The sequence below is a fragment of the Pieris brassicae genome, chromosome 4, assembly GCF_905147105.1.
Source record: "Pieris brassicae chromosome 4, ilPieBrab1.1, whole genome shotgun sequence".
In the NCBI taxonomy this organism is placed as follows: domain Eukaryota; kingdom Metazoa; phylum Arthropoda; class Insecta; order Lepidoptera; family Pieridae; genus Pieris; species Pieris brassicae.
In genome coordinates this window covers 8227297-8371475 of record NC_059668.1, presented here as the reverse complement: position 1 = coordinate 8371475, position 144179 = coordinate 8227297, and the positions used below count along the sequence as shown (strand labels likewise).

General features: G+C 35.1%; 5 protein-coding genes across 7 annotated transcripts in view; 3 read left to right on the top strand and 2 right to left on the bottom strand.

Moving 5' to 3' along the window:
* LOC123708490 overlaps positions 1–7429 on the top strand; it is a 13758-nt gene extending 6329 nt beyond the window's left edge. The window contains exons 6-12 of one of the 3 annotated variants that reach the window (XM_045659235.1): positions 1579–1707; positions 3759–4061; positions 4230–4366; positions 4846–4991; positions 5212–5378; positions 5597–5748; positions 7236–7429. In XM_045659235.1, the coding sequence (XP_045515191.1) occupies positions 1579–1707; positions 3759–4061; positions 4230–4366; positions 4846–4991; positions 5212–5378; positions 5597–5748; positions 7236–7383 (1182 nt within the window). In that variant the 3' untranslated portion in view covers positions 7384–7429. Of the gene's footprint in view, positions 1–1500; positions 1708–3758; positions 4062–4229; positions 4367–4845; positions 4992–5211; positions 5379–5596; positions 5749–7235 lie in introns of all 3 variants that reach the window. The other 2 variants (XM_045659234.1, XM_045659236.1) reach the window with 2 other exon arrangements.
* Positions 7430–78294: 70865 nt separating this feature from the next.
* On the top strand, positions 78295–79599 carry LOC123708341 (polyglutamylase complex subunit TTLL1-like). The gene has a single exon (XM_045659018.1). It carries the CDS (start codon positions 78295–78297, stop codon positions 79597–79599), a length of 1305 nt encoding a protein of 434 aa, XP_045514974.1.
* A 1284-nt stretch (positions 79600–80883) lies between these two features.
* Positions 80884–82379, top strand: LOC123709038 (polyglutamylase complex subunit TTLL1-like). The gene has a single exon (XM_045660124.1). It carries the CDS (start codon positions 80990–80992, stop codon positions 82289–82291), a length of 1302 nt encoding a protein of 433 aa, XP_045516080.1. The 5' UTR covers positions 80884–80989; the 3' UTR covers positions 82292–82379.
* On the bottom strand, positions 82320–83721 carry LOC123709039 (polyglutamylase complex subunit TTLL1-like). The gene has a single exon (XM_045660125.1). It carries the CDS (start codon positions 83640–83642, stop codon positions 82383–82385), a length of 1260 nt encoding a protein of 419 aa, XP_045516081.1. The 5' UTR covers positions 83643–83721; the 3' UTR covers positions 82320–82382.
* A 3360-nt stretch (positions 83722–87081) lies between these two features.
* Positions 87082–128883, bottom strand: LOC123708044 (transcription initiation factor TFIID subunit 1). Its single transcript, XM_045658503.1, has 34 exons — positions 128523–128883; positions 128359–128429; positions 127552–127814; positions 126986–127100; positions 126131–126309; positions 125342–125519; positions 124294–124455; positions 123097–123245; positions 121849–122081; positions 120857–121016; positions 120073–120307; positions 118983–119341; positions 117287–117407; positions 116830–116987; positions 115022–115217; positions 112817–113080; positions 111855–111988; positions 111023–111191; positions 110825–110936; positions 110207–110406; positions 107762–107846; positions 107171–107301; positions 106144–106332; positions 105199–105438; positions 104360–104504; positions 103078–103208; positions 97771–97933; positions 96725–96867; positions 95803–95968; positions 94740–94796; positions 94533–94619; positions 88332–88468; positions 87693–87821; positions 87082–87421 (listed from the first exon to the last, which is right to left on the bottom strand). Exons 1-34 carry the CDS (start codon positions 128737–128739, stop codon positions 87347–87349), a joined length of 5553 nt encoding a protein of 1850 aa, XP_045514459.1. The 5' UTR covers positions 128740–128883; the 3' UTR covers positions 87082–87346.
* Positions 128884–144179: the final 15296 nt, after the last annotated feature.

The window sequence follows — 144179 nt, the reverse complement described above, 5'->3', positions numbered from 1 at the left end:
TGAACACACTTGTTTATTATAATTCTATAATAATTAATATATGGGGTAAATTACAATAAGAATTAGATTAACATATTAGGTAAATATATTGTATTACTATATCTCACATTCGTACCTTTGTGGTAAATGCAAAATGGTTTTCCTGCTCCTACCTGTAAACCATAATTGTGTGTACTGTATAACTATTGTACTATTGAATAGTACCAAACAATAATTGTTTACGATTGAGAACGAGAGAGACTTATTAGATAGATCATTATATACAAGGGTTACATTAATATACGTATACAGTTACGTGATATAATTTAATTTAGATACAGGACTAAGTATCGGACATTTTTTTAAATTTATGCTAAATAGATAAAATTTGACCAATATTGGTTAATATTTTGTTCATTTTTTAGAGAAATTTTATTGAATGTGTAAAAACATTATATTATATTCTTCGACTCATATCACGTTAAAAAGATTGATCGCTAGACTAAAACGACATATGGCCGAATTTCTGGTACTATTTCCATACGACTTGATACTGTCATTTGGCAATAAAACTTCGTTATGTAAATAATTATACTGTTTTAGGATATTTGAGAACGGCAGTGTATTATATTAACGAACCGAGGTTTAAGAAGGAAAAAGTACAAAAAATAACTCATTAATGTGAAAGTTTCATAAAAACAGAACTACGGACTTACACATTTTTTCGCTTAAAATCCCTCGCGGAAACTCTTAACCTAAATTAAAAAGTAACTTTTGATTTAGGACTGCATAAATGATCAAAACATTAATTTAAACAAAAAGTACTTTAATAAAATATTATAAGAATGAACGATTGTTCTCTAAAATTACCTATTATTGTAAGGGTTAAGCACCTTTTGTCAACCTATATACTCATATAAGCCGTGATAAAAATTTAAGAATTATTATGTATGTCAAAGAAACATTATACTACAAATCTATCTTCTATATTTATATAAATATATATAAAAAATTGTGCGGAAAGTTAGAAAAGGATACTTTTGTTACAATAGCAAATTTGTTATCAGTGCATAGCGCCTTTACAATTTAAACTTTTTTCATGTGTATGCCTTTTGACATAACATTGACAGATTGCGTGCTACAAATATCGTTAAAGAGGATATAAAAAAATGAATGTCGTTGAAAATAAATGCTTCGTACGGAGTTATTATATTGATATAATACATACAAAATAATTCCAGTCGCTAATTGTTTGTAGCAATAATCTTGAAAATCCTTGTTATTTACATGGCCAGTTATATGTCGCCTATTACCATGTCGGAATACCAACAAAACTAGTAATGTTATTTATCATAAAGCATTAGAATAATAAACTTTTTGTTTCTGAAAATTTTTTCGTTATCATACCAATTCGAAATTAATATTCATAGTTAAGACAGGACAACGTCTGTCGGGTCCGACTGTATATAATATATTGAACGTTCTATACATTTTGTTACATTAAAATATATTCAAAACTAGATCCAAGAAATGTCTCGTGTGGAGAAGCAAAAGTCAGAACGTATATCCCGCCTAATGGCTTCTAAATACCTCGAACAGATGGCACACGACAAATACTTCCTCACCCAGTTGTGTAAAGATGAACGAATATACTCCGCGAACAAGCTGGGCTCGAAGACATTACAAGAATTAGCGTATAAAGCCCTCGCCGACGTCGATATGAGACAGGTATGAGGCTTAATGGTGCGTATCAAGCATTTTGTGAGATTATTTACCTTCCATTTGTAAAACGATTTACGAATTTTTACTTAATAGTAAAATAATTATGTTTAATATAAAAATGTGTTTATTAATTATATGTACATATCCGATGTGTAAGATTTGGGAACCCTTTTAAGTTAAAAAAATAGCTGTCAGGGTTCCCAGCTACAAAAAATATATAAGTGTATATAATTAAATTAGATCTTTTTTTTGTTATTGATTTCTTAATTGTTTTCAAAATGCCTGACTGCATGAGTGAGTGTGTGGGTGCGTGTTAGTGAACGAGTAAGTGTATGGGTGCAAGTGAGTGAGTGAGTGAGTGAGTGAATGTGTGACTACATATTACGTCTCAGAAGCATCTTCAACACTGCGTAAGGTGTGTTCATAAGACAGTCCTTTAATCGTATTTTTAGATTGTAGATATTAAGCAGTCTATTTAATTTATTATACATAGAGTCTGCTTGCATATTGTGTCTGGCGAAGTCAGTCCTTACGGTATCATACGAAAACATCCCTATTTCATTTTACGAACAGCCTACTGTCATACGTGAGCGCTCTGTGTGCTTTTAAAATTACATTTAGGGACTTACAGCTTCCTAACGGAAAGTAATTGGTTGGGATGATAAAGCTCTTCCGATGGGAATCTGTATGGCCGGAATAGCATTTTACTTTATAGGAGCCCTATGTCCTCGCTCTGATTCGAAACATTTTGTTTTACTGGCCGCTCCCCATATGTTTATACAATATGTTAGTACGGACTGAGCGTGTGAAATGTACATTCTTGTTAGAATTAGAAATGATGTTACGAGTCGCAAAATTTTTAAAATGTATTTTATTTTTCTTATTCTCCCAGTCATGGACTCTATAGTCGCTCGTCTATATGAATTCCTAAATATTATTTAGAGCTAACTTTTGTATTTGAAGGACACGAGTTGTTACTGACTCTTTGCATATCACAGTTATGTATTTTAATTTTAAAATATTTAGGTATTTGAGTTCGATTAGAGATTCTGAAACATACATAGTTGGTTATATTTTTATTACATTTAGAATATTGTTTTGTAGAGTTTTAAGGGTTATGCAGTGTTTAAAAAAGGTTTTCTATCAGTAGTAAAAACGTTACACTAAAAAGCGTGGAAACTTATGTATACAAATTAGTACTGACTTGATCAAAATGACATTCTTTTAAAGACGCATTCACTATAACAGTTGTCACAGCTTAATACTCGTAGTGCTTAATCTTGTGTCTTCTAAAACATGAAACTCTCGCTGAAAGAGTTATATTTTATATCCATTTACAGAATATATCATACCATATCTCTTTATTTCGCGCTTGGAAGAAAACGATCAGATATCGCACAAACGTGCATGAATCGTGGAAATATATAAGCATTATTTGTTCAGTATTGACCTAGTGGTCTAAATTCGTGAGATCGTGCGTCCAAATTCCGTATGTGCGCGTTTAATACTCATACGGAGAAAAATTCTTATACATAAAATAAATGCACCCAATAAGTGATAAATGACGAATATAACAAGAAATGCGATAGGTATTATATTGCATAAATACCTATACAGTGCTAAAGCGCTAATGTTATATTATTGTTTACTTATGCAGAATACTCTGATAATAAATGTTTGACATTAAAATTTATTCCATGAAATCCCAGATACAAACGAAAATTTATGTCATTTAAATTGCTTTGCAACGGTTCGTAATTGACTCTAGAGTATTCTTTAAATTCACAGAATAACTTTTAATTTATTTGGAATGGTCGAAATAATCTCTCCATTTACGTTTAAGCGGTTATCTATGTTTTGTTGTTTATGTAAACAAAATTATCAAATTACCCTATATCTGAGACTCCTTTGATCTAAGAACAAACAGATTATATTTAAATACAGTTAGTCAACAGTGTAATTAGATCGATTCCGCTTTTATGAATAAAGAATATTTGCCACTCTCATTTGGCATTTGTAATGAACTCTAAAATGGGAATATCTAACTTTATTTAAAGGAAGTTCTGCGTGAACGTAGACCATTATATGCAGCACGAGGGTCTGATGCGGAAGCCCGGAATAGGCTCTCAAACGCTCGGAAAGAGAGATTGGCCAACACCCAGCGGCAGCATATAGCAGATGCTGAAAGACTTATTCGCGCTGCACAATCGGTCTTTGAACAAAGAAATACGGCAAAGTGTTTGGAGATTGCCGAGTTCGCTATGGAGCAAATATCGAGGAAGCCAAATAGTCTTTTGCCGGGAAAAGAAAAATTTATTCACCAGTTGCAAGAGGTTGTTGGTCAGGCGTTTTTGGATCAGGTAAAAGTTTGAAAGCCCTACAGAGATTTTATTATATAGAATATATATATTAAAAAAGAAACAAATACACGTTAAAAACAAAGTGAAGAATTAAGAGATTTTACAAAATAGTATTTCCGCCATTTTGTAATATCAAAACCATTTTTGAAAGCAATATTTTATTCGCAGAAGCGTGTTGGAGAGGAAATGAGTGAGGCCAATCGTGAAAAGAGAGCTTTTATTCTTTTGGGCATTGCGATTTCTCGTGAACCCAGTCGTGATTCCATCTTACGAGTTCGTCCCCCGGCGCCTCCACGCGACGCCAAGTAATAAGACAAATATTTTTTTGTTGAAAATATTATTTGTTGTTAAATGTGATGGTTTATGATAAAAAAGATTTAATATACTTAAACTATGCACCACCACTACCACTATCTATCTCGCCTATGTAGCTTTACCAGAACATTGCTCTACGCAAGTGATAACAAATACTTGAACCTAAGTCGTAGCTAAGTGTATAGCAAATAGTACGCAATAACTCAAAAGCAATGCATAATATTAATGTGTGTCGACAGTTTCAACTGAAGGAATTTGGTGGCCGTCCCCCAATGGGAATAAATAAACAGGTTTTTAGTGAAACAATGTTTGTTAAAGATATTTTTCTACCCTAAACATAGCCGAGATACGAACACAACGCAATAGACAAATTTATTCACTAATAATAACTACTATTTCAGTTTTATTAAATTTAGTTCTTATTGGTACAGCTAACGCTTTTGCGATAAAAAAAAATATACATTTTTAGGCGTCGTTTACGTGGATTAGAAAGAGCACTGTCAGTGAGCAACCGTGCTTCAGAACGATGTTATGTGCTACACGAGTTATGCCGGCTTCACGCTGACACTAAACAAGCACACAGAGCCAAGTTTTTTGCTCTTAAATGTCAGGCAGGTAGTGAAAATTTATTGCCCTATGTTTAATATTTATTTACTCTGCTCCTTAATATTTCTAACATTTGTAGGCTTATATTATTTTGTTTAAATGTACCTCTTTAATTTGAAGTAGTAATCTAATAATTACACGGCAATTGCTTTCAGTTTTGTATTATTTCATATCAGCTACAGAATTAAAAACACAAGAGAATGGAATATAGTTAATTAAGTTATGACAGAGGCAAGGTCGTCCAAACAGCGAGTCTGGTTGCTGAACATAACGTTTTTGCTGGCGCGGTGCCACCTGCTGCAAAATAATCGGCCGGAAACTCGAGCCGCTCTAATCGAGGGCGCGGGGATAGCGCGCGCCTGCGGATATCGCGACGTCGCAGCCTTCTTCGAGACGGTAACTAACTTTTAAGGCCACTTTAATTTTTATATACACGAATAAGGATATTTTGAGTAGACTAATTTGTTGAATTAATTCTAATATGATATGATACTGTAATTTAAGATATGTTTAAACTTTGTTTGAAAAATAGTCATTATTACTATTATAGCTGCCAGAAACATTATCATTGAATAATGGTAACATTTTTTAATATCTAATATTTCATAAAACAGTGTGTGAATGTGTCAATGGAGGGTGAAGTAGCATCAGGTGACGGTGCATTGGAGAAGCGAGAGCGAGCGATGGTCAGCTTGATGCCAGACAATGACATGCGACTAGCTGCTCAGCATCTTTTTAGGAAGATGTCTGTCATACCGGCCTCGAGGTCATTGCCAAGTAGCAATAATAATACTTAACCTGAAGAAGTAGTACCGCTATTTATAAGTTTCGTGCATAACCCATAACATTAAGAAAAGAAAGTGGCGTGGGAATCGCACTTTAATCAAAGTGCTCGTTTTTCTCCTGTTCCATAAAACATACATACACATATGTTCACAAAATTGATGATGATGACTCAATTATCACGTCTAAGCATTGGTCCAGTATAAGCATTTAATTTTTTCAAGTATTGTTGTATATTCGTCAAGTTTTTCTTTTATTCTTATGTCATGTCTTCAGTGTTAAGTCTTACTAAGAGGTTATGGTTTTTTTTGTCATACTAGTGATTGCAAGTGCTACTATTAAAAAAAAACTTTATATTATTCGCTCATGAGTTTGTAATCTACGGATTTAAGCACTATGAGTTTTAATGATTTTCATAAACATTTATGGACTACTTATGAATGCTCTGAATTCGCAACTACTAAGAAGAAAAAATTTGAGCCTCAAAAGATTCACTTATGTCAGAGATGTCAAGTAGATACCTAATGTGTCCCTTAAGAAGGGACGAGGTCGACATTTATATTTTCTTCGTCGCTGAAAGTTTTATAAAATCACCTTGAGACATGCTGTGATAATATTTTCTTCTAATAATACTTGATATATTTTTATGAACAGATAAAAGGTTTCAACTTTTGTTTTAATATAACGTGAGCCTTGTTTTAACTGTATTTTTTAAATATTAATCTTTACTCGTCACCGTTGTTCAGTGGTGTCATATGACGTCATCGGTCAGATGTGTGATTGCTGACGAAGCAATATCAACAGATAAAGATGTGTCAGTTTCACGTCCCATTAAAAACATTTATTACAGGGTATCAAAACACTGGTTCCTGGCAGGTATTCATTGAACGTAGATTACTTATAAATTAGTTTGACCGTGGTCTCATTGATCAAAGCATTCTTGGGTCTGGGACTTATCAAGCTACCCATAAACTTGAACATCTTTACTAACCACAAACAGGGTTTCAAATATGGAAATATGTTCTTGTTAATGCTATAAAGTTCTATTGAACGGCTCAGTTGGTGGAAAACCAGCTACATTACGTATAATTTTTTATTTGATATAAAATATAGAGATGTGTACCAAGGGTCGACAAAAGGACTCGCGTTCAATATCGCGGTCACGTGCATCATTAGAATTTATTATTATTTTTTCTTTTTAAAAATCATCTATATTTTATTAAATATTGTTGGAAATTGTTTACAATTTGACATTTTATTTAAATTTTACAAGTTCCCATACTTGCTGTACAGCTTGCGTTGAAGTTTTTTTTTTTTTTTGAAATAGGATAATATTTCATACAATGTTTTATTTTACCGCTTTAAAGATGTAGGAAATTTTTCCTTTTTAATATGCCATCTAGACAAATAACAATAAGTTCTATACCATGTTGTCTATGGGAAGCCTTAACTAAATAAACGATATTTCAGACGGTTCTCAATAATGCCGGGCACTCGCACTGAGGAAGCCACTCCGTCTGTCAACCGGCGCCCATCGATCGCGCCGCCCGCCCAGCCGCCAACGAGGTTCACTCGTAAAACTCAGCATCCTCTCGGCTTTCAAGACTTTGATATCTAATCTTTATTATACAAATTTATTTTTTACATAAATATCTACGTTTTCATTAGAATTTTAATTCCATCTCAGATAAACGGAGTTCTATTGGAATTAATAGAAAATTTTAAGTAAACTCCTCACCCTGCTATATAAATTAAGACTAATCGCGTATATAACTGATCACCTATTCAGGTCAAATTAGTAGGTGATTATCTGCCTCATCGGTTTTAGTAATATGATTAGTTTCAGAGGCCTCTGGATCAAATCCAGGATGGTGCCAAAATTTATAGAATTACTAGCTGACCCGGAAAATATCGTTTTAAAAATTTAGAGTTGTACGTATTGTTTAATGCCACATAATATTTTTTTTATCCTTAACAGCCCTTATCACTAAGGGGTTTGAAGTAGCCAATTCTCCGTCTTACATTTAGTAACACATACTTTTTTATATGCATAAAAAAATCATAAGAATCCGTCGAGCCGTTTCGGAGGAGTATGAGAACGAATATTCAGGTTTAAAATGATCACGTAAGGTGGTTTCGGGCATGATATGGGTTACTACGGTCGTGTTGGATACATTGGTCCCATGTGTCTGCACACATAATTCTACACTATACCTCCAGTGCCGGTCTCAACTAAGATAAGTCACAGTACACGTAGTATGTATAATAATAGCTAAGACAACGTACGCAATGTCGAATTTTCAGGTAATAATTATAAGAGTTTAGTTAGTGTAACAAAACATGGAGTGATTTATTTATCTATACAATAATACGCTTTTAAAACGCTTTAAGCAAGCATAGCATTATCGAGCATAAACATTCGTCATGAATATTGCGGTCGAACAAAAAATATGATGTATAGGGGTGGATTTGACGTTCGGCAAACGTTAATTACTTGCGGAAAGGGTTCATTAATTATATTTTGGTTACGAGGGAACAACAGTATCGAGAGGCTAATATAAATGGTTATAATTTAAGCTAAGTAAAGCTAGATTATACTCCTTCGTCAGAGTTGTATATCTTTGATTAGCATATACATATATTATTTTAGAATTTGTAATATTTGACTTTTTAAACAGGTTTGGGTTGTCTCGGTGGAACTAATACCGAGCCGGTTCAAACCAAAAACTGCAATTTAAAGTTATAAAATATATCAGTAGAGATTAGTTTTATTAGCTCATGGTACTCTCATGTGCAGACCCTGTCCCTGATCCTTCAACATTTACCGGTACGGAATCGTAAATGTATTCCTTCTGCATTTGTCATTTAAAAGACGTTTTGTAAACATTGATGGTCTTTGATCGTCTCATAGTTGCCGTATTTAGTTACCTTTAGACGTCTAATAACCAAAGATCGGACTCATTAAAAATTAGTATTAGTGGTGACAGTAACATAAAGTTCATTTTTGATTAAAGTTATTGTGTTCTTATCCTTCGTAAAATGTGTTTAAAGAAATGGGAGAAAAGTGAATAAAATTGTTACTTGTATACAACTAGTATTAAGCCTTATTATGTAATAAATAATTCTGTAAATATTGAATATAAACTTTTTAATAGGCTAAATGAGAACAACCCCGGGCCGCAATATAAATCAAGAAACAGCTCTAGAACAAACGAGTAAAGTTCGTATTTCGATTTGCGTAAATTTATTTGATTTGCCGGATTACGAGAAAATTGAACGAAACAAGGAAAAATTGTGTATAAAATGCTTCGAAGGTAAGATTTTACTTTTGCGTCTTCGTATTTTATTAATGAACTTACAATATTTATATTTCAAGTATTGAAAGAACATTAGAAAGAAAATCGATTTCGTAGCATAATCGCTAATTTAATTTGTACCATTCACGTAAATTTCAATATAATAGTTTCCGACTGTATTATGTTTATTTATTTATATATTTTTTATAGAATAGTGGGCAAAGCAGCAGCCTAACCTCATGTTAAGTGATACCGCCGCCCCTGGATACTCTCAATGCCAGATACGCTCCTTTCTTGAAGGACTTTTACTTGTATTGGTTCGGAAATACTGCCCACTGGCAGCTCGTTCCACATAGTACGCGGCAAAAACTGCCTTAAAACGCTCAGTTGTGGAACGACTGACGTCGAGGTGATACGGGTGGAATCAAATCAGTTTATTTTAAATAAACGTGTGAGAGCACTGGCCATCGCGTCTACATATTTTTTTTACTATAGCGAGGAAATTATAGGCCATTAAATATAAACTAATATCTTATAAAATATTGCTTTGCGGACAAGCCGTTGCAGATCTTAATGCCGTAAAACATTTAGAACTACAGTGCATGCTGACTGCACTGGTCATCGAAAGTAGGAAATGTCCGATTAAAATGAACATGAAAAAATACCTATCATGACAGAATCGCAGACCATTGAGAATGCCATAAATTAGATCAATACGACAAAGTATTTAATTTTCCGAACAAACTTCGATCAAAGTGGATAGACGAGTCGAGAAAGCGCGGAGAAAATACCGGTAATTAAAAGATGTTACATACAAATTAAGAGATGAGATAAGATGTTAAAACAAAAATCTCTGCGCTTTGGTGTGATGCCAACTCTACTGTATGCCAAACTTGGACGTACACCAGAGACAGTTAACAAAATATTCTTGATATCGAGCTCCCGGAAAGAAGATAAAACACATTTTAGAAAAAAACTAATGTAGCCTGTTGGCTAAAATGGAGTTGGACACGTCACCAGAGTTAAAGACAATCGATGTAGTGAACAAGTCCTGCATTGGCATATGCGCGACCTGACGAGAGTACAGGCGCCGACGTTGGTCCGTCAACTTGGTGCTGTTGGTGTGACCTGGCAAACCCAAAAAAGGATAGGGGTCCATACCATGGGGTTCCTAAACTAGAAATTGAATGTATAATATAATTATTTAATGGTAAACATAAAAGGCTTTATTATTCCAGCGAAGCAAATAGTGACTTCACTTTTTGCTTAATGATGACGGATCTACGGATCCATCTAGACAAGGTATCGATAGACAGGCTATGCAAGTAACTTCACGATAAAATGCGTGTAAACCTAGAACGTAGCTGCCGACGTCTGCAAACCTGCCTTGCTTGTCTTATGTTTTATTTTAGTTTTGGTTCAATAAAGATTGGCTTGGCTTTCAACATTTCTATGGCCAAACACTCTCTACTTGTGTGTGAAGAGATTTCAGTCTACATCATCATACCAACACGAGTACAATAATACAAGCTATTAAAGAACTAGACGATGAATGAAGTGGACGCGGATACACATACATTTAGTTGTCCCACAGTTGTCACAACACCACATTTCAAGCTAGGTATACCGTATTTAATTTAAACGGTCATTGTTTATAGCAGATTCAAAGCTCTTCCCGCGCGTTGTCGCTTTGAGGGATTTATCACGTCTGACACCTAGTTCTCTCGCTAGTGTTTATTCTTTAAACAATTTAACACGGGCACAAATTCGTTGATGTTATGTCATAATATAGTTCGATATAAGCCTTAAATATGTTAGGAATTTCAGTTTTTAAACGGAATTATCGTTGAATAAAAAAGAGTCGCTGATAGTTCCATACTATAAATGCAAAAATTTATTCTTTTTTGGGGCACCAACCTGGATTTCAATAAATAATATTGGACTGGGTTCTGAGTTTATTTTTTTTACTATGCTTCACAACTCTGTGAATAATAATACTTGCATTTAATTTAAGAAACGCTGTTTTATGAATGACTTGTCATAAATATTATTTTGCTGGAATTCGAACCCAATGTTCAGATATCGTTCGATCGTTTTGATGACTTAAATACAAATAATTCACTATTATTATAGTTTGTTTTAATTTTAGCCTTACACATAATTAAACATAATAATTTCATTAATGCGTGCATGATATATAATAGAATACAATTATATTTATTTATGGCAAACATAACCTAAATGTATCAAGGACTGTCAAAGTTACAAACGTTTTGGTTTAGCTGGAATCGAAAAATTAACGTCGACCTCATGTAATCCGATTGGTTTTATGTTCCAATTCCACGTCATCCAATTACATTCAATTTAATTATCTATACACGTATTAAAGCTTCGATGGATTTTACGTCAGATTCTTACATAACCATAACAAACATATACCATACCGAGTAATTTACTTTTACTAAGTAATAACTTTAATAATACGCAACAAGCCTATTTTTATGACCTCAGATAGAATCCGTTTCTAAACATTTGTATTTCATAGACAAGTATGTCAGTCTTCTGATTTCAGATATGCCGGTTTCACGATGTTTTTCTTCACCGTACGAGCGAATGTTACATGCAAGGATCTGTCTTACAATCTCAGGGATGAGAATCGGACAATGAAGCATCCGTTTTTTTCATGATTATATTTCTTAGATTTAACTTAATTATCTACACTTGTAGTAAAGTTTCGAATTTTCGTCATAAAGTAGGATTTATATATATAAAGTGATGTTCACTTGTATTAAGTACATTAATTAAAACTATACAAATATAATTTAACTACTATGGTTACCTTTTACAAACCTAAACATTTGAGATAATGTACCTAGTGATATAAGTGAAAGAGTAGGTAAGGTATGTGGGACACACGTACATAGTGTTATAACATTATAGAACACTAACACTGTTAATGCATATAAGCTATTCATAAGTATTGTAGAAAATTAAGTCAACATAGTATTACTTACTTTAATAATTGTATATAGATAATACTAGATTTAATTAATGTAAAGTCACAGTATTTTTGTGAATTTTATCGTAGGAAAAAATCTTAAAAAGGCGCGGTGTTGCTGTGCCTGTTTCTGATATTTTTTTCTTTACAGGAAACTAGCTGTGTCCAGTTACTGTCTACGAATAGATCTTTCAAGAATTTATTTCCTATATAATATTATATTGTTATTTAATGATAAGCTTCCGTTTCTTAGAGAAACAATATTATATTTTTAAAAATGGTTTTCGCATTTACTGTAGGAAATGTCTGTTTCAGTAAAATGGAACCAAAAAGAAACATTGGAAACATCTCTACGATATTGAACAGGTTTTACAGAAATATAAAAATAAACTTTATAAGTTTTAGCGTAATTTAAAATTATATATGATTTATTTAAATCAAGTTGTCTCTCTGATTTTCCAGACCAATTCATGAAATATACAAATAAATTGGCAAAGGGAATTATTATGACATGTAGGCTTCGGTGAGCCGACATGTTGTTTGTGGAAATGCTATTTCCAATGTTCTGCACCCGACAAAGTACATTTGTAAAACATTTTTTTTTATGGTTAACACTGTTAACATCCGCAATGCAGATTTGTTACAAAAACCCCTCTTTGATACGATTATACATTGCTATATGTTGCTATGTACTTGATGTATGAGAAACATTTATGATAAGATTCAGAGTTAAGATTTTCGTATGTCAGAAACGTATTGGATAAGACTGCTCCCTTCAAGTGTTCTTAAACAAGATTCACTATATAGGTTTTGTAAAAGATATACCCTTAACAGGACCTCCTTCAAGGTTCAATTAAAGTATTTTGATACTATAAATATTGCGTATACGTTTTAGATCGTGATAGGAGTAATTTACCAATGGACATAAGTGGTCTGTACTATAAATGGATACTCATAGGGCTCAAAGCAGCCTATAACCTTTTTGTATTTAAGTATAGAGTAACTTTTTCTTTCTATTAATTTTGCCTTTTAAACAAAATGTATTTATGCATATTTTTTCCTATTACAATACATGTCATGATAAGTGTATATGCGGTTGGAACTAATAATTGTGGGCGTACATTTCATTTCATTAGCATTATGATAATTCGTCCCGGATGGAATAGTCAATCAATAGGCAATAGATTACCTGAGGTATCACTATGCAAAATTGGTTCATTTATATTGTATGCACGCGGGTGCAGGGGCCTAACTCATTGATGATTGCTCCAATCGATCGCTCCAACAGCTGGCTTTTAGATTGATTATGAGATTTAGAGCGTAATTAAGGCTTTGAAAAGCGATTGCTTTCAAGAATATTAGTACTTTGCGGTTGGAATAGATTCGCAATCAAAACTTATAACAAATGTGTTGTTGATTTAAACATACGCTGAAACGAGTGAAGGGCAAGTTTTAGAATTTTAGTTTGAATTGTCTGTTAAATTAGATTATTTTTAAATGTTAAAAGATTTTTTATATAATTAGACTGCTGTACTCTGCCACTTCAATGTTTCTTGATTATTTAAGTTGTAAAAGTATTTATTTATTATCATATTAAATTAACGAATAATTTGTCAATTGATTTTATTCAGTAAATTCGTTTCTTTTAATTATTCAATGAATTTATAGTAAGTCAACATTATACGTGACAGCCTTGCTGAGTAATGAATAATTAATGTATTAAAAAATACTCAGATTTTATAGGAGGCAGGAAGTAATGCCAGATGTTTTTTTTGAACAACAGGAATTTCTATTATTTCACTGCATAAAACAATGATAATAATAATTGTATGTCTAATAAGCATTATACCAAAAATTGTGTCACACTCGTGAAAGTTCCTATGCCTTTAAATCTAAAGCGCAACAAGTAACAAGAAATATAACTCTTTAAGTTTGAAATATATTAAGTAGATAAACATAATTGATTGTTTCTACTCAAGTACAGAAATGATAAGGGTTTATAACTATAGACTCCGTAATCCTTATACCAAATGCTAATGCAAATATTTTTTTTAAACGAACTAGGGTTCAAATCTCATACATTTTAGGATAGAGTAAAATTACAGCGAGATATTCCCAAATAATTTATTACTTTTCGTCGCCCTGCGGCTTCGACACCTCATTACATTTTCTTATTCAAATACAACGTGCAAATATCAGAGCTTCCCACATCCATATTAAATATATTTTAATATACAGCGAGAAAATTAAACTTGAATTAAAAAAGGTTCAAATAACCCAAATGGAGACTGAAATTGCTCTGAAATATTATATTCGAACGAGTAATATTTAAATTTGTTTACGTATCGACAAACACTTTAATGAGAAAAATAATAAATCATTTTAAAATAAATGAATAAATTAGTGCCGCTACAACCTTTTTAGCTCTGGGCCTCAGATTTCTGTATCTGTTTCATGATCATTTGTCAATCTAATAGGCAAGTAGGATTGCCTCCTGTGCTGAAGACTTTTTGGGTCTATGGCAAGCCGGTTTCTTCACGATGTTTCTTCACCGTTTGAGAGGTGTTAAATACACACATAGAAAGAAAGTCTATTGGTGCATAGCCGGGGATCGAACCTTCGATGAGAGTCACATTGAAGGCATTAGACCAAGACTGCTCTCTACTTCACTAGATACAACTTTATTAATATTTAACTAGCCTAATCGGTACTCATGAGTATAAAGAAAATGTTTTTGCCATTTTGAACGGAAACCGTATCACAGATCAATTCATATGTGTTTAAATTGCTCAAAATTGCTCTATTTGTCGATGTCTGGCATAATGTAATGTTTTTTTTAGTTACAGGAGGCAAATGGGCAGGAGGCTCATCTGATGTTAAGTGCTAAGCTTAAACACTCAAATGTTAACCCTTATGAACAGAAGAGGATAATTCTTGTGTCAGCAAAATACACAGCCAACTTACTACCGACCATTACGTTTCAATTGGATTTGATTCAAAACAACACTTTTCGTACTGTTAAAATCGGGAACAGTGCTCTATTGTGCCGTGGTTCAAAGAACTAAAATAAATTCAAACATTTGTGGTAAATACCACACTTAACGAACAATTCCTGAAATATAATTAGCATCAATTAAAATACCACGAATGCGTAATGTTTTTTATTTGCGTACCAATAGAATCTGGTATCATAATAAAATATTTTAAATGTGGTATTACAACAAATGAGTGAAAATCATTCTAAATAATTAATGAATTCAAATGATCATAAATTCTGCACACAAAGGTTTAGTTACGCATATAATATGACTGACGATATTAAAGCTGGATTACACAAATGAAAATGGTTAACGTGTTAATCCCAGCTGAGGCCGGACAAAGACAGGACACGATTTAAACTGGCCTAATCCGCCACTGACCTGTTTTGTAACTGTTTTTGTACATATGTTAATACGATAAAGACAATGAAGCTGACAAAGTTCTGTTCTAAATAATTTATTTTGAAGATATTGTGGTACAGACTTACCTTAATCTGTCTATTATATACATAGCAAATAATCTCGCTTTAAAAAATTGTTTCTAAAAATATAGTACAACATTTTTAACCCCTTTTAAAAATAAATTTCTCTACCGTTTTAATTAAAGTACTTTATATCTATATTACTCGAAAATACTTTATACAGTGCATTTTTAATATAAAAGAAAGATGGGTAACAAAAGTATAACAGTTGACTAAGTAGAATCTACTACAATACAGGCATATAATAGAAAAACATTTTTACTACAAATTTAATCTTCTTTACTCCCAACGTATCGAGGAAAAGCTGCGGAAAATAAACACTTTTATTATCATTTGCCAGGCTTCACCCGCCCTCGCCAATCACTATATAAAATTTATTGCTGTCAAACTTAATTTAGTTTCGTTCAATATTACCGTTAGTTCCGGTCAAGTAAAAGCCTGCATAAGCTTACTTTAATCTTTAGTGCTGTAACAAATTAGTAAGTTTCACGGATGTTTGCTTTCATTTTATTATAAGGTTTGTTTATTATTAGGACAACGTTTTGTAAAATACCTTTTTGTGGATTCTGTCATCGATTTTAATCTGTTTTTTTTACTAATAAATACATACTAAAAATACTAACTGTATTCACAACAGTCTTAATGAAAAAATAAATAAAAATTTTGTGTGATCCGCCCTAGTGAGGAAGACGGCCCAAAGTCATATTAACAATATATACAAATTACTGAATAAAAACAAACACAAAAGATAAAAAAGACAATAATCTTATTCTTCTAATCAAGAAATAAACTTATTATAATAAAGAAATCACAGTAGGCTTAATACAGCGAATATCTAAATTTGATGTAAACATTTTAAAAAGTTGAAAGTATACAAAGATACTGACGAGTGTCATAATCGTCAATATCTATATAAGTATAAATAAAAGTGAATCGCAAAATATGTTCGAAACTCGAAGACGGCTGGACAAATTCATGGACAAATTTGATTTATTATTTGAACTCTGAAGAAGGTTTTTATGGAAAAATAAAGTTAGAAGAATATATTAAAAAGAAATTATTTAGTAGTTAGGGTAGTATAACTTTCCAGAATAGTAATTAGTAAGCTACTAAAAGGTAGGCTGGATACTTTGGCGTTGCGGCTCAGCATTAATTTGATATAATATGTATTAATGTTTCATTGAACCAACTTGGTGTTAAGCTGTTCTTAATCTTAAGCTTTTCACAATGAAAATAAATACTTGCGATCAGCTATATAGTGGTTGCCTGAAAGAGATCGCTCGAAAGCGATAAGGCCGCCAGTTGTCCTTTTCATTCAATTATATTTCATTATCATTATGTTAATGCAACGAAGTGTTAGTAAAATAAATAAATAAAAGCCCTTTTAAAAAACATTGAGAATATAATATGATTTCAATATTTTTAATTAAAAAAATAACATTCAATGCTTTAAATTTTATTATATAAATAACGAAATCCGGGTTTGAGTGATGCTTGCAAATGTGTGCTAAATGAGAGCGATTTTATTTTCACATTTCGATTTACTGGGCTTGATTCGATTTGTGTGAAAAAGGAAAAACAAGATGAAATGGTGGCGTAAATTGTGTCCGAATTTCGACATGAGCAAAATGTGATTGCGTACAATCTATATTAAATATTAGATAAATTTACATAAGGCGTGCTAAATCATGTATAATTTAATGTATATAAACATAAATTTTGAATACACAATTGTGAAGCGAAAGAAATAATCATAAAATTGTGTATTATTTATATTAATTACACATATCTTGAAAGAAAACATTTTTTTAACCGGATTAAAGCTATTTGTATTATTATAAACTTATAATTATTTAAATTTATGTAAAATAATTATAAGTTTATAATAATACGAATAGCTTTAATCCGGTTAAAAAATTATTTTCTTTGAATGTGTAAAAGCTATGTTAACCAAAGACAATATATACAGTCCAGAGCTGCATCGTTATCTCAAAAAATATCATTTCGGTATGAGTTAAAATAATATATGATTTAAAATGTATCATCATCCTCAAATAATATACAATTCCAACAGTTAAAGTCGGGTATAAAGAACGGAAAGTTCCGAAAAGAAACCACCTTCAATTATTATGGGTCAAATTCTGGTTAAACGGTGTGTTGGTAGGAGAAAGTCCTGGCTTCGCAACGTTAGGGATTGGATGGGTGTTGCGATCTGCAACAGTTACTGTATCTGGCAAAGGACAAGACGGTTAATCTCTAGTAGTGGAGAAGCACCAAAAAAACAAGATGTTTATATATTATACAAAGTTTTATTTATTTACAAGAACGGATTACGAAGGACCAATTATACAATTAAAAAAACAGTAGCGTTGCAACCCTAGTACAAATTACTAATATTAATAACCAACTAAAATGATACATATTTTTGCACTTAACAAAATATGTTTCTAAAAGGGTACGTTTCACTAACGCCCCGTTCTAAATATATAATATGCGAACCGTTATTGCTAACCCGCTGTATACTTTTTATAGATATACATTTGAATATAGAAAATATTAGTTACGCACGCATATGTGATCTATTTTTTCTTCCTTAATTTGATACAAAAATACTTAGATTCTAAGGGTTGTAAATAATAGCAACGTATCGTTGCGATACAATATAAATACATAATATACTTCTATTAGTTGTAGCGTTGTTTGTCATTAGATGTTGATTCGTGTTATATGTTTATCGTATATATCAACTATATATTTGCGTGTTGTTCCCACGAGAATGTAGGTGCATGCTCCGATAGCACGCCTACTACTGATAGAGGAAAACTGTTTGTTTTTCATTTATTACCTAAGATGTCATGTGGAACATGGTGTAATGTTTCCGCTCCTTACAAACATTTTGTAAAACAAAAAACTTGGCGATTAAAAAGAGTGGATTGTAAATTCTTCCCGTCCGTTCCACGGCCTTGATTTGAGAACTGACAGTAAATGCTAAAAAATAACCATTTAGCATTTAATATGTATTTATTTATTGACGTTCATATGCTTACATTGTGTTACATAAATAAATGAATCAATATAAGTTGTTGCAATTGGTTAGACCGTAGAATGTAACGTAAATGTGAATCTCGACGAAGATTTTTAATTCTAGTGGAGGAGAAACTTATAAACCAGATTTTTTTATTTAATTTACATTTTAAACAATCTTAGGGACTGAAGTTTTAAATAGGCTAATTTTACATAACATATATAACTGTTAATATTGTAGCTATCAAATTAATTTCTTAAATATTATGATGTTTCACGTACACGTACACGAACACGCCTTTAATCTATCACTTAGCACCAACCACTGAATGTCGCTGTTATGGCGTCATATCCGTCCCAAATGAATGCATCCGTGACTGCACCGGGCCGACGGATTCATTCGGAAAGTCAATATAGATTCAAAGTGGGAACGTATTTCGTGATGTGATTGCATCGCAAACACTGAATATGGCGAACGCTGAATGTTGAATGGATTTCGTTGGTTTCCATTAAGCAATTTACGGTATGATTACGACTCACGGTAATTCGTTTGTTTAAATACCACTTCGCAATTCAGTCTTTGTTTAATTTTAAGTTGGGTGAATATACCTTAAAACTCTATTAAAAGCCTTTTAAAGTTGTCGAGAACGACTCGGATATGCTAATCTTACTTGAGACATAATATGTTTCTACCGTCTACGTTGGGGTGCAATTTCAATGTATTAACTAGATAAAATCAGCAATGTTTTGAGTTTTTGTTCGATATTTGAACCCATGGCTTTACAGTGTCAGGCTGACTACTTCTGGCAATTAAAATCACTTAATAAATTACAGCCGAACTCAGCCGAAATTTGTAGCAATTGAGAACATTTCATTTGATAAAACATTATCGTAATGTAGTAACTTGCAGTCTGCAACGAAACTTAAAGCTCAGTTAAGTTAATGATGGAAAGCATGTAACAATAAGCCTATTGACCCTTTGAATGACTAGTAATTATTTTATAAAATATATGTTCGTCTATGCAACAAATCCGTAATTATATTCGATATTGCTTAAAACAAGGCACTAGCTAATTAATAAATATAATTCCCGATTAAATTTGGATTCAATACAAATAACAAAACACAACTGTGTTTTAATCTGAACGACACAACAAAATAGTTATTTGATTATTTAATTTTCAAAAGCAATTGTTGTTATATATACATACATATAATGAAAATTGTACGTTATACAAATGTATATCTCGACATATCTCTAGAAAGCTAAGGCATAACACTATTATGTAAGGTGTACAATAGCGACCTGTGGGAAATAGCGAGGCGTTATAAAAGGGATGTATTCTTTGCTCAGTTCCCTTAACCCCATAGCTTTTGTGCTCAAAGGGCTGAACGGGAAATTGTTTTCGAATCTATGAATATACGCAGAACCGAAATAAAAGTTACATTCCGGGTTTATAAAAGGTTACATTCAACCAATAAATGCTTGTTCGATGATTTTTTCCCTTAGATCCGGATTTCCAATTGACAGGGAAAAATATTAAAGTTATGTCATAAATGAAAATGTGTTTGTTTATAGATACATTAGTATCTTTAACAGTCATATATTGTATTATTTGAAATTCCATAAGCGACGGGCGTAAGGCTCCTAAATTGATTGTCTTAAGTAAAGTTAACCTACTAATTAATTATTGATTTATCGGATATCAAACCCAGTTTGCATACTATGTTGGTTTAAGTAAGTCATGTAGAATTTTAAAATGTTACTGTGGAGAACATAATATCACAATAGTCCTGCAATATAAGTCAAGTTATAAAAATACATCAGATCTGTATGAAACAAAATATTACATTCTAACCGGAAAAAAACTTCCAAAAATACCGAATGAAATCTGAACTTTATGAACATATTCGGCATATTTCATGCGCCCTGAATCCTTCGCCTGTGGTCAATTAACTGCCCGCAGCGTCGTTACTTAGGTTTATTTATGAGGATAGGATTTTCCAGAGAGGATAATAAAACCATTTCTATAACTAGAAGTTACTAATGAACGTGAGAACGCGAGCAAATCAGTTTTATAATAGTGTGTCACGTAACAATGTTTTTGTCACGATATAAACGTAAAATGTACAGAAATCGATTTTGCTAAACCGACAGAGATAAGAAGAAGCCGTTTTTAAAACCTTCTTTGCTGGATTTTATCTTTATCGAAACGTTATTACTATAAATTGCTTGAGAACTACATAATTTACCAAAATAAATCTTTATTGTTTTTCTAAAAAGATAATTGTATCAAGGTAATTCTACAGCTTACATAAATTGATAGATTAAAAACAATAACTAACCTTAAAATATAATAACTAAAATATATTATTAAAAGGAGTCCCTTTAGGCAAGGTTCCGAAGCCACTGGCGATTCCTCTTTGAATAGCTAGACTAATTCTTTGTCCGAGGTTGCAGCCAGCTCTTTGGTCACCTGTAACTAACCTTTTTGTTCTTCCTGAAAAAGCCATTTAACGCTAGGACCCCACGGACCAGGGGTCTCGACACCGAATGGGACAAAATCATATTCGGAGCCTAGATAAAATACAGGGGATATTTGCATGCTTTAGCTTTTCAAGATGCTTCACAAGCCACACCAGCTCTGTTGTTGGTTCCATGTAAATGAGATGGGGCTTGCGTGTCTGAACAGGTTTAGTATAAAGCTTCAAAATGTTATCTACCAATTTTAAGCAAATATGTTATTTTTTATTTGCCTTATATATTCATTTGTTATTCCATACCAACACACAGCCCATCTACCATGGAATCAAACTCATACCGTCCGGTAAAGTCATCGTCTCTTGCAATACCAGTTGGATCAAGTAGACAAATTGTACTTTACGTATTGTATTAAATAGGTAAGGACAATTCAGTACAACTCCTCTGCATCTATTTTAGTGACATTTATGGGTAATAGTTTATTTTTATAAGTACTGTTTACGGGTCACGGGTATATGTGTATGTAACTATCACTCTGTAATATGTTATATATTATCTTAAAATTCTATTAAATATATGCTTATTAGTGCTCTATATGTTATTATGAAACGCTGAAGGAAGTACCTGCGTCTAGCTATATCTAGCCTTGATGATTTCGGTAATAGCGCTTATAACTGAGAAAACCTTTGTAAGTTAAATGTACCTGGATTGTACATATTGTTTCACAAATTCAAATCAAATCTTCTGGGATATAACTCATGTATGAACTAAGCCGCGAAAGCATTTTACATTTAGAGAATAACGCAGGTTTAATGCCAGTGTAAAATCATATACATTCAATACACGGAGTTAAAACCGAGTAAATTTATTTTAATACAAACTAAATACATGTTAAAACTACATTAAGCTCTGGCCTAGTATGTAATTAATATAACCATGAATTGCAGTTGTGTTCGGATTCTGCAGTTACTGCAGTTTCAAAATAGTTGTTGGTGATTCAGTAAGTTTGTTACTTAATTTAAACCGATTCCCAGCGCACGGCATTGTATCTGCCAATGAAACGTAAACCTAACAATGGATAAAGTTCCACTATGCAGATATTTCGTCTATGTTTTTTTTGGTTCGATAATGGAAGCCACAATGATAGGCTCAGTAAGGGCGTGGGTAATCCATATTCACTCTTCCCTCAGTCATGTTTGCAATTGCAACTATAATACAGTGATCGAGTGCACTTATTCTGCTCCATCAATATTTAAAAGAAAATTTTGTTTTAAATATATAAATGTATCACATTCATGTCATGCTTATTACTGTCAAAAATCAGCTCATACCAGATTACCAATTAGGTTTTAGAGAAAAACATTCTACCATAGAGCAGGTTCATAGAATCACAAATAATATTGAAAAAGCACTAGAAGAACAAAAAGTCTGCTCCACTGTCTTTCTGGATGTAGCTCAGGCATTTGATAAAGTGTGGCATCGAGGACTTGTTCATAAATTAAGGAAATTACTGCCTCGTCAATTTTCAAATATCCTTGAGTCATATTTAACACAAAGAATGTTTAGGGTACGACAAGATGATGATTATTCAGAACTAAAAGAAATAAAAGCTGGGGTGCCGCAAGGGAGTGTATTAGGTCCGGTCCTGTACCTCTTATACACATGCGATATTCCTGATCTAAAAAATAACGTTATCGCGACCTTTGCCGATGATACTGCTATCATGTCTACGGCGGCTACTGAAAAGGAAGCGGTAGTAAAATTACAAAAAGCCATAAATATTGTTGGCTTGTGGACCAAAAAATGGCGGATAAAACTAAATCAGTCTAAATCAGTTCACATAAACTTTTCCAACAAAACATCAAATTACCTGCCAGTATATATTGATAACGTAAAAGTGCCGTTCCAAAATTCAGCTAAGTACCTAGGTATGACGCTAGACACCAAACTCCGATGGAAGGTCCATGTTAAAAAGAAACGCGAAGAGTTGAATCTCCGTTACTCTAAATTGTACTGGTTGCTCGGAAGGCATTCCACGTTATCAGTACAAAATAAATTATTGATCTACAAACAAGTCCTGACACCTGTATGGACTTATGGTTGCCAGCTGTACCAGTAATAGTAATATCCAAGTAATCCAACGATTCCAAAACAAAGTGCTCAGGGGAATAGTCAATGCTCCCTGGTACATTCGCAATTACGACCTCCATCGGGACCTTAATGTAGAGGACGTAACCACATTAATAAAAAAGGCTGCTGGAGCACACGAACATAGGCTCCACCATCACGTGAATGTCGAGGCTATTCAACTCCTTGATACCACTGACCTAGTGAGAAGATCGAAAAGGATAAAACCATTTGAACTAGTGAATTAGTGTTAGTGTACTTTAATATTAAGTGCTAAACAGTGAATGAAAAAATGAAAACACAAGAACAGAGTGTCTTCCCTTTAATAGAGACTATAAGTAGCGTTATTGGACACTTACTTATGATAACAATCCTTTTTAGTAAATTTAACCTTATTTAGATTCTAGACTTAAATTACTTATTATTCTTAAATTAGGCTAGATCGTAATGTTCCATGATGTCGTAGTAAAGACACATGTATATAAAAAAAATGTCATGCTCTATAGTGACCGAAGTACCGACTACGTACTTGACCTTGTCAGTGAAGGTGTGTCATAGGTCGTTGCTATTTTGATAATGATGAGGGGCATTTATCCTCGAGACAGTGAGAACTGATCTATAATTGCGGTTTTCAAGTAAAAAACAAAGAAATGAGTTTACCATTTATCACTTAACCACGATGTTTAAGATGACACATTTTTGCGTTTGTGTCTAGAGAAATGGAAGACTAGCGTTATTGAAACGTAATTGTATGAACAAAAAATCGAATGGAGCAGAAATACTCGGTTAATATTAATTACCGTGTAAGTAGTAACAAGTATGAATACCTATTCATCTGTCTTAAATTGTTATCAGATGTATTGTGATGAGAAGAGATACAGATAAGAAGTTTTTATGAAAATGACTTGAATTTATTGTTACGCGAGCTTTTTAAATACCCTAAGCTTGTTTTTAAATACCAGGTTTTGTGACTTTTCCTACATCAGTATAAGACCTTCCTTCTAAGCCTTTAAGGTTACGTTACCTGACATTTGTCCCTTCTAAGCCGTTTGGGGTATATGTGTGTTTTCTTAGTAGTTTAGTATAAAGCTTCAAAATGTTATCTACCAATTTTAAGCAAATATGTTATTTTTTATTTGCCTTATAACCTTTGCCTTATATATTCATTTGTTATTCTATGCTATTTGTAGAACGGGAAAGGCGGACAGGAGGTTACAATAAAATTATATCCGCCGCCGATGACATTAGCAATACCGAGATTCGCGCTTGAAGTTTTATAGTTGCTTAGAGTTATACTCTTGGGACTCCTAAATACGAGTAGTATTGGTTTAAAAATACCTGTTTTCTGCAATGTGCACGACATTGGACGACTTCTTAAGTTTACCTTTTCATAGCGCATGTATCGAGATTTCCGAAGATAAATAATTTAAAAAAATATGTATAAATTAAAATTACTGTATATCAATAGTATAGTCATTCCGCCGATTGCAAGCTAATATGAACGTTTCAGTCATGAGTTCTGTCTTAATTTATTAGCAAGTATAAACCTATATAATTAAAATTTTATGTCTGAGTTTCTTTTCACAAACGTAGAATATTTAGGATGAAACTATAGCGTTTTATGTATATTACGGTACAACATAGGGTTAACTATCTAATCAGACCCAGTCATCTGGAGCAAGCCCACAACAGTCGTTTCCGTGTTTTCTTTGGTCGTTCCATTAGGCGGGAAAATGGAATTTCACACGGGAACATATTTCTTACCATTCGAGAACTGTTTATGATTCTTATTTATGGTCTGTACTAATATTAACTTAATTTTTCCGCTCTCGTACATATAATTATAATTGTGGTATTGTATTGCGTTGTTGTCGTCTAGTTGACGATTCTTTCAGTTTTCCATTTTAATAATAATATAACCTAATAAAGTAAAGTAATACATTAAGAAAAACACTTTTTAAACGGATTAAAGCTATGTATTATTATTAAAAACGTATAATTATTTACATTATTCTAAAATTGCAAGATGCAGGTATATACGAACTGGATTGCGACTGTGGCCTGTCTTACATAGGGCAAACTAAACGCAATATGTCCAGCCGACTCAAAGAGCACATTGCAGACATAAGACATAGACGACACACAAAATCAGCAGTCTGTGAACACACACTAGATAGGCCTAATCATTACATACGCTTTGACCAACCGAAAGTACTTGCGAAAGAAAAAAAGATTCTTCCCAAGATTGGTACGCGAAAGCATTGAAATAAAAAAAACACCCCAATTGCAATAGAGAAGACGCCCTAAAATTATCTAACACCTGGGATCTAATAATATCCAAATTAAAACCCCAAGACAAACAATCCGCGAAAACAGAGGACACCGTGAGTCATATTTGCAAAAACCCGTCTTTTTTTAGTCGATATCCACTTCAGGGCAATAAATACAGATAACACAACTTTCTTTGCAGTTGTTATACTTTTGACTTTTAACACCTTTTGTCTTCAGCCCCCGTGACCACGCAAGCTGAAAAGCACGCGAAACGTCGGAAAAAAACTAAAATTTAGAATTATGTAAATAATTATAAGTTATTAATAATAGTACATAGCTTTAATCCGTTCAAAAAGTGTTATTCTTAATGTGTAAAAGCTATTTTAACAAAAGACAATACTAAAGTTATACATATAGTAAATCTACAGCTAACATAAATTAATATAACAAAAAGCAATAATTAACCTTAAATGGCTAAATTATTTATTAGTTCGCTTGATATTAATTGCAATTGCATTTAATTATATAAATAATATATAATAATAATTATAATTGTAACTGTAAGTAAAGTCAAAGAATATTACTAAAGGACACATTTAACCGGGAAACTTTAAACAAAGCTCTTTACGAGATGTAGGAGTTATTACGGGTAAGGCTTCGACGGACGTTTTCTCAATTATGTGTGTGATCCTTGAATATTCTAACGATGCAGATATCCGATTAAATTAATTAAAAGGTTTATAGTACATTTATATAATCCTAATATTTTTTAAGAGCAGTGTTGGCCTAGGTCCGGCTATGCACTAATAGATTTTCTTTCTATTTTAAGATTCGCTCGAACGCTGAAGGAGGAATCTGGGTTGCCTTAGACCCAAAGAGTCGACGGCGTGCGTCAGGCACAGAAATCTGAGGCCCAGACCTAATAAGATTGTAGCACTATTGATAGTACTGTTTTAGTAATTTAATAAACTGATACATTATAACAATTGTCATGGTAAGTTATTGAGAAAAAATATTGTTGCATTACTAAGATCGGTGGTTTTTAAGATTATGTGTAAATGTAACGACTTTGTTAAATTTCAATCAACAGCATTAATCATGTGAAAATCACCATTACAAAAGCAGTGGGATATTAATCAATAGGCACCAACAAGACCTAGATTATATATCGTACACCCGGATTTTAAAGAACTTTCGATTCTATCAAAACTTTCCACAAAATAGACTTTGGTTCTTGTTTGTAGCTGAACTACTCAAACTTCGCTGTTTCAGTGTTTGTTCTCACAAGATCGCTTTAGTACTTCATTTACAGTCCTCGTCGTTAAGTAACAGTACGTAAAAGATTGCAAAGAAAATACACCTTTTTAATAAGAGATTAGTTAATCCAAAATTGAGATTGAAAAAATATAGAATAAATAAATCAAAAACAAAAGAAATAGAAAATCAGAATGCGGTATGCATACACGAATTCAAAGACGACCAGTCACCACAAGTAGCATCCGTTCAGGAGTGTGACGCATGGCCAGCCATTGGCCCCCTCGCCATAATTTAGAAAGAGACAACCCGTCGCATGGACGCCGCCACAAGCAATGACATTTAAGCGAGCACGACAATCCTTGAAATGTGAACTTAGATATATATGAAAATAATAAAAATACTAATTATACTGAAATAATTCGATATCACATGGATCACGATTTGTTCCCACTTTACACTAAAACAGTCGTGGATGACGATCGCCCCCGAGTCTGGAAATGCAGCCGAGAGATTCAGTCGCATTACCACACAACACAGCCAAATTACCTAATTTAAATGTATTGAACCAAAACAAATCGAAAAATTTTGACCACTAAGTTAAATGTATTGAATAATTTTTGTTTGTTTTTGTGATGTTTTAAACATTTTTGTAGTTAAATGTATTTGTTAGCTGTAGGATTACGAAATAAATAAATAAAGGACTGTTGGAAATGTGTGTTATAGGGTTTACGGCGTACTTTTTCCTTATAAGTATAAGGTATATACGAAAGAAAACTTATTTTTCTATTTTGGTATATGGTTTCCATTAGTATATTGTCATCATCTGACGTGGATGTAGAATACCAAACTTCGCTCTTATCACCTCGACGTCCGCCGTTCCACAACTCAACGTTTGTTAAGGCAGTTTTTTCCACGCACCACCACTGTGCGGAAGCAGCTGCCTACTGAAGTATTTCCGAACTAATTCGACTTAGAGTCCTTCAATAAAAGAGTATCTATTGGTAAAAAGACGGTCCCTTTGGGAATTCATTTAACATCAGGTGAGACGTTTGCAAAAAAAAAATGTTTTTATGGAAAACTATTAACAACGGTTATTTGCGTACTTGCTTTTTATTATACATTGACAATATAATCGTAACTTCGTTCGACCCTAAAATTAAACGGGACGTTCAAGCAGTAATCCGGTAAATAAAATTCTCCGTTCCGAGAATAAAATTTTTAACGCAATATGCTATGTTATTTACTTAATATTTTTCCCTTTGTTCTAGAGTCACGTGCAATTGTACGTTGCTTTATATTGGATATATGTTGGATATTATTTAAAGTGTAAGCTCACGTACGATACGTACGTACTTGTACGTACATATCTGCAAAAAAGTACGTATCTTTTCTATGTCACGTTAAACGAGTCACGAATTGGGAATTGGGTCGGAGCGGCGCGTCGTAACATCGAGCGACCTAACGATGACAAATGTTTTATCTATTTAGTTACGGAAAAGGAAATTGCCAATTACAACTGTATATTCGTTTGTTATCCGAATAATTTCAAGTCAGAAATTGTGATACGTTATTTACAAAAACTATATATAATTATGAAGTATTATATAGGAAATATCTAATTTGTTATCCTAAAGCAACTCGCTTAAAACTATATCTGTACAAGGACAAAGTATCATACAACATCCACAGAATAACCTATAACAAATAAATAAAAAAGAAAACAAAGGACAGTATGGAATAGTCAAAAGTAAGTCTATAGTCTATGACAGTCAAATTTGTAACTAAACTGTGCTCTTTGGTATCCTCTGTAATTGTAGGCTTAAATAGAATTCCTTTTTGTACCTTGTCATTATGTATAGGATCACTCTGTCACAAATCCAGTGTTATTCAAATTTACTGACCATATAATATCTGGATTGCTGAAAAAACATTAGAAAGGTCATTGTTTTTAAAGTTATTATTATACGTTCAGAAAATAAAGGCTGTCTATTTAAGACCTTTTACATTTATGTAATGGCTTCTTTATTTGTTTGTTTAAAATATGCAATATATGAATAGCTAAGAAATTAGCTCCATCTTACGCATAGTTTTAGTTAAACCAAAGACAAAGTAGTTGCCTAAACATACAAACACGAAAAAAATACGTGCTTTACTTAATGCGTTATTTTTAAATTTACTTAGTACAGATAAACATAAGTATGACAAAAATATATTTATATACTATTATGATCAATTTTACGCAGTAAAGTACAACATTATACTAGTTTCAAAAATTATAATTTATATTACGAAAATAATAAAAGTTTAGACAGTTCATAGAAAAATACAAGAAGTCTTTCAGCATAAAGGCGTAATATCATTATTATAACATGAAAGGCTCTGGCGTCGTAGCGAAAACGCAAATAGCTTTTCACTAAAAGCATAAGGCAATAAAAAGGCTTCATAAACGTAAAATAAGCTAATTTAGCTTTAGACTAATTAGGTTATTTGAAACGGAATTAGGCTTGGAGTGATATGTACAATGATAAAGATTCTTTAATTAGCAATGCCAGAGCTTTCCAACCTATTTTGTACCATACCCACCTTAATATTCTCCCCCTTACTAGAAACCTAAATGATTCGTTTTAGGATGAAATTAACATTAAAATTTTAGACTTTAAATCTACGTACTGTGTTGCGTTAACAAAACCTGAATTTCCAAAAAGCCCTGTGGGGCGTGGGCGTATGGTTATGAAACACTGGTCTAGGCTATGATAGCTTGCGATGACATGATATTCTAATAATACAATTTATTTGAGTTCGTGTTTGATCCGAGATCCTGGGTTCGATTTCAGGAACAATGTTTGACACTCGTATAAAAGTAGACTAATATGGCCTATATATACATACATGTAACAACTGAACGTGTTTGCCTACATGGTTTACAATTTTCATTTCAATTGTATGTGTTTTAACATATAAAATTCTTCATATGTTTTCTTCTTGCAAAAATAATAATGTACATAATCATGACTTCAATTTCCATCGTATAAGCGATGTGCATTTGAAGACTTTAATGTCGCAGAATGAAATACAGCGCATCGAAAGAATAATATCCGCGCGAACATTTCCTGTTCAGTGAGCAAGTCACAATACTGAGAAGGGAACAAATATTCGCCTTAAAAAGTTTTCACTAGGTCATGGAGCATCTATGCCTTTGGGAACTAATGTATTGAACTAATGACACTCTTTTCATAAAGAAACAGGTCAGCTATCCACGTCCAAATAAAGCTAATGGATGCATCAGTCTATGAATTTTAAAGTCTCGTGAACGTTTTACGGTATTTTGTCGTAGAAATCTTGTTCACATTATGTAAGTAATTTAACTGTCATTGAAATATTAAGTGTCGAAAATTAATACAAATTATAAATCTATTTTTTACATTTATTTCTTCGGTATTTACATTATTCGACGCGATTTCAAGTGGTATTGTAAAGCATTATGATAAGTAAAATATGCAATATAAGTTCGTGTTTCAACATTATCTAAAGATCTTGTAAAAATAGCAACTATTGTCGTTCTGCTCTCGCTCCATGGCTTTCTGCTTCATGCTACGTTCGCCCATCTCACTCTCTCTCAATCGCTCTTTTTCCTTTCTTCGACAAAACGCTGCACGTGACGTAAATTGCATTGCATTGTATTTTCATTTTCAAGAGGCAAAGCAACAAGCTAAAAACAAAAACATAACCATTTTAGACTTAACAAATAAGACATATAGTATGTGTTATATAATTATTGCTCAATTAATTATTTTCAGAAACAGTCGTTATTTTATTAACTTTTCGAACAGAAGAGCTTTACAAAAAGCATCGCAACTTTCAACTTGTTTAACGATATTCGCTTGCAATATGAAAAGCTGTACACGGAAAATGAAATTCATTTAATATTCTGTTCTATTTTATTGTGAACAGAACCAGAAAATAGATTTAAATTGGCATTCCATACGAAATAATTGCTGTACGTTTACATTAGTAATTCTACTACAAACTTAGTTTGGTCTTAGGAACATAGAGCAAAATACGTAAACCTACTAAAGTATCTGATCTTGATCCCAAATATAATCACTAGTATTAAAGCGTTAAATGCAGCTGAAGTCTAGGACCCAACGATTACAATACCTCTGCGTTGGTATTAACAATGCGATGGCGGTATTTTGTATAGAGCCATCTATTGTTGCTTAGTAAAAACAATGTACAATATCAATAAGAAATTATATCAAATATCAATCTACTTACTTGTGCCTATTAACATATAAAAATGGATGAATTTTTAGTCATACGGTAAATTCTCTCCATTTTAAATATTTTTACAAACAAAGCTGATACCTTGGAAAATCTAAAAACACTGAACATACGAGAAATTCCCTTAGAGAATTCGTTTTTATTTTAAATTATTATGACAATACTGAATTCTGATTAAATGCATTCTGAATAAACAACAAACCATGTAACAATATTTAAAAATATATAAACGTAGTTTCGTTATTGAGCCATTTTTGTCCGCAAAATAACGGAAAAGTGTAATTTGAAAAATGGATTTAATTAATTGTGAAGCAGGTCTCTTGATTTCGTTAGCATAAGACTTTAATTACGCCTCTTCCTCAGCTCAAGAGCTTTCCTGTTAATTAATTAAATTCGCTTTCGTCATAATAAGTGTAAGGTTTTTTACATTTCTTGTTATAAATTCTATGTATTAATCATAATTAATTAAGGAATTTACAGCGAGATAATGTTTGGTACTGAGGCGCTTAGGGTATTGAAAACAATTTAAGAAGTACTTAGACATTCCTTTGGCTATAAATAGTTCAATTTAACAATGGTGTTTTTTAGGTGTTTTTTACACGAAAGTATAAATTTAATTTTTCGGCCTAGTTGATCGATTTCCATATTCTACCATATACTTTCCTCTTAATCGATTATAATAATATGATATATACTAAAAAGAAAATTTACCTAAATCACGTACATTCATTATAATCAAAAATTTTATTCGACCAAATGGTAATTTTTCGGAACGATAAATTTTAAATATTTCACGATATTTCCTGTGTCCATAATTGATTCTCACATGTCTTCGTTGAGCATGATGGAAACGAATCTGTCAGCGTTATTGCACTGAAATTTTGCTGTTAATTTTGCATCCATTTTGCACTGAAAATTAATTGGTTATGGGTAATATATCAAGAGAGGGTGCTGTTTGTCACGTGGACATTCAATTAACATCGCAATTCTCTACTGTATAACATGTCTAACAGGGTTGTGTATGATTTTTATAACAAACTACAAAAAAAAGTGTTAAAATACTCCCTTTTAACGTCCTTTGTACGTCCATATCTTCTACGTATAAATATGCATTTAAAATCAAATATCATTTATTATTATGAAATCTAAAAAATTAAATATTATTATCAAATATATTTTATTCGTAACTTTTGTACCCTCATAAACGCCAGAATGTCTCTAATTGATATCTATTGCCAGTTCTCAAATCAAAGAGTGGAACAGAAGAACTGACAAGAAACTCTCCATCATATTTATAATTGTCATGTATTTTGTTTTACAAGATGCTTCTAAGGACTTGCACACAAAGGAGCATTTTACATTATAGCGAGAACCATACACGCCGTGAATAACGGTTAAAATTATCAATAACGCAATACAAGGAATAAATTGATTAATAACCAATCATTAAATGCTTCTATAGAAAATAATGCCAAGACAATACAAAGGGTTGTAGTACCGCAGGATTATAATAAATAACTAAACTATGTAAACTAGGTTTGTGGGCGTTTCGAATTCCACTTCTGATCTTTAAGCTATAAGCTAGATCTAGGATAGAAAATTGAAATACCCCATTGATCACTTGTTACAATTCAAATACCTTTGTACATTTACTACACTTCACTGATTTCCATATAACTAAAGCATGTTTTGTACCTTTTTCCCTACTCCGACAATAACCCCATCAGGGCTGACATTTGACGTAAGTTTCGTAAAAACACAGAAGTTAACTTAACAACTATAAGAATATGTTTATATTTCATTAATTAAAATTGAACAGGATGTATATAAATAAATATTGGTAATTCAAGCATACGTATATTATATGATAAAAATATCTGGGAAATAATTTTAGCTAATTTTAACATAAAACGGTTCCTATACTCGCTAATATGGCATCAAGTAATTTTCGTGACTTATGACATAGCCGTTTGTCATGTGTCAAATGTCAATATCACGTGTTTTGTTAGTAATTGTCATTATGACATTGTGCAACTTTAAAAGAATAATTTTTAGCTTAAACTTATGAATTATTTACTCTACCACCATCAGTATATTATGAAAGCATATAACAACTATGTATAAGAAAAACACAGTCATTTAGGACACCTTTTATATTTAGTGTTCATTCTAAGATTAAAAACTCCTTCATAACTTACTCATAATAAAAATAATAATAATAGACAAGAGAGGGGTATAATAGAGTACAGAGCATAGTTCAGAAAGCGATTCGTCCACGTCAGATGCCAGGTGGACCCATTAATATGGCCTTCGGGAACATCCTCTGTGGAGGCTATACATTCTCTGCGGGAACTCATCAACTTAATGCTTCCGAATCGAAAGATTACAGCGTATATTTATGGTTCAATATATTATTTTAATGTTATTGAAAGTAGTGACCGAGTTTCAAATCAAAGCTGAAACGAAAAAAGGTAAGATTTAAAAAAATACTAATTTAAAAAGGCCTTCCAAATTACAATTTTTAGTTTTTTTTATGTAATAGGAGGCTCACCTGATGTTAAGTGATACCACCGCCGAGCGTTCATGACACTCACATTGCCAGAAGGCTCACATGTGCAAGTTCCACCGTCGCGCCAGTGCTGCAGAAACTAATGATGTGTATGGCGGCGGTGTCGCAAAGGAAAGCGTTTTTGTTTTCAACGTTTTTTTGCCGCTTTGTATCATTATTGAGATTATCACGACTGTCACCAAAGTAGCGATCTATGAATTGTGCAAAAGCGCACATTGAGAAAAAACATCCAGGGATAAGAGTAGAACACTCTTTACGATTTTTAATACTTTTATCATTTGTGTCTTACAAATCAGTATTTTATCAAACCATACAGTCTCGACTCGACAATAACATAATAAAATAAAACGAATACAATTTCAGACATCTTATTTTATTTTCACCGCCTTTTAACGGCTAACATAAGATCCTATCTACACGACACAAAAGGTTATTTGACGTCCGCTATTCGAATAGAATTGGGATTATTTGCTTCAATTTAACAACAGGTAACCCAGAAAATTACAGTTGAAGGTACGATGTATTTTAGTAGTTATGAAATTCTAAAGGTACCTTAAATCGAAATGTACTAAATAAATACAATTAATTAGTATAATCTTGTTTATCTCTAGCCCATTTGTAATAAGAAGTATTTAGAGGGTAGTTTCTCCCAATGTTAACCTACAGTGAGTTTTGGTGACTGGTCGTACTTGAATTCGTGTAGGCGGTGATGTTAGTTATTTCGACTATGTATTTGAGTGTTGTTCACACGAGAATTTAAGTGCGTGCTCCTATTTCACCATGCCTCCTGCTAATAAAGGATCATTGACAATCTGAGACAAATGTTTGTTTTTAATTTATTTTGTTACTATTTATTACTTAAGATGTCATGTGAAACATGGTGTTATGGTTGCAGCTCCTTACAAACGTTATACAAAACAAAACTTGGCGATTAAAAAGAGTAGCGGAGATTTTATTGCCGGTTATTCTCTTCCGCTCTACGCCCTTGATTTGAGAACTGGCAGTAAATGTAAAATTAGAAGCATTTAATATGTATTTCTTTTTTTGACGTTCATAAGTGTTCATAAGTTAATTGTGTTACATATATAAATAAATGATTTTTGACTTTGACTTTGAATGGACAGGTCAAAATTACTCATAACCGACGAGCATACACGGGGAATTTCATGAATGTGGATGAAGCGAGAGCACTATGTCAGGTGTTTTAAATTGAATTGTTTATTCGACACTAGAATTTGTATCGTAAGGATGGTTTGTATGGATAGTTCATAAATGAATAAATACAATAGTGGACGAAATTTTATTAATATGTTATGAAGCCGGCGCTCACATTCCAGACACTTCAAAAGCTTGGTATCAGCTGTATGTTCGAATATTGTACTATCGACAGATACAACAACACTTCGTCTGTGGAAAACCAGAAAAGATTGGGGCGGCCGCGTTCTGCTGGAACTCCAAAGGCCGTTAATACTGTTAAAGCCAGAATTCATCGAGAAGCCATTAGGAAGCAAAACATCTTATTGCGAGACCTGAAGCTCGGTTCTTATCGTCGATTTTCGTGATCATCATCCTGCATCAGTGATGGTTTGATGGGGCGAGTCTTATCAAGGAGTCACTTTTTAAAAATATACCGTGGACTTTCCAGCAGGATTCTGCACCTGGTCGCCAGGCACGAACTACCCAAGCCTGGATTGAAACCCACGTTCCGGACTTTATAAGAGCTGAAAACTGGCCCTCACCTAGCCAAATTTCAATTTCAAATTTTGGTTATTTTTTGAGGACATGGCCGGCTCTAAACGACACGGCGACATTGAGTATCTTAAAATGTCTTTGGAGGAAGCAGTGCCGAAATTTCCCTTGAAAATTGATCGTGGCCAAACAGATTAAAGATTAAAGGCATATATAAAGGTTACCATTTCGATTAGAATTTATTTTTTTATTATTTGCTTAGACTTCAATAAATATGTAGGTATATATTTTAATAATAATGCATTATTGCATTAAAAAAAATATTAGTCCCAGTCGATTGGAATCGATATGTATCACTATCGTCTTCCGATTTGGATTTTATAAGTTGAGTGCACGCCCGGCGCAAGCGCCGATCATGAGCAACTGATCTCAACGTTTGCTTTGATCCAACGCACTACAACAATTTGACTTTGGCACAATGACAATTTACAACCTGAAAGATGCTTATGATGTTGCGTGATGCTGCCATTCTAATAAAACAAATGGCATCGTGTTCTCTTATTATCTATGACATAGATTAATTTTGATTATTAATCGCTAAACGTAAATAGGAAGAAAATAAAATAAACAAAATAACGCTTTATGATATAAAAGGCTGCTTTCAAAGGTGCTATTCAATTAGGTCGGGTAAAGGTTAAAAGCTATTACAAAACTGAGATTTTACGTGACAGCCGTTACGGACGAGAATTTCAAGGGTACGTAACTTTGTTAGCACAAAAAGGACTTCGTGTAGCTTTTATATTATTAAATATCCAATAATGCTTTTCATGTGTATCACTTAAGATTTAGGACAAATTTGCAGCTGATCTGTTCAGATCCTGATTAATTCAGGTCCTGATATGTTGATCTTTGCCATACGAAGATTATTGCAGTACTATTGAAAATAAGGGCTGTTGGTGACGAAAGTGAGTCCTGCTGCTAAATATATTTCTGTACGAGTATGTGCCAGTCGCTTATGGCTATTTAATAGCTTACTCATACCGGTTCCATTACAACTATTTCTTTATAATAGAAGTTCGTGGTAGGCTTAATTTCTGTCACAGAAAAGCACAGTTAGAATTAGAATTAAACACCGAAGCGATAAAGTGAAGTGTGAAGTGTGCATAATTAAGTAATTAGTGACTGTTTTTCTGTGTTATAAGTGAATTTCTGCGATTAATTTGTGCTCATAAATTCCTCATTGATTTATCAAGAAATAAATCCTTGAAGATATCTACGGTATTTTCTATCCGATCCCCTAGCTCGTAACAATATGTATCATTGTTACACATAAAACGGCAAGTTCAACGTTCAATATTTGTGTGTAATCTTATATGTTTATGTCTAGTATATCATCTATAAAGGCTTTACTTTGGACGTAACAAAATAGTGTTCGTGTTTTATATTGCTTGTCTAATAAATCAGGCTGAACATGGATCGGGAGTCGGTACTGACCCGTTGTTAAGGTTTTTTGCTGTTTTAACAGCGCTATGTACCTTAATAAATGCTTTAACTTGGACTTTTCAAAATATAATTTACTACTAAGGTTTCAATTTTATCATATTATTATTTGAACATTAAACAGTTGCTGTTCCCAATTAAGAACGCTTCAATGTAACTTTCTGTATTGTAATGCCTTAGGGCATACAAAATAAATAAAATTTAATTAGCTTTCTCGTAAAGTTTTAGTTCTTGATCTTTTGGGTTAGTCATTTGACTTCCGGGGTAACAAAGAACAGTTTCTTTGAGAAGCAAAAGCTCAGAAAAAATTGTCAGTGAAATATTTGCATGAATTCAAAGATTATTTACAGACTGTTCAAGTAAGCGGATAAATGTATATGTAAACAATATTTTAAATTCCTTTTTGACCTGCGTAACTCGCCTTTCATGCCATAGCCCTTGTGTTTTAATAATTTCATATTGAATTTCCTCAATAAATACCAAATATGTATATACTAAATATTTTTCAATAAACGCGAGGCAGAATTAATCAACGTTCAAATCAAATTATTTATACATAACCGCTTCAATCAACTCATACTATTTTAAATGGTTTACATGCAATATTTGTTTCACTGAAATTTTAGTATAGGTAACGGCTCTGCCTTCCTTAATAAAACATATATTTTCCTCCCCGCTAAAATCACGATCTTAAGGATCTAAAGAAAAGTGCGTACGTGAGTGTATTAAGTATTCAAAGTTTTATTTTATATGTTGTCCATTACCTACGGTCAGTAATAAAGGTAAATAATAGAAAATTAATTTAAATTTGCAGTCCCATTAAATAAAGGAATGAAAATGACTTGGAAACTCGTTAGTACGTTTCAAACTTCCGCCGCTATCTAACCGCAGTTTGATAGTTATAAATACTGTATATCAAAGCTGTTATAAATGCTATTCAAATCAGCTTGGAGTGATTATAAAAAATAATAAAATGTGTTGTATAATGAAATGAAAAGCTTAATTAAAAACACTTTGAAAATAAACTGTATTAATTAAAAATTGAGTTCGTAATACTTTATTTGCCTCCAGGTTTATCTAATTACATTGAAGAGAAAGAAATGGCAAATTGACAATTTAAATGACAAATTAAAAATTATTTATACTTTTTAAATTATTATTTGATAAGGCCGTTTATAAGGGCTTAAACAGTTTCTGAAGTAAAAAAAATATTCTTTGCATAAACAAAATTTAGCATAAACAAACTTGAATCATAAATATTGCCTGAAGCAAAGTTAGCTATGAGAACTTTACATTTCGTAAAATAGATTTATGTCTACACTTTAGACCATTCGTAATTAGTAAGGAAATAAACATTTACGCTTGTTACGGTTATAATAAAATGTATGATAACCTGATTACCTGACATGTACGTCGAGATATATTTTTCCATTGTTACATGTGTGGACTATTCCAGTGCCTATCTCGCTCTTACAACTTGATTACTAACGATGAAAATATTGATGTGTTTTCCAACTTATCGTAACTTTGTTTATCATCCTCTTAAAGAGGGTTAAGTTTTCATGTAGTTTTTGTTATTATCATTTTTTTTGTGGTTGTTTGTTTAATTTTTTTCCCTTGATGTTTATGTTGTAATGTAATTGATGTGTATGTTCATGTATGTTTCATTTGTGACGTCATATTTTCTTGCATTTTTAGGCATCCATTGTTTTAGAACGTATAAATAAATGTTCTTCTTGTATGGCTAATTGTGAGCATTTTTAGCGAGCTACCTATCATTTTCTTTGCAAAAAAAAACATATTATTAAGAATAACGATAAAGTTTTATTAACAAATTACATGCTAAGCCACAAATAATGATAATAACTTTATAAAACCCAGTACTTCATACTACCGTAAGTGACATCCGGACCGTACTATTTACAAGGGACGGTACGTAGATAACACATATCTAGTATATTCATATTACATTCTAATAATTTTGTCATATAACTAGTGGAGATAAAAAGTCTTGTATAGTTGAGTAATGTAACACAATAATGTAAAAACAAACCGTCACTCTCTTCGAATTGCCATCCTATCTGTCGGGAGCTATAGAGTTCAGGAAGTAATATAACATAATATATGAGAAATAAAAAAATAAAGAAGCCTTTTAATTGTTACTTATAAAACAAGAAGTTAGATTAAGTTAGTTTACTTACCTACAATTATTAGTATTGTTAGTAATTAAGTTTGTATCCTAAATTTACTTGTGTTAGTTTTTCCTTAACCTTACTATTAAACTATTATTCTTCATTCTGTAAGAGCTCCTCTGCAGGTGAAAACCTTCTCTAAAGATCAATCCAATCCTATCTAGATTGGGTTACTTGAATCCAGTTGGAACCAGCTGTTTTTATGATGTCGTCTTCCCAGCTGGCCACAGGTCTACCTCTCTTTCTTTTTCCCTATGGACCCACCCATGTGGTCACCGTTTTCATCCACCTCTTGCCACGTAGACGCGCCACATGTCCGGCCCACCTCCATTTAGGTGACTGACCGTGTTCTAATCCATCACTTACCTTGGTTAAAAGAAAAATTAGAAACATAAACATAATACATATGAATAATATATATCCGTATATATTTAATTTTTATGTTTAAGTTATATGATAGGAGTGGTGGAATATTAATTAGTTGTATAAAAAAATCAAATTAAGAATAGACAAAAGACGAAATGCATCTGTTATCAAAATACATGCACAAATTACAGACTACGCCAAAATGAAGATCACATTCCGCGGACAAAAGGTTTGGCAAACCTATTGGATCAATATTGTGCCAGTGTAATAACGAAGTCTAATATTGTCGTAATTGGCATCATAGTATGGATACTCAATTCAAGGGGAGAGCCAAAACAAAAGACTGCTTACCGTTACATATCCATTGCATACCCATATCTATAGACAAGCCGAGGGTAGAATTGTTAGTTACGTAGTCCTTTGTCTATAAATCGGTTATGAGAGTAAGTTGTTTTTTTAACAGGATCACACATAATTCCATTTACCAAAAAGTTAAATCAACTAATTTTAAACAGATAAGCCAATTAGTGATACCTACCGAAATATCGTAAAACTAAACTCACAAACTGACACCAATCAAAGTTCGTTATGAGATTGGATTTAACTTTTAGCTGAAAAGGTAAATTTTAGAATTCCCATTAAATAATTCAGCCGCCTCAATTAGTGGGGATTTGTTTCATTCCATTAGAATATACAATATTGTTTGGCTTTGTGGCTATATTGTGATTATTGGGAAGGGGATATAGGTTAAGGGATATAGGGAATAAAAGGTTTAGGAATAAGTCATATAATACTGTATTTTGCTTTGACCTTCACCAAATATTAATAGTATTTATTGACAACACAGAAATACACAGCATTTACAATATCGTTAACCTACATAGTAATAATAATAATACATTAAAATTTCAAAAGTTTGGTCCCTGTGGCAGTTTACTTTTAACGGTGGCAGCAATTCGTCGCTGTATTGCTCTAGATATTCGTTGAGAGAGGAAAGCACCAGCTCTGAGGTCACTATCTACCGAGTTCCAACTTAAATCTTTTATTAGCGCCTGGGCACCTGAAGCACACGACCCAAAAGCCTCTTTTAGATCTAGGCTCGACTAAAAGTAATATCCAAATCTTTGTTATCTATTCGAAATACATATTATATAATTTAGAAATGTCGATGAGGGTGTTGCACAAATTAACTAGGTCGATCGTCACATTTGAATTACTTATTTTTTGTCCCTTGGATTATACTAGACGCAGTTGATTTTGTATTTTTTTAAGGAAGTGTTTGTGCCTGTTGCGAACTCTGCTTGAGTAGTAGATACTATATTATTCGTCCAATAATTATATTATTCCCGTAATTTTGTCCCGATCCTAATGAATATATACGGTAGTCAATTGCGTTACTTACATTCGAATACTATAATCCAATAACGAGAGCTTAATTTAATCGAGTTATGTGTCGAGTTCAATTACAATTAGAAAGTTCCGTTAAAAATTTCCAAGCATGAAACCTATCTTAACGTATTCGTTTGAGATCTAAACTCGACTGAAATTAATCTCCAAATGCACGGAAAAGTCTAATTAAATCCAGTTTTCAACATCGAGATTTAAAAAGAGAGAAATATAAAAGTTCTCAATTCAGCTGCAGTGAGTTTTCACTCAGCTTTTCTCATCCCCATTCATTCATTTACTCGAGGTTAATTCGACCGCATGATGATTAAAATGGAAAACTGAAAGCCATCTAATATAGAAAAACTTTTAATTGTAACTTTGCTCTATTCCAATCTTTAGTTTGCTAGTTGATACTATTTAATCACAGTTAATTTAATATTATTTATAGCATATAATCTTTTAACTAAAAGCATATATTTAATTTCATAGGAGATACTTCACCACATTCTTTTAAAAATTCAACCCTAGTAGTAAACCAAAGAGCTGTCGGTACAATATTTTATACTAGCTGACATGTGCCTACTTCGTTGGGCTACTTTTGTGACTTAAATGTAAAAGGCTGGTAGCCATTATTAAGATCTACATATTTTCTCTAGTACTCAATAATATATCTCCCTCATCGTTAAGGCAGGCAGGCATTTGTCCGTTTTACTTTTCAAATGTGGCTAAAAGTTGTTAGTAGTCTATGATAATGTACTAGGCGAGGCTGTACATTTTGCTCACTCAGGCTTTCATAGTTTTATAAGTATGGCGATTTCCAAAATCGTCGGAGTTACGCCCCGAGAGTATAGACGGTACTTTTACCGTTAAATTTCATTCATTTGTTACATAGCAATTAACGTTTAGTTATTTCGCTCATATTCTATTGTTATATGTTAGTGGTTTATATAAAGTAAAACAAAAATCTTCTATTATTCAAAGCACGCCGATGACCCAGGAACCGTACATTTTGGTCCTTCGAGCCGGATATAATGAGACTTTCTTTTGATATCAGAATTATATTTACCTATCTAACCTAACCTAACCTCACCTTTACTCACCCCCTCACCTCAACTTTACCTCTTTATAATATTAGTATATATAATCTGTTTGCCTCCAATGTACATAAAAATACTTAAACGGATAAATATTATTATCACATTTCCAGGCGATTGAAGGCATAACTTATGCATATCGCAGCCAGCAGTAACCGTATCTCCATTAAGCGGCGAACGCCAACACATGTTCCGAGAAAAAAGTCATTTGGAGATTTTCCATTTCCTCCATCAAGTGCATCTGGCGACGCGAACTCAACTTTAACATATTATCTTCAGAGGTTGAATTTAACACTTTTACGTGGTTTACTTGCGAATATTTGCGATATTGGAAAACAATTATTCATCTTACACGTTCAGTCGGTAAGCAAAAATTTATTCTAATGTACAAATTAAAGTAATTATAGAAAATAATACGACTTGAAATATCTGAACTGAAAGGGAAAAATATACCTACAAAAGCGCATGGAAACTTATGTCAAAAACTATAATAGTTACCCACAGTTGGAACAAATCAGATACAACTAAAGGCAGGTTTAATACAACAAACCACTTCGATTTTGTTCTTAATGTTATGTTGTTATTCTAACGATATAGATAACAATTTCATTTTTATTTATTTCGTTTTTAAATGGTTGAGAATAAATTAAAGCTGAAATAGCAGCTGCAAGTGTCACTGTTACGATAAATCTCTCAACTTGACACGCCTCACGGGGTCCGGTCACGCTTTTTGTGAGATGCAACTTGCACCAATACTGAGAAATACACTTTTTGTGAATTGCTTTTAAGGACCCGTTCAAGTATTACGAAAGCAGTTTTACTGCAATTTATCCCCCTCCCTTCCTCTTGTCAGAAAAAGTAAGCAAAACTCAAAAATAAAAGTATATATACGTATACTTCGAGCAGTGTTGGCCTAGTGGCCTAAGTGTGCGACTCTTATCCCTGAGGTCGTAGGTTCGATCCTCGGCAGTGCACCAATGGATTTTCTTTCTATGTGCGCATTTAACATTAGGTCAAACGGTGAAGGAAAACATCGTGAGGAACGGTTTCCTCACGATGTTTTCTTCGCCGTTCGAGCTAATGCTTGCCTTAGACAAAAAAAGTCGACGGCGTGTGTCAGGCACAGAAGGCTGATCACCTACTTGCCTATTAGTTTTTACAAGTGATCATGAAACCGATACAGAAATCTGAGGCCAATACATAATACATACAAAAAAGTAAATAATTACTGTTGACGTAATCGCCAAATAAGAAGATCTAAGACCCCCCCCCCCAATCCTATCGTGCTTACGTAATACTTCAACGGCAATGGCAATAAGCAAGAAAATATGCTGTTAGTGAAAGAGATAAGGTTGTAAAAACCGCGATTATCTAAAACGATGGAGTTACCCGAGAGTTGAGCCAGCTCGTTAGTATTTTAATTAGTGATAGCATTCTTTTAGCATATTAATCCATAAGCAGTCTATGCATTAATTTATAATTTAAAATGTTTTGGGAATGGGAATATTTGAGAGATAAATTCAAGGAAATTAATATACTTACCTTTCCCTCACAATATATTTATGAAAATATTATGTATATATACAAAAATTTTGATATGTTTACTAGAATAGAACATACGCATAATGTTAATACTCGGAACAAACGCAGGCTGCAATTTCCGCGTACAAGGCTATCTAAAATTAGTAATTATCTTTTGGGAAAAGGGATCCCTTTCTTTAAATCCCAGAGGCACTTTTATCTCAGCCTTTTAATAAATTTAAGAAATGTATTAAAGAAAAGCTGTGTTAAAGCTTACTATAAAGTTAACGATTATCTGGTTGATAAAAGGGTCTGGGACTAGTGCTAGACAGGCTACTTCTAATATATTTTCGATATTTGTTTTACAATATGTGTTGTTTGCCATTTTGTAAGTCGATTTGCTATTTTAAAACAGTACCAAAAGTCTTTTACGCCGGCTTTTTCTCTCGGCATACACCCTCTGTCATCTTTGTCGATGAGTTAGGATGACTGCAATACAAATTTCATGACGTGGAATAAGTGATTGTATTATAATTAGAACTTAAATTAAATCATCATATAGATACCGTTAATGTTAGTTTAATTTAAACATCAAATGTAATCAGAATTAGGCAATAATGTTGTTCATATATGTGGTTATCGGAGCATATATATTTCATACAATCTTTACAATTATGAACTGACACAGAAAAAAGTGCCGCTACAATCGTTTCTCTAGGATTTAGATTTCTGTATTTGTTTCGTGATATTTTAGTTGCCAAGTTGGTAAAAGCTTCATAAACACGCCATCGACATTTTTTGTGTGTAAGGCATGCTAGTGTTGCATGCGCATAGACAGAAATGTCCGTTGGTGCCCACCCAGGTTCAAACCTACGATATCGTAATATGAGAGTCGTAGAGCCCTTAGGCTGACACTATATTAAAAAAAAATTAATAATAAAACAAAAATATTCGTTTACAGAATTTTTGTCGTCACAGTTAGGGAAATGGGTTTGTATGTAATCATGTTGCGGTGTAATATGTGGCTACAGTATGTAGTGATGCAATATCCATCCGCCGTTGGCAAACACAATCTCAGTTTCAATTTGTGTCACATTCTCATTATGAATTAAATTTACATTAAAATTTCATATTTCAGTACACATTTAATGCAAGATTACTGCAGCGTTCGTCGTAAAAAACGTAAGTCTTTTATGTAGTGGAATTAATGAAATCAGTTTGTTACACAGATTTGAGCGCCATAAATAAACTATAAGGAATACAAAGAAATTAAATAATTGACAGTGGTTTCACAGCGTTATGAAAAAGGAAAATTAAGTGTTCCGAATAAATTCTACACGAAAACAAGTCATATGAAATAAATCTTTTAAGAGGATTGTCCTCATTCCATGACCATAAAGAACTAAACTAAGGAAATTCCTATAAAACATGAATGAAATCGTATTAGTTTTATTTAGACTTTGTATTTTCCTGATATAATGTTGTCATTTAAATTGTCAATATCTTGTTGCGTGTTTTATGGCTTAAAAAAATTAAAACAGCGCATCTGTTTCGTCTCTCCCTCTCTGTTGCATTGTGTTAATGACATGAGGTAAAGAGACAAATGAGTACTTAAGTTAAAACAATACGGGTTATCGCCGATTGATCCTATGAAGTACGATTGACTGATTTTGTTTAACAATTGCGCCTTGGCGCTGTTAAATGTGTTAGTCAGATGAAAGCAAAAATTCTGTTAAAAATTAAGCTCTATAATCAATTTATATATAACCTGTGGCATGTTCATTTCTACCGATACCAATAAAGCTGTAAAAGAAATGCATTTCTCATATCGCATGTGCACTCAATGCCAAATAATTTCTAGTACATACATACACATATTAAGTCACTCATATTCTATGATATCGTCTGTATACAGAGGCTTGAATTAATTAAATATAAACCATCAGGTGAACGCTCCTCTACCGATAGATAGCAAACAATATTCATTGCGACACATTGATTGATTGCTATTTTATCGTACACTGACTGTTTCATAACTCAACTAGATAATTTTAGATTTAGAATATTAACCGTTGTTTAAGTTAAAACAGTTTTCAAACAACTCCTGAGTTTACTATGTTTAAATAATAATATTTATCAAAAATTTGGATAACGTACGAATAAGACCCAGGCTGGTTATTACCATAAAATATGTTAATTTTACGGAAGGTCACGCGTTATGAACTAACCCACTGAAGGCCTTCAGAACCTTCAGCGTTTAATGTAGTGAAAAGCTTTTTTAAGTTATCGCAAAATCAAGCGATCTCTTGGAAAAACTGCAGAGTAACGCGTATTTTATAGGTCGCGCTCGTCGCGATAAGAGGAATTTGAATTTCATAAGTTTGACGCGTTCAGCAAATTTGTCTCTTATCACAATTAAGTTACATCTTAGCGTGATTGAACCATTACAGTTTGGCAAGAAAACAAACTTGACATACGAAACTAGAGAAAGAGAAATATTTATATAACACTAAGTTACAACAAATACATAATAATTAAAAAATTAAATGATTGTGGCAACGGGTTTAACGCTTTCGAGTGTACTCTCCTTGTCATTATCTGCTACTGTAAGAAAAGATAAAATTAAATTATAAGAGGATAAGAAGTATAAAACTACAAACGACGCAATAACGTAGACATAAAGAATTGAATTGAAAAACTCTGTATTATTATAATTTAGGTTTAAATTTATTTTTCTTTACTTTCCGTATTATTTACGTATGTAAAGCGGTATGGCTACTGCCGTAGTCTTCAAAAATACAGCGCACGCTCATAACAACTCTTATCTACACTCTCAAATACATGCGCACACACACCCATTTACACACTCGAATTCACACATACTTAGTATCTTATAAGATTTGTGTTTAATACCGAACCTACTTTTTCTCAAAAAACTATTCTAATCATGTACTATGTACAACTGACAATTTGTAGTCAACCACAACACAGGGACTCTCCAGTGATTTATGAATTTTGTCACAACCATGTTTCTGAATAAGGTTTTTATTATTATTTGGACTGAGACTCCACGATAATGACTAACACTCCTTACAATACGTAACAATGGAACAAAACAACACAAACAAAAAATTTAAATGATTAAGTAAAAAAAAATATTAGTGAACCAAAAGAATACGGTATGAACAGAAACTAATAATAATAGATTATTTAACTTATTTCAAATGCTAACGGCATTTGCGGTAAGTACACTGCATGTATTTTTGCTCTGTTATACCTGTTCGACTTAGGTTTTATCAAGAAAAGGCCCGCAACGCACTCACGAGCCCTCTCGCATTGAGTGTCCATGGGCATCAATCACTTAACATCAGGTCATCCTCCTGGCCATTTTTTAAATATAAAATATATTTATCATTTGTTTCTATGTTATCTATTTAGTTAAACAAATACCATGGATATACACACTAAACCTAAATTTGTCGTCATTAACTGAATTATTAAAATTTTCATTAGTTAAATTTTATCAATATCTAACAAAGTTTATTGTATCATAAAACCTCCCATATTTCGAATCTCAATCCCAATTTTCTGTTTACGACGTACTTTATTACATAGGCCATATTGTTATTTTGGCAAAAGTAACTGTACTGATCACATAGCCCCCTTAATTATGCTGAGTAACCGTGGAGTCGTTAACGAAACAAATTCATTACTTCATCTCGTTAAACAACTCGAAATGTTTTCGAGTAAAGTACCGCAATATCTAAGTATTTGATGTACTTTATTACTAGGGATGCATATGCCTTTTTGCAGATACGATACCGATACCGATACTCTTATAGAAATATCGTCGATAAGTATACACTAAAAAAAACAAACAAAGATTATTATTTTTATAATTTATAAATCGATGTATTTTCTCATCGTGTTTGTTATGTTTGCCTTTGTGCTTTTCACATTATTTTTTTATGTACCAATGTATCAGTGTGCCGATCGTTTGCAAGATTTTGTAAATAAAAAGTATTTCTCTAAAACATGCCTTTAATATAACTTTTAAAATGTCTTTACCTGATCTGTCTGATCAACATAAACATGTGCTCTACCCTTCTGCACTTAACCCTAAGCCACTAATTATAATTTTTCTCAAATGGAAATCGGACCTCTCAATTAACCTACACAAATTAGTCACAGGGGATAATCAATATGCTATAGAAATATTTCTTGCAGCAACTTGACATAAGCGAATAAATATTAATGACACATTGTGCAAACGCAGAATAACATAGTCGGAACGGGACTTATTTGGCCAAAACATCGTTATGATAAAGTACGATTACTGCATATAAATTGTCGTGCTCCGCCGAGCGCAACGTCAGGGATTCCGAGATAAATGTGTGTTATAATTATGTTTCCGCGCTCAAGACAATATTCGTGACGCCGCACCAAATATACCGACTTGTTTGTCTGAATAATATTTGGACATTGCTAAATAATAACTACGAATTTGTTATACAAGCCTCCGGCTTTGAACCTAGTTTGATACTAATCTAGTTGGTTTCGTCCTCTAGCAAGGTGAAAGGCAGAGCTGTATAAACTACTCAGCAAATGCTGGATTTAACGTGAGTCACCTTCAAATGCAGTTACGGTTACGCTTTGAACGTGGCAGGAAATGCTAACAAGGCTGGCATATCTTCGCTCAGCGAAAACTGATTCTTAATCCCTTCGGTCTAGCTTTGATATCGAATGCTATTTTATAACCGCTTTTCATTTTATAAAGACCCGATAACGTCGATAATCCTTTACGCTTTTTTATATTTTTATTTATTTATTTTAAATAATGGAGTAATGGTCTACGAGTCTTGTTATATCAACACAAGCCGGAACGGATTTGTAGTCTGAAGCAAACATGATAGTAACAAAATTAATTTGCATTTATCTAAGTTTCTTTATACGAGGATTATGGATATTCATTCCTTTTTCTTTTAATCATATGGAATGAAGAAGTATACATCATTAATTATTTAACCTTGATTGTCGACATTACAAAATAATTTAGATTGAATATAAATTGTCCTAATGAAGTGAAACTTCTTGCGACGCATGAGGGTTATTTTTTTTACGAATGAAACGTCACGAAGATGTCAACGTTTTTGTCGAAGAAAAGAGAGAGAGCGATTGATAGAGAGAGTGAGAAAGGAACATCGAGAAAAAATACATGCTATTGGTTTATGTATTAGTTTCTTAGTTACATATTAGAACTTTAGATGGCAATTCTGTCGCATAACGTTTTGTGCAGTAAACGCAGACTTTTTGTCTATTTATTTTAGCACGTATACAGTGTGTAAACAGTGTGAATATAGATATATAAATACATGGAGTTATTATATACTCGTACATGATCATCTATTGGGGCTTCTACCTTAGTAATAATAATTAATTTACAAATAAGTTTCACTTCTGACATGTGTACTTTGTACCCACGCCCTTATCACATTTACGGGCTGATTGCCGATAAAATGTTAATTTAGAATATTGCAAATAAACAGATATATCTAAAACATGAACAGAAGAACGGAATTGTCCTAGTGGCTTATGCGTTCGACACCAACGGCAATCCCTAAGGTTATGCATTCGAATCAAGAGTGCGCCAGTGGCATTATGTGCGCAATAGCACTTCGTGGAAGACAAAAATTGTGAGGAAACCGATGTCTCATATCTCGAAATGCTGACACGTTTCAGACATAGAAGGCTGATCACCTACTTGTCTTTAAAATATAAATTATCAAAGAACCGACCATAACCCTTATAGGATTATTAAGTACATGAAAATATATGTATGAAAGTTTTCAATGGATGTAACCTGTGATATTTTTTACTTCTATAAACGACATGTTAACATTATATACCTACACAAACGAATTTCACTGTACCATGGAGTGTTCATAAAAATATTTCTACTTGAAAATACAGATATTTACAAACAAGCGTCGTTAAAACTTACCGAGTTTTTTTCATAAACAAAGGACAGAACAAGTTTGTTTATTATCATCTCAAGAAAAACAAGAAAACAAATCAATGTCGCTACAACCTTTTTAAGTCTGGGCCTCAGATTTCTGTATCTGTTTCTTTATCATTTGTTATTCTAATAGGCTTGTAGGTAGCCTGTACCTGACGACTTTCATCGACTTTTTGGGTCTAAGGCAAGCCGGTTTCCTCACGATGTTTTCCTTCCCGGTTCGAGCGAATGTAAAATGCGCACATAGAAAGAAAGTCCATTGGTGTACAGCCGGTGATAGAACCTAAGATTTCAGGGATAAGAGTCGCATCCTGAAGCCACTACGCCAACACTGCTCAAATATAAAATACTATAAAAATATAATCGTGGCGGCAAAACAGCAAGGCACAGCCATATTCATTTATTTTTATTATTTATTTGATATATTCCATGTGAGTAACATAAAACTAGAAGAAAATATAGATATAGAAATAGTATATTTTTACACTTCAGGTTTTAAATAAGATTTTTCGTCTTTTGTATAACTTCTATTGTAGTGAATATAAAATCAGGGTATAACAGTTTTGGTTTGATTATCAAATAATCAAAGATTGTCATAAAAAAGAGAATTAAGATTTATATGAATTTTGTGATGACAAATGATAAAGCGATAAAAACAAACAAAACACAAACAAGGTAGGCCATTCTCGTCACTTAGAGGTATAAAAATAACATACGACGTCTTGTTAAACCTACCCTACTAGTCGAAAACTAAATTTGTATGAATATTACAGTTCGTGTCGACAAATTAGTTACAAACACTTAGAAAATTACATATTAGTCAAACGAAGGTGAAATTTATAGCGTACCGCTTTTGTCCCTATGGCATAGTTTCGCTACGCAACTTCGTTGTGATAGGGCGTAGCTTAGAGATTGTGATAATTGCAAATTTTCTTAAGAAATATTTCTTTTATTTACATCGGTTATTATGCTATTTTTTTTCATATTTCGTAATTACATGTGTTAAATTTAAAAAAAATATATTTTACATTAAATGGGTGTTGTTTTATTAATAGAACTTAATAGTAAATAGTAATCATAGAAAATTTTGAAGGCTATTTTTGTGCTTTAGCATCTAGAACCAATATGTAATTTAATGTTTTTTTTTTATAAAATAGGGGGCAAACGGGCAGGAGGCTCACCTGATGTTAAGTGATACCGCCGCCCATGGACACTCTCAATGCCAGAGGGCTCGCGAGTGCGTTGCCGGCCTTTTAAGAATTTGTACGCTCTTTTCTTGAAGGACCCTAAGTCGAATTGGTTCGGAAATACTACAGTGGGCAGCTGGTTCCACATAGCGGTGGTGCGCGGCAAAAATTGCCTTGAGAAACGCTCAGTCGTGGAACGTCGGACGTCGAGGTGATACGGGTGGAATTTTGTATTTTGCCTCGACGTCCGATGCTGAAACTCAGCTGCAGGTATTAATCCGAACAACTCCTCTGAACACTCTCCATGGTAAATGCGGTAGAAGATGCAGAGTGACCCCACATCTCTACGCAACGCCAAAGGATCGAGCCGCTCGGAGAGGGATTGGTCATCGACGATTCGAACCGCTCTTCGTTGGATACGGTCAAGTGGAAGGAGCTGGTACTGGGGAGCCCCCGCCCAGAGGTGAGAACAGTATTCCATGTGGGGCCGTATTTGCGCTTTATAGAGTTGCAAGCGGTGGCCCGGAGTGAAGTACCGTCTCGCCTTGCTGAGCACACCAAGCTTTTTGGAGGCTAATTTAGCCTTTCCCTCCAAATGACCGCGAAACTGAACGTCGTTCGATATGTCAACGCCAAGTATTCCGATGCTGGCTGTGGCTTCAAGAAGAGTGTTTTCGAAAAGAGGAGTAGCGACAAAGGGTATTTTTTTCGCGGAAAACGCGCAAACTTGTGTCTTCTTGGGGTTAAATTGGACTAGGTTTAGTCTACCCCAGTCCGAGACTCCACGTAAAAGAGTTTCGACTTCAGACACAAGTTTGTTCCGGTACTCATCGACAACTGCCCGAGAAATACCTGCCCGGCCAGTGTAAAGAGTATCCCCAGTGCTGTCGTCCGCATAGCAATGAATGTTGCTAAGTTGCAACATGTCATTGATATGCAGAAGAAACAGGGTCGGGGACAGAACACAGCCTTGTGGGACCCCAGCATTCACGGGTTTAAGGTCGGAACATGCTCCGTCGACGACGACCTTGATGCTCCGATCGGCTAGAAAGCTGGAGATCCAGTCGCATAATTTCTCAGGAAGCCCGTAGGCTGGTAGCTTCGAGAGCAGTGCTTTGTGCCACACCCGATCGAAGGCTTTCGCTATGTCCAAACTAACCGCTAGTGCCTCCCCCTTGGACTCAATTGCCTCTGCCCATCTATGAGTAAGGTATACTAGAAGGTCACCAGCTGAACGACCACGACGAAAGCCGTACTGATAATCGCTAATCAGCTGGTGGCCCTCTAGATAACTCAAGAGCTGGCCATTAATAATGGATTCCATTATTTTGGAGAACAAGGAGGTTATTGCGATTGGGCGATAGTTGGATGGATCAGTGCGATCGCCTTTTTTAGGGATCGGATGTATCGAAGCGGTCTTCCAGCACTTCGGGACAGTGCCGAGCGAGTACAGGTACCGGAAAAGGCGCGTCAGGACCGAAGCCAACTCAGGAGCACATGTACGCAGCACAATTGGAGGGATACCATCCGGCCCGCTCGACTTATGAATGTCCAAGGAAGATAGTGCTCTGCGAACAGCACGTTGCTGGAATGTGATTTCCGGCATTGAGTTATCACACCGCGAAATCGCCGGTGGTGATCTCCCCCGGTCATCCAAAGTCGAGTTGGACGCAAAGAGACAGCCCAAGAGGTCGGCCTTCTCCTTCGCAGTGTGGGCGAGCGAGTCATCCTCTCTGTGCAGCGGTGGTATCGATGGCTGACAAAAATTCCCTTGTACAGCTTTGGCGAGAGACCAGAAGGCTCGGGTCCCAGAAGGGAGTTGGGCCAATCTCTCGCCAAATCTGGCGATGTGCTCTGACTTTGCCTTAGCGATTTCCCGTTTGAAGGACCTGGAGGCTGAGTTATATGCTTTTTTATGTTCGCTGGTATTGGCATCACGAGATATCGCCGCTTCCGCCCATGCATTAAAGCATTCTCGCTTTCGACGCGATGCCGCCTTGCAAGAACGCTTAAACCAGGGCTGTGACCTGCCACCGATCGGCACCGCAGAGAATGGAATAAAAAGTTCCATGCCCTGCAGAACCACTTCGGCGACAGAGGCAGCGACGGAATCTGGAGCTTCCGACGAAAATCACATAGGCCCCCAAGGGTAGGACGCAAAGAAAGACCGCATCCCATCCCAATCTGCTGACCGATAGTGCCAAATACGACGACAACCCGAAAAACGGGGCCGAGGAGGGCGCGTAGTAGGCACAGTACTCCGGACCACACAATGATCCGATGAACCCAATGGCGGGTCAACAGAGACTTGATAGGTCTCCGGATGTGAGGTCAGCAGAAGGTCCAACAAAGAGGGTTTATGACCATCCACATCTGGTATTCGCGTAATCGCAGGGACCATTTGTGACAGGTCGTAAGCTAAAGCAAAGTCGTGAAAGGATCTTCCCGCGTGATCGGTGGTTTCCGAACCGAGCCAATCGGCATGGTGAGCGTTAAAATCGCCAAGTATCACGATTTCAGCGGTAGGAACCCCTTCGAGCAGGGAATCTGTAGCCATTTGGATGTGCTCAATGAGTCGCTCAGTTTCGGTATTTCCGCTATGGGACCTATACAGGCATGCGTAGAATCGCGGATGGTCATCGCAGTCTACGCGCAGCCAGAGGCTAGATAGGTCCCTTCCTTCAAGCGACCCGAGGCGACGAGAACAGATATCCTCTCTGACGTACACGCAAACTCCCGCCCGCGGCACAAATGAATGTTCCAATTTGTACCCCGGGTAGGAGAGGTAGGAAGTATCAGCCGGGAAGGATATCTGAGTCTCAGTAAGGAAGAATAAGGCCGGCTTCGCAGTTTCGAGGTGAAAGTGAACCGCGTTAAGATTAGAGTTGAGCCCCCTAACATTGGTAAAGTCCACTGAGAGCGTGGAAGGGGATGCCTTCGGTAAATTCTTCCGTTTGCCCCGAGATCGAAACTTATAGTTTTTTGAGCAGTTTTTGCCCACCCCAGAATACGAAGGGCAGCCTGTGCATCCACCACCGAATACTGATTGTTCCGATGATGGACGCTCAGAGGGGGATTCTCCACAGCGGAAACGTGTGGTACCCCCCTGGGGTAATCTCTGTTTAAACTGCATCTTCATATTCTGGGGGAGGGGGGAATTGATGGGCTCCGGGAGTCTCACTCACCGCACGAAACGCGAGTACAATAAGATGAACCTATTGCATCACTTCACGCCGGTTTTCTGTGAGACAGTGGTACTGCCCCGGTCGTGCCTGCCCGATTGGCTGAAGCCCGAAAGCAACAGCATGGCACTCCCACTATAAATATATATATCTATATATATCTATATATATATATAAATATATATTGTCTATAATAATTCGAATTAGATGATAATATCAAGACTGATAGAACGTGAACAAAAAGAAATACATCCTATCTTCAATTTGTTGAAATGGTACAAAGCATATTTCATTTGCCTTGTATTTTTGGAAGTACAAAATCATATTTCAATTTAGGCGCTAATGACCGACGTGACACAACTCCGGACTTAAGTGCTTTTCGTGTACAGTTTCTGATGAATAAGCATTAAAGTGCTTTGTAAAGCAAAGCTGTTCCTACAAAGAAGCGGTCTTTGCCGTAAAACTAATTACCTACTGGCTTCTTTGAGCTAAATTGAAGTTCACGCCGCGCTAGCAAGAAGCTAATATCTTTTGCAAGACTTCATTGTTTATTTTATTACTAATTGTTGAAAAAGAAATGAGACTGCCTCAGACCCAGATTTTTTGAAGTGAAACTTCTTTATCGGCGTTGGAAAAAAGTTTACCGTAACATTGTTCGATTAGCGTCACATTTTTCCGTTATGCGTCATCTTTATCTGGTCCCTACCACGGTTTATTCGAAGAGATTCGAAGCCATTAATAATAAAAAATATATAATAACGATGCTAGTCATAGTAATTACAATTAATGAAATAATCTTAGTGTTAGGGTAAAATGAAATAATTATATTATTTCTATTCATGTCTATGATAATAAAAGTCTTTTGGTAAACTTTATCTAATTTAACTTTATTTAACCAAATTCTGTAAAGTTGCATATAGTAGATAATTTTTCGAAAAATAAGGTCATAAACAAGTTTCATTTCTTACGTGTGTACACTAGTACACGCACACATTTTTTTCTATTACAGTCAAGCCAAATCTGTTAAATAAGCCTAATTATGTTATCCTCACCCTTGAAAACAAAGAAGGAAAAGAAGAACTGGCAATAAACTCTCCACCACTCTTTTTATTCGCCAAGTTTTTTGTTTTACGCAATGTTTCTTAGGAGATACAACCATTACACCAAGTTATTAAGGTACTAATGAATAAAAATAAATTAACAACAAAGATTTGTCTTCTATCAGCAGGAGGCATGGTGAAATAGGAGCACGCACTTACATTTTCGTGTGTGGATAACGGTTCGAATTATTAACGTGTCAATTAATTGTAAGGGTTACAGTAAATTTGTTTTATACACTTTTAAATTATAATTTATAAATCAACTTAGGAACTGTAGATTCATAAGGAAACAGCTTCGGGTCTTGTTAAATTATCTTTAGTAAATGAATCTTTTGTTTGCCTTGAAAGTGGTACATTCTTTCTTTTATATTCATCCTCCCAGGAGGAATTTATATGTATACCGTATTAAACCAGCTTACAAATGTTAAATAAAAATGATATATAAAACTTTCATAATGATAAATATAATAAAAATTGATAGATAGAAAACTGAAACAAATTTAAAAAGTTTGGAGACCAAACTTGGCAGTGGAATCGCGATACTTATTCGATGTCCGGTATTTCTATTTGAGCGTTTATTTCTGCACTCTCTTCTCTAAAGGGAATACATTACTAACACATCATATTAAGAGCCGTTTAATTATAATTAAAAGCCATTAACGTATTTATTATGTCATATTCTGTGTTGGTAACTCAAAACATATCACTCACAATATAGAAGCACCATGTTTTTAATCACGTACCACCAGGCGTATATAAATTAGTTTCAAAAAACAGAAAAAATAAATAACTGATAAATGCTGTATTGATTAACATATGTTTTATCTATTATTTTATCAGAAGTTACTTATAAACGGGAGCCATACTTAGCTAAATATCAACTCTGAATCTTACTTTCATAATTGACTGTAAATCCCGAGTTGTCCGAGATGGAGGTTTGTTATTTCCCGATAAAATAATATCTCTATCATTTATTCAGTGCTCATAAGATACTCTTTCCGCAACTTACACAAAATATGGGTTCAAACTTTTGAGAGCTATTTCCACTTTAAAATTTCTTGTCAGCGCTTTTCAGTCCATATATAAATTTCAAGAAGTTTTATCTGGAAGTCCTTGTCTATACTTTCGTAGCAGGCACAGATCATAGAATATATACAATATTTTTTTCTAAATGTGAGTCCACTGCTGAGGTAAACGCACACGGTTCGAATCTGGATAAAATAACAATTGTTCGGCAACAAAGAAGTTGCTTTATTTTTTATAATTAATGTAACCAAATTGTTACGGTATAATAATATTGAAATTACTTGGCTATATCTACAGATTAAACAAAGATGGTATATTTTTATGCAATTAATACATACTCACATGCTAAACGAAAATCGTCCTCAAGAAAGGAGCGGCAAAGCGGAAAAGGCCGGCAACGCACTCGCGAGACCTGTGACATTGAGAGAGTTCATCGTCGGCGGTATCAGGCGGTGGAGAGACTGGGTCTACGGGTAAGAAATAGAAATCTGAGGCTTCCGTCAAAACTTATGGATGCACCGCGCGCACATTCCAACTTGATTAGCGAACGCGAGCAATACGAATAATTAACAAAATTTCTACTGAGGTAGACCTATTTGTTTGTACACTGGCTAAGTTCACAAGAGTTGCTTGCTATATTGTCATTTATAAGATTTTTTTTAATGTTTTATATTTAGGATAATCGGTGTAGGTATTACTTTTACGTTCTATCGAATTAGTTGCAACTGTTAAGGTAGAATAATAATGTGGAATATATAAATAAATAAAAATCTCTTAACATCAGGTGAGCCTCCCGTTTGCCACTTCCTCTATAAAAAAAACGTCAGGAAATCGGCCTATTATAGTCCTACAAATCGACGATATTTGTCAGAATAAGCTGACCTACAGGCCGAGAAAAGAAAAATGATTAAGGAAATTTTTATTTATGAAGCCGATTCTTATTATCATTACTAGTATCTTATATCTAAAGGTAAATCTGTAACATCGAAATTAATTAGCATTTTCTATGAAACAGCTAATCTCTAGAAGTTTGATAAGAGGTTCATGCCCAGGTTTTGGTTTAATAACAAGTACTTCATTGCCAAAGTTCAGACCTCGAAGGTATGTAAATTTACAAAGCTATTCAGCGCGTCTTGCAACTTGCACGACTGCTGGGTCGACTGGCTACAACGGGAACAACTTTGTACCGCAGCCTTGTATGTATTTATTACGTATAAAACGTTATTAAACATTCACAGTCAAATCATTTATTTCAATTCGGCCTATTAAACTTTAGAAACATAAAATTACAAGTTATTTTTTTTTAATTACTCTAGTTGCCCCTTGCAAAAGGTCGAAAGAAACAATTCTCTTAAAATAGTTTTTAAAATATTTGTATACATGGATTTGATAATTGTGTTAGCTTTTAATGTTTATATAATGAAAATCTAAACATTTTTTATGAAACATATTCTTCAGAATTTTGCTTCAAGTCCACATGTCCAATAGTTGCCCATGTGACACGTTTGGTTGTTTACGAATTGTTACGAATTGACTCGAACATCTCCCCGAAGTGACACGGTCGGGTCGGAGTAGGGAATAGGATACAAAAGAGGTTGTGACACATTCGTACGGGCAATTCCTTTGCTTAAGTTTGAAGTTATACAAAACGGTATAGTCAGTGAAGTGAATTATAGTAAATCATGTCATTATTGGAATGTTTAATTATCTACTCAAACTCAATCAACTAGCCCTTACAAATATATGTAAAGACCATGTACCTAGAACAAAAAAAAACTGCTGTAGTAAAACAAAATAGACACTTGGTGTTATAAAAAAAATTCAGCCGATAACTATATAATAATGTAGATAAATGGTACAATTATAGATTTTACGGTAATCTTTATTAAAAAAACTTGTGCGTGTACTATTGTACACACGTAAGAAGTGAAACTTCTTTATGACCTTATTTTTCGAAAATTGATGAAAAAATTGAAAACTTTACAGAAATTGGTTTAATAAAGTTAAATAGATGAAGTTTTAAAAAAAGGCTTTTATTATCATAGACATGAATACAAATAATATAATTATTTTATTTTACCTTAACAATAAAATTATTACAGAATTTCATTCATTGTATTAGAATTATTACTATCATGTTATCGTTATTATATATTTTTGTAAAATTATTTACTTCGAATTTCTTCGAATCAACCGTGGTAGGGACAAGGCAAAGATGTCTTGTAACGGAAAAATGTGACGGAAAATTTTTTTTACAACGCCAATAAAGAAGTTTCACTTTAAAAAAATAACAAACAGTCAAACAGTGTGTAAGCTACGTCAAAGTTGATTTCTTTAAAAGAAAAGCAAATATCTATGTAACTAGATTAGAAACTCTAATCTCTACTCCACTAGTCAATTCTGTCTAATTTTTCCTATGGAGCAGAGCATTTTTATCTTGAATATAATCCTATAATTTTTAATATGCTTGTCTACAAAGGGTAACTTAATAAAATAAAATAAAATTAAGAATGTAAAATTTGTTTACAATGTTAGCATCGAAAAATTTGTATCAGGTAATTAATAGTTAATTACATCATAGCGCGGATTAATTGGTTATCGCTCGGCACACTCCGTGTAATACTCCTGATAACGGCAATAATTCAATTAATGTTAAACAAGCTCTGCACTAAATACAAATTGAGCTAATCTCTCGTTATTACATCTTGTATTGGGTATTTGATGGGTATATATAACTCCCATTTATGTATCTTTATTATATTAAATGTCAACATAAAATCCGGTTTTGTAGTAAAATGTCAACAGCCCGATTGGCAAACGTCAACGTCAACGTTGCCATGGTAACCGTCGTTGTTTATAAAAAAAAACATAATTACTATGGTAAAGCCGGGTTTTATATAGGCGCATTTAAATTATATCATATGCACCAAACATTAAAATAAACGTTAAACCCCCTAGTATACTACGGTACTTCTTACAGACGGTCATCAATAGCCTAACTCCTAATAAAAGCATATTTAAACTCATAAAACTTTGCGTAAAATACTTATAGAGAGAGAACTAGGATAAATTGTACGCTGAACAATGTTGTGAGTTGACAGAGCCCGGACGGAACAATACAGTAATTTATTATGAGCTTTCTTGTTCAACAGAGATTCATTATTCATTGAAGTTTCTAGATTTCTTACTGAAGTAATAATTTAAACAGTATTTAGTGCTAGTCCATTATATTTTCAAAAACAGCATCTAACAAAATAACCAAAATGGCGTGATATGTATAAATAAAAGATCGGTACTTTTCCTACCAAACTTCATGGATTAAGTAGGTAAACATTCTTAGTCTATTTAAAGTTTATTCAGGATAGAACGGTAAGACAATTCACGAGAGAAAAGATGGATGTCAGCAAATATGGATGATAGACAACGATCTGATAAAGTACCCAGGGATGGTGGGTCAAGTAGATGAATTTAAAAAAAATACTTAAGTGAGTAATTTTTTTAACACCTTACTAAAAGGTATTCTTAAAATATACTAAAGCCATAAAATATTATTTAAATTTTGTAAAAGAAACAAGGGAAGTACATCTTAAAAAAATTAAATATCCTGAAGAACTGATACGTCAGATGTCAGGTCAGGTGACCCCACCCACACAAAATTTCGTTTTAAACGCCGACATTTTGCGTAGGCGCTTTGCTGGCTCAAATTTATTTAATATATTAATTTTTTTCTGTTAAACTAAATTGAATATTGCCTAAATTAATTATATTTTTGCCTATATTATAACAAAGCAAAAAGTAATATTTAAAAAAGAATCTGCATGTATTCGTATGGTTTTCCCAGAGAGAGTGATTAGAAGACTCGTGATTCTCTGGTAAAATACCTATATTATTGAGTAGTGTGTTTACGATATAAGGGTACTGTATCTTTGTCATCGATAAATAACTAAAAACAGACATACTTTAGTCAGCGCGAACAATTTAAGCTGAAAAAAGTACTTGCTGTACTTATTCAGGGGTTCTACAATAAGCTTCGATACATTTTATGAAGTATGCAAACTCATTCTACAAATGTGATGAAGGCTAACTATAAATCTCTTTTCCGAATATAAAAGATCTACCACTTCTAAAGCAAAACGAAAGTTTTCCAATCATTTGCACAAGTTCTTGGGAACAAATGAAAATATTTGGATTTGGGACGTATTTTCTTTGGTTCGATTTACTTTGATTCGGTTTGTGTAAAAAGGGAAATTGGGTGAAAATAAGGAGCCTCAAATTGCGAGGCTCAAATGTTAGAGCCTGTGTGATTGTCTTGACTTCTTGATGCGACCCAAATAAATGTAGTAATGCCAGGCATCTGATTTTATCTTTTCATAACTGATGATTTTTTTGAATGATTGCTAAGTAATTATTCATATATGACTTGATATTAAGTAACGATGATGTTTTCGTGCTCATATGTAATTTTGAAAGGGAACTTTCAATATAGGGGCTTGAACGTTTTTAAATATTTTTCAATGAATAATTGGGCTAAAATAAATAAAAATAGATGATATTGTATATATATTTTTTTAATTAAATGATAGATTTTAAAGGCATAGTTTTGTTATATAAACCATGTCAAAGGGACAACGATTATCTCAATGTCCGTCAACCCTCAACTGCTTTCTAAAAATTTTTTTGCGGAACACCACCACTAAATGGAACCATCGAAGTATTTCCGAACCAATTCGAGTTAGGATCCTTCCAATTCATTATTTTAGCTTCAACTATTGTGATTTGAACCGTTTTGCTTTAGTGTTTTGTCTAATACCTTTAAAAAAAGAACGTACCAATTCTGTTCGGTCTCTCTACTAGAGCGAGCTTTCTAACAGTGCGAGTGTCCATGGGCGGCGGCGTTACTTAACAATAGGTGAGTCTACTGACTGTTTGTGTTGTTAATATAAAAATTTAATTGTTTTCTATCTGTACCTAGAAGAGATTTTGTTTGTAAGCTCTTAATAACGTCAAATTAGTAAATTATTAAAATATAATCCCATTAAAAGCTTATAGCAATATTGCATAACTGCCGTTAATATAGGTTAAATTATCATAAATATTCGATACAAAACGGTGAGTTCGTTAGCGTACGTAGTACGAGTCGCAGTTAATAATTCAATTAACGGAGTGCAGTTTTGTTCGTGACAAGCGAATCTGTGGATATACTTCAACGATTGATTTTAGTTTCACATCTATGAAATCTGTTGGATTACAACAACAATCATGCTTTAATAAATTCTCTATAACTTTGTAAATGAATTAAATAACAACACATAAACAATCTGTTTTTGTTATTTATGAACTATTTTTTTTTAACATTAACATAAACAATACTGAATCCTTAGTATCGAATATATAAGGCGAATGCCTTGAGTAATAAAGCACCAGCTGTGTCCTAAGTCAATTTATTCCTCTATAGAAAAGTCTAGAAAATAGTGCTTCTTCTACACTGACATTATTCCTGTATCGCTAACAGATACAATCGGAACTCAGCCACGTGCCAGCGTTGTGCAATTTATCCAATATTTCGTTGGAAGCGGAACAACTGTATTATGTAACAGACGAGCTTTAAAAAGCTTAACAGTAATGCCGATATTTCAATAAAAAGGACATCTAATTTGATATAATTTTTTTTATGTTACGGAACGAATCTTAATCCCTACACTACGTCCTACATAATACGTTTATAAAATTTATTTTGAAATATCTATATTATTTATTTACACTTTGTTGTACAGAATATAAAAAGTGAACATAATTAAATTAAAAGGGCAACTGACGGCCTTTCTCTTCCAGGCAGCCACTGTGAGAAGATAATTTTTTTTTAAATTGGATAAGGTAAGTAAGAAGTGCAAAAATACATATGACACATAGTTGTTGAGTCAAAACTAAACAGGAACAAAAAAAATAAACAAATTAAACTAAGAAATAGGATACATGAAAAATCCAAGTAAAAAGATTATATAAGAATTTATCTTAAATATATAGGTATACATATAATAAGTATAAAGTATTACAAGTATCCTGTGTTTGTCAGGTTTAGGTGTGGAATTTGTTTCCTACAGAACATCAGAAGAATTTATAAATGTGTATGTGCGGCTATTGTGTAACACATACATGTATATAATTATTACACAGAACTTACTTGATGGAAAAATATTTCGTATATTCAGTCGAGAGCATCAGTTATAATCTAAAATTCGGATCCTATTTATTAATGGCTCTCTTAATAATTGGATCTCAAAGCCCCTTTCACGAAGTTGACCTTTTGTAAAGGAATTGAAAAACAGGATTAATTGAAAGTTTATCAGATAATACGGGAATCAATCAACGTAAACCCTTAGTTTATCCTCTGAATAGAGAATCTCTTGAATTTCTTGAATGTGAGTTAGGCGGCCGTCGCGACTCCGAACTTTTGTATATTGATTTAACAAATCCTTCCTCAATATATGCTGTACGATTTATTGGAAAGCTTTCAAGATACAATGTCTTGATTTCTAACAATTCTGCGAAATTTTATATTACTTTCTGGTCTGATTCGAAATATATAAGCTTTATTCAAGTATTTACAATTTTCTTAACGTACGTAATAATAATAGAAAAATTAAAAATATAATTAAAACAAATTTCTGGTGTCGCCGGTACTAACTATCAGGCGCCATCTTAAATCTTTAATTAGTGTCTATGCACTTGAACCCCTTGGTCCAAGAGTCTCTACTCCAATGATAACAAAGTCGAAGTTGGAGGAAAGACCGATATTTGAGCCGTTTATTTTTTTATACTTGATTGTTATGTTTAGTTACATGAATAAAAAGCTTTATTACTGATATATAAATAACCCTGTAGTACCTTTGTCTAGTACCTAACAGTTCTTAGGTTACGTATAAATTTGGTATTCTAGTACAAACATGAAATTTATAATGTTTGCCCAACATAAATAATAAATATGAGCGCAGAGAGTATGTTGCGGTCGCGACGCCTCGCTGCAATAAATAGGGAGAATCTTACAATAAACACTGCCTTGTGTAGAGCTTATTTCGTATGGTTAAATTATTGTACTAAGATCTGCTTTTCTAAAGATTCAGTCTGCCGGATAAATGCTTAGGATGCTCATATGTAGACTGCAAACATACAGATATGAATTTTTCCCGGTCATAAAGATCATTAACTCATGATCTTTATGACCGGGGAGACAATTTTTTTACAAATGTCAAGTACGTTTAAGAAGTCTGGCCCAGTGGCTTTGCGAATTTTGGCGTTGAAAATTTTAACTAGAATTGTACTGAAAGCGATCGATAGTCGTAAACACAAAATTCATCAAAATGTGTCAGAAACAGAAGGCTAATCAGCTTGCCTGCAAAATAAAACTTATTAAAGAATCAAATACAGTTTTAGCCCAACAAAATAACGATCATTATTTTAGTTAAAATATCACAATCCTATTTAGTTTAAACGTTTTAAGTTGATGTATATACAGCGTCAGCAAAAGTTCGATCTTTAAATAAATATTTTTATTACTAATATGTAATGTTACCACAGTAATATATTGTCACCGAATTGAGAACAGGGTCTTAGTCGCGGCGTATCTGTAAGCCGACAAATAAATGGATGTAGCGACGCCTCGCGATGAATTTTAATGAAGATCAGTAGAATGACTCTTTTCACACGGATGAATATTTAAACAGTCACAAAGGGTGGCGTTTTGGATCAACTCTTTTGTTCCGGCGAGCGAAGGACACTAACAATAGGCCCAGTTTAGTTTGTTGTTCTTGTTCACAAGTTGGCCCATTTATTTGGATGCTGGAAATTATAATGATCCCTTAATATATTCTTTATTTAGTCTTGTCAAAAATTTATTTTGGTATCATCATAAACAGCCTTTATAATAATCCTACTGACTTTTTAAATGAAGACTGGCGGTTGACATGGCACAGCTTTTTGTATCTAAGACATGCGTTATTAGTTTTGTTTTCCTCACCTGTTCCTCTGCGCAGAACCCAACTGGAGCTCAAACGAAAGATGCATAGGATTGCGATTAATCTCGATATTTAACAGTTACGTGAACAAAATCGTAGATTAACCACTGGTTTCGAATATAGAGACATCGAAGCTTAATATCAAAAGAATTGCAATTTATGTATTTCCCATTGCTTTGTGACGTTTGCAAACGCTTACAAAGCTTTTTCCCTGAACACTCCGTTCAATTACAATGTGAAAGCTCTAACCACTACAATAATTAAGCTTGCAATGAATCCACAGATCGTTTTATCTTTTCGAATTTCAATTCCGCTTTGTTCTATACTGTGATATAAACAGTCGTCCGATTAAAGTGCCACAAAATATATTAGGTCCTTACATAAATTGGCGTTTTGTATAGGAGGAACAAAAAGTCGTATTTTTAAATATTATATATTTAATTAATCAAAGTATGAACCATTGTTTTCTATGCACTTTTGCCATCTCATGGGTAGTTCATTGATACCTTTACTAAAAAAACAGTCGGACGGGAATCAAAAAAATCTGTGAAGGCGATTTGGACTGCCCCATCAGAGTTAAATTTTTTCCCTTGTAAGAAGTTGTCCAAATTTCGAAATAAAATGGTAATCTGTTGGAGCAAGGTCCGGGGAGTACGGAGGATGTCTTAGACATTCCAATTGAAGCTCTTCTAATTTGGTAGCCATCTGTTGTGCAGTGTGTGGTCTAGCGTTGTCGTGAAGTAGCAGTGGCGTGGAGCGATTGACCAACCTAGGCTGGGTTGTTTAGCCGCTAGCTTTTCCATCATGGTTTGCAATTGCTGACAATAGACATCAGCCGTAATAGTCTGGCCAGATTTGAGAAAACTGCAATGAACAATACCGGCACTAGTCCACCAAACGCTTACAAGTAACTTTTTTGGGGTTAAATTTCGCTTGGAGCAGGATTTAGCTGCCTGGCCAGGATCCAACCATTGCGCTGAGCGCTTCCGATTATTGTAAAGAATCTATTTTTCAACACAGGTGATGATTGAATGATTCGGTTTAAAATACCTTCATTATTGTGCCGGTTCAGTAATGTAACGCAACAGTCGACGCGCGTTTGCCAGTTTGCTTCAGTCAATTCGTGAGGTACCCGCCTTTCAAACTTTTTAATATTCCCAATTTGCTTCAAGTGAATTTAAACAGTTTTATCACTAACACCGCAGCCTGCAGCTAACTCGGACATGGTTTGCGATGGATTCGCTTCCACAATAGCCTTCAATACTTCATTATCAACTTGGGTCTCAGGCCGTCCACGGGGCTTGTTCTGCAGCTCGAAATTTCCAGAACGAAAACGTTGGAATAAAAAACGAACTGTGTTTTCTTTTGTAACATGACCGCCATACACATCATTCACCCTTCGAGTCGTTTCCGCAGCACTAGTGCCACGGCGGAACTCGTACTCGTAAATAATGCGATACTTTAAGTTTTCCATTTTGTAAAATAAGTAACGCAAACAGAAAAAAACAGAAGTAAAAAACAAATGAATGACGGTCATCGAATCACAAATACATGAGTAAATAGCTGTACAAATTTGAATTTGAAATTCCTAACCAAAGAGCCTCCTTTGAGGTCAAAGTGGCCAGTACGACAAAACGCCAATTTCATATGTAAGGACCTAATATTTAGAAATTGGTAACAGTCATAAATTTCATTCATATTAAATTTTACTAAAATTATTTGATCTCTGTATGTTAACGAAATTATTTATTTTAATACTGTAAACCAACGGCCCACTTACAATGTGTCAAGAAAAAAATGGCGCGTGGCGGGGAATTGAACTAATTTTGATAAATGCCAATTCTCTAAGTTTGGATTTATTGGAAGAGTCGGTGTTATTTTTAAGGAAGTACTGTAAAAAATAATGAGGAATGTAGGAGGCAGGAGGAGTTATTCTTGACAGCCTTTAATGATTAGTGCTCTGGCATAGAATCTAGCTATTGATGACTTATTAATAAGCCGGTATCCGCAGTATTACCACAGATTAATAATTTATTCAACTTTTCATCCAGTCTATATTTATAGATGAGTTTGTATTCACCTTAATTAATGATGCTTTTAAATGAAGTATAATGTGTAGTTATTACTACAATTAAATATTGGAGCTATTGCAAATGAAAGTGGGAATTAGTATTAATATGTAATCAAAATATTTACAGTATATATTATTTTCTGAAAATTATTTTAGCTAAAAATTTTATTGCTTCTAAGCTTTTTTTATAGAACAGGGGGCAAAAAGGCAGGAGGCTCACCTGATGTTAAGTGATACCGCCGCCCATGGACACTCTCAATGCCAGAGGGCTCGGGAGTGCGGCCTTTTAAGAATTGGCACGCTCTTTTGTTGAAGGACCCTAAGTCGAATTGGTTCAAAAAATCTTCAGTGGGAAGCTTATAAAACCATAAAATTTAGCAAATAAAATACAATAAATCAGTGGCGTTACAACAATTTCTTTCAGTTCAGGTCTGGGCCTCAAATTTCTATATATATATTTCATAGTAATTCGTCAATCTTATAGGCAATTAGGTGATGAGCCTCCTGTGACACACAACGTCAACTTTTTGGGTCTAAGGCACGCCTCATGATGTTTTCCTTCATTGTTCGAGCGAATGTAGAATGCTATTTTTGCGACAAAATAAAGTCCATTGGTAGCCGGTGATGGTGCCTACGACCTCAGGAATGAGTGTGGCATGTTAAAGCTACTAGGTCAAGAATGCTCATTAAAATTTAGCAAGTAAAAAAATATATTTATGAATAAATCGATTACTTTTAATTCAACGATGATAATGTATATTTTACATTACACTTTTACGGTCACTTAATACTTAATAGTTTAAGTCTAACCATAGTCTACACTTATGCTATGATAAAGATTCTATGTGAATACAATTCAAGAATTTTTATTCGTACAACAAAACAATATTAAACGACAGATGTCGGATATTGCATGTGCACCGCACATTAGCGCGTCGCCACATATTGCGACAACTGCTCGAACGATCGCTACATATTAATGCCCACAGCCTACGAATATTATACTGCAGAAGTAGAAATAAAAAGAGACATCTTGATATGTCCAGAGAAAATACATCTAAAAACGTTTTAATTTATATTCAGTGTCAAGACTGAGCTCTAGCTGTAGATTTATGACATACTATACGTTTTTTATTTTTTATTTTATGGTCTGGTAAAGAGACCTTTCAGCCACGATTCTAAAACTTAACCATAAGTTCCAAAGACTCTAAATATATACAATCAAAACTATTTACGACGACATCGTTTAGAGCAACATACTGGTTATATTGACCGAATTCAAGGTCTCGTCGGGTATTAGGTACTCAATAGCAACGGATTTCTATTTACTCCTCATTATTCCCAATACATATTTAAAAATATTCTTTAATTTATGACATATATTTCGCAGTTATTAGCTTGACATGGGTGATTGAAATTTGTTAAGTATTTCTTTAATAGCATTGCTATTCGTCTATAACAGATTATATTAGCTGCTAAGTTTTTAAGTTTCCATTCAATACTTCGTGGTACAAAATATTATAGTTTTTTTTTAAATAATAGTACCTTAAACTTCTCCCAATAACATAAACATAAAAGCCGTGTTCGTTATACTACATACATACTATACATTAATTTACTTTGCATTTAAAATAATCAATTATCCAAACTGAAAAGAACCGCAGACGTATATAACCTTAAGGTATGGGTTCGCATCCCGACGAAACAATTTTTTTGAGCCAGCTAAAAAGAGGTTAGGTGATGCATAAATATGTCTTCTACATAAAATAATGTAAATTAAAAATCCACGATCGTTTATATCAACACTATAAATCGCCATAATATTTTAATTTCATCATAGTATTTGAGAAACTGTGCATACTAGACTTCCAAGTCAGCTAGACTAAGTCAGGTGCCGAGTGAATAAGTTATAACGACCGACTAAGCACTTATGAGTAATCGCTTACTGACCTGTTTTTGTTATCTTTAGAGGAAAGCTTTCAACATGATAATAACAAAAGCTCTTATCTGCTTTATCTGCAGACGCAGCTTATCATATATTCCAGCTTAAGCTGTTTTTTTAAGCTATATGTTTTATATCGTGCTCTTTTACGTAAGACTATAATACTAACAGTTTAGTAAATATATATTAGACTTCAAAGAGATTTTCACAAAAAAAGTGAGAATATTCTCTAATCAAAGGACATCGTTGTGATATCTTTTACTTTAATATAAATGTAGTGATGTAATTCGTCTTAATGTCTTTATATAATTAAATAAAACTTGTTAACCATATATTAGTTACGGTTAAACAATGTGATAGTATTTCGAAGAAATACCCGAAACGTACTATAAATATTATTACGTTCGCGTTTATCCATTGATACAATTTAAATAATTTCTTAAAAATATTAAGGAGGTTGAAACTTATAAGAAACCTCTTTTAAAGCTACAGTAAACAGCTATTATATTGATTCTTGTGTATCCCTAAATAGATAAAACATTCGTCGCTGAATGTCATTCGATTATGTAAAGTTTAGGTTTCGAACATCCAGTCACGATCCGTCGCGACATTCGCTACTTGAATTTTCCTGAGCTTACATTGAACACGACGTTACGGATACGCTTTTCGTAAGTCTCACAAGTATGAAACTTTTAAAAATGTTTTTAATCAGAGTTCCTTATACCCGAACTTTATATAGTTGTATATTTTGAACACTTTTATGTGTCATTATTTGTTTCGAAAAGTTTGCCTGTATAAGGTAAATCTTCGATGCATTTTAATTGAAATTAATTTTAACTTAACCAGCGCTTGTCGGCTATCATGCCACCCACGAAGAAAATAGAGGCAGTAGAAGATCTAGCGTAAAAAGGTGTCCCATAAATCTCTCTTGTAGATTTCTTAATTTACTTCTATTTTGATCAACACTTGGCCACACGATTGAAAAGGTTATGAGATCATCTCTTAACCGCCTGACTTATTCCTGTCCATTTCTCACGTCTTGCTCTAAAATAGCGATCACTATTTTAGCCGTCTTATTATCTATCTGTAACACATCTTTCACATAGAGTGACACCTAATATGCAATTTTCCAGTCATCGTTGACATGTATATTATAAACTGACTTTATGTTTAGAACCTACGGAAATACCAGATTTAATGTCTTATCTGTAATAACTAAGCCCTCATACTATTCAACTTTATTTTACTTCAATGACATCTAAATAAACCTGTAAAAATTAAAGAACTACTAAAGACCCTCAAAATGAGCCAACCTAAATTGAATTACTTTAGAACTTTTAATGAAATTAATATAGATACGTATTAAACAAAGCGGCTGCTTGTAAAATTCCATTTGAAAAATGTTTAAAATTAAAAGTTTATAATGTTCTCTTTAGGTACTCACTGTACTTGCCTCACCGTTACGGTGGTAACTAATGTTGTGGCTGCACTTACACTAGTCTCGAGTTGCAACGTTAATAGCCCGACTCGCTTTAGGGGATAGATTCTCAGGCAGTGAGATCTATTCCTCCTTCCAGGATATATGGTACGAAGCGCTCGAACTATTTTTACTTTACTTTTTGAGATAGTGAAGTTTTAGCAACTATAAGTGTTGTGCAAATAAAACTGATCAACTTAAGTGCTAGTGAACACTGTGAATATTTTTGCTAGGGTTAAAAGATAGATCTTTAAAGACCTAGTGTCTGGACTTAATAAGTAACAACACATTAGTATTTTGAGTAAGACTATAACTGATTATTATCTTAAATATGAAAAATTATAAAGAATTACAGGACGTAACAACGTTATCTTACGTGAAAACAAACACGTGACAACTCTGTTAACGCCATATTGTCTATGTTTTTAAGATTAAATTTATCTGTCTTGTTAAAACCTACAACGTTAGAGAAAATTATTATATTTAATAGGTAATCGACATTTTGTTTTTTGAGTTGTTAATACAAAGAGAAAATGTCTGTTATGATTTTGGAAGTTAAATCATTAATGGAAAATTATAACAACAAACATTTCAATTAAAAATAAAATATCACTAAGCTGAGAATAGCCACTTAAATAAGCAAAAGAGCTTGCAGCTTTAAAGTGCTGACTTTTATGTGAATCATAACCAACAGACGCTCGGGTGAAATATAACATCGTTTTTGTTATTACAAAAGCGGAGTTATTTAAATAAATTTGTTTATTTTATTTTCTTATTGTTTTGATTCTTGATATATTTAAGTTTTACTTTAAGTGCCTTAAGTCAATAAAAGTTCGTTTAGCTTCATTATGTTAACGTCAAACGACCGTAGGTAGCTTTGTAATTAAAAGTGTGTTTATTTATAGATATATTAACAGTGATTTTCTTAAATATGAGTATTAAAAGTAAAAGATAGTAGGGTATAATATGCCTTATGTTTATGCACTATCAATGCTAAATATTTACAACATAATTCAATATATAACAAATAATTAGTGTAATTAGAATTGGCTCTATGAAAGTACAGAACGTAGTAACTAACATACGTAGAACATTTATCGTCACCTATGCGAATTCGAATCACATATACAAATGTAAATTTGTTTGGGAGATGTTATTAAGAACCCACAACGTAAACTTTTAATTTATTGTCTACGAGTACTGACTTTAATGTATTCACTCCTACCATTATTTTACCACACTGAGAACAATACTGAAGACGAAGTTATATTTATACTATATATACAATTCTCAGCGCGAAATATATTTCGTACAATACCTCACAAATATTCGTATAACAAGCCATCAAATAAAGCGTGATACATATGTCGTTAAGCGGAAACAGTCTGTAACAAAAGCCACATTGTGCTGAAAAGGCGATAAAAACACAACCAATAAAGATGGTTGCGTTAGTTTCCGCTTTGTGTGATAATTCTTTTTTAGTTTGTAGTTTACGACAAGTTGTTCGTCGCTCACTTGTTTTGTAATATTTATCCCGTTCCTAGATTGTTGTCTTTGTCAGCGATAATGGGAAAATAGTTTGTGAAAACGTGAAAACTTTCATGCTGCGTTTGTGAAATTGAATGACACAATTTTCTTTGTGACCGTTCTTTGTGAAAGATTGGACAGACCTTTTTTATTCAAATTTGAACACAGTTTTGACGTAAAACGTTTCAATTAATATATCGTTAGTTAATATTGTAGTATATAGTAAAAACACCTGAAGAGGCGTTTATATCTATGTTTATAAATAACATCAAAATGTGTAATATTGATTTAAATTGGTAAGAGCAAAACAGTAAAAAGCAATAATTATTCCTACGATAAAGTTTCAGCAACGTATAATATATTAAGCGTATCTCTGTCAAACGTGCCTGTACTGTGTAGCTTCCAGTAGCGATCCAGACTTTCTCTGATTATCGGTAGCGCTTATGTCACAACCTAGGGATCGCGCTGAACGACAGCTCATTGGTAATTATTATTTCCATACATTTAATACTATAAAGAAAATAATAGTTTAGAAAAAAATTACGGTTGAACAAGTAATTTATACAAAAACTTCAAGTATATTTCCTTCCTTAATTTGTTGTCCTAAGGGCTTTAGCGTGCGACTATAATCCCTGAGGTCGTAGGTTCGATCCCCGGCTGTGCACCAATGGACTTTCTTTCTATGTGCGTATTTAACATTTGCTCGAACGGTGAAGGAAAACTTCGTGAGGAAACCGGCTTGCCTTAAACCCAAAAAGTCGACGGCTGGTCATCTGCTTGCCTATTAGATTACCAAATGATCATGAAACAGTTACAGAAATCTGAGGCCCAGACCTAAAAAAAGATTGTAGCGCCATTGATATTTATATATTTGAAGCTAACATACGAAATATAAGAAATTAATTTGTGAAAATAAATCTTTTGAAAAAGCTACTTTCGTATCTGCGGCTTGTAAATCTTGGTTATTGAAATTGTTTGTCTCTTGTATGTCAATATTTCATTCACAGAAATGTGAGAGGTTTCTGACTCAGTGAGGGGAAGAAAATTAGGAAATTGAATTTTTATGACCGCGTACGGTATGCCAAGGATTGAAGCATGAAATGGAAGTTCAGTCATTTATTTCTTAGCTTCCTTTTAAAGCACAGCGAATGTCTTATAAACTCGACAGATGTTTGTGATATACTCATAAAGATTAGATCTAGATTAGAAAAAATTATGCAGTCCATTACTTTAATTTATCTAACACACACTTTACATATTTACACACAAATTTTAGATATAGCTGTATCACTTCAAAGTTAGACGATAAGTTAAATCTGCGCTTTTTTTATGGAATTTCGCTGTTGGTCTGAAGCGCTTTGAAAGCTCAGCTCAGGCTGTTCTCGTGAGTGGTAGCTCTGCCGGAAATAGGCTTTACCAACGATTAGCACAATGGCGTCTCCTGCGTGACTCGGACCTCGGCTAGCGTCGTCGTGGGGGGTCTAGAGTTCAACCAAAATATTGCCTTTTCTTTAGCTTTTAATTTGTTATTAATGAGTTCATCCGAATCCGTTGTTGTCAGTAAGGCTTTTTTGTTGATCGATATGGCCTTTAGCCTTGTCGAAGTGGCATTTAGACGCCAATTTCATCCATTGGGTTAAAGTAGGGACGCTCCGGATCCTGGAGGTTGACGTTCGTCACGCAAGCGGGTGCCATCCGGGCGAGGGTCTTGAGCGCAAAGATAACGTTAGCGTAGGTCATGCATGGACGTGCCTTCGCGCATGTGCCATAGCTAGTTTTATACTATATTTCCGACTCTGACTCAACCCCCTTTGGCAGCAGAATGAGTCAAATTAACAACTACAGCAAATGCGCGCGAGAAAACTAGATACATACAAGTATTTAAGAATATTTTAACATTTATTTTATTTGATGAAATGTCAATTATGTGCGATATATATTTATTCCTGACATCCGGCGTCGTTTGGGTCTAAGGTATGCCGGTTTCCTCACAATGTTTTACATAACTGTAAGTTTTTAAATGCGATGGATATAATGTCCATTGGTGTTCGTACCTACGACTTCAGCGATGGTAGTCGCACGTTCAAGCCATCAATTTCCAGATCATAGGCCTCCCCTTACCTTAGTTAAATTATAATAGGTATTGTGTAATACGGATGTTCGGTATGATTAGATCATTATTTACTTTCAATACACTTCGTATAAGGCCTTTAAGTTCCTAAATTAAATTTTTAAAGTACATATGAGTGCAAAGTTTTATAGCCAGTTCTTAACTCGTTTATCTCGAAAATTTTAAACAACAAGAGTTTAATCCTCCGGCTCTCACGATATACGGCACACTTTAGACTAAGTTTGTTCAGTGTCTCGTGCACCTTTGACGTCTATCTAATCGAAAAGTTTGTACTCTACGTCGCTTTAAAGGATTAACAATGAGTCAATAAATGTTAGAAAACATTTAAAAGCGAGAATCTTGGGTATTGTTTTTAATACTCAGTAGTACATCACAACATTTTTTTTAATGTCGTGATTTATTTACACCAGGATTAGGATGGATATTATTTAAGGATTATATAATATGGTGGTATGTATGATTATTAAAGGAACTGTGTATTAAAATATTTTTTTGGTGTACTGAAATAGTTTATTGGTGTATTGAAGTTAGGACGTTTCTTTTATTATTTTTGTTAAAATATAAGTTGTCTATAATAGGGCTATATAATACTATATACTATATAGGATAGTTTATACTGAACTCTATGGTAAACTTTGCGCCTTTCTATGACAGTTAGCAACATCTCTCTTTGCTCTGCGACACAATAAAAGACAGTTCGTTGTACTCCAAAACTTTTATTACCCAAAATCAAATCCACTATTGTAAAATGTTTACATATTATTTATTATTACATCTAATCAGATTCACACAATAATAATTGACGCCATTTTGATCCCTCTTCCTTCTTCCAACCTCTCAGCTGTCACCTAAATATGAATATATCCTGGTTAACCAAAATATATATTTTTACATAGAAAAAGCCAGTCGGTTCCAGGCACTGGGAAGAAAATAATCTACTCTATTTAAACATTCAGCTTTGCTCCGATATCTCTGGTTAGTACATATTATGCAACCGCTACACACGATAGTGAACACGACTGGCAAAGGTGGTTGGAGCGCTGTATAACGATTGGAAGAACATTTTAATTATATCTTTCATTGTTCCTATTATAAAATATAAATCAATGGCGCTACAACCTTTTTAGGTCTGGGCCTCAGATTTCTGTATATGTTTCATTATAATTTGTTAATCTAATAGGCAAGTAGGTGATCAGCCTTCTGTGCCTGACGTACGCCGTCAACTTTTTGGGTCTACGGCAAGCCGGTTTCCTCAGGATGTTTTCCTTCACTGTTCGAGTGAGTTTTAAATGAGCACATAGAAAAAAAATCCATTGGTGCACAGCCGGGGATCAAACTTATGACCTCAGGGATGAAAGTCGCACGTTGAAGCCACTAGGCCAACACTGTTTAACTGGATATAAATATATATAAATAATGGGATCCCCACAAATATGTATATCCAAGATTGAACTCATTGCTTGGGATTATACACCAGGTGTATTATATATTCGAAATACCGTTAATAACTTGTTTAGACCATATTTATTGAGGAAACTAATTCTAATAATTGTAGTATTTATCATTAAAGCAAAAGATTTTGAAGACAGGCGTGAACAAAAGATATGGAGTTGTACCGAGAGATAGAGAGATGTAAGAAACGAGATAACATATTACAGAACAAGTCTTCTATAGTGTTTGAAATAAAGAAGTCAATTGTATATGTTGTCGTCAAGTCAATCGTATGAATGTTTAGATTTTTTTTTAAATATATTAAGTTATAAGAAATGAGTAGTATCTTGCAGTATCTTGTCGTAGAAGTCAATCGCTCGATTTAAGGATTAATCAAGAACTTTGAAGATATCTCGATTATAGGTCAAGTGACTTACACTCGAGAGCCTCATCGTCTCGCTCGGTTAACCCTCAGGACGAGTGCCACTTAAATGATTTCCACAATTTTTATAATTTTCAACATTTTCTCAGTCATCTGATTAATTAAAAATAATTTTTATTTGTAAATGAGCGTTTTTTATACTGTACTAAGTGATGGTTGCGTGAAACTAGTAATTCCTTTACTTAACTTATATATTTGAATTTTTTTTAAACAAATTATTTATAAAACTAAAGCCGTTGCCAGGCGTTTGTTGCATGGTCAGGAAAATTATCAGGAAAATTTCCTGAGGCCTAGATGATGTAATAATACACCTATTGTATTGTATTGTAAAGATGTATACATATACTTACTCCTTAAATTTGTAAAACTTTCTTCTCTCAGATTTGCTTAAGCATGTTAGCGATAAAGTAGATTAAATAATTTTTATTTCTATTAATTTGTTATTATTTTCGAGATGTGTGTAATAAACGTTCATAAATAATACATGCTTGAAAATATATATTATATTTAGAAACTACTACGATGCGAAACTTTAGGTCATAAATGTTTCAAGAACCTTCAACTCGTACTAACGCTGAGAAATAACATGCAATATGAAATGCCATGATGTTATTTATACACTCGAACTTAAACAAATATTCAAATGAATGGTTTGCAAATCGCGTTTTTTGTTCCAGAAGCCATAACAATATTTGTGCGTAAATTGTATTTAAATTTTCAGCCCAGCTCAGCCCTAAAGTATGTCCGATTCTTGGCAGTTTGTAAACTAATCTATCAACCATTGCTGTTATACATCAGCATGTCTTGAACACACAAATTGACGATTTATCAAGCTCAGATCATCCATCTGAGCTTCTTCTGAGACGGCTTGCCTTTTAAAAGCAATAAATGAATCGGTATAGGAAAGGTAAGATTTTTAGGGAGATTTAATAGATCACAGTACTATATTATTGAAATGTACATCATAAGCAAAATTAAAAATTATATAATTGATTATAACTATCTCAGTTCCGTTTATTGTAACACAATTGTAGAAAATGTTTGCTCTGTAATGTCTGTTAATTTACATTAAAAACAGTAACCCTTGTTCGTGGCCACAAGTTTTATATAACTTTTTTCTTAAAAGTCATCCCGATTTTTTTTACAGAACAGGGTGCAAACGGGCAGGAGGCTCACCTGATGTTAAGTGTCACCGCCGCCCATGGACACTCTCAATGCCAGAGGGCTCGCGAATTGTTTCGGAAATACTTCAGTGGGCAGCTGGTTCCACATAGCGGTGGTGCGGCAAAAATTGCCTTGAAAAACGCTCAATGGTAGAACGGCGGACGTCGAGGTTATACGGGTGGAATTTTGTATTCTGCCTCGACGTCCGATGATGAAACTCAACTGCAGGTATTAATCCGAACAACTCCTCAGAACACACTCCATGGTAACTGCGGAAGAAGATGCAGAGTGACCTCACATCTCTACGCAACGCCAAAGGATCAAGCTGCTCGGAGAGGGTGTGGTCATCGATGATTCGAACCGCTCTTCGTTGAATACGGTCAAATGAAAGAAGCTGATACTGGGGAGCCCAGAGGTGAGGGCCAACACTAATTACATACTTTGCATAAACTATAAGAATAATTGCCATAACCTTCAAATTTGAATAGACCATAACGTTACAAATGCCTTACGTATTTCGATCAAACGTCGCTTTATAAGCTTATAGTTGTATTATGCACATATCCTTATTAACGTTATTAATTTATAACGTCGCATCTTGCTTAAGAGTCTTGTATAAGAGTTAAACTTTGTATAAATACCTCTATAAGCAAGAATGTTCGTATGAAACTAAAGTTATTTTAAACAAGGTATTTCTTGCTTTATAAAGAGCATGCAACTTTATAGTCTTCGTGGGTTAGTACATGGCGTAATAGGACTTTAGGTTAGAAGGTTAGTCTAGGTTTAGGCGTTAAATATAAGCTCATCTAAGAAAATAGTTAAAATAAAATGATAAAGATTAAACACAAAGAGAATAAGCAATGATAACACCACAATCAAACTTACATCCGTATTCATAAATAACTTGAATAATCGTTGAATATTTTAGCTTATAATATATGGTTCGTTCATTATAGTGCCTCAAGGGACATTAAATATTAACCCAAAGTACAGTATTACAAACTTTTACGACGGCTTATATTTGATATCCGCCCAAGAATCAAATAAATAACGTAATTTTCAGACATGGAATTGCAATTACGCCATACATTTATCTCAAAATCCATGTCGTTGCGCTCGACGGAGCGCGTAAATTTATATGCATCCACAGAACTTAATCATAATAATGGTCTGAGTATATTTGCAAAAATGTATGTAATCTGAGAAAGGAAAATGTTAGGAAATTCTTTTCACGATCATTCGCCGTTCCCGCTTTACATTTTACTTTTTATATAGTGTCCGTATTGAATTATTTAGTTGAACGTTGCTTCGGTTTATTTATGGTATCGCTATGCTAACGAAATAGCTTGAGATAATTGAAACTTGAACTATAGAAAATGTATAAAGTTACTATTTATATTAAACACATCAACAAATAGCAAAGTTTAAAACGCTTTTGATAATGTTAATGTATTTTATAATTTAGAAAATGTACTGGGAGAGCTCCATTAGAATTAATGACCAGTCTTTTCAAAGTAACATTGCGAAAAAAATATTTTTAATGCCCACGTATTTCACTAACTGTAGAGTAATATTAACGGTCGCTAGAAACCTGTTCAGAATATTTATTAAAGGGAAGCGTGTTTATATTTTCTAACATTTACATTTAACTTTTGGTGCCTGCATGATACAAATTGCGCTCTTCGACGTTCATAATTTACAAAAGACCTTTTTAATTTGCTATTACACACACAGCAGTGTTGGCCTAGTAGCTTTACCGTGTGACTCTCATCCCTGAAGTCGTAGGTTCAATCCCCGGCTGTGCACCAATTGACTTTCTTCCTAAGTGCGCATTTAACATTCGCTCGAACGGTGAAGGAAAACATCTTGAGGAAACCGGCTTGCCTGAAACCCAAAAAATCAACGTGCGTCAGGCACAGAAGGCTGATCACCTACTTTGCCTATTAGATTAACAAATGATCATGAAACAGATACAGAAATCTGAGGCCCAGACCTAAAAAGGTTGTAGCAGCCATTGATTTTTTTTCACACGCGCATTATTAACAAAACTATATATACTACTGGTATATCATATTACTGTAAAAATATCGATTCATCAATTTGCTTCACTAAGCATTTTAGGCTTCTCGATCTTTGTTTAATCAATATTCCTATCGCAACGCTTTGACTGAAAGTTCAGATTCCGATTGGATACGTGCGGAACAGGTCAGTTGCAAGTTGTATAGAACAAATTAAAACTAACTTGAAAATGAATGCAGACACAAAAAAACTAATATCAAACCAATACGGTAGAGTAAACGCCCCACCTATCGAACGTTGTCGAGTTAACTTCTGCACAGACATGGAAAAATCGGTTCTAATGAGTAACTTTGAGAGACGAGGCTGGAATCAAGTGGGACAAGATGACGAATGGAACTTTTATTGGGCGTCGACACAGACCTGCCGGAATCTGTTTAGTGTCGAGAGCGGGTACCGAATGAACGATAACCAAATCATCAATCACTTTCCCAACCACTACGAATTGTCGAGAAAGGATTTGCTAGTGAAAAATATTAAACGATATCGCAAAGAGTTAGAAAGGGAATCCAGTCCGATTGCTGAGAAAGCTGAAGTCGTCCTCCCTGGGGGTCAAGTGGGGACAAGATACGTTCACCTTGACTTTATACCCGTCACCTTCGTTCTACCGGCGGACTACAATATGTTTGTCGAAGAGTATCGAAAGTCCCCACAGAGTACATGGATTATGAAGCCTTGTGGCAAATCTCAGGGTACGGGAATTTTTCTTATAAATAAACTGTCGAAGTTAAAGAAATGGTCTCGTGAGGCCAAAGCTCCGTTTCACCCTCAACTAAGCAAGGAAAGCTACGTGATATCTCGATACATTGACAACCCTTTGCTTATCGGAGGGAAAAAGTTTGATTTGCGTCTGTATGTGTTGGTGACGTCATTTCGGCATCTTAAAGCCTATCTGTTCCAATTGGGGTTTTGTAGATTTTGTACAGTAAAATACGATACTAGTGTGACTGAATTAGACAATATGTACGTGCATCTGACGAACGTGAGCGTACAGAAGCATGGGGGAGATTACAACAATATACACGGAGGGAAAATGAGCGTTGAAAACCTACGATTATTTTTAGAAGGAACCAGAGGACGGGCTGTGACTGAGAAGCTTTTCTCAGCCATCCAATGGCTCATTGTGCACTCGCTCAAGGCGGTTTCGTCGGTCATGGCGAACGACCGGCATTGTTTCGAGTGCTACGGATACGATATAATAATTGATGACCAGTTAAAACCCTGGCTGGTCGAGGTTAATGCCTCGCCGTCACTTACCTCCACTACAGTGAACGATAGAATTATGAAGTATAAATTAATAGATAACATGATTTCAGTTGTTTTACCGCCTGATGGCATCCCCGACGTTCGCTGGAATAAAACACCGAGCCCTGAAGCTTTTGGAAACTTTGATTTGCTTATAGATGAAGAGTTACTGGAAAAAGAGGAAATGGCAAGCACTGGCCGCTCATTCAAAGGTCATAAGAGTAGAAATTAATTAAACAGTTTTATAACAAAATAACGATTTAAGAGAAAACAATTTACACGAAGCGATTCCTACTAAATAAAAGATCGCCTGTCGATGTCTAGACTATAATGAAACTGTTGTGAGTTCAACCGTAAATAGCTAAACAGAGTGGATTTAAGTGGTCCTAGTTTATGCGGTGAACACTTTGCTAATTTGCATTTTAATGTTTGCCGTCCAGGAAAAATATTGCTACTTTGCTCCTAGCATAACTTCCCACGAGTGTTCTATATGTTAAGCAGCAACACAACAGTGCTTAATAGTGCAAAAGTTTCGCAAAAACTCGGCGTTCGCCACCTCCGTCGTTGATTAACCCCATTACGTTGTTTTACGGGATTTACGAAAAATGTTTCAACTAGTTATGATTGAATCTAAATTGCCTTTTGATTATAACGAAACTAAGCTGAAAATGTTTCCATTTATGTAACAATATTTTAGAGTAATCTTAGCCTGCAAGCGATTGAAATCTCTAAAGCCATTATTCCCAGCTCAACAACAATGGATTTCTTTTGCTGATTGGATGACTCTATATACACAATAATTAAATATTTACAGATTGTATATTAAAAAAACCTGTGTATTATTAACAAAGTATGTATGTGTGATTAGCGCGAATGCCTTGGGTTAGCTGGCTATGGTTTAGACACGTCCTCAACACCAATTTTTGGGAATTTCTTCGCTATAGCTATCGGACACTGCCTTTGTATTGAGAAACATGATTAACGCCTAACCCTTTTCTAGTAGTTTAAATATGTAGTATTTTATAGTTTACGTTATTAGTGTAGCATAGCGAGTAGCGAGGTCGAGCCAGCAACCCTCGTGAATATTTTAACGTCGCGTTTTTTGCTTCCAAATTGCGAATTCTCAACTTCGACGGAAAATTTTTGCGCGAAATTATGCAACTTGAAAGTTTGATTAAATTTTCCTCTACAAAATGCACAAATCTTAAAAGAAAATATTGCTGCCCTGAACTGTGTTAAGCTTATCCATACATACTAAATAAACTAAATATTGGGAATATGCAGTTTATAAATTTATTGAAATATTTTATGCTTCAAAAATTAACTATTTAAGATAATTTATAATAATCCGATTTAAAAACATTTCAAATGAAATTTGTACATGTTATGAATTATATGTATTTATATATAAATCTATCTGAATCTGTGGGAATATTAGAATATGAACTAGTCTGTATCATTACCAATAACAATAAGCAACTATGAAAGTTTATTATCTTTATTTTTAACCGATATGTCAATTTTTTATTTTATTTGAAAAATGATTTATAAACTTAATATATTTTCGTAATATTTATTTTAATACCCAGTTTATTTTTATAAAGTATTTTATTTCGAGTAATATGGCTTTGGAAAACAAAAAAGCTTCATCGTCAGTACATACCAAAAATCCATCAGTACCCGAGAGAGAGAAGAGAGTTACTTATTGCACGGACCTGGAGAAATCCGTTATTATGACCAACTTTGAACGACGTGGGTGGCTCCAAGTGGGCCCAGAAGACGAATGGAACTTCTACTGGTCATTCACAACAAACTGCAGAAATATATTCAGCATCGAAAGCGGCTACCGAATGAGCGATAATCAAATGATCAATCATTTCCCGAATCATTACGAATTATCGCGAAAAGATTTATTGGTCAAAAATATAAAGCGCTATCGGAAGGAATTGGAACGTGAAGGAAATCCCTTAGCCGAGAAAACTGAGGTCACTCTCCCTAATGGACTAACAGTGACACGCTACGTCCACTTGGATTTCATACCTGTCACCTACGTCTTGCCCGCGGATTACAACATGTTTGTCGAGGAATATAGAAAATCACCTCAAAGTACATGGATTATGAAACCGTGTGGAAAATCTCAAGGCGCCGGGATTTTCTTGATAAACAAACTGTCGAAACTTAAGAAATGGTCCCGTGAAGCGAAAGCCCCCCTTCACCCACAGATCGGCAGCAAAGAGTGCTACGTTATATCTCGTTATATTGATAACCCTCTTTTGATTGGCGGCAAGAAATTTGACTTGAGATTATACGTCTTAGTAACATCGTTTCGCCCCTTAAAAGCTTATCTGTTTCAGCACGGCTTTTGTAGATTTTGCACTGTAAAGTATGATACTAGCGTCACAGAATTAGACAATATGTATGTGCACTTAACTAATGTTAGCGTACAAAAACACGGTGGCGACTACAATAGCCTGCACGGAGGGAAAATGAGTATTCAAAATTTTCGTTTGTACTTAGAAGGAACGCGTGGCCGATCCGTTACTGAAAAATTGTTCGCGGAAATGCAATGGCTTATCGTTCATTCATTGAAGGCAGTTGCACCTGTAATGGCAAATGATCGTCACTGTTTCGAATGCTATGGTTACGACATTATTATCGACAATGCATTGAAGCCCTGGTTGATTGAAGTCAACGCGTCCCCTTCGTTACAGTCGACTACACACAATGACAGAATTTTAAAGTATAAATTAATCGATAATATTGTGTCTGTAGTGGTGCCATCTGGTGGGATACCGGACGCTCGCTGGAACAAAATCCCTTCAGAAGATGCTTTGGGTGACTTCGACTTATTAATCGATGAAGAATTGATAGAGAGAGAGGATGTCAACTCACGCTATTACAGATATCATAGATTTAAACAATAACATACTATTTATTATATTTATTGAGAGTTTTTATAACATAACCTTATAAGGCAACAAACATCATTTATTACTAAATAAACAAAAAAATAATTTATAGTTTCTTTTCGTCACTACTTTCCTTGTACATGAGGTCTTCGTCTATAAGTGTTTCGAAATCTCCCAAAGCTTCAGAACTGGGTATTTTGTTCCAGCGTGCGTCTGGAAACCCATCAGGTGGCAGGACAATAGAAAGAAGGTTCTCGACCAAATTGTATTTTAATATTCTATCATTAATAGTAGTCGCAGTCATAGACGGGGAGGCGTTTACTTCGATAAGCCATGGCTTTAAGTTATCGTCAATTATTATATCATATCCATAGCATTCAAAACAGTGACGATCATTTGCCATTACAGGAGCAACTGCCTTCAATGAATGAACTATCAACCACTGCATGTCTTCAAATAAACGTTGAGTAACTTCCCGACCTCGGGTACCTTCCAAATATAGTTTTAAATTTTGGATACCCATTTTCCCTCCGTGGTGTTCGTTATATTCCTCGCCATATTTCTGCACACTAACGTTTGTCAAATGAATGAAAATATTGTCGAGCTCAGTTAGGCTCGTGTCGTACTTCAGTGAACAGAATCTGCAAAAGCCGTTTCGATACATATAAGCTTTGAGGGGGCGGAAAGATGTTACTAGAACGTAAATCCTCAAATCGAATTTCTTACCCCCGATCAAGAGCGGATTATCTATGTAACGGGAAAGAACATACGTATCTCTGCTGGTGAGTTGGTGTTGTAAATATTTTTTTGATTCCTTCAACCCTTTTTTCAACTTTGAGAGCTTGTTTATCAAACATATTCCGGCCCCCTGAGACTTGGCACACGGCTTTAGAATATACATTGTTTGTGGCGATTTGCGATACTCTTCAAGAAAAAGGTTATAATCCGTGGGTAAAATGTAAGTCGTGGGAATAAAATCTAAATATAAATAGCGACTGACGACCTGTCCATCTGGGATTTTGTTTTGAGTTTTTTCTGCGAGGGGATTGTTTTCTCTTTCAAGTTCTTTTCTGTAGCGTCTTATATTTTTCACTAGTAAATCTTTGCGCACCAATTCGTAATGATTTGGAAAATGATTAATAATCTGGTTATCCTGTAATCTGTAGCCAGTTTCTAAGTTGAAAATACTGCGGCAGTTAGCTGTGTTTGACCAGTAAATATTCCAGTCTGCTTCGGGAGTTACTTCCCTCCACCCTCGTCGCAGGAAGCTGTTGATCACTATAGATTTATCAAAATCTGCACAGAAGCGTACCTGCCTGCGGTCACGATTGCTTCTTCCATACATTCCAACAGAATTCTGTTTCATTATGATAGATTTTAATACACCTTAATACCAAAACGCGTTCCTCACAGCCTTCGTGATTAAAATAAAATATATTTTAACCTTTTAAAGATTTATCCTCGTCACATCTACGTTGAATGTCAATAAATACTAGCGTCAGTAACAATGCCATAGACGTAATGACGTATAAACACATTATTTTCAAATTACATGTGGTCATAACTTGTTGATTGGCAACGCTTCCTCATCCTGGTATAAATTTGTATTTACATAATACAACACAAATAACCCCAGCGATTTTTGGAAAAATATGTTTTTTATGTAGTATACGTGATATCCATTCGATAAAAAAAACTGTTTATTACGTATTTACAGAGCAGTGTTGGCTTGAACGTGCATCTCTTAATAGTTAATCCGCCTTTGCACCAACACATTTTTTTCTAAACGCATTTAACATTTGGTCGCCGTTTTAGAATATCAGCCCATGACACGGAATCCTAGTGTGGCTAGTACACGTTTTCTTTTAACTATACATACTTTATATATTGTGTAAAAAGGTTTTTCTTCTCTTTTATTTTTCTGGTATGGCGAAGACCGACACGTCTTAGCATGTCAACAGGTGCCTTACTTACCTCTTTAATAAAATACTATGAAATAGATCCATACCAGACATCTAAAGCCAAGAGAAGATTGTAATAAATCTGCATATAGTTATTTATTAGTGCTGTAAAGTTGTGTATTTTTTTTAAATCAAACATTCGACGATATGAGAAGATGTTAGAATTGTAATTTTATATCTACGATATCAACGAACTGCCTTTGTGGTTATACTAAACATTATGTTACAGCGGAGATATTGTTCACACAAATGAATTTATAAAGTACGCAATCTTTTGGACAAAACAAGGCTCTATATTAGCGACTACATTTATCAGACTCCTTTTTGTGGACAATCGTAAAACTTTTGTGTAAGATAATTTTTAGGTTGGCTTAACAGCTCCGAGGAATTGTATAAATAATTTGTAATCATTATTTTCTAAATATACTTTTAAGATTTTCGACCGGGCAAGGCAGTTATGATACCTAATATTCTCATTTGATATGCGTCATTTCATTTATTCCCTTACCTACATATGTTTAATTATGCCATAAGTATCAAAATGATTACTGGCAAAATATGATAACGTAATAAAAAAATCATATAGCAATGCAGTGATCTGAAATCCCACGGCTGTTCCCTATAGTGACTTAAAACAAATATAAGTTCAGTAAGCTGACGTAGATTGACGTAAAAGTGTAATGTGACCAAACTGTAGCCAAAGATTTTTATGCTTTTTGTTCTAATAATTTGAAGAATGATTTACTTTAATTTATGGTATCCCCTTCAGTATTTAACTTAAGGGTGGGACCGTAAAATATGAAACGCGCCTAAGCAATGCTTCATGGTAAAATGTCAAAGGTCTCAAATTAAGTGGCGAGTTTTAGCACCCGAAGCCACGGATGAGCTAGTAAGTCCCATCTATAATTCGTATTATCAATGTTTTGGGCAGAAATATCCAAGCCTATGCCCTCTATTGAAACTATCAAGAACTACTTACTGAGCGTGTGAGCGCCGGTGATTACCTGAAATTCTTCTTCCCGGTGATGTAGAAAGAAAATATATAAGTTTTATTCTAAGGTAAATCTCTATTATCGTTTCTGTTAAAACAAGGCAACATTAATTTTTTTATAAACAGGTTTTTTCTATAATATTGTCTTTTGTAAACATAGCTTTTACACGTTGAAAGAAAACACTTTTTTACCGCCGGAAAAATTTAAAATTATGTTAAATAATTATAAGTTTATAATAATACCCATATTGAATGATGTGTTTGTTATCACTCATGGCGTCTCAAGTTTCTATAATGATAGCAAGATTACTATAGATGCCAGCTGTTATTAAGTAAAAAAAATGAGGTTTGAAAAAACCCTTTCAGTCTACTAGACTGATCTCTAGACGAAGTATTTCAAATTAGTTTGTAATATCCAGTACCTTTCTTTCAGATATTTGTAATTTGTAAAGGCTGTCGCCCATCCAAGTACTGACCTTGCCCGACGCTGCTTAACTTTTGTAAGTATATTGTGGTTTCATAACATACTTTGATGGCTTGAAAATTAGTATAAAGTTGTAGTTTTTTTTGCTATAACTCAGTAATCTAGGCGCTAGATCGGGCTCAGATTCGGAACTAAGGTAAGCTAAGCTAATAGGTAGCTAAGCCGTTTCCAAAAGTTCCTATGGTGATTATGTACGATATTTTTTTAATGTATATTTACTTCTACAAACTTAAAATAAAAATTTTAAAAAGATTTTAATGTTTTTACGACAAGGAAGTATAACTTATAACATGTACATTACTATGTAAAAAAACATACTTGTTTTTTTATGCCGTGCACCACCTTAGCTTTTCTAAAATAGTTATGCCCACCCATGTAATATACTTTTTTTTTTTTAAAAATAATTGTTCACTGCTTTGGTTTCTTAACCAAATTTGTAACGAAGCACAGTACGAAAATTTTTAACCATATTAAAAAACTGAAATAATTTTTCTTAAGCTATCAATCAAATTGTCCCGTAAGGGGCGTGGACCCCACACTGGAAAACACTGGACACTATTAGAAAATATCAAAATATTGAAAGAAAACAATTTTTTAACCGGATTAAAGCTATTAATTAGTAATATAAACTTATAATAATTATTTTACATAATTTTAAATTTTCCGACGTTTCGTGTGCTACCACGCACGCTGTAAAGCTATGTTAACCAAAGACCAATACAAACATTAAAATATTTTTTTTTTCACTCGCGTTTATAGTGATTTTGTTTAAGTAATGTGTACTACACTATACAACGATATTTTATAGTTATTGCTAACATTAATTATTATAACAAATTATAGTAACTAAAAAATATTTTTTTAAAGGAGTGCCTTTAGGGAAGGCTCCAAAGATACTGTAGCGTTCCCCCTTTGTATAGCTAGACTAATTCATTCTCAGAGGTGACACTTTAACTTATGAGATTTATACAACAGTGAGTGCATTTCTATAAAAAGTAAACGCCAATCTCAGAGATAAACCGCTATAACCACATCGACTTGGAAATAGTAAAAAGTTGCGCAATGGTGTGAAATAAAACAAACATTTCATAATCATTTCTCTTATTATAAATTCTATTACATACAAATTTTATTTATATAATCTTAATAATGTACAAAGGGGCCGTTCGAGTATTACGTAAGAACTTTGGGGTTGGGGGGGGGGGGGGGGGGAGCTCGGTTGTGGATTTTCTTATTTGGTGATTAGGTTAACAGTAATTATTAACTTTTTTACACATATTACCCACACATTGTCTATGCTTGAAAAAAAAATCATTTTCGAGATTTCCAATAAAAAAATAATACGTTTATGTACTATTATTTTGAGAGCTTTGCTTAGTTTTACTGACAATAGGAGGGGGGGGGGGATAAATTGCAGTAAAACGGCTTACGTAATACTTGAACGGTCCTAAGAACAAATTTCTAAAATGTATTAGGACTATTTGATCACGTTAACAACGGTGGTACGTATACGTTCCAAAAGTATACGTACGCGAAGTATCCGTTTGGCCGAACATTTTGTGTACAGCAAGAGAGTTTTTTAATTTAACATGAATCCGTAGTCCACTTACATATTTATTTAGAAAGGACACTATCTAGAACCATAGTCCATCTTCTGGTTCCTCTTCACTGTCAGTCACTTGAAGGTCATCTTGAATTGCAGGCTCCGGCTGAAACAAGATTTAACAATTGAAAAATCTTTCTACAGAATTTTCTTATATTATAGATCTTCTTAATACCCAAAAAATTGTAGACAAATGATCATGAAACAGATATAAATCTGACCTAACAAGGTTTTAGCGCCACTGTGTTTTTTTTTTTAAAATCTATATAGATTTCCTCCTCAGTTATAAAACCAATGAATCTGACATTGCTCATTTAGAAAATTGAATTTACGAATAAACCTAACAATTTGATAGTCATTATAAAATAAATACGAACCTGCCAGTTTTCAGGCGGTTCTTCTTTGAACCGCGGAGGTTCTGGAGGCATACCCGCACTGTCTGGCATTCCCATTCCCATACTGTCCATTGGAGGGTCCATACTCATATCCAGATCTATGGGCTCCTCCTAAATATTTACGTTGTATTAGGTAAATTTGATTCCACTTTGAGTTTTGAGTAAAAGAAGCAAGGTACCAATGATCAGTGTTTCCCGCTCGAACCATAGTTCTCATAAGTAAATAGTGGAAATGAGGGTAGCATTACAATTTGAAACCTACCTTAAGGCCCGAATGCTAGACGTCAATAAAAATTAAATCAAGCGCTGTCAAACCATTTTTCTCTATGAAGATGGAAATATTTGACATCGATCCAGTTTAGAATATGGACATTTGACTCAGAGTCGATACTTACAGAAAAAGTTTATTTTTTAATGTATTAAATATAAATACATATACTAATAAAATAAACGTTCGTAAGCCATACATAATCTAAGCGTAAAATAGGGTCCTTTAAGAAAAGGACGTACTGATTCTTAAAAGATCGGCAACGCACTCGAGCCTGGCATTGAGTGTCCATGGGCGGTATCATTTAACATCAGATGAGCCTCGTTTAGTCCCTGTTAAATAAAAACAAGAACCTTGATAGGGTAGGTGTAATGCAGGTTGTGATTCTCAACGTCAACCAATTCGTCTGAACGCGGAGCGTCATCCGGTACTTCTCGCTTTATCGAAACTCCGCCCATGCCGCTCATACCGCTGCTGCCCGCTTCTTCATCTGAAAATTATGATAATTTTTTACAAATTCATGCTCTACATAATTGCAATTATTACGAATGGCAACATTATTTCTCATATAAAAACTATTTAATAATAATAATAAATAATAAAATCATTTATTTCAGATCATTATAAATCCATATATTGTTAGTAGAGACACTTATAACTATATTAGCAAAATTATTAAAACATTAAAACATTTAATTAAAAAATCTCCGATGATTCAAGACACCAGGTACATAGGCATGTATATGAACCCAGTGTCTCAAAACAGCACATTCAGGTTTATTAGTTATAACCATCAGGATATCGTTAGTAGTCGCACGAACCCCACGCATCAGTGAGGCGTTTGCGGATGATTGATGAAAAGTCATCCACATGTGCATCTGCAAACATACCCGACGCGCTACAGTACCGCGAGAGCCCCAAGAACATCCTGAAAGCGTTATTATATTGCACCCGGAGAGCATTGTATGCCCGCCGCGTATATCCAACCCACAGGGCACATGTATAAAAGGACTGGCAAAACGCCTTGAACAAGGTTACCTTAACCTGTGCGGTACAACGATAGAACCTGCGGGCCAGCATATTGCAGCGGACAGCCAACGCTCTCCGTTCCCTTTCAATATCTGCATCGTCTTTAAGGTGCTCAGTTACAATATGGCCAAGGTACTTGAACTCCGTAACCCTCTTCAGTGGAACACCTCCGAGCATTACTGGTGGCACATAAGTCGGTTTTTTCTTTGCTGCCTTAAAGACGAGCAGTTCACTTTTTTTAACATTATAGCGGAGCCCGTGAGATTCTGCGTACCTCTCACAGATGGACAATAAACGCCGAAAGGGCACCGACCGATGGGCTCAGTAGCACCATGTCGTCAGCGTAACTGATGCTGTTCATGCAGTGACCATCAATCGAGCAGCCGACACGTGCGCCACCGAGTGCCTCGATCAGCTCATTGATATACAGGTTGAATAGTGCGGGTGAGGTTAAACCCCCCTGCCTCACCCCGCATTCCAACCTGTACTCTTCCGACAGTGTGTTTGACCATCTTATCTGATTGGTCTGATGCTCGTACCAATGGGAGAACAGGTCCACGTAAGGTCCCGGTAAGCCCGTCTGCCTCAACTTACCCCACAACAAGTCGTATCTGACCAGGTCAAAAGCCTTCGAAAGATCAAGAAACACTGCATAAACAGGCGTATTCCTCTCCGTGTAGTATCCTACCACATGCTTCAGCGACAGGATTGCACACTCGGTGGATAACATTGGTCTAAAACCAAACTGAGCATCACTTAATTTAAGATGATTACTCACCTGCCGCTCGAGCACTGCATCGAGTACCTTAGCAGTTATGGTTGCCAGGGAGATCGGCCGATAGTTGTTACAATCCGATACGTCGCCTGTTTTGTTTTTTAAAATCGGGACAACGACCGTTCTCATTAACGCCCCGGGAAGATACGAATGTCTGATACAGAAGGTATATAAGAGCGCCAGCAATCTAAGCAAATGCGGACCAGCGTGTTGAAGGTGCTCAATGCTGAGGTGGTCATGACCAGTCTTCTCTATATTCTTTATTATCTCAGCTATTTCCTTCGCTGTTATCCTAGGTGGTACTTGAGAGGCTAGACTCGGGTCCACCACACCAGCATCAGCACCCCCACTTAAACGTCCAAGTGATTGTACCCTGAAATGGTTCTTAAAGAGGTTAGCAATCCTCACAGGCTCACACTCACCATCAATGCTCACCGGGATACCAGCTTTCGGACTCAATTTCCTTGTGTGTTTCCAGAAACCTCGGAAGTCTTTTTGCTGATGTTTTGTAGCAAGAATATTCATTTTTATTTGCTCCTGGTGGTTTTGACAAAATTTAACCTTTTTTTTTGAATAGTTTCCTCGATTCCACCATATCACTATAAACAGTTCCTTTCCGAAGTTTCCCGTTCCAAACCCAGCAAAGAAATTTTTGTCTAGCCTCCTGGTGAGCACTGCGGACGTGCCAGTTCCACCCTATCAATGGTCGAATACTCCCATGGGTTATTCCACACTTATTACTAAATATTTTATAACAATTATTAGAAGATTCAGTTAAAACATGAATAATACTCATATAAATTATTTATCACAGATTGATGATTCACATTAGTACACATATTATCACAACATTTGCTTAATTCTAGAGGAAAAACTATTAATTTCAATCTATCATTACAATATTTAAAATACATATCAATTTGATATCTTGTGCGTACACCCCATATAATTTTATTTACATTGCCAATATTAGGCGGAATGGTCATGGGTCTAAAACTTTGAAGATTACATTCGATCTCCAATGGAAAGTGATCTGACCAGAAGACATCGTAATGTATTTTTACATTTACTACTGTCCTCCACGCGGCCATAGTAGTTAAACAGTGGTCGAGCCACGAACATGTACCGTGCGCATCGCTAGTGTAAGTATATGATTTAGAGTCAATACCTAGTCTCTCAATGTCCGCACATAGCCAATTCTGCTCCGCGCAAAAGCTTAACATTTCATTTCCAAATAATTTGCCAGGATGAGCATTAAAATCTCCTAACACGTATATAGATTCAATGTTTTCATTCTCAACTATAGCAGATATTTCGCTAAGGCATTCAACAAATTCACATAAATTATCAATCTCGTTTGTAGGCATATACACATTAAAAAATAACATAGACCGCTCCGCAACAGACACTTTGATCGCGACAATACGCTCACTCACACATGGGATCACAGACACCGATTGAAATGAATCATTTTTCCATAACAGGCCTACGCCACCGTAAGGACGGCCATGCAATAACCCACTGCTAATGTCCATCGCAGATTTCCCAAAATAAGAAAAGTCTTTATTTACCAACCCCAAATCAGGTACTTCAGTTGGTAATAACCAGGTTTCTTGGAGTGCTATTATATCCACCTGTGTACTCAGTAGCCGTATGTATGCAATCCATAGATCTCTTTAGGCTCTTACAGTTGAAACTCATAAATTTATGTGTCTTATGGTTGTTTTTATCCATTGTGAGTAATTAATTTCTGTTCATCACTTGTTTTCCAATGGTTATTAAACTGTACAAACCTGCGGTAAGATACCCCACAAGGCCATAAATTCTCATCCATAAACATCGATAATTTATTCTTAGGGATCATAAACTTGTACCCTCCATAGTCTTTTTTTAAATTTCATATTTACTTTCTCTAATTGCACGTCAACACCGGTCTTGCTCATAATATAATTAGAAATGTCTTCCGCCTGGCAATTGATATAAACATTATATATATATAAAACGGTATTCTCGTGTTTGCCGCTTTAAATGTGTTGTAATGACTATCCGCTTTTCCCTTCATCGCAGTGAACCTGTTCTTATTACGCTTTCGTTGCACGAGGACCCATTCATCATTTTTGCAAATTTTCCCATTACTCGCACTAGTACCCGCTACCTCCGACGCCCGAGGCGCGTGCGCAGCCGCATCGGCATATGAGTTGTTGCTAGGCTGACTCAACCCGACTCACGTCGGTCGCCGCAATGTTACATGCGCAGGCGACACCGCAGATCGTTTACCGCCAGAACCGGTTTCGCCGCTCAGCCGCACAGTTGGACGCGAAAGTGAGAGGTCGCTATGACATGCCACCCTGTGTGCGAGCGAATCAGGTGACAGTGAATGAGCCACTGGGCGTTGAATCTTTGTGTTGTCGATGCAAGAAATATGAACGATATCCGTTTATTCGGTTTGAAATTCTTCCGATGAAATATGCGAAAGACCAATTGGATCACTATTGCAATCAAAACTGTCTTGTAAAGTAGCAGCCTCTCTCTTTTTATTTCCAGATATCTCCTATGCTTGATTTAAAACCATTTCTTTTGTAGCATAATTTTCTTTTATAAACGACACATTATCTTGCAGTTTAATAATGTCCCTTAACAATCTCGTGGCATCTACATGGTCAAATGTAACCGGGGGAAGACGTTGTAAGTCCCTTGCTACAAAAATAGGTATCAATTCAGGGTCTGTTTCTTTGATCACACATAGAATATCTTCCATATCTCGCTTACTTTTTCCTTCACCTTTTCTTCTCTTTCGAGTTATAGTTTGTACCGACTCGAAAAGTAATTTTTTGGCCTGTGTGATTTCATCCGTCGTGAACGCAGTAGAACACAGACGAAGTATACTGTCTTCATCCATTGTTTTGCACAAAAGCCAATAGCTCACAAATAACTATGTTACAGTTATTACACTTCACTATATCCATATTGAAGGACTGACCACGCGGATCACCTGTACGCGTGCGCACACAGCAACGACCATGCGGGTAGTGTGATTTAAACCGAGATCAATGAATTTGAAATTGTTACAATAATGATGTGTGTATGATGATGATGATGTACGATGACATTTATTTTATTTGTGTTCAGATGTCAAACGTTATCCGGCTGACTGACGCCAAAAGAACTTTTTCTGTGGAGGCATCAATATGAAACCGTCATGCCTTAGTGTTTACAGTGTAAACACTATATAACGACACTGAAAGGACTTATATTGTTGTTATAGATTTGTCGTTAAATTCACAGACGATAAGTGTATAGAAAATCCATGACTCCTACTTATTCCTGGGGGTTTAGTCCAGGTGACTTACCAGTAGTGTATGTAGAAAGTCGAAAACTTAACTTGTATGAAAAAAAAATTTTTTTATAAAATAGGGGGCAAACGGGCAGGAGGCTCACCTGATGTTAAGTGATACCGCCGCCCATAGACACTCTCAATGCCAGAGGGCTCGCGAGTGCGTTGCCGGCCTTTTAAGAATTTGTACGCTCTTTTCTTGAAGGACCCTAAGTCGAATTGGTTCGGAAATACTTCAATGGGCAGCTGGTTCCACATAGCGGTGGTGCGCGGCAAAAATTGCCTTGAAAAACGCTCAGTCGTGGAACGTCGGACGTCGAGGTGATACGGGTGGAATTTTGTATTTTGCCTCGACGTCCGATGCTGAAACTCAGCTGCAGGTATTAATCCAAGAACCCCACATATCTACGCAACGCCAAAGGATCGAGCCGCTCGGAGAGGGATTGGTCATCGACGATTCGAACCGCTCTTCGTTGGATACGGTCAAGTGGAAGGAGCTGGTACTGGGGAGCCCAAGCCCAGAGGTGAGAACAGTATTCCATGTGGGGCCGTATTTGCGCTTTATAGAGTTGCAAGCGGTGGCCCGGAGTGAAATACCGTCTCGCCTTGCTGAGCACACCAAGCTTTTTGGAGGCTAATTTAGCCTTTCCCTCCAAATGACCGCAAAACTGAACGTCGTTCGATATGTCAACGGTACGACAAAGTTTCATACAAATTTTGTTTTCGACTTTCTACATCCACTACTCTTAAGGCATCTTGTCTAAACCCCCTGGTCAATAACAGTGTACACGTGAAAGCTATCCCAATTTGTAAAAAAAAGAACGAATTTCTTAGAAAGTTCGTATGCATGATGCCGACAGTCGAGTTTATTGCGGGCTAGGATAATAAAGCGACAAAAGAACGTACACAGCTGCGCAGTTTTTACAAATTTTAGCAACTTAACTTTATTACTCAATTGGTGTTATTGACAGTAGGTGTAATGCTACGTAGACTGTATCATTGTATGATAGACAGAGCCAATTGATTTCGACACTTTAGGGAGTTAGTCGTTAAATCGAGGAACGTTACATAGAGTTGTCACTGTATTAAAAGAAAGAAATCTGTGGAAAAGACCAATGGTTACAGCGCCACCGGCTTTTTTATTGATATATTTAAGTGTTGGTCTAATGTGACCCCTAAACAGCAATACATTTTTAGGTATATTTTCTTGATTTAGTTCATATCTTAATTATCTCAAGATTTTTTATTATTTTTTAAATTGTGTACGTCTACATTGACATCTGTAATGTTATTTCCTAACTTTGTTATGCAATTTTTGCAGTTATTATAATTTTTTTACTAGGGTGGCCTGGAAAAGTTTGCTTGTAAGCATTAACTCTGCCCGTTGTGCCTTAATACCTTATGTTATTTAATTACCTTGTCTAAGCGAAAGTTGCAGCATAGTACCATCCTTCTGTTCCACTTCTTCGAGGCCTGAGCTTCCACTGTCCGAGTACTGAAGATCTGAAATAATTATATGTATAACTTTTTAATAAATCTTGTATTTTAGAACGTCAAACTTAAATATACTTTCAAGGGCTGTCAAATCTCAATTTTTCTATGAAATATCCTAAAAGTACATACCATCAACCAAACTGTTTTGATCCTTTCTTGGACGGCCACGTTTCCGCGGAGTCGCATCTGAAACGAAAATATCATATTAATTAGTTTTGACAAAACGTTTGTGTTTGGAATAGTGTTATATGTATATTAGACTAATTCAAAATATATTTTTTTTAGTATTTACTAATATATTTATATCTAAAAATCTATTGTCTTTGTTAGACAAAAAACCTAAAAATGAGCTTGATATCTTGAAACTTCAGCTGGCGCATGACGAAAATTATAAAATAAATTTACTAATCAGGTAATAAAAAAGAATGTTGTTTTATTTATAGAAAAAACGAAACGCAATTTTCTAGACTTTTTATAATGTTCGTTTTTTAAAGTCTAAAGTAACTTTCTGTAACTCTTTTCCTATGCATTTTATCGAAAAAATGAAAGAGACCTTTTTTGTACCGAACTTAATTTCCTACAAGACACCAAAAAGGGAAATCAGTCTAATGTATATACAATTAAACATATTTTTAATTAAAAAAAGAATTACAATATTCGTAATGTTATTAGTTAAGTAATGCCTCAAAATTTCAAAAAGTACAAAATGTAATGTCGTTGGACCAATCGGAGCAAAGAAATCCATTTTCACTTCTGACAGTGCTTACAGGAAACGCAGGACAGTTCTGATTAAGTATTTAGTGGAGCACTGTGGTGATGAGACGTTAGACCGAATTGGGTCTAATAGATAGGGATATATATATATATATATATATACAAATACGTATGTAACGTATAACAAAATAAAAAATGGCGCTACAGCATGGCTTTTTAGCTCTGAGGCCTCATATTTCTCTTCCGTGATAATTTGTCCCCAAGCTTCTGTGCCCACCACATACCGTAGACGTTTTGGGTCTCAGGTATGCCGGTTTCCTCAGAACAGACAGACAGTCCATTAGTGAACAGCCGGGGTTCGAACGTACGACCTCAAGGATGAGAGTCGCACACTGAAGCTAATTTTAATTAAAAATCTTTAATAAATAAGCCTTCAATTACTGTCATATTTATAACTAAAAGCCAAAAAAAACCTTACCATCTGCGTGTGACTGTGGCTTGTGCTTACGAGGTCTACCTCTGCCTCGCTTCACGTCATCAAGGGCTGGCATTTCTTCTTCAGTATCAGACTGGTCCACTTCCTCCAGCATTTTCTGCTGCACTCGCGCAATATTCGCCTCTAATTGGCTCACGTGCTCGTCGAACTGAAATCAATGTTATTGCGTTATAAATAAGGATCAGTTTACGTTCCATTTTTTTTTTCTCACGAAAATGTTATATTCTCGAGGTGCATTCCGAGCCGAACTAGAAAATTTACGACTAAACTGTATTTTGTAAAAGAGTTTTAGATTAACGATTATTTAGGCAAACAGGAAACTATTTGAAATTATAAAATGTAACAAAATATGAAAAATTAAGAGTGTTTAAGGTATGTATGGCTTCTGGGTTTTGATGTTATCTTTGATGTTAAAACAACACCAACATGATTACTGTGTTATTTAAGCATTTATTGCTCCACAACGTTAAATACTAATTACAAAATTTTCTATTTAAACACATTTATTTGCAGTTATGTAATGCAATAAGCTGAGGTACTCTTACTTCTTGATACGACAGGAAAAAGACGCCTAAATAGAACTAAATCTTTTGAATTAATAAATTTAGTGTAGTGAATATGTACAAGTGCGGTATCTCGGACACACGAACATAGTGTCAAAATATTATAGATCAAGACTGTTCAATATTGTAAAAAATTAAGTCCACATAATATCACTTAATAGCCATAATTATTGTATAGATTAGATTGTAATTCATATAAAGTCGCACTCTCTTTTGTGAATATATATTCAACTGGGACAGAGTCCTGAAAATAGTACTACATCAGGAACCTGGAATACGTGTTTGTTGTGTAACCTGTTTCTGGGAATAAATAAAATTATTATTACATCCGTCAGTTATACCTGATCCAACGATTCCTGGGTGACCTGCAGCACGGCTTCCGCCTGTCTCGTGAACTGCGAATTCAGTCCGTTGTACGCGCGACAGTTGTCCACTAACAACTGAATGTCGCGTAGAAATTCCGCACGGCTGTGGTATTTATGAGCTGAAATTTAATTTAAAAAATTGGCCTCGTAGGTAGAGCTAATAATCTAAAAGCACTTTATCTTTATATGGGTGTTCGACTCTTCTATCATTATCTTTTAAAACAAGAAATTTGGGTATGCCAGTTTGTCATGGGAAGACCGCGCGGAAGGTCACCTACGCGTTGGACTGACCAGATCTAGCGTAGGAGGTTCACTCAATGATTTTAACAGGATGATCTAATAGGGAACGATGGCGAAACGTCGTGAAGCGCATCACATCTGCCCCTTCTAATACAACTACTACAAAGCGATCACGACCGCTCTGTCAAGAGTGTACCGAATAAGAAGTTTGTGATGATGATGACCTTCAAGCCCGGCAAAGCATTTGCTAGCCTTCTAGCAATGTGAGTGTCCATGGGCGGCGGTATTTAACATCAGGTGAGCCACCTGCCCGTTTGCCTCTTATTACATTAAAAAACGTAACAACGTACAAGTACAAGTGCTCAAAATTTACTTTAATTTACTGCCAAAAATTTACCGAATTACTATTTTAAAGATTTTCGAAGGATTTTTGTAAACAGGAGTTTATATGGCAAATTATATTTCAGATTAAAGTTTAAAAACATATAAATCTTCGTGATTTATGTGTCTTTTTACTTTTTATATTTAATGTATCATCCTTTTAATTTTCTTTTTGTTCCCGTTTAGTTTTGTCTTAATAACTGTGTATAACATGTATTTTTGCACTTCTTGCTATCTTATGTATTTTTTTTACACTTCACAGTATTTGCCTGGAAGAGATCGCTCGAAAGCGATGAGGCCGCCAGTTGTCCTCCTTTTGATTAAATTATGTTAAATTTTTTTATTATATTGTAATGTAACGAAGTGTTAATAAATAAAAACAACTGTATATTACAGTATACCTTGTATCTTCTTTCCAATGCTCTCCATGTCGATAGGTTTCTTGATAACATTGTAATAGTCCTTTACTTGCTTTTTATTGACGGGTTTCAGGAAGGGCCAAGCTTCGGGCATTATCTTTAGTTTGGTAGTCAGGAGGTTCTCGAAGATGAAGGACAACGCCACCTAGTATCCACACAAATAAAATATAAAATAAAACTATTTAAAAAATTCTAACAATTCCTTAATTGTTTCAAAAATATCTAAACCTATTCTGTTTATTTTATCTGTTTCCTATCAAATATTTATATGACTTTTAGTTACTGATAAATTTGTAGATAAACATACACTTAGGAAATTTGGCACACCTTCATGAAAACCTAAATAGATCGCCAAGGCGAATATTATGTAATTCCAAAATCACCTACACGTGAAACAGAAAATCTCTTGAAGTCAGTTAAAAATTAACTTTAAGCGTAAATTTATTAATTTTAACGTAATCCGTCAATTATACAAACACACAAAAAACAAAATGGTACATACACAAGTTTCTCATCAAAACAAAATAATTCGTAATTGCGTTCTCACCACTTAATTAAACACTGTAAAGAAACTAAATAAATATGATTTGAAATGAATACCATTTAAGATGAATGTAAAATACCTACTGTGTTTCTTTATTATATAATAGATAGCGGTAGCAGCCATCGCGGTTGGCAAAAGCAGTTATACAGATTTTTAATTCCGTAGAATTCTGGCATTTCATAAGTGTTGCTACTAAAAAAGTTCTGCATCGAAAAAGAGGAAATTTGACCCTTTTGACGGCAATAAAATACTATTTTAAGTATAGTAAGTAAGCGAGCTAATACAAAAATAACAAATATTTCAATATCACGAACAATATATAGAATTAACTTTAATTACTTTAAAGATAATTGGAAATATTCTTTAGCCTGGTATCACTGCCTACTAATTCTAGGCTTAGTAAACCTTTTTAAAGTCTTTCGACGATTTGATTGACACGCAGACTCTTTTATTATTTATGTCAGCGATGGTGATTGATGATCAAGATCATCATTAATGAATCACGATTTAAGTTTTTAATAAAAACTTTTTTTTCATTGTTTGTGATTAAAATGGACGCAATTATAACTCGCTGTAATATATATATATATATATATATTTATAAAATAGGGGGCAAACGTGAGGAGGCTCACCTGATGTTAAGTGATACCGCCGCCCATGGACACTCTCAATGCCAGAGGGTTCGCGAGTGCGTTGCCGGCCTTTTACGAATTTGTACGCTCTTTTCTTGAAGGACCCTAAGTCGAATTGGTTCGGAAATACTTCAGTGGGCAGCTGGTTCCACATAGCGGTGGTGCGCGGCAAAAATTGCCTTGAAAAACGCTCAGTCGTGGAACGTCGGACGTCGAGGTGATACGGGTGGAATTTTGTATTTTGCCTCGACGTCCGATGCTGAAACTCAGCTGCAGGTATTAATCCAAGAACCCCACATATCTACGCAACGCCAAAGGATCGAGCCGCTCGGAGAGGGATTGGTCATCGACGATTCGAACCGCTCTTCGTTGGATACGGTCAAGTGGAAGGAGCTGGTACTGGGGAGCCCCCGCCCAGAGGTGAGAACAGTATTCCATGTGGGGCCGTATTTGCGCTTTATAGAGTTGCAAGCGGTGGCCCGGAGTGAAATACCGTCTCGCCTTGCTGAGCACACCAAGCTTTTTGGAGGCTAATTTAGCCTTTCCCTCCAAATTACCGCGAAACTGAACGTCGTTCGATATGTCAATGCCAAGTATTCCGATGCTGGCTGTGGCTTCAATAAGAGTGTTTTCGAAAAGAGGAGTAGCGACAAAGGGTATTTTTTTCGCGGAAAACGCGCAAACTTGTGTCTTCTTGGGGTTAAATTGGACTAGGTTTAGTCTACCCCAGTCCGAGACTCCACGTAGTAGAGTTTCGACTTCAGACACAAGTTTTTTCCGGTACTCATCGACAACTGCCCGAGAAATACCTGCCCGGCCAGTGTAAAGAGTATCCCCAGTGCTGTCGTCCGCATAGCAATGAATGTTGCTAAGTTGCAACATGTCATTGATATGCAGAAGAAACAGGGTCGGGGATAGAACACAGCCTGGTGGGACCCCAGCATTCACGGGTTTAAGGTCGGAACATGCTCCGTCGACGACGACCTTGATGCTCCGATCGGCCAGAAAGCTGGAGATCCAGTCGCATAATTTCTCGGGAAGCCCGTAGGCTGGAAGCTTCGAGAGCAGTGCTTTGTGCCACACCCGATCGAAGGCTTTCGCTATGTCCAAACTACCCGCTAGCGCCTTCCCCTTGGACTCAATTGCCTCTGCCCATCTATGTGTAAGGTATACTAGAAGGTCACCAGCCGAACGACCACGACGAAAGCCGTACTGATAATCGCTAATCAGCTGGTGGCCCTCTAGATACCTCAAGAGCTGGCCATTAATAATGGATTCCATTATTTTGGAGAACAAGGAGGTTATAGCTATTGGACGATAGTTGGACGGAACAGAACGATCGCCTTTTTTAGGGATCGGATGTCTCGAAGCGGTCTTCCAGCACTTCGGGACAGTGCCGAGCGAGTACAGATACCGGAATAGGCGCGTCAGGACCGGAGCCAACTCAGGAGCACAAGTACGCAGCACAATTGGAGGGATACCATCCGGACCGCTCGACTTATGAATGTCTAAGGAAGATAGTGCCTTGCGAACAGCACGTTGCCGGAATGTGATTTCCGGCATTGAATAATCACACCGCGAAATCGTCGGTGGTGATCCCCCTCGGTCACCCAAAGTCGAGTTGGACGCGAAGAGACAGCCCAAGAGGTCGGCCTTCTCCTTCGCAGTATGGGCGAGCGAGTCATCCTCCCTGTGCAGCGGTGGAATGGATGGCTGACAAAAATTCCCTTGTACAGCTTTGGCGAGAGACCAGAAGGCTCGAGTCCCCGAAGGGAGTTGGGCCAATCTCTCGCCAAATCTGGCGATGTGCTCTGACTTTGCTTTAGCGATTTCCCGTTTGAAGGACCTGGAGGCTGAGTTATATGCTTTTTTATGTTCGCTGGTATTGGCATCACGAGATATCGCCGCTTCCGCCCATGCATTAAAGCATTCTCGCTTTCGACGCGATGCTGCCTTGCAAGAACGCTTAAACCAGGGCTGTGACTTGCCACCGATCGGCGCCGCAGAAAATGGAATAAAGAGTTCCATGCCCTGCAGAACCACTTCGGCGATAGAGGCAGCGACGGAATCTGGAGCTTCCGACGAAAAGCACATAGGCCCCCAAGGGAAGGACGCAAAGAAAGACCGCATCCCATCCCAATCTGCTGACCGATAGTGCCAAATACGGCGACAACCCGAAAAACGGGGCCGAGGAGCGCGTAGTAGGCACAGTACTCCGGACCACACAATGATCCGATGAACCCAATGGCGGGTCAACAGAGACTTGATAGGTCTCCGGATGTGAGGTCAGCAGAAGGTCCAACAAAGAGGGTTTATGACCATCCACATCTGGTATTCGCGTAATCGCAGGGACCATTTGTGACAGGTCGTAAGCTAAAGCAAAGTCGTGAAAGGATCTTCCCGCGTGATCGGTGGTTTCCGAGCCGAGCCAATCGGCATGGTGAGCGTTAAAATCGCCAAGTATCACGATTTCAGCGGTAGGAACCCCTTCGAGCAGGGAATCTGTAGCCATTTGGATGTGCTCAATGAGTCGGTCAGTTTCGGTATTTCCGCTATGGGACCTATACAGGCATGCGTAGAATCGCGGATGGTCATCGCAGTCTACGCGCAGCCAGAGGCTAGATAGGTCCCTTCCTTCAAGCGACCCGAGGCGACGAGAACAGATATCCTCTCTGACGTACACACAAACTCCCGCCCGCGGCACAAATTAATGTTCCAATTTGTACCCCGGGTAGGAGAGGTAGGATGTATCAGCCGGGGAGGATATCTGAGTCTCGGTAAGGAAGAATAAGGCCGGTTTCGCAGTTTCGAGGTGAAAGTGAACCGCGTTAAGATTAGAGTTGAGCCCCCTAATATTGTTAAAGTCCACTGAGAGCGTGGAAGGGGATGCCTTCGGTAAATTCTTCCGTTTGCCCCGAGATCGAAACCTAAAGTTAAAGTTTTTTGCGCAGTTTTTGCCCACCCCAAAATACGAAGGGCAGCCTGTGCATCCACCACCGAATACTGATTGTTCCGATGATGGACGCTCAGAGGGGGATTCTCCACAGCGGAAACTCCTCCTCTGTTTAAACTGCATCTTCATATTCTGGGGGGGGGGGGGGGGAATTGATGGGCTCCGGGAGTCTCACTCACCGCACGAAACGCGAGTACAATAAGATAAACCTATTGCATCACTTCACGCCGGTTTTCTGTGAGATAGTGGTACTGCCCCGGTCGTGCCTGTCCGTTTGGCTGAAGCCCGAAAGCAACAGCATGGCACTCCCACTAGGAAGGGGGTTGACTGACTGCACTGGTGAAATAACCTCTGTCACAGGTTATTTCACCAGTGCAGTCAGTCAATATGATTTTAATGTGAGCACCGTACTTAATAAAATATATCCGTTCACTAACAAATAAAATTTATGTATAGACTCAGATGTTCAGAGTCGTATTGAAACGGAAAAATGTGCCCGGCCAAAAAGGTTTGTAATCACTGACATGTCAAAAAATGATAACTGTCAGAATTCTACGGCATTAAAGTTTGAAGTTGACAGAAGTGACAGTCATCAGGATTGAATTCAATATTATTTTACTGGTAATATTTTTAATAATAGATTTTTTGACATTCCTTTATTTTCTGGTAGGATAGTTTTATTTAAAATTTAGATAATGTAATTAGTTTTATGTGTATACTATAAGTACTAAAATAAAAATCGTTATTTTCAGAGCAACACTATTGTTTATTTGAATTTCCAATTCCAATTAAAATACTATCTCCAGTGCTAATAAAAAGCATTTTTAAAATAAAGTCATTACGCCATAGTTACATTTTGTCAGTATCCTTTTTTTAATGATAATAATATTAATAAAACTTTATTCATGCCAAAATTCATCTCAACCCCAGACACACACACACACACAAGGGAGTCCCTGTGTGGGGGCAAGATGAGAATTAGTCAGAAGTACATGGACAAAAAGTAGGTTTAGTGTTGTAACTAATCAACGACAAGTCATAAGCCATTAAGTATGTGTGAGTGTGTGAATGGGTGCGTGTGCGCATGTATTTAAGAGTGCAGCTAAGAGTTGTAATAAGCGTGCGCTGTGTCAGTTGGGTATCTTAATAAAAAAAAATACCTGATCATTATCATCAAGCAGCGGGTTGATTTGTTTTTCGAGTTTCATAAACTGTTCCTCCTTTTCAGCGAGTTTCTCGAAACATCTCTGCATCATGCGCTGAGCGGCCACTGTCAAGCTACTGTTTGCACCTAAATAATAGTTATATATAGAGTTGATGAATAAACCTGGACAACAAATGTATTGGATATAAAAAATAAATCAATGGTACTATAACCTTTTTAGATCTGGACCTCAGATTTCTGTATCTGTTTCATGATCATTTGTTATTCGAATAAGCAGGTAGGTGATCAGCCTTTTGCGCCTGACGCACGCCGTCGACTTTTTGGGTCTAAGGCAAGCCGGTTTCCTCACGATGTTTTCCTTCACCGTTCGAGCTAATGTTAAATGTGCACATAGAAAGAAAGTCCATTGGTGCACAGCCGGGGATCGAACCCATGACCTTAGGGATGAGAGCCTCACGCTGAAGCCACTAGGCCAACACTGCTCAACTGTATAATGATATAAATGTATATAAATAACGGGATCCCCACAAATGTATATCCAAGATTGAACTCATTGCTTGGAATTTTACGCCAGGTGTATTATATATTTAAAAAAACCATTAATAACTTGTTTAGACCACATATGCGGAAACTAATTCTAATAATCGTAGTATTTATCATTAAAACAAAAGATTTTGAAGACAGGCAACAAAAAAGATATTGAGTTGTACCATGTTAGAAACGGGATAACATATTACAGAACAAGTCTTCTAAAACTTCTAAAGATTCCACCAAAGTAGGGTGTGGCACATTTGTTTACAAACATTTTGTGAAAAACAATAGAATTCACGTACTGAGCGCGTATCGTATTCTGTCTCCAACGGCAGTACTGTATGTATTTTCTGCCGACAGTTGCTAATATGGACGGGCAAGGAAACGTTGTGCTTTGTAATATATTCTTAATTATTCAAAGAAATTACTTGGCATAGTGCGCGCATTATTAAATATGTTTGATTTTGTAACCGAAGCAAGACAGAGTTCGCGAACGACGAGTGTGTGTGCGTCGACACGACTCCACTACGTGTACCGTGTACGTACACGTACGTACAAAGTGCACAGTTGTGCGCAAACTTTGCTACAATATTCGCGGGCAATTTATTGTTCGCTTGAGTGAGTTGATCAAAACATTGTACTGATCACTACGTTTGCAAAGTTATATATTTTGGAATCGTATCTTAAGGTTAACAAAAATCTTTCCAAGAGTTTTAAATGTTTTTTTAAACAAAACAACTACTTACCATTATATAAGTTAGAGTTTTCGACAATTTGGTTTACGTCGGCGAGGAACTCTTCCCTGCTGTGGTAGTGCTTTTGACGTAGATTGTCACGAATCGTCTGCAGGTCCATGGGACGGGTCACCACGCGATAGTAGTCCGCTACCAGCTGGAAATTATAATTAAAATCCCTTAAATAAGACTTTTGTCCCTGATCCGTAGGTTTGATCTTAGGCGGTGCACCAATGGACTCTGGGCATATGTGCGTATTTAACACTCGTTCGTACGGTGAATATCATGAGGAAACCAGCATGCCTTTGACTCAGAAAGTCGACGGCGCGTCAGGCATAGGCTGATCACCAACCTACCTATTACAAAAACTAATGATCACGAAACATATTCAGAAATCTGAGGCCCAAACCTATAAGGATGGCCACCATTTTTTTTTAATTAAACCAAAATTTTATTTTTTACATATTTCATGAAAGAAAAAAATATTTCATAAAATAATTGTTTAAACGTCGAGCCTGTCTCAAGTGATAGCCAGACATAATAATAATATATTATATTATTTATTGATTGCAGAGATGAAAGATACTACGACGTTCTGGAGAATAAAGACATTTTTTTCTGGACGTACTTAGAGTACTCTGGTGGTGGAGACTGTTGTGAAAGACATTCTTGTGTTGTGGGTGACCACTCTATCAAAAATATGCAATAAAACAAAACCAAATTAACAGTGATTCAAAACACTGATAAATTAGAGTGTACGCATGTGTGTATTTTTCTGTAGCTCCGCAATTGAGTTCTGTTCCGAGGTAATTTTAATTACGCAATAATACCGACAATATATATGACAATACCTTCTGATTAACAGGGAACAGGAAAGGCTGGACGTCTGGCAAATGTCTCATTGTAGTGAGGACTTCTTCCAGCAGCGACGACAGCGTAACGAGTGGGTCGGTTCGGCGCCTTTCAGCTGGTCTCTTAACGAGGTAATCGCATGATTCGCTGGCAGTGGGACGTCTTCGGTTCCGTCCGCCCGCTCGTACTTCACCGCGACGACTGCCTCCGCTACGGCGACGGAATTCCTCCGCAGATTGCTGAAACATTCCATTTCTGCTTTACTTCCCATATCGTTAGCAAGACTGATGACTGACTACCACACAAAGATTTTAGGACGTTACTTTAACGCGATGCAGATTTTATGCCCAAGTTATTAAGCAACTTGGACAAATTTTTCGCAGTGAAAAATCACCTTTACAATTATAATTTTAAAAAATCCTCAAATCTGACTTCAGTGTATCTTATGTCACATGTGCATGTAGATTTTTTTATAAACGGATAACTAAATTTAGTTTATACTAATCCGTATTTTTTAAACCTAATAGCAAATATGCTCAAACTCAAATAAACTATATTCATATAGGTAACCAAGTCCACTTATGACAGAAAATATGTTAAATTAATTCTAAATTTACATTTACTACCAGTTCGCAAGTTAAGGGCATAGAGCGGGCAAGAAGAACTGACAAAAAACTCTCCACCACTCTTTTTAATCGACTAGTTTTGAGTTATACCAATTGTTTGACTTTGAAGAAATCGATCCCAAGGATCAGGAACATTTAAATAATCGTCAATTTTATAAAAAGCTTTATTAAATAACTTAAGTTGAACTAGAGCTTTAAATTTATTCAGTGATAATTCTCTAATTTCGCTTGGGAGTTTGTTGTAAAAACGTACACCTTTTCCATATATGGAGAGGATACAAAAGAATTCATTTATACAAATATAATTCGTTCACGTACCTTCACAATCTTGGAGGGCAGCGTGAGCTTAGTTCCATCGACGTAAGATGTATCCTCATCCAACGTGTCTTCGAGTCGATCATCACGATCCTCTCGTTCATCACGGTCAGGCGAGCTTGGCCCACCGCCCGTGTATAAGGGACACGCCTTGTTCGTACGCATGTGACCCACTTGACCGCAAGCACCACACTAACATACATCGTAGGTTTAAATTTTGTCTGTTAGAGGTAAGTAAAACTGATGAAGTGATAGCGCATTTTGCTTTGTTTTATAAGTCAAACGAACAGACTGGTCGTGTGGTATGCCTATGAATGAAGTGGAAAAGGTATTGACAAGACAAAATCCAGCCGAACGCTATAAAGTTTCGTCGTGTTTCAAGGCTTAGAACGGTCTGTAATAGATTTGTAAGATTCAGAATCGAGTCTTTACTTCGGATGAAAATAGCAAATGATCTTAGTTGTAAGTCATTCTAAAGCTGTTGTTTAACACTTAATCAAAAGAAACCGGTTGTCTGTAAAGTCGGTTTACTGACGATAGTTGAACGTGACAACGTCATAAGACAATATACTGATGGAATGGTTGCTTTTTCAAAAGAAAATTTTAATTTTATTTGTTTCATAGATATTTTGTATGGATATAGACAAGTAGGTAAATGTCTCTTTGTCGCTCGTTCCGCGCTCTCGCTTGCACTTCAAGGGAACGCCTGAGAGCGAGGTAACGCCGCATGAGTCATGTTTTTTCGAGCGTGCAGCCGGCTAAATCGAATTATAAGACGTTGTCACGTCAAAACTTAAAGAAAGATATGTAGGGCAATTTTAACCATACTTATCCTTATCAAAAAAAAAAAAGTTTGTGAGTAAAGCATTAAATATTAGACAATAATTGTGCATCCTTCACAGCTTCTATTTCGATGAAAAAGACAGCCTTTTGTTCATAGCTATAATAAGATTGTTATATCCAAAAAAAATGACATATTAAAATGTTGACAAGTCATACAAGCAATATATAGCAAATTTATGGCAATTACCTTTAGTTTGAGATCTGGTTTAAGTTTAGCACGGCGCCGGGAAGGTGTCTGCAAGTCGGGCTCTTGCTTTATCTGACCCAGGGGAATGAGGCCAGGAGATGCTCCTCCCAAATCACCCATTGACGACATACCTTAAAATACCACATTTGGAACTTAAAATCCGCCTCTTTGATTTAGCTATGGATAATAATATAAAATTATACGCAAATAAATAAATAATTTTCTTAGCCATTCTTAGGAATATAGCCAAGTAATTGTAATAGCCAATAGTATGACGGTTCAAATTCAATTCCACATAGAAGAATGTGGATGTAGTAGAAAACTATTAGAAATTAAAGAACACACACACACACACACACTCTTTTACTATATATACAACGGGTAGAAAACGCACAGGAGACTCACCTGATGTCAAGTGATACCGCCACCCATGGACACTTACAATGCCAGAAGACTCACATATGCGTTGCCGATCTTATAGCTCTTTTATTGAATGACCCTAAGTCCCCTAAACCCGCCTTGTTAAATTATCTCTATGATTATTTGATCCATATAACTAAACTATTAAGTTCATCGGAAATGTATACGTACTGTCCCCACCAATTGACGAAGGCACTGAAGGGTTCCCAGCAAGTCTTTCGCGCTCTTGATTCCTTTTAATACGACGCAGTTGTTCCTGTATGCGAAAGAACAAAACATAATCTTCTGAGTACTTGGGCTTATTTTTATAGGTGGCAAACACAATTCAAAGTATAAGCGAGTCTTAAACATACATATAAAAAAGCAAGTTACATTAGTAATTATTTTAATTATGTTCAGTTTTTATATTATGTGCAACAAAGTGTTTATAAAAAAATATGTATACAAACAATTGTTACGCCATAGCTATAAACCTATTTAATCACCTTCCAAGAAGTTATAGATCACTGCCGTGTAATTCTTTCAAGAGAAATGTGATTAAACTTTTTAAAAGTTTAAGGCAAGGTGGCTTTATATCTTAGGCAAGTATTTGGACCAAAGATTTTACACCAATTGTAAATAACTTAAATTTGACATTATTTTATGGTCTTCCAGCTAACCCAATCCAGCGCCACTGGAATAGTGTGAACGGCCAATCCAGCGCTTGAATACACGTTTAACATTGAACACACATTGTTGTTATTTTATGGAATTTTAAAGGTAATTCCGAACAATGAAGTTAACTGAAAACCAAACTCTTCAATTTGTTTCTTTGTACAGAGAACATGTGTGTTTGTGGGATATCACTTCGGAATTTTATAAACACAAAGGCATGCGCCTCCTTTTTCATTTCTTTCGCTTATCCAATTTCTCACCCAAATCCGCTTTTTTCTTTTTAGTTCTTCTACCACTTCTAACAGTAATAATTGAACAGTTTTAAAACAATTTCTGAACTTCTTTCTTGTAAGCATTGTCACTGTAGTGTTACCGATCTAACAGCTTTTGAATGACTGGAATAATGTGGACGTTCCATTCCAGTCCAGCACTGGACTGGAATGACTCACTGGATTACTGGACTGGAATAATGTGAACCGAGCATTATTATAAGCCATTGTAAAAATTTATATGACTTTTGCATGCCTATTTACGTATGTCTGATTGTGCTATTTGTAGTTGATCCATCTAATTGTACCATAATCTTGGCAAATAAACGATTATTATTATGATTATTATAATAAATAATTAGGCAGCTTTATCGCTAACAAGCGATTTTTTCCAGGAAATCCTAATATGGAACAATAAAAAATAGAAACACATACAAAGGGTAAAGTACCTAAGTGCATGGCAATAACAAAAAAGGACACAAGCTAACATGTAACACTAACTATAACTAAAATATATAAATAATGATATAAACAAAAATGTACAAACTAATCCAAGCATTCACTGAGTCCCAATTAATATATTGGTTTATTAACACTTCCTTGCATTACAATATTTAATTGATCCTAATTAAATGAAAATGTAACTGGCGGCCTCATCGCTTTCGAGCGATCTCTTCTAGGCAACCACTGTGAGTAAAAAAAAAATTTATTAAATTATATAAGGTAGGTAAGAAGTGCAAAATACATATTACATATAGTTATTAAAACAAAAATCAACAGGAACAAAAAACAAACTAAAAAATGTTACATGAAATATAAAAATTGCATATATATCATGATAACTTAAGATAAGTCTCACGTCAGTCAGTAGTTAGTACGAAAGTTAGGGATACGATGTGGACAGGAAAAGTTTGTACAGAAGAAATTTAAAGGAATATAGAGGAGCTAAGCGAATATATATAAGGCCTAGGTAACAATAACATAAACTTGACAAATATATTTAAAAATATTTGAAACGTATAATAGGATGAGGGACAAAACGACAGATGCGGACCGTGGTTGCCGTGTAAGCTTTTGATTCATAAATTGTCTTCTGTGATATTAAGATTTGGATTCTCTCTGTTATAAATGTGTTAAGGGGTATGTTTTCTTTAATTATTATTTTAAGGTTTAGTTTTATTTGGTTGTGAAGCTATCTGAAATATTTTTTAGCTTTGGGAAATAGCCTCAAATTAGGTGTCCATTTATTGAATAATAAATTACCAATTTGTTTATTAAACCACATTTAAGTTTGCTACGATAAGCCAAAATCCTCCTGGCACATTTATTTATTTAAGTTAATTATTATATTTAGTTTAATTAATTTTAATTATTGTAACTTGCTAGCTACCTTGTTCGTGGCCCCTTTTATAAATATCCATATTGTGCTAATTTGTTTTATTTAACATTAAACACCCATAACAAACTTCTGTAACCATTTTACGAATATCTTGGAACATACAGGTGAATCAGTGAGTAACAATAACCCATAAATACGTTATAGTCCCATTAAACACTTATGTATCAGTATGAAACAAAATTCGTCCAATAATAACAGACAGTTTCAGTTCGACAGTCACCCATTCGATTCTTTACTACTATAGTTAGCCTATGTAATTCCTCTTCATTCATTTTGGTATGTGGGAAAGCTCACCTGTATTCTTCTCTTCTCTCTCTTCATCTCCTCCTTCTGCGTTTCATCCATAGTTGCGAACTGACGGATGAAGGCGTCGTCCTTTGTTGAACGAATCTTAGCGTAGGCCTCAAGTACGGCCGCTTTACGAACCAACTCAACTCGCGTATACCTTTGACCTGACGCGTTGCGGAACGTACGTACGATACGGAGTACGCGACCTAGTATCACAATACATAATACAGTTAGTAAAAAAATTATAATATTCCATCTCTATTGCTAACGTTTTATTAGTCTTAACCCGGACATCATTTATTACGAGTTCATTTCCCAGCAAAAAATATTTATTTCGACAAAAAGCCTTCATTGCAGGTAGACAACCTGACGATATAATGGAGAGTGATAATATGTTTTTATCAAAAGACATAAATGAGTTTATATCAACAACAAAAAAGGTGATTTTAATACAAACTTAGGGATTAGGTATACGAAAACCCAATAAAAACAATTTTGTAGGCAATTACACCCTTCAGATCTAAATTAAGATCATAATTAAAATTTAAAAAAAACTAACATTTAACAGACCCTTGTGAGTTCTGAATTAAATATAAGATATACTTTATAATATTGATAGATTACCTTGATTTGATGACTGCTGATCGCTTTGATTGATCTGTGGCTTCTTCTCTGATTGTCCAAGTATCATCTTCCGTAGTTCAGCGCGCTCAGCTTCCTCTCTTTCTAGTGTCAGCTAAAACATAATTAGGATAAAACCTTGCAATTCTCTACAAACATAGGAAACCAGGTCTTGTTATTGGAAAGTATGGCTCTAAATACCTGTTCCGTGGTCTTTTTATTAGCGAGCATATTTTCAAGGTTTTTGCCCATTTCCTCTAAATCGGACTCCTCACTGACGGAACTCTCAGCCTCGTCCGTACTTAGTACTTCAGTGCTTTGAAGTACTCGGTTTTGGAGCTCGAAGATGCGCTGACATTCTTCTTTGTACCTGAAAACAAGATATTGTTTTTAACTTTGCGTTACATTTATTAATGTAAAAGAAAAATAAATATCAAAACAATGTTATAGACCGGTTAATTACGTCACCTAATCATTAGTTACGTACATATATTTCATTGAAAAGAGGAACAAAAGAATCATCATCAGGATCACTAGTCACTAGTTTAAAATTAAATTTATGTAAAATTATGTCTGAAAGAAGGCTAAGGTTATAGTTATATTAGTATTATTATATTTCTTTGAAAAACACAAATAGTTTTCAACGCGTTTTTTTTTTGATTTTTATTTTAGTAACAATTTCTAATTATATATTTTTTTATTACTTAGAGACAAACGACAGAGCAGTCATGGATACGCACTTTAGTGGGCGTTGCCGGTCTGGAAGCGGTATTTCTCCCCTGGAAGCCAATTCCACAGTTCGCTAGTCCGCAAAACGTAATGCCTAGAGAAGCGGACTGTGGAAGACTTTCAGCCAACGAGATGGTGCGGATGAAACTTAGATTTCAGTGCATATTTATTGCATTAAAATTTCCTATACAATTACAAATACATAACGAACGATACATTCATTTCTTGTATTACATACAATTCTTTCTCGTATATTTTGAACTAAAACGTAATATGACCACTATGAACAACAAAAAATATCTACCTTTCTTGATGTTCTGCAATAGAGAAGCGGTTTCCACGTGAGAACTTCGTCATGCCCTCTTCCCCGGCCTTTGCTTTTTCCGTAGACAGCGTTCTCACTACATCAATTACTTCCCAACGAGAGAGCTTCTTGATCTGTAAAAAGTAAATGATTAGATTAAAAATATGGTAGAATCAAAACCACCCAATCACAACCAATACATATAAATATTATTAACATTATAATCGAAAATATTCAGAGGGTAATAATAATAAAGCAGTGACGCTTCAATTACTTTGATCAACTTTATTTCATATATCATGTGTCAGACACATAACGTCAATTTTTCGATTTGAGGAGGTATGCGGGAGCATATGCGCATAGAAAGTCCATTGGTGCCGAGTATCGAACCTACGACCTCAGGGATAAGAGACGCAAGATATTACGTAATTATCTAACTAACCTAACAGCATCTTATTGTGACCACATCAAAATTTAGATTCTTAAGTTTTAAATAAAAATATTAACTTGGCCATCTCATGTAAACACATGTATCTATAATTATTTCCAATCCAGATTTTCGCAAATTTAAATTGATAAATGACAAAATTCGATCTGACAAATTCAAAGAAAATAATCGTAAAATATTTTATGAGAAATGCATTGAAATATCAATCTCTAGTAGTAAAAATTTAATTGGGATTGAATGTAGAAAGCGGCCGTAAGTCATACATATTATATTAAATTAGATTGTTTAGTTCGATTGCCAAATCAATCAATATATTTATATGTTTAAGTGGCGTGTACCGACGTGCACTCGGATTATCTATTGACAATGTACATTATACAATAACGGAACAGACACGTGATCAAAAACACACAGCACATTGCATTTATAATTGACAATATAATGACAGGTAAAATTACAAACACAGTTATACTCTACATTGTCTTTGGTTGACTTTAAATTCGTTATGACTTACTTCTTCTTCGGGCACGCCGAATTTCCTGAGCAGAGCTTTAGCATTGTTCAAGCTAAGTCTTCTCAAGTCGGCGTCGGTTCCTGTGACAGTCCTCTTGGGCTGTTGTTCCTCGTTGGGCTGTTGAGTGGGTTTGTTTGGTACGCGCACGTACGAGAAGCCTTCGCCACACCCTGTTGGGTCAGCCGGCCCCGTCAATTGGAGCAGACATTTGCCACGCATCGCCTGAATGTAGGCACGTGTCGTGTTCCATGGAGCTACTTTCACCTTTGAGCAAATATGGCCACTGTTATTAGATGCACAGAAGTTACTGGAATATCTGTTTTCAAAGTATCTGTCCTTCAAGAAAATTCTTAAAAGGCCGGCAACGCACTCGCGAGCCCTCTGACGGCGGTATCACTTAACATCAGGTGAGCCTCCTGCCCGTTTGCCCCCTATTTTATATAAAAAATCTGCTGATTGGTCCGAAACAGAGAACAGCGTCTTTTCGAGACATTCAAGGTAATTATGTCTTTCAATATGAAGTGCAAATGTTGTCTTCGGAAAACCCGGTTTTGAACCCAGAGTTGGGAATTTATGTTGTCATGTTGTACATATATTCTATGTGTTTTATTTGATATTTTTTAAATAAGTTATTTAAATTGTTATTTAGTGTGCATGTCGCAGTAAAGTAGTCAAATCAGAGAGTTAACTGATACTTAAATGTCTAACAGTTAATTAAATGTCGATATTCAATCAAAAAGCATTTTGATTTAAATAAAGCAGCGTCGAAAACGTTTAACTATATGTCTGACCGAAAGCCAGCGTGTTGATTAACAATGTAAAATAAGACTCCGCCATGATTATTTCTTTTGTTAATGTTATTTCGGTGGGATCGTGAAGAACTGAGAGGTTGGAAATTCTGTATTTTGCTTTATTGTAAATCTTTAGATTAGGTTAAGTTAGTCTTGTTGCCTAGGAACGTTTAGGAAACTCGTTAAACGTTTCGTTCACTCACTTGTCTGACAAAAATTTAGCGACTTGATTGAATATCGATTTTTAAATAACGGTCTAGTGATTCAATTAGCTCTCTGATTTAACTACTTTATTGCGACATATATATCACTCCAACTAATAATCTGTGTTGCTGTTAAAGCCGGGTTGTTGAGCCGAGGGCCCACTATTAGTCATTCAGTTTTTTATTAAATTTATGTACGAATGTTTTTTTTTCTTTCTTTTTATATTTAGAAAAAAACACTCGAACTATTTCTTACCACGCAAATCTAGCCGAGTAGGGATATTCGCATAAAATCTTGTCTATACTATTGTGTACTGAGACTTCGGGTCATAAATCATATTTCTATCTATCATCTATCTGTCTCGCTCGCACTTACAGTTCTTATATGTAGATGTAGTGATGTGCCTAAGAATTATAGAGGTGCAAATCGATAATGGGATAGGTACGATTGATATTATAAATTATATTGAATAATAATAGGAAAATAATTTCGCCATCATAAAATAAACGTTTTTAATTTGTAAGATAAATGTCACCATTTAATTTCTTCAAAACCACGTTAGAAAATAAATTCGAAGCGTATGTAAGTAAGAAAAACAACAACCCTTACTCTTAACGACTAATCAGGAGTCACGAGTACGTGCGCAGGCACGTATCAATAACGGGTTGCATTGCGTACACACTACTGTCAGTGTCATTTATGGCCAGACGACTCAGTTTAAAACGCATCAACAATAACACTATAAAATTCAATTTCCGGAGGCCAGGATTGGATCAACCAGGTATCCCAAGTTTTGTAAATTTAATGTGGGACCGTAAACATAAAAGCAATTTTAATTCTGGCAAAATGTTATTCTTAATTTTTCAATAGTCTTGAAAAACTTAGAGCTTATCACGTTTTATTTAAAAAACAAAAGAGAGACTACTTATAATTAATTAAAATGAATAGGAACGAACTTACTGAGCGTTTTTGCACATTCTTCTCAGAACAAGGACTCCTTGTAGACTAATGAACGGATGACGTAAATTTGACATGCGTATACAAATTTTACCTAACTGAATAGATAACTTTTGAATTGAATAGCAACGTTTTTTATTTGTATTGAAGCTATTCAAGACATTTAACACCTAAAATATTTATAATATACAAATAATAAAATATAATATATATTAAAAATCTAAACCCTTGAGTTCTGAAGCAGAAAATTTACCTCATCGTCCATTTTAAGTTGCAACTCTTCGTCATCATCCTCTTGCGGTGTGAAAATGAACTTTTCTCCATAACCAGCATCTTTAAGGCGCTGTTCGGCCGCTGCCATACTGAAGTAGGCACAGCACTGCTCAGGAGAAACCATCGCACGAATTTCCTCTTCCGAGGGTAGACGGAATTCTGGTTTTATTACCCACCTACAAATTACAGCATAAGGAGTTAAGTTTTTAATTTTTATTTATTTTTTCTGTATTGGCAATCCTTGCTTTTATGTGTTTTTTTCCTTCCTTGTATGCATGTTTTCTTGTATTTTTAAGCATGCATATTGTTTTATTGTAGAAGTCGAAGTAAGAAGTAGACATGGGGAAAAATTGGCTGTGCCAAAAATAAATCTGGAACTGTTTAGAAAAAACACCTTTTGTATGGCTATTAAGGTTTACAATAATTTACCAAAAGAATTAAAAGATCTTCCGACTAGAGTTTTAAAAATCGACTTGTTGTATTACTTATGGAAAAAATGTATTACTCAATAAATGATTACTTGCGTGAAACACTGTAGTTGATATAAATTTAATAACATTTGATATGATATGTACGATACAAATAATATAAGAATTGACCCATTTTAATAAGACTAATAATGTAAAATGTATAACTCATTTAAAGACAAATTTGCGCGTCATTGTACGGCAGAATATGTGAAATTACTATTGTACCCCCTTTTTGTACCATATTCTTGCAATAAATTATTATTATTATTTAGAAGTTCTAGTAAAATACATTTCGACCGCCCAGTGACTGTTGTCAATGTTGATTAACTGACATTACTCGAATTATAAAAATGTTTTGAGGTTTGCTTTTCATCCATTTGTTAAAAAAAAAATATTTTAAACAAATTGTTCGATAAACGTTAACATTTGAGCCGTAATATTTTGCTCCATTTATTTTTAATTAGAGGACTTGAATAGTAAATCTTTGCGTCGATCAGCTTTGCAGAAACTTGCATGAGCATGAAAATTACCGTTATCTTTGATTTTGAAAACTATTAATCACCTCGGCTTCGCAACCTTGGCTCAAAAGTCTTTTTAAAATATATAACTTATGACACTTACGACTTTTACGAAGAAAATAGCTTATTAGTAAAAGACCCGACAACCTCACGAAGTTGACCTTAATATTACTATAGATTAAACTTGATAAGTCATTAATACGAATATTATACGATTTATATTAATTATCATCGAAACCTAAACCCATATGAATACAATAAATATGCAGGCTACTTTAAAAACCGTAAACTGCCCTTTTTAATGGAAAAAAACACAATCTGTTAGATAATCGGAGATCGAGAAAAAATATTATTCTCGATTCGATTCTTCCACTCTTAATAAAAAAATCAATGGCGCTACAACCTTTTTAGGTCTGAGCCTCAGATTTTTATATCTGTTTCATAATCATTTGTTAATAGAATAGCCAAGTAGGTGATCAGCCTTCTGTGCCTGACACACGCCTTCGACTTTTTAGGTCTAAGGCAAGGTTTCACTCACGATGTTTTCCTTCACCGTTCGAGCTAATGTTAAATACGCACATAGAAAGACAGTCCATTGGTGCACAACCGGGAATCGAATTTACGACCTCAGGGATGAGAGTCGCACGCTGAAGCCACTAGGCCAACACTTCTCAAACTTTTAATTACGTTAAAATAAAAATATCTTGGTAAAATAACCAAGCATGCAGAACGCTCGTTCCCGGCCTCATAACCCATGAAGCATTCTTGCAATTAAATGTAAATAAATAATTAAATCTTACCAGTTAGAATCAAGACCCGTGCGTTTGAAGTCAGCACAAAGTTTGAGCCGTTTTCGAATTGAACTTTCCGAATGCGATGGAAACGCTCGCTTTATATCGTCCATTTTAATACGGCGAGGGTTATCACGCGACTTCCAGAACAATCTGTATATAAATACCTGGAACGCGATGTTTACAAATTGTTTTACCAATAGTTAAAATATAGGGGACATTTGCAAGAATATAAAATTCAGATTTTCGAAAAACAGTACCTACTGTTATCAATGAAGCACAGCTGTTACCAAATTATTAGTATTAGGAGTCAAACCACATAAAATCATACTAAGGAATCTTTGACGGCTTTCGGAAACACACTTGTGGATGAGAATATTAAAGAATGCATACGGACGGAAAGATTCGTGAAATAAAAGAAACGCGTGATAGTGTTCGTCTTTCAAGTTCAAAGCTAAATACCTACCTGTAAGAAATCCCTAACAAAATTGTTAGCTCTCTTCGAATTGGGACCAGGTACTTCATACAATGGACACTCTTGACCAGCAACAAATAATGAATCCACTTCCCTTATGTAATACGATTGTCTGAAAATAATAAAATTAAAATCTCTGTAATAATTTATTATAAGTATTCAATTTTTATCTCCTACGACGTGTTAATATATACATACAATAATTTAATAAAATATACGATATATACACATAATATACATTATGAACCCAGAAGACTGTATTACAAAATTATTGCTTTCCGATGCGGACGAATAATTCAGTTCTCACAAAATTAAAGCGTAATTTTGTTATTAAAGTTCTTTAAACAAACAGTTAATAGTGGAGTGTGCGTGAGTTTATATGTATAAAAATAAGTTTGTGTGTGGCTGTGTGCGTGTATCTGAAGTATATTGCGCATTAACAAAAACACAAAATATATAACAAGGAACAAAAGGATTATCTAAATAGGAAAACTATATTACTTTAAAACTTTGTTTAAAGAGTTACCTTGAAAAAAATGTAATTTTGTTAATAAAGTTCTTAATAGCGGAGTGTGCGTGAGAGATTTGTAAGTATACGAATGGGTTTCTGTGTGTGTAGACGAACTATATTGGGTATCAAGAAAATCACAAAAAAGATATATATATATATCAAAGAATATAAATATGACAAGTTTAATGATATTTTTTATAAATCATTTTAATTGTGTGAGGCTGCAAGAATTAGAGTTAGATTTGCGAATTAAGAAAAACAGAAATGATGTTGAAATGAGACTCAGAAACGAACGCGCGAAATGATTCATACATACAAAAAGTTTTAAACATTTACGTTAAAAATACAATAAAAATTATTATATAAATTTAAGTAAATTTACCTAATTCGGCCGTGTTGAGTGATGGCATGAAAGTGAGGTTATGTACTAGGCTGTGTTTGTGGAATGCGCTTATAAACTACGTGATTTAGCGCTATGGATATTCTTAAAACTTATTTTAAGCATTCCGCGATAGCTTAAACAAGTCAAGGCTTAAATAGTGGTCGATGTATGTCCGGTTTGCGCGATACAAAACTGAGTGTTTTGCATGGTGTTTATATGAAGAATGTGAAATAAAACACGATTACGAGTCCAGTAGAAACATGGAAGTGTAATTTTTCTAGAAGTTACACAACATTGATAACATGCATTGATGGTCTTTTGCAAAGCACGGCCGATAGCAAATTTATTTACTTTAATACAAATCACATATTTAAAAAATCAGTGGCGCTACTAAGGCGCTAATCAGTGTTAGGTCTGACTCAGATTTCTGTATCATGATTATTTGTCAATCTAATGGGCAAGTAGATCAGGCACCTATGCCTGACACACGTCAACTTTTTGGGTCTAAGGCAAGCCGGTTTCCTTACTATATTTTCCTTCCCCGTTCGAACGAATACTAAATGCATTAGAGAGAAAGTCTAAAGACTATTGCAAACAAAATTATATTGAATTGTATTTAATATTTGATTTCCTAATCTAATTTATTTTTATTGTATTATTTCTTTTCTCTTTTATCCTTGTAATGTTTACCTTTGAATGTTGTGTACATGCACATGCATTTATGTGAGTCGTGTATTCTTTTGTGTATGTATGTGTTTCGTTAGAGTTTTTTAAATAAATAATTATATGTATACCTTGTCCGAATCACAAGAAAGTCTGTCTGAGGCAATGTATGGTTGTAAATAGGTGCTCGGTACATATTATTCTCGACCACAGACTGTGTGGCACCAGGCGGTAAGATCCCAAGAAATGGAGACGTATGAGCGTACGCAACTTCGCCGTACTTCAGCGGCGCTGGTCCGGTATCCTTGATAGCTGTTCGCTTGTAGTAATTCTTTATCTTCGAACACATTCCCACTTGGCTTATTAGTGGTGGGTGCTCCTCGCAGAATTCTAGGAGTACCAATTCGCCATCCCGCCCGCTAAGGTCTTCTGGTGTACGCATGAAGAACACGTCACCGCCCCCAGACGCTAATCGCTCGGCTTCACGTTGCTATGGATTAAGAAAAAAATATTTTCTACAAAAGAAATTAAAACTAGAAATCTGGGATTGCCAAGTCGTTGTAGTCGATGTATAAAACAAAAAATATTTGTAATATATATGATATTGTCAGGTTAGCTAATTACGTAATAACGTAAGACAGAAGGTCCCTTAAGTAGGGACTGAATAAATTCTCCGACTTGGTGGATCCAACAACTTTTTACGGTAGAACAGCGTTGCTATTTTTTCTAGGTTTGGTTTGATATACTTCTAAAGAAAACCCGTCATCTTTTAGTCCGGGGAGTCAACTCCGGAAAATAAATACAGATAATACAACTTTCTCTACAGCTGTGATACTTTTTGACATTCAACACCTTTTGTCTTCAGTCACCGTCCACGCACGCTTTAAAGCACGCGAAACGTCGGGAAAATTTTAAAATAATGTAAAATAATTATAAGTTTATAATAATACATAGCTTCAATCCGGTACAAAAGTGTATTCTTTAAATGTATAAAAGCTATGTTATTAATAGACACTGTGATATACTTCTTCAAAGGAAAAAAATGAATTCTGTAAAATGTCGGTACTAATTGTTATTGTGAAACCTAAGAAATATCTTCATAGATTTAGAACTCATAGTAGCTTCTCTGCTGATACAAATGAAATGACTGTTTAACTTTTTGAAAAATGTTCACTTATTGTACTGAAAATCCAAAATTCATCGACTACATTCTTTACTCACTTTAGCCTTCTTTCGTATATGTTTAATCAAGGGCTGGACCGGGTGAGGTCCAGGCGCAGCCAATGGACCATATGCGAGCTTTCTCAAGGCTGGTCGATGGAAGGCCCGAAGCCGGGCTGGTCCCATATGCGTTTGTATGAAAGGCGCTCGCAATTCCACAACTGGTGTACTGTGTTGGATTAGCTGCCCACCACCTGCCTTCAACCGTGGGTTCTGCGATTTCGTCTGATAAAATCTACAATATATTTTACAAGATTAGTATATGACCGGTAAAAACGATTACATCTGTCTAGTAAAGGGAAAATACATGATCTAAATAACCAGGAGGTAGTTTAAATACATTCAGATAGATTTAAATTTCTTACAATAGATTTGTAAGAAATTTAAAATCTAATGTTGGCTCTAAGTTTTTTCCGTACATAATATAACATTTTAAAAACCAGTTCAGATTATCTTTTAGTGACTATAGGACCTATACAAATTGTTATAAAAATTTCAGTTAAGTATTTATAAAAACGTTTTCTTTTCTATTTGTTTAATGTATTCATAACACTTTTGTATTTATTGTATTTTTATTTCTTTAGTTTGTAAGGAATTTAAAGGAACCGTGGTTTAACCCTTCAGGCACCAAGACTCAAACCCTTTATTAGTTTTTTTGGTGTTTTGTAATGTTTCATCAAGAATAAAAAATTGCCAGTAAGCCCAAAGACAATTTTGACACTAGAATATTCACAGACAATACGTAAGAGATGTGACATATTAAAAAAAACTGAAATAAACTTACACATCATTAGATATGTTAAAGGGATCCCTATCAGGTGACTTCGGCGGCGGCGGCGGCGCATCTTCTTGCAATACGTTGATGACACCAGCTTTGCCCAATAGTAATTTCGACTTCTTCACGTGTGGATGTGGAATTTTTACTTTTGGCTGAGGCCCTCGCTCTGAAAACATTCGATGCATAATAATCGAAGTATGTCGCCTTCGTGGCTTAATGGTACGTGGACATGACCTTTTATTTGCCAAAAAGGCACAGAATATTGACCGTTACCGTTACACGGTCAAAGTCAATACTTGCTATACGTCTACGTACCATGTTGTCTATGTCTACATATTTTGACACGAATTTTTATTCATATATTTTTTAATATAATAGGGGGGCAAACGCCCCTACGAAACGCCCAAAAAGGCATCTCATCGCAGCCCATAGACACCCATTTTTAGTGGGTGCGTTGCCGGCTTTTGAGGGTAGAGTACGCTCGAATTTTGAAGACTTGGAGGTCGTATCTCTCAGGGAAGATCCCCGCCGGAAGTTGATTCCACAGTTCGCTAGTGCGCAAAAGAAAATTTGCTAGATAGCAATATCTATGGACGATGACAAATTATAATCATTACTTATCTATAGTAGATAATATCACTATGTAATGACAAAACGCATAAAAAACTGTTTTATTAATCCTTATTATGGAAGTTGCATTTTTTTTATGTAACAGGGAGCAAACTGGCTGTCACCTAATGTTTACTGATCATCGCTTCATAAGGTTAATCGTGTTAATATTGTGTAAACCGTTAATAAATATATATTCATTTAATTAAAATTAAAACAACATAAATTATTAGGGATGCAAGGGCGGCCTTATAGCTAACAAGCGATCGCTTACAAGCATCCCTAGTAATAAAAATAATAAAAAATATAATTAATAATACCAAGTCAACATATATATAACAAGTAACACTGAAAAGTTATACATAATAATAAATATATAGACCATATACCTCGTGTAATCTTGGAAGGATCAACGTCATCAGGTATTCCCAATATAATATTCTCGTCATTGGGATCAAGGGTCAATATCTTGGGTTTTGGTATCTTTGGCATGTTCTCAGAGTCCCAGATGACCTCATCCTCCCATGTCCCATACACCAGCTCTTCATTTTCAACGGGAAATATACTGTACCATGTGTTGTCCTCACCGTCCACATTCGCTTGGCTTGTTGATGCCGTTGAACTGAAAGTAATATAAGAAAGTTATTTTTATTATTAACGCCTGATATTATTTAACATTCTTCTTTTAACTAATTGCGTCGATCATTGTTTGTATTTTATAAAACATAATAATAAATTATAATAATATATTATATATAATATTAATAAACTCATAATTAACGCATACATTTTGCAATTATTTATTTTAAAAATGAAATGTATTTCCAGAATATTAATGTTAGAAAAAAAAAAATATTTTGTTACATTATTTTTCCGCTACAACCAAAAAATATCAATACTATGAAGAATGTTATACAGTCAAAATCTGTTATAACGATATCGAAGGGACTACTTATATTTGGTCGTAAAAACCGATACAGCCGATGACGTTGTTATTAAGTACCTAATACATAGAATTCAGTCGGGACCTTTGATTTTGTTCAATATAACCGGTGTGTTGTTCTAAACGATGTCGTCGTAAACGGTTTTTACTGTAATAATAAACGGATGACAGTTTAATGTCACAACGTCATAACAAAAAATTAATGAAATAATTGCATACTTTCATGAATAAAATTGAATAATTTGTAGTGAATTATCAATATTTTTTATAGATAAAAAGGAGTGAATTCTCGAATGCATAGGCCAATCAAATGGAAAAGAGATAGATAGGGCGCAAGTGTACAATGAGCATAATGTCATGCGTGTAGCCGTTCATCGATTTATTAGACATCACGTCAATGATAAGACTACTTACATCACAATAATACAAAACGGGACAAAAATTATATGAAATAAAGCGAAAGGATGTAAAGGGGCGGTCTTCCAGCTAAAATCAGTTTCTTCCAGACAACCCAAACATATATAATATATTATACAAACTTAAAACTACCCAATATAAAAATATACTTAGGTAAAAATAAGAAACGCTTCTAGGTAAAATGCCGTTAATTCATTTCTTAAATGTACTGACTTTTTAAGAATAATAAACTAGAGAAATAGTTCATTATTAATTCCCGTTTCAATGTAATACTCACGTGGGTGTCTTATGTTGGGTGGTAGGTATTGGTGTATGTGGAGTGTGCGGGACGTGGGGTCGTGGGTGTGAGAACTGTTGCGCTGTACGACTCACGGAGGTTGGGACCCAGCCTGCTGCGTTACTTTTACTGTTAAGGCGCGCCAATACCTACAAACATTGAGATTTGGATAAACACAATAATCGAAGAGAAAAGAGAGCGTGTGAAGAAAGTCAATTCAGTATCAAAACAAATGTTGTATTGTCTTTTATTAACATGGCTTTTACACATTAAGAAAACACTTTTTGCTTTACAGTGTGGCCACGCACGCTAATACAGCGTTGCTAATACATCGGAAAAATTAAAATTTAAAATTATGTAAATAATTAAAACTTTATACTAATAATACATAGCTTCAATCCGTTTAAAAGGTGTTTTCTTAAAACAAATGTTTTGAACAAATTATTGAGAAAAATTAACACGACTTCAAATAGATATTCCGTTTAGGTCCGGGACTCAAATTGTATTTGTATCGTGATCATTTGTTTTTTTTCTATGTAAGTGATCAGCTTTCTGTGCTAACATACGATTTTTTGGTAAAAGGCATGGTGATTTCCCCATGATGTTTTCCTTCATTGTACCACTTGGATCATGAGAATCGCACACTGACTAGGACAGCACTGCTCTTCTTCACTACATCACTAGGTATCATATAGATATTTTTATTTTTGTATTGACAAATAACTATTCGATTAAGAAAAACGCTTTTTGAACGGATTAAAGCTATGTATTATTATTAAAAACTTAGAATTATTTACATAATTCTATTTTTTTCCCGACGTTTTGCTTGCTTTTCAGCGTGCGTGGTAACGGTGACTGAAGACAAAAGGTGTTAAATGTCAAAAGTATCACAGCTGCAGAGAAAGTTGTTTTATCTCAATTAAAAAAAAATAGAATTATCTAAATAATACATAGCTTTAAAAGTGTTTTTCTTAATGTGTAAAAGCAATTTTAACAAAAGACAAAACTATTCGATTATCAATTACTTTTTAAATCTTTACGGTTAATAGTAGCGGTATCGAAGATATTTTTCATATAGGAAAGCCTACGGAACGCTCAATTAAGGCAATCATCGCAGCCCATGGATTGATTAAGCGGGTGCGTTGCAGGCCTTTGAAGGAGGGCGTTTATATATGAAAAAATAAAAAGATTTTATACCTTATGTTTTATTTCATTTCCGTCCCATATGACGTCATCCTCCCATTGCAATTGCGATACCATAAGAAACGAATCGTCTGGAAAACCGCTGTCCGCGCTCTCTGTATTTTGATCTTCTACGGGCTCTTCTATAGGTTTCTCTTCGCGATCGGGAGACGGAGCCTATATGTAACATTTAAAACAATTATTGATAATTTTTGGAGATTAAAAGTTACGTAATTTTATATAAACCTATGCTGGAAGCTGGAAACTGGAAAATGGTTTCACGCCAGACAAAGCTTTAATGCATGGCAGAATTAACCAACCCTCCTAATCCTCGGTTAAGTAGTTTAGGAGTCCATCGCGGACAAACATCGTATATATATATATAGATGAAGCTATGCGTTAATGTCAAGAATACCTACGTAATAACCTAGCCCCAGCTCTCATATCCTTATCCGAGTAATTCGAATATACGCTGGAAAAAACTGGTCTCAGTAGAACCCAAAAATCTACAGACATTTCATCACTTATTTGTCTATAAGAAGAAAAATATGTGCGTCTCGAGACGCCCGACAGAAGTGGTAAACTAAACTAAGTTGAACTATATAATTCTGTAATGATCCGAGGATCATATTCTGCTTCATTCATCATATTTTTTATAATCACTTACAAAACCGTGATAGTTTCAAGTTATATGCGCATGCAAATTCGGGGATTTCGGGATTTACTACAGCGAGGCAGATTATATACAAGGGGATACCTTGTACCCTATGAAGTACCTCCACCAAATATTAGCGGAAAGAAAGGGAAAGCGTCTGTCCAAAATACGGCTAGCGCTGCGGGTTCGAGTGAGAGACGAGGAGTGTTGCTACCGCTGCCGTTTGCGTGAGAGAAAGAGAAGCTAGACAGACTGGAGACGTAACGCGTTACCTAACGAAGTGGTTAACCCTCCCATAACAAGTTGTCTCTTCAAAAAATATAAACGGAGGCAAAAATGTAGATAAGCAAAATCTGGTTTTCATTATCACACAACGTCCAAGCTAAGTCAGTAAATTATTAGGTATACCTTTAGTTTGAATCCATAGTCAAAGCCGTCTCCTGTTTCTGGCACATTCAGCATGTCATACCATGCCTGTGCCGGACCAAATCTCCAGTGAGCTGGAGTAACTCTTTGGCTCTTGTCATTTCTGTCTCCCGATGCATTACTGTCATGTTGTGATGAATGTTGGTTCTCTTCCATTGGCCTGTCAAATTTTTTATATGTAAACTATCAAGTTATACTTAATTTTTGAAGTTATACTTCTTTTGGCGCGTTAGGGAAAAATGATGAGAGTAAATTTTTACGATGCGCGCGCGCACTGTCGCAGAAGACCGACACCTGCACACCGTCACAAAAAACTGACCCCCTGAAGTTAGCATAGTTAACATTTTAAAATAAACAATGTTCATTTATTTAATTATGTAGAAGTAATATTTTTGTTATTTTCAAATAAACTTTATTAACTAGGTAATGCGTTATAATAAAACTTTCAATGTATTAAATATCTTTTTTTCTATTGTTAGTATCGTTTTTTCTACAAAGATAGAATAAAATTTTTGAAAAGATTTTCTTGTACACACACTTTTTTTCAGATATCAGAAGATTCATAAGCAATAGAAGTATTATTTTAAAGTAAACTGGGACAAAATATAAACCATACACAAGTTTTTATTTTATTTTGCAACAATTTACTTTAACTTCTTTTTTAATTCTGTAACAAAATATGTATTACCGTATTTGTTCGTTGTATTTATATGATTATCAAAAGAAGTTAATCTATAAGGCCTATATATTCATATATATCAAAAAACATACTTAAGAAATTTTTCCTCATCATCGCTGGCATACTGTGGATCTTGTGTCTCTGCTTGAGGTGGTGTATCGGAACTGGTACTGCCACTACGTTTGCGCCGCCGTCTTTTTTTTACACCACGCCATATTTGTGGTAAACTCGACAATTTCCCAGGGCCAAAAAGACGGGAGAATAATAAAACCTATAAGTAAAAAACTTGTTATAATAATGATAACTTAGAGCTTCTGACTGACAAGCTTTGACTCATGAATATTATTCCTATGACTTGTATATATAATTAGCCAGTAATTTAATTACACATTACATACAAACCTTCATCTTGGAAGGTTCTTTACTTACACTGTACTACTATTTTTTTTCTACTATGGAGCCCTTAAAATATTATGTAAACAGATTTAACTTTTTGAAAACAATACTACTAAATGAATACTTTTAATAGAAAAATGTTAAGACCATATTTTCATCGGTTATTTGAAATAAAATAATATTAAAAATTGATTTACAACTGTTGACGCATAAAAAGAAAGAAAATTTATTTGGTCCTAACTTACATCTTGTATATACCTAATAGCTAAATGAGGCCGGCCATTGCCTCTCTGATAATTTGTTACTTAGTATTGTCTTTGGGTAACATAGCTTTTACACATTGAAAGAGAACAATTTTTTAAGTAGATTAAAGCTATTTCCGACGTTTTGCGTGCTTTACAGCGTGAGTGGTCACGGTGAATTTAAATTATGTAAAATAATTATAAGTTTATAATAATACAAATAGCTTTAATCCGGTTAAAAAATTGTTTTCTTTCAATTTGTTACTTGTACATGTACTATTATTGCAACAATGTGTTTTATATACTTACTTTGTCAGCTCTAAAATCTGGAAACAGTTCAGTTACATCAACATTAGCATATTTTGATGGAAGCATTGCAGCTAGGGGTGTATCAAGTTTCTTAGGCTTTTCATTCTTTTGTCTCCTGAAATTTTTTATTTTATTTGAATATCATTCTCCAATAGCCCATACACACACTTATGCATGTACATGTGGTAAATTGATGGCTACAAAACAGCAAGTTTCAAAAATATATAATAATATAATTTATTTAAATTTAGAACAATAGATTTTTATTTACTTATAATAAGGCAAACCCTAAATTATTTAATTTCTCTCCAAATATAGTATCTACATAAACAACTAAGTAGTTTATCAAGATTGTTTTGGCAATAACAATATCCACAACACCAACAATCCATACTAAATATTTTAAATTTGAATTATTTGTTACATGAACTGTCATAGTTGAATCAAATATTTATATTTGTTTTAACTATCCTAAACATTGAGGATAAAAACAGCTGTGTCACGAAAACCTGAATTAACACAGCTAAATCATGGAGTACAACAGTTTTATTTATTTTATTACTTACGGAACACTACTAGGTGGTGGCATGAGTCCATCGTCACCTTCCATGTCACCCTCATATCCCTCATCATTTCTTGTCTCATACACTTGCTTTGTGTCATTATCACATGTCACATTATCTTTCCAATCTGTAGGTTCAATACCATCATTACTGTGTAAGTAATGTTCTGAATCAATGTTTGCTAACATATCCTGCTTCTGTTTTTGAGTATTTTTGTTAATGGTATCTGTAGTTTGCTCTTGCCAACCTGTTTTAATTTCCTCTTCCTGAAAAAAAGAATGTAAAAAATTTTTTACAGTCCAAAATGTTTTTTAAATATTAAGCTTTAGATTTAAAGTTACTGGTGAGTAAAATGTGAAGTCTTACAAAGATATATTTATTAAAAAGGATATTATGCTAAAAAAATCGATGGTGCTACAACCTTTTAGGTCTGGGTCTCAGATTTCTGTGTCTGTTTCATGATTGTTTGTGAATTGAATAGGCAATCAGTCTTCTCTGCCTGACACATACCGTCGACTTTTTGGGTCTAAAGCAAGCAGGTTTCCTTATGATGTTTTCCTTCGCCGTTCGAGCTAATGTTAAATGCACACATAGAAAGACAATTCATTGGTGCACAGCCGGGGATCGAACCTAAGACCTCAGGGATGAGAGTCGCATGCTGAAGCCACTAGGCCAACACTGCTCTACATTTAAAATTCACCAACAAGAAAGTTACTGGTGAATAAAATGTGAAGTCTTACAAAGATGTATTTATTAAAAAGGATATTATGCTAACGGGTATTTAAATAACATTTAATAAAAGTTAGGTACCTTGATGTCTTCATCAACAGCGTCATCAATATCAAAGAAATCTACAGCTGATGGGCTTTTTTGACTGTAATCTGTAAAAGTAGGTAAACCACTTGAAAATCTGGTTTAGTACTAAAACATTTTTTCAGAAATATAAAATTTACTAACGACCGTATAACTCTAACCTTTTTCTTCTTCTTCCTTAATAGGTTCTTCAGCATCAAGGACCTCCGACAACATAGATCCAAGGCCCAAGCGGTTGAGAGATGCGAGCATTTTTTTCGATTCTCCATCAAGTAGACCGTCATCTTCTAGTTGACCTCTTTCATCGATGTTACCAAACAAAAACCCAGTTAAATCCATACCACTGTGTTGGTCACCGGGATCATCGCTATCACACATTTTTACCCACGAAGAACTCTTACAACTCTTCTAAAGATTTTTTTATTGATTCCGGCTTTCTGTTAGTTTTTATATCTTAAAACAAACTAGTTACATTAAAACGAACACAAGTAAAAATACAAACTATGCATAAACACAGGCAGCTGACAGTTGAAAATTGTAATTTATTCATTTTGACATTGAGATTTGGCTGTTGGCTGTTTGGCCTTTGACAATCCAGAATAAAGCATAAAGCATAGAAGCTTGACAACTTCTGACAGGTATAGTACAATACAACGTGTAACGATGGCGCCAAAACTCGAAAGCATCATTAATGACATGACCAAATTTAAAGTGCATATTATAATGAAATATTTTGTCGCCACCATATTGAAAATTATGAATAAACTAAAATACACGTACCCAAGCAATTATCTATTAAAATAACTGTGCATTTATGAAGAAACTTTGGTTATTTACCAATATTATCAGCAACAATTATCAAAGCAAATTTAAAAATATGAGAAGAAAAACGATAATATTTCAACCAAAAATTAATAATATTATATTTTTAAGATTTTTTCATTTTACACAATACATATTGAGGTAAAAATTATCACAAATAGTCACCCAGTCCCATGGTTGGGACGCATAAAATCACAACAATTGTGCGCTTATCTAGACTATCTTGCAACTAACCTGTGTTATACTAACAATAAATATTATGTGACAATCTGCAAGTGAAAACTGGTCTAAATTGTAAACAACCCTTATAATTTATGACGTATCCCTTTGACGTGGTCCCTTGTGTTTGCTACTTAAGATATGAACATGAAACTAAACTGTCTCGGAGAAATTGATTACAATCTAATTTACGGCTCAGCTGGTTTAATCCTCCTTAATGGGAACAATTTAATTGTGTAAGTATCGTGTCTCGTATAAAAGTTAATAAATTAATTATATTATCTTGCCGTTAACAACATCCGCAATCCGTATGCGCCCTCTATAGTAGCTATGAAGAACTACTTAATCAGCGCGTAAGCACCAATTAACCAAGTAGATTATTTTAAAATATATCAAAAAAAAAGTTGTTTACAAGTGCATTTAAGTGTAGGTATATATATATATATATATATATATATTTAGTGTAGGTAGGCCCTGGGGCCTGGGTTATAAATACCGATAAGATAATATAAATAAAGATAATAATAGATGTTTGACAGAAATAATTATTTGTTACCTAATAGGTGCTGCAATTCCTCACCAGGATTTTAAATTATACTTGAAATTTCGAACGGAAAGTCGTTACAGAGGTAAGAACTTTAGCTTTCGATGAAAAGTTTGGCGCGTTAGGGAAAAATTATGAGAGTACAACACGCTCGCATACCGGCACAAAAAACCTACACCCTAAAGTAAGCAATTAGAATTATGAAATTTTTTTTTGTGATATTTAAATAAACTTTATTAAATAGATAATACGTTATAATAAAACTTTCAATGCATTAAATTACTTTTTAATACCAATAATTTCCTACAAACATAGAATAAGGACAAAGATAAAAATTTCAAAAACATTTTTGTCTTGTTTCGCCAAAGAAGTATAACTTATAACGCGCGTACATAAGTACACACAAGTGTTTTTTTTTATTAAATTGGTAACACATTATATCGTCTGTAGTTAACTTATTATTATTACAGACAGTTCACAGGTGACAAACATATCAATAAAGATTCCAGATGACGTGACATTTCTAAGAATAACAAATAGTGTCATGATACTTATTGGTTCCACTAGTATCTAAATATTCTGTACAATGATTTTCTGTACTAAGGTATATAGATTATAGATGAATGCAGACCTCGACGTCTGTCGTTCCCCAACTATGCGGATCCACATAGTTATCTCCACTATGCGGAACTAGCTCACCACTGTATTCCCAAACCAGTACGACTTAGGGTCCATCAAGAAAAGAGCGCACCAATTGTTATAAAGCCGGCAGTGCACAAGTCTTCTTGCAATGTGAGTTTCCATGGGTGGAGGTATTCGGTGGGACTTCTGCACGTTTGCCCACAATGCTATATTTTTTTAAATGGTACGAGTTAAAAATATTTTTAAGTAATTTGACCCTGTTGGTAACGTATTGTACTTGTACGTAATTCGTATTTGTTGGTAACAAGTACGAATACGGTTACATCCGATTTAGAATTTACAAGTTTATAGAGTTATAAAAAAGAATAAGCACTCGAACCTTTTAACTACTCAACCTGCTATAAAGGGCCCCTAAGGGGATCGCTCTAGAGGCTAGGCGCGTTACTAAGTTGCTAATACAAATGATATCGGAGTTGCAGAGATGCAGCAATTTTCCTTCCAACATACCTCATTAAGATAACAATAAAATTTCACGCATGTGTAAAGATTGACCATTCGGTCCGGACGTCACAACCAAATAAAATTTATAAATCATTGATAAAATTTGCTCTTCTATCGGGAGTCCCCAGGCATTGCTGGACCTTAAAAAACTGCATAGCATTCGTCCGAACCGATTTCGTAATTCGACATAGAAACCTATTTTAAAATCTGTAAAATTAATCTGGTTTAATTACAGCAACAGCGTTGGTCTAGTAACTTCAGCGTGCGACTCTCATCCTTGAGGTCGCAGTTTCGGTCCCCGGCTGTACCAATAGATTATGTGCGAATTTAACACTCGCTCGAACGGTGAAAGAAAACATTGTGAGGAAATCAGCACACTAAAGACCCAAAAAAGTCAACGGCGTGTGTTAATCACCTACTTGCCTATTACATTGAGGAATTATGATGACAGATAGGGAAATCTGAGGTCGGAGTTAATAAGGTTATATTACCACTGATTTATTTTTAATATTACAGCCATGAAACAGACGTAAAATAATTAGAATAGCCAAGTGGCCACCTAACTCTGTAAACTCGCATTTGTGCCCATAGACTTGGCACAACAGTTTGTACGGTACAATTATATTTGTCGCAGCACGTCTTCGTTTGTTCTCCAACAAAGGTTTTATATTAGAATCAAGATTTCAACTGGGAAAGTTTTTCGCGATTCGTTATTAAATTTGCCGCATTTTATAATCGCTTGAATAATTTAAGCATTGTAATCCTGTTATCCCAAATTAGGATTCCGGAAGTGAGTTGTTATTAGTTTCTCTACATGTTCTATTTATTCAATTAAGAAGATTCCGATAATTTCCTAATAAATAAGTTAAATTGTTTTCCTGTGAAATTATATAAAATTTTGTTTTATTTGCTTCGAATTTGATAAGTCATTTTAGATGTTTTATTAGCTTTGGGATTCGCTCTAAATTAAATTGTGACAATTTGTACGAATTTGTTTGATTATTTATTTCGTTGATTTTTATTTTGGTCATTATACAGTCGTAGAGTAATTATTTGTTACTAGCGGACCCGATAGACGTTGTCCTGTCTTAACTATGAATATTGATTTCGAATTGTTATAATTAACTAAAAATGCTCTATGATGTACAAAATTTTTTGTTTATTTTTCTGACTTTATATAAATAGTTTTGTTGGTATTCCAAACAGGCGACAAAACGGCCGCGGCGACTATTATTGCAAATGCACAAACAATTAGCGACTTATGTCAAACGCCATAAGGTTACATCAAAAAATTTTGCTATCGTAACAAAAGTATTCTTAAATTTTCTTATTTTTTCTTTCATAAGAACCTTCTCCTGACAACAACAAACACAACAAAAAAATAATTAGCAAAATCAGTCCAGCCGTTTCACGCGTGATGCCGTGACCAAGGGAAATAGGGATTCATTTTTATATATATATATATATATATAGACTTTCTATAAATTTCCTTAACTCATTATTTACATAACCCGTAATAAAATCTTATTTGTATTGATCAGCTTCATATTTGTAAAGGGAACAGGGGGTTCATTTAATAAAAGGCCACCACACATTGCCACAGGGCTTGCGAGGGCGTTCCGGCCTCTTAAGGATTGGTACACTCTTTTCTTGAACCCCAAGTCAAATTGTTTCGAAAATGTTTCAGTAAGCAGCTGGTTTGACATATTTCACCTTTGGACTTATTGGCTGCAAATTAGAATAATTTGACACTTTGGTTATGCAGATCGGTCCACGGACGGTGGAGCTATGCTTGAACATACAAATACAACCGAGTGCCAAATTTTCCTACTGTATTTATTTTATTATGATTTATAAATAATAAAATAAAGAATAATCTCTATATGTTTATTTAGTTTATCATAAAACAATTTCCTGTAAATCCAAAGTATCAATATTAAAATTTTAGTTCCATACGTCATACATAATAGAGGATAATAACGGGTCATCACGACTGTAATGGATTCCATGTACAATACCTGCTAAGTAATTTCACTAATCGGATCGCTGCAGATCGCAATTATCGTTCCTTGTATGCCTAATCCTCCTTAAACTGTTGTATTATGTGGGCAATAATAGACGTCCATATGTATAATAATAATATTCATCGACATTTATTTAAAAAGAGGCTTCCCAACGGGAATTACGATATTATACTTCTAGAAACAAACAAACTCTTTAAGAGGCAAACTGAATACAATATACATAGTAACTTTATGTATGTAGTGTAGACTTAGTTACAGCACTTAGACGCCCATTAGGTCCATTGTGCGTTAAGTCCTGGCTAAATAAGCCAGCTTAGCTCTTTCCAGAAGTTCAGAAGTTTCCTCGGAACTTCGCAGGCGACGTCCAAGAATTTCTGTTCGTTGGCCTCAGCACAAGAAACTGTCGGTCGCGCTAAAAACAAAATGATCTTTATTTAGGAGATAGTGGCCCATAATTGTAACTATTATTATTTTGAGATTAATTATGTTGAGGCTTCGTCGTCGTTTTGTCACTATTGGGTTTACTGGCAGTCCAAAGTGGTCTGTCTGCGTTTCGCGATCGACTGTGATTATGGAGTTCTGTGGATCTTTGGCTAATCACGGTATAAGTCTTAAGTTATTCCAAAATGTTCGAAAGGATAGATAGCTCTTCTAAACTGTGAGTAAGAAAGGGATAGCATATTAATAGGAAAACGAATCCTTATTATGATAATATTCGATGATGATGATGATGTTCGCTTAATCCTAACTTTTATCTATGGTCAAAATTTAAAACAGGTTATTGATAAGACCCGAGCAATGTAGGAGAAAAAGTCGATATGAAACTGTCTTGCAGTTGTACCACCAGTTCTATTTCTGAATCTAATTACTCACTTTTCGCGAACCTAAAGAGGTTCAAGATTTTACGATAGAAATGATTTATGACATTCACTAAGAATTCTATTCGAAAATTCAACATATTAAAACACTCGTACAATTTCATTGTGAACTTAACAATAGAAATGATTTATGACGATTCACTAATAATTTTCTGCTGAAATTAAATCCATATCCACTCATACAATTGTGCACACAGTAATTCGGCCACACATAAGTACTGTCCTCACCTCTGGACGGAAGCTCCCCAGTACCAGCTCCTTCCGTTTGAACGTATTCAACGAAGAGTGATTCGAATCGTCGACGACCAGTCACTTTCCGAGCGGCTAGATCCCTTGGCGTTGAGTAGATATGTGGGATCTCTCTGTATCTTCTACCGCATTTCTTATGGAGAGTGTTCAGAGGAGTTGTTCTGTAATACCTGCAGCTGAGTTTCATCATCGGACGTCGACGTCGTCGATGTATTCTTTAATTTTCTAATTTTCCGCGATAGTTTCTTAATTTTTCTTTCATATTGTCCTGACAATAACAAAAAAATAATTAGCGAAATCGGTCCAGCCGTTCAGTCGTGATGCCGTAACCAAGGGAAATAGGGATTCATTTATATATATATATATATATATATATATATATATATTAATAATACAATGAATGCGTCGATAGTTGAAATAAATTTCACGGGGATCTTTCGACAACTTGCTATCGAACAATAAATTAAAGTAACAACTAACACTGTATATGGGAATAATAGCAATTTCGAAACTTCCTAACTTAGCCCATAAACACAAAAAGGTTAAATCTTGAGCAATCACGGCATGCCGCTCGCGTGCCCACTGTTATTCTTATTAATGTGTTAGCAAAATTTTTATACGACCAGCATCCAATAAATACTAAATATTGCATTTCAGTTAGGGTTCCGTTTTAGGAACATTTCTAATGTATAGAAATGTTCCTAAAACGGAAGCATTAAGAAAATCTTTTCCAATGGTATACAACTATACAGTATATATACTCTCCAAGCTAAAAAATCTATGAAATTGTAGTAGTGTTGGATTACAATAGCCGGAAACGCCCATTGGGTCTACAACCTTTCAGGTCTCGGCCTCAGATTTCTGTATCTGTTTTGTGATCTTTTGTTGTTTCTTATAGGCAAGTAGGTTATCAGTCTGCGCCGGGTACACGCCGTAGGTCTGGGTATGCTGGGGAGACCTGAGGGATGACAGCATGCTAATACTACTCGGCTGCTGTACTGTGTGTCGCTGCTCACGAAAGATTGTTTATTTAATATAAATGATAAAACGTACTAAGTTGAAGACTTTAACAAGGGTTTTATATCACGATCACGATTACCCAAGTGATGTATTTAAATAATTGTAACAACATTTCTTTATTAACGACTTCAGAAATCTAACCCGACACCAAAAACTAAAAAGCTCATTAATTGTATGAATTTGAAGAAAAAACAAAGTACAGAAATGTATGTCACGGTGGAACATAATAAATTGGTCACAATTCGGTCTTCGTCCTGCAAATCGTCTGTCATTACAATTATGTTATAATAATTGGTTTACAATGTAAAGGATAGGTGCGACAATACGAACATGTTCTTGACGCCCGTGCCAAGTGTCGAGGTTCAGGATCAGGTCTTTAGAAGTTGACTTTTTATTTGTTCAGGTAGCTAGAAGAAAGAAGACTATGAATACATTATTACTTAATCAATGTAGTTTTTGAGATTATATTTGAAATATTTCAGCCAGTTTTCATGTAGTGATTCTGATAAGGAGTTTTTTAATATGGAATCATAGAGATTAGTGTTTCGTTTTCCGTATACCTTGGTTGCTGTATATTATTATTGTTTTTGTTTCCGAGCACAATAGTATGTAGGTAATATACAAAACGTTTTGAATAAAATATATTAATGAATGTTTTATTGATTAAACTTTATCTATTATTATTTTTTTTAATTTCAAACATATCAAACTGTTTGATGCCATATCTTGAATAAATGAATCGGAAGTTAATTAAAAAAAACGCCCATATAGGTCTGCAGAACCATTGGATGCGCAGTTTTACGCAAACACAAACGTTAATTTTCCTAAGACCTCCACAAATTATCACGAACTGATATAAGTCAGCAATTGTTGAAGAAACATTTTCTATTTGAAGCATATATCTGTTTTTCAGCATCAAACCGGCAAATAAATTCTCGGTGTTTTTCATCTTATATAGACCTTTTGTAACGAAGTTTGGGATCTTTTACGTAAACTATATGTGTTATACTCAGACAATATAATGATTTTTCGTCTAAGTAAAATGTTATAGCTACGGTGCCGCTTTTCATATTTTTCTATATTCTATATATATCTCCCTTTTGGTGTGGTCAGAGAGGCACTTGAGTTTTCGAGGTCCCACTGTATCTGCGCCAAATAGTGGGGGACTATTCTGCGGAAAGATGGATCGTGTACATGGAGGGCACGATCTCCTACCACCCTGTGCGGTGTGGGGTTCCTCAAGGCTCAGTCATTGGGCTGCTTCTGTGGAACATGGCCTACGATTGGGTGTTAAGGGGCGCGCTTCTTCCGGGATTGCGCGTCGTCTGCTATGCAGACGACACTCTCGTAGTGGCCAACGAGGCAAGTTATGGGGAGGTGGCTCAACTCGCAACGGTCGGCACCTCCCTTGTTGTGAGACGGATAAGAGCCCTGGGCCTTAGGGTGTCTCTTGAAAAAACGGACGCCCTATTGTTCCATGGCCCTAGGAATGGTCCACCTCCTGGGGCGGTCTTGATGGTGGAAGGAGTGGGGGTTCCGGTGGCGTCCAAGATGAAGTACCTTGGTCTCGTCTTGGATGGCTCTCGGGGGGAAGGTTGTAGAGGCGGCGGGGGCGCTTGCAAGGCTACTGCTGAATATTGGGGGCCCTAAGCAGAGTGTGCGGAGGCTGTACTGCGGAATCATACGAAGTATGGCATTGTATGGGGCCCCTGTATGGGAAGATAGGCTGGGGGCGAGGAACCACACCCTACTCAGGAGGCCGCAGCGAGTGCTGGCGGTTCGGGCGGCTCGATGCTACCGGACCGTCTCGTTCGAGGCGGCGTGCCTGTTGGCGGGGACTCGTCTCAAGTGTGAGACTAGGGCAGGTGGCCGATGGACTGAACTGGTCGGACCGGCAAGGACGCAAGCCAGGGAGGCCACCTTTAATAGATGGGCCCATGATCTGGCTATGCCTAGGGCCACCTCCACGGTGCGTACTCCCCGTGGAGGTGATTCGCCCATGCCTACGGGAATGAGTGAATCGTCCGAGTGGAGCCGTGTCCTTTCGGATGGCGCAGATACTGTCTGGGCATGGGTGCTTTGGACGGTATCTGCACAAGGCGGGAAACCCTTCCCATCTGCCACCATTGTGGTGTCCCAGAGGAAATGGCGGAGCACACCCTGGCCGATTGTGCCACTTGGTCGAGGCAACGCCATGACCCAGTGTCGGTCGTCGGGACGGACCTCTCGCTACCGAGCGTTGTTGCAGCAATGCTTGGTAGCCAAGAGGCATGGCGTGCGGTGGCCTTCTTCTGTGAGCGTGTTCTGCTGCAGAAGGAGGCTGCCGAGCGTTAGCGGGAGGTGCGTGGCGATGGCCGGAGGGGTTGTGCTCGGCGGCGGCGAGGCGGGGGTGCAGGGGCAAGACGCGAGGAGCGTTTGCCCAACAGCATCCCCCTGCGCCGTCGCTGAGCCCGTATGCGGTCATATTCGCCTGAGTTCCCTGCTTTGAATGCCTAGTGCGAACCCCAGGGGACTCAATGCGGTGCCGGACGTCATTCATTCAGAATGAATGTGTCCGGCATAGCAGGATATATGGAGGGCTCAGGAGGAAATTTTAGTGGGTCGGGTTTCTCCCCTCTGATTAGCAGATGCATAAAAGTTAACCATCCCCACAGTCCCCGCGATAGTGACTGCATGCGCTCGTGGGCCTGCAGTTGTGCATTTTTACCTCCTTCATAAAAAAAATAAAAAAAAGTGGCTTCACCGTGCGACTCTCATTTCTCAGGTCGTAGGTTGATCCCCGGCTGTGCACCAATGGACTTTCTTTCTATGTGCGCATTTAACATTAACTGGGACGGTGAAGGAAAACAACGTGAGGAAACCGGCTTGCCTTAGACCCAAAAAGTCAAGGCATGTGTCAAGCACAGAAGGCTGATCACCTACTTGCCTATTAGATTAACAGGTGATCACAAAGAAGATACAGAAATCTGAGGCCCAGACCTAAAAAGTTTGCAGCACCATTGATTTCTTTTAACGCGTACCGTCACACCGGGCCACCGCTTGCTCTATAAAGCGCAAATACGGCCCCACATGAAGTACAGTTCTCAACCCAGGGAGCTCCCCAGTAGCAGTTCCTTCCACGTATTCAATTAAGAGCGATTCAAATGATCGACGACGACAACGGTGTTGTGTAGAGATGTAGTGATCCTCTGCATCTTCTACCGCATTTCGAGTGCCCAGACAAGCTGGTCGGATGGACCTGCTAAGTTTTATCATCGGACGTCAAGGCATAAAAGTAAATTCCACCCCGTATCACCTCGAAGTCCGTCGTTCCACAACTGAGCGTTTTTTAAGACCGTTTCTGCCGCACACACTTAGTGGCGCCCAGCTGCCCACTGAAGTTTTTCCGAACCAATTCGACTCTTAAAGACCGCTTCTTAAACTTAAAATATACCTAATTAAAATTATGAATTTGCCACAGCGCTTAGCCTAAAATTATCCACGCATTTCTCAGTGTGACAATTATGACGTTATAAATATCGCAATACCAAATCGTAACTTGCATACCTAATGGACTATATGGGTAAGGAATTGGCATCACGATCACATACTATACGGACTAATCTGGCACATTAGTTACATCACTATTCAGCTGTTTACGGATTTAGTTCTCAACCGAGAGTTATATCTTTAGATCAATACCAAATAAATCAGAGCTGCGAACTTACAAAAATAATGACACACTCAAAAATGTGGAAATGTCGGTCACATTGACCGCGTTTGTGATGACAGATAGGTCAAAAAAACACTTTCTTGCAATGTCCCAGTGGAAAGAAAAAACTAAATAATTGAGATTATGGGGTAAGATTGGAAAATAGTAGGGAAGATAAGAGACAATTTGGAGTTTAGACGATGCATTCAGTCGGTCAATTCTTATATTAAATATAATAACTTAAACTTAATTTTAGCACTAAAATCCTTATTATAGTGCTCGAATACAGCCTATTTTTATTGATGAATCTATATTTAAATTAGAACTAAAAATTATTGCACATTAACGTATGTCGTCTATGGAAGAACATTTGTTCGACTTCACCAAATTAATTGTTTTCCGAAAGCATGAGTATGCATTTGGTAAGTACCATCTATGTATCTTAGGAAATTTGACACATAACAATTCCCTCGATACATCCAGATCCTTTATTTAATTTCAATAGCCTGGCATCCATGAATAAATGTTGTAAAAAATAAATCAATGGCGCTAGGTCTTTTCAGGTCTGGGCCTCAGATTTCTGTATCTGTTTCATGATCATTTGTTATTGGTGCACAACCGGGGATCGAACCTAGGACCTCAGGGATAAGAGTCGTACGCTGAAGCCACTAGACCAACACTGCTCTTATATATGTAATAGTATAAGTAAAATATGATGTTGTACAGTAGCGACTAATTATTTAATAGAGAAATAGAACAATAGTACACTTGACATTCATAGTTTAGTTTACCTAATTAATAATTAGTTTGGTAAATTAAACTAAGGTAAAATAAACTAATATGACAATACTACACAACTGTCTAATTAATCTACAGACGTCGTTATGTACTATTTTGATATCATTATAAAGTACAATAATAAAAATGAAGTCTTTTATTTCCAAAAACTTACAATTAAATTAAATAAAACAAATTCTTAAATCTAGTTTTAAGTATATGAACCCCATGATATAGAAATAGATCTCCAGCCCCATCTATAGTTCTCTTTCCAGGGCTAGGTGGGTATGCATACTCCCGATCTTATCCCGTCGAATGGATGGAAAAGTGGGACTCCTTCACTCCATCGATCGAAGATACTGTGAAGCATACTCATTCAAAATTAAAAAAGATTCCGACGAATTAAGGACGTCTTCCTTTGACGCTAAAATCACACATCGTTGACTTTTAAAACAAGACTTAACTCGGGACAGTTACAAATTATACTTTTAATGAGGTTTCTCTTAATCGTTTGAAAAGCAAAATCCTCATAGAATGATTTAGTTGGTGCATGCAAACTCATTACGAGTGCATTTTAAAGCTTATCTCATAACGTTGCATAACCATTGAAATTTTAGATGCGTTTTAATGAAGTATCCGAAAATGCTTTTACGTTAACTTTTACTTTATTACAGACTTATAATAAAGCTTTTCTATTAAACTTCTTATCGCGAGATCACGGGGATCAATTCTTAACACAATTGTTGTTATTGTTTGTAGTATAAAAAGTTGTTCAAGAGTAGGCTCGCCCACAAACCCTGTCGGCTCATCAATACGACCAAAATAAGAAATAAAAAACTGATGAAGAAAGTGGTCAACAGACAAATAGAAGATATTATAAGCAAGATTAGCAGGAGCAGGATAATTGGTTAATAACATTTATTGTTTCAGGTAGGTATAGCAATATAGATTAACATTTCATTTATAGTAAAATAAAAAAATTGCAGAATTTTGTCCTACTATTAGATAACTTCAATCATTATTCACGTCGCACAAAATCGCTATGCGTCGAAATACTAGGTAACCGATTCTAATGTGATTCATAAATGCTAGAGGGCTTGTTTTATATGTATGTATATCTAGCTGTTCTCTACGGTTGCATGAGCATGAATCGGTCGTACTGTAATTTTATAAGGTCACGTAAGGTTCACTTTCGAAATTCATAAACGAGATTTAGAGAGAAGTCTGTCATTAGTCAGACTTAGGGTATAGTATCATTTTTAAATCTTAGGGTAAGGTCATTCCTTGATAAATTTTGTTCTGGGCCTCAGATTTCTGCATCTGATCCGTGGTCATTTATTTTTTTAAATTACTTTCCGTTAAGAAGCTGTATGTCCTGAGTCTAATTTTAAAATCACACTACCATTTGATAGTAGGCTGTTCTTCTGACTTCGCCAGACGCAATATGCAAGCAGGCTATATCTATAATAAATTAAATAGTCTGCTCACCGTCTACAATCTGAAAACACGACTAAAGGACTAGCTTATGAACATACCCTACACAGAGTTAGTGCTTCTTCTGAGGCCTAGTATGTAGTTACAGACTTTATTCATTCATTCACTGACTCACTCACTCATTTTCACTCACGCACTCACTTATGCACTCAAGCGTGTCGATAACAGTCAAAAATCAATAACAAAAAAAGATGTAACTAAATTATATATAAATTAAATATTTTAAGGAATGTATAATTAATTTTGTTATGAAAGAGCTGGAAACCCTGACACAAGTATTTTTTACTTAAAAGGGTTTCCAAATCTTACACATTGTAATGCAATTGTACTTCACACATATTTTATTTTATATGGAAATAATTAATTTCCCATTTCATATGAATGTGATGGTATCATTCTTGATAATAAATTTTTAAGACTAGATATCTAATCTAAGTATCTAAATATTTAGTATGTGTCTTTTTCTCGCTCTATCATCCAATACAGCGAGGAATTGTTGCCAGTGTTAAAGATATACTGCCACAGGGACCAAACTTTAATTATTTTTATTATTACTATGTAGGATAAGACAATTGTAAATGCTTTATATTTGATTGTTATGTTTAGGTTTTATTTAAACATTGAATTATATTATATTAGGTCCTTACATATGAAATTGGCTTATTTCGTACTGGCCAATTTAATCACGATGTTCTCCTCTTTGGTAAGGAATTCCAAATTCAAATTTGTACAGCTATTTACTCATGTATTTGTGCTTCGATGACCGTCATTCATTTGTTTTTTTCTGTTTGCGTCACTCATTTTACAAAATGGAAAACTTAAAGTACCGCATTATTTACGAGTACGAGTTCCGTCGTGGCACTAGTGCTGCGGAAACGACTCGAAGGGTGAATGATGTGTATGGCGGTCATGTTGCAAAAGAAAACACAGTTCGTTTTTGGTTCCAACGTTTTCGTTCTGGAAATTTCGACCTGCAGAACAAGCCCCGTGGACGGCCTGAGACCCAAGTTGATAATGAAGTATTGAAGGCTATTGTGGAAGCGGATCCATCGCAAACCACGTCCGAGTTAGCTGCCGGCTGCGGTGTTAGTGATAAAACTGTTTTAATTCACTTGAAGCAAATTGGGAAGATTAAAAAGCTTGAAAGGTGGGTACCTCACGAATTGACTAAAGCAAACCGGCAAACGCGCGTCGACTGCTGCGTTACATTACTGAACCGGCACAATAATGAAGGTATTTTAAACCGAATCATTACCTGTGATGAAAAATGGATTCTTTACGATAATCGGAAGCGCTCACCGCAATGGTTGGATCCTGGCCAGCCAGCCAAATCCTGCCTCAAGCGAAAATTAACCCCAAAAAAGTTACTTGTAAGCGTTTGGTGGACTAGTGCCGGTATTGTTCATTGCAGTTTTGGCTGATGTCTATTGTCAGCAATTGCAAACCATGATGGAAAAGCTAGCGGCTAAACAACCTAGGCTGGTCAATCCTCCACGCCACTGCTACTTCACGACAACGCTAGACCACACACTGCACAACAAACGGCTACCAAATCAGAAGAGCTTCAATTGGAATGTCTAAGACATCCCCCGGACCTTGCTCCAACAGATTACCATTTTTTTCGAAATTTGGACAACTTCTTGCAAGGGAAAAATTTAACTCTGATGGGGCAGTCCAAATCGTCTTCACAGATTTTATTGATTCCCGTTCGACTGGTTTTTTTAGTAAAGGGATCAATGAACTACCTATGAGATGGCAAAAGTGCATAGAAATCAATGGTTCATACTTTGATTAATTAAATATATTATATTTAAAAATATTCGACTTTTTGTTCCTCCCATACAAAACGCCAGTTGCATATGTAAGTACCTAATATTATCTAAGAAGTACGTGGGTAACACTGAAAATGTTTAGAACTGGCCAGTGAGAAACATTGCTAATGAAAACTTTTTTGAATTTCAATTTTAGAACTCTTTGGTTACCTAATGTAGTATAGTAGTAGTAATGTAGTATATTGCATTCATATGTCATCTGTTTTTGCTAATTGGCGGCAAATCTAAAACTCTTGTTACACGTGAAACTGAACCTAAATCGAGAAAATTTTCGGTAATTATTTTATTACGATTTTCGTTGTGGTAAGCCCACAACTCAACAACAAAGCCATGATAGGCTACGATTAGCATTTCTCAATGAAACCCGATCTCGTGCCACTATTTACAATTGGTTTAACGAGTTTTAGCGTGGACGGAGCAATCCAATGATGATCCGTGTGAGGGACTCAGCGACAGCGACTAATGAAGATAACGACAGTCCTGTGCGACGCATGATAGAGGAAGATAAACTTTTTAAACTTGACATATAAACTTTATTAACTTGAGCAATAAAGTTTATTAACTTGAGCAATAAAGTTTGTCAAATTGAGCAATAATTTTTATCGACTTGAGCAATAAACATTATCAAATTGAGCAATAAAGTTTATCAAATTGAGCAATAAACTTTATTAACTTGAGCAATAAACTTTATTAACTTGAGCAATCAACTTTACCAACTTTAGCATTAAATTTTATTTAATTGAGATATAAACCTTATTACCTTGAGCAATAAACTTTATTAACCATGTGCTGTATCCTGTTTTGCATCTTTAAAAAACATGTTTGTGACTGAGGCTGTTTCGCCCCCCACATAGCGCTCGTTTCAGGTGTCTGTAGTCTTGAGTCTTGTCAGTCGTCGCAAGTAGGAAAGCGGATACGCATCGTACCCTATTCACGTCCCCGTCTCTCCGACGGCTATAAACTTTATTAACTTTAGATATGATCTTTATTAAATTAAGATATACACTTTATTAAATTGAGATACAAACTTTAGTAGATAGCATGTGTTCATGATCATTTTCTTTTATAGAAACTTGTCTCGTCACTTGACTGTCGCCCTCTATCTCACGTCGTAGACTTTTGTTT

Coding starts and splice junctions, on each gene's coding strand:
- LOC123709038 (XM_045660124.1), top strand. CDS start 80,990: ATGGCTTTGGAAAACAAAAAAGCTTCATCGTCAGTACATACCAAAAAT.
- LOC123708341 (XM_045659018.1), top strand. CDS start 78,295: ATGAATGCAGACACAAAAAAACTAATATCAAACCAATACGGTAGAGTA.
- LOC123709039 (XM_045660125.1), bottom strand. CDS start 83,642: ATGAAACAGAATTCTGTTGGAATGTATGGAAGAAGCAATCGTGACCGC.
- LOC123708044 (XM_045658503.1), bottom strand. CDS start 128,739: ATGTGTGATAGCGATGATCCCGGTGACCAACACAGTGGTATGGATTTA. Junction 107,847..110,206: donor GAGAGAAGAGAAGAATACAG/GTGAGCTTTCCC, acceptor TTTCGCATACAG/GAACAACTGCGTCGTATTAA. Junction 95,969..96,724: donor CCCAGGAATCGTTGGATCAG/GTATAACTGACG, acceptor CATTGATTTCAG/TTCGACGAGCACGTGAGCCA.